This window comes from Myxocyprinus asiaticus, chromosome 19 (genome assembly GCF_019703515.2).
Source record: "Myxocyprinus asiaticus isolate MX2 ecotype Aquarium Trade chromosome 19, UBuf_Myxa_2, whole genome shotgun sequence".
In the NCBI taxonomy this organism is placed as follows: domain Eukaryota; kingdom Metazoa; phylum Chordata; class Actinopteri; order Cypriniformes; family Catostomidae; genus Myxocyprinus; species Myxocyprinus asiaticus.
Genome location: NC_059362.1, coordinates 32,080,643 through 32,192,230, shown reverse-complemented (window position 1 = coordinate 32,192,230; position 111,588 = coordinate 32,080,643). Strand labels below are relative to the sequence as shown.

Here is a 111,588-nt window from a genome sequence, read left to right as displayed (position 1 = left end):
GACCAAAATTTTGAAGCTCCAAAAGCACATAAAGGCAGCATTAAAGTAATCCACACGACTCCAGTGGTTAAATTTATCCCTGCGTTCCAAACGCGATAAATCCACCTCCGAAGGGCACTTCGAAGAGGGAACAATTTTGGCTGCCATGTTGAAGGGTTGTTCCAAACCGAAGGGCTAATAAATAGCTGCTTTGAAGGACCCTTCGAAACGGGTGTTTCCGTAGGGTTCAACAGATGGACACTTCACTGCCAAGTGGACCGAAACTGGTGTATGTCACAAATCTGGCAGTTTTGCCAGGTGTAATTTAGTGTAAATTAAACCAGCTGCAACTGCAATCTCTTTCTATTAACAAAAGCATATAACATCACAACACACTCTCATGGCGAAATCGTAAGGATATGATATTGTACGACTGCCCTCGTATGAATTTGTACGACTTTCACTACAGCCAATGACATCGCTGGACATCGTTTCCATCTAATACGCAACAATTACTTGCTTCTGTCACACACAACAGCTTCCTATCATGTTCATTAGCATCAGCCTTTGTGCAACGGCAGCAGCTCCTTTGGTTTGGATAGACAACGCTGAAGTGCGTTCCGAATTACCAATATTTTTTAGCCCTACACCCTTCAACCCTCCGAAGCTCTCACTCTGGAGGGTAAACCCTCTGAAGGATTTAGGGCATAGGGATGAGGCCTTTGGAATGGAACGCACCCCAGATCTTCAGAAGCAATATGATGGTGTGGGTGAGAAACAGATCAATATTTAAGTCCTTTTTATACTATAAATTCTCCTCCCTGCCCAGTAGGTGGCGATACACACAAAGAATGTGAATCGCCCAAAACAAAAGAAGAACGTGAAAGTGAAAGTGGAGATTTATAGTAAAAAAGGACTTAAAGGAATAGTTCACCCAAAAATGAAACTTCTCTTATTATTCACTTACACTGATGCCATCCCAGATGTGTATATCTGTCTTTCTTCAGCAGAACACAAATTAAGATTTTTAGAAGACGATAGAGCTCTGTCAGGTCCTTATAATAGAAGTACACAGGTGCCAGCACTTTGATGGTCCAAAAGTCATATTAAGGCAGAAATAAAGTAATCCACACAACTCCAGTTGATCAATGAATGTCTTAAACTTAAAGTTAAAAGCGTTTTAATTATCGACTTGTTTCTTACGTAAACCTATCGATTCGCTTCAGAAGATACTCATTGATCGACTGGAGTCGCATGGATTACTTTTATGCTGCCTAAATATGACTTTTGGACCGTCAAAGTGCTGGCACCCATGTACTTCTATTATAAAGACCTGACAGAGCTCTATCTTCTTCTAAAAATCTTCATTTGTGTTCTGCTGAAGACAGTCATACACATCTAGGATGGCATCAGCGTAAGTGAATAATGAGAGAATTTTCATTTTTGGGTGAACTATTCCTTTAAATACTGATCTGTTTTACCTATCATAATGCTTCTAAAGATATGGAATTAACCACTGCAGCTTTATGGATTACTTTAATGCTGTCTTTATGTGATTTTGGAGATTTAAATTTTGTTCACCATTCACTTGCATTGTATGGACCTACAGAGCTGAGATATTCTTCTAAAAATCTTCATTTCTGTTCAGCAGGAGACAGAAAGTTATACACATCTGGGATGGCATGAGGGTGAGTAAATGATGAGAGAATTTCCATTTTTGGGTGAACTATTCTTTTAACAAATTATCAGATTTTCTTCATTTTTACTCTTATTCATTGAAATCCATGTACTAAATTTGTTCTTTGTGATATTTATATTGTAAAGCACAACACAATAACAAGTCTTTTGTTGTAAGTAGCCCATTATAATACATAGCCTACTTTCTTCATAAACCTTTCCAAGCCTAGTCCCTTGCCTTAAAATGAGAGCTTTAATCAAATTATCTGTTCAAAATTAATTTACAATTAAGCATTTGGAATTTCCCAGTGGTTGGTTTATATTTACAAATAATTTTCTGATAATTTTTAACATAAAACATTATTTTATGGTTATTGCAGTCCCTCTCAAAATGATACATTAATATCAGCAAAGTAAGTGCATTTGTAAAGATGCTAACACTTTTGAAATAGGATGTGGGCCTGGTTTGAATTAACAAGAATATTCCAGAAAAACATTTTTACCTCTTAAAGTTGCTTCACGAAAGTATATCTGTCTCAGTCTATTACAGTCAGTCAGTTGAATCATAAAGCAATGAACAAAAATAGCTGAGTCTCATATTTCATCAATAGATGGCACCAGAGTAATACATTTAACCTAATTCCTGAGTTACTGTATGTCCATGGAGGTGGTAACAATATGGCCTTCAAAACAGCCAATTCAAAACAATTGTTATTCAATTCCTCACCATTAAAAAAAAAATCAAGTGATTATGCTGATATGAGAGAGAGAGAGAAAGAAAGAAATGAGAGGAAGTGATCATGCTTAAACCTTGAAAAACCCTCTTCAATAACCTTTGCCATTTCCTCTGCAGTCCCATTGACCTGAATAATGATGGCAGTACAAAATAGCAAATAAGAGCTACAGTGATGAGACTGCTTACTTCAAACTTGAGAGATGCTCTTGCCATTGTGCTTTAATCAGACAGAGTTAAACATTTAGGGAGTAATTGTGTAGGTCACAACACCACATCTTAATTTACACATCAAAACATTAATAAAAAAAAAAAAAGGTTATGCTCCGTAAGGCCATAAATCTGTATAAAAATCAACTATAACAAGTTTAAGGGAAATTAAGAATGTGACATTATGTTTGCTTCATGGCCAAAGATACTATAAAAAATATTCTGTTTTACAGAGAGGGTCATGATTGTCCATTGATAATTACAGTTTACTTGAACAGATAGGATCTTATCAATGGATATTCAACAAATAATTACTTTTACAATCGAGTCACATCGGTTGACACTAAATTACAATCCACTTGTACAATAAAGTTTATTTCCATTCAAATTAAATGCACCATAAAAATCCCAATGCATCATAATCATTTGTGACCTAAAAGTGGACATATCTTTAAACATAATATTGTAGTGTAAGCCATTTCTTCAGAAGTATGTGGTGCAATCATCTGCGTTCAGTCCAAATAAGAAATAGAGAGCAAATTTCAATTGTTCAGTCACATCTCAAAGATCAGTGAATGGGTAGTTGACACAAAATGTATATGGACCCTTTTCTCATCAACATATTTTAGGTTTAAATGTATATACTGTAAATTTATAAGGGAAAGTGTATATTTTAGGCTCTGTAACTGGTCACCATTTTTTAACTTTTCTTTTTTAAATAGTCCTGTGATGTGACTATTTATTGAAGTACAAATGTTGCATGTAGTCCTTCAATTAATTTGAGCTCATTCATAATAATAGTAAAGGAATTAGAAAAATAGTTTAGATGGAGTATATAGAATGTCACACTGCAGGGCATGTCAACTACCCGGACAAGGAAAGAGGATTATAACCTTGAGTTGAGTGTCTAAGATCATGGGCATGGATTTACATTAGTTTTGCTTAGGTTTTATGGTAACACTTTACATTAATGTTCCCTTTGTTGGGTGTTTATAAAGGGGTTCATTAGTGACTAATAAATAATTTACAAGTGCATTATAAATCATTGATATGGGGTTATAACAACATGCATAAAATAATAATATAAGCACACTGTAGCAAAATGACACAATTCCTCCTTTAAATCTCACTATAATAAAGTATGAATAAGTGTATTTATTAAGCATTTATAACAAATAAGTTAAAATGCTCACTATTTGGCAAGTATTGCATGAAAGTCACCTTTCTATTTATGTTATGACTGCATTTCAAAAATGTTAATTGCATTTGTAAATTATTTTATAAACCCTTTATAAACGCTTAATAAAGGGAACATTAATGTAAAGTGTTTTCAGTTTTATTTTATGCAATACTTTTTGTTTTATTGACCTATTCAGGTGTCAAAAACAAAGTACACACAGCTACATCATTAGATGATAATTGAATCTGTGATACTCCAAGCACCACAGTGAGCATCTATTGCCTCTCTGAACCTTTGTCCATTATTCTCCTCAAGAGGCTTTATAGCCGTCTTATCCAGCTGATGGGTGATGCACTGTACCTAGAGCTGAATGGGCAGGGGTGCCCAACAGGGTCAGATGTTTCTGCCCTTATGCCATAGTCTTTTTTTTTTCAAATGCTCTTACTCTGTCAAACCCCCTGGGTATGTGTAAGGTTTGCAGGCTTCTTATTAAAAGACCACAGCTATAGGGGACAGAAGTCATCCACCTTAGGTTTCTGACACACCAATCAGCATCTGCGATGTCTCCTCCAGCTGACCTCTCATACAACCTTTGTAACGGGGTGGAGCATTTGAGAATGATCAGCAGCAAATGGAGATTGGTGTTGAGAGTTCTGCAGCCATCAGCCGTGCTAAGTGACCACTGTGATGAAGTGATTCTATAATCTATCATAATACCATAATCCCATGATCTTCAGACTTTGACCCTCATGAGGTCATAATGCTCCCCTTTCATTGAATAACACATGTTGGCTCTTAAGATTTCTCTAATTACAGTTCTTTGTGTTATATTTCTTCAACAAAGCACCATGTTCATTTTCAGAGATATATTAGGTAGCTTAAGCTGTACTAATTGGTGGGTTTAAAGGGGTTAAAAAGTCCCCGTAACTACTGAATCAGCTCAAAATAAGGATCCATAATTGTGATAAATGATGAATGAAAAAGCAGATTTGTATAGGTAAAGGAACAATAAAGGAATAATGAACAGATATACACAGAAATAAAGGAATCGGCTAGTTGAGCTTTTTCTTGCACTTAAATACTCACTTATAAAACTGTCCAACATAACATGAATGAATGAAACAATGAATGAAAAAAACATGCATTGCATTAAACTTTACATGCCACTATTTTATAAGCAATGGCTTGGTAACACTTTACAATAAGGTTGTATTTGTTAACATCAGTTGGCAGTAGTTAACATGGACTAACAATGAACAGTACTTTTACAGCATTTACTAATCTTGATTAATGTTCTTTTCTACACAAAAACATTTTTTGGATTAAAAGTTATATACGTTAACAATAGTTTATGTATTATAGACTACATGAACAAACAATGAGTAATTCCTATACAATATATAAAAATAACATTATTCATGATTGTTAGTTTATGATACCTAATGCATTAACTAAGGTTAATGAATTGAACCTTGCTGTAAAGTGTTACTATTTTTTTTATTTTCTTTTTTTTATATTAAACCAGTTTCTAGCAAAATACCAAATCTATTTCATGCAAAACTGAGACAATATGAATAATTTTAAAGGGTGAGGAAGAGGATGGAGGACATAAAATCAAGTTACAAAATTGCATTTATTTTTTTTATTTTTAAAAAGCCACTTAACAAAGACTTGTTCACAGTCAGTTCCTATGAAAGCTCCTTGTGGGTAGATTAGAGGGAATGGAAACAGGCCAGAGGAGGTATTATGAGGAAAAAGAATGGTATGGAATTGCATCATCTCGACTCACATTGTTTTATTTTTTTAAATAAGCTAATAAAAGCCAATAAAACACAAGTAGCTTTAGCATTAGTATGTCATTTTATTCATAATAAAACCACAGCCTTACAAAAGGTACAATCAGACTTTTGATTATGCAAGTTCTTCAGAAGAAGCACAAACAGATAGCAATCACCTACACACAAAATGATTTAATTGAAAACGCTGATCTCATTTATAATGACAGGTCATCCAAAATCCTAATGGCAACTTTTAAAACGAGTGCCTTATCTCTGCTGAAAATCTTGGTTTGGTGGATTTCTGAAATAATGTTGAGTTTCAGGCTAAGAGGGATATTTCATAACGGGCTCATTGCTTAAGGTCCAAAGTCACTGCTTTGATTCTTGCCGGGGCAAAACGTGGTGAAGCATAATCTCATATCCCCCAGCAGTTTCCCCTCATCGTCTCTAAGGTTCTTGTCAGGTAAAATAAGGCTTGGGTTATACGCCTTAAAGGTATTTTGGTTTTGCGTCAGTTCCTCTAACATGTGGCCATAAAATTTGCCTACTCACTACAATTTCAAGTCAGGTCAGGAGTAATGACTTTCATCACCGCTTAATGGATCTGGCATTGCAGGGATGAAAGCTGACATTCTCGATACACATTGCGCTCATAAGCCGTGCATGAAAAGGCTATTTTTCCCACATCTTCCTGCTAGATCATATGATTGAACAAATCAAGCGAAATGCGCTTAACGGCCAGTGTGATAGGCAATGGCTCGCCTCCATAAGACCAAAAAGCCAAGGCAGCTTAAACGGATGTGTTGTTACGATTATTTGGCCAAGTAACTTTATCCTACATTTAGATTAGCTGCTAATGACAGGGGAAATGGGCGCTTTGCAATCCAAGGAAAGTCCACATAACCCTGAAAACAACAAGCCTGTCAATCGCACCAAGGAAAAGTCTTAAGAAGTAAACCACAATTAACATATTTTAAAAGAGAGGTATGAGGAAGCTTTGGGGTAAAAAACAATTTCACAGGTGTAGTTCTATTTCTTGTATTAAACTGAACAGATCCTATGAATAAACGTAATGGATTCGAGTTTCTATAAATATTACACTTAAATACTTTTAGAAATAGGCAACATCTGGTCTGAACAAATGAATGATTATTCTGATGCAACACTATTAGTTATTCTTTCATTTTCCTTGTCTAATTCTATTTGAATAATTGGTCTTCTGTTTTTTAAATGATAACTGATTGAAAGTATCTAACCATATAAGTGAAGAAAGACTACAAGTACTCCATTTATATAATGAAAGGTCTATAGTAAACAGGCACATGAGGTGTTTAAAAATGCCTTATGTTGCCTTTCCATGACTGTTTTCCCTTTCCCTTTATTTTATCATTTACTTTTCTCTTCTACTAACGGCATACCTTTGACCTTGAATCAGGTATTTGTTACCAGATTTTTCTCTAATGCACATGGAGTGCTTCCAGAAGTGGTACCATTGCCATGTTGTGCGTGTGTGTGAATTCACCATTACCTAACAAAATAATGAATTTAAAATGTAACATGCTCTCTTAGTGCAGTAAAAATGAAGCAAAACCAGTCTCATGTAAAAGATAAATCTCCCTCTCTCATTCATTCATTAAATATAAATTTATAATACTAACATCCTTTATAATATTGAAATTATCATTGATCCTCACTGAAATACAGCTCTTTATTTTAACACATCAGCGAAAAATGGCTGCAAATCTTGTATTTGGCATATTAATAGTGCAAATCTTACACTTTCTACATAAATAGAATGCTAGAATGTGATCACAGCAGCTGGGCAGCATCGTAAAGTCTTTGATCCAGGATGATCTTGGAGTCCAAGAAAAGCAGTGAACCCCACCTATCCATGCAGAAAGCGCCTTTTCCTTTAGTGGAAGAGGTGAGCCAAAGATTCAGTCTGTGGCCCCTCTTTCCATCTTCTCCACTCAGCTGAATTTGTCCTGGATATTCATTAGGCTACTACTGGACTTGGCTCTGTTGGCTGTGGATCAGGATAATGGAATAGATTAGACCAGATTGGCAGGGGATGCAACAGAATATTTAATGCATAGCTTAACCTTGAAGTCAGAGACTTGTTCAGGTCTTTAAGAGCACAGTTTGTGAAGGATGCAAAAAAAAAAAAAAAAAAAAAAAAAAAAAAAAAATTGATCTGAGGCTGCTTGGTTAAGCACTGTCTGAAAGTGGTTGACCCTGAAGCCTAAACTAATCAAATGTACATTTGCGAGTGGGAAGCAGTGTCAGAAATGAACCTTTCCAATAAAGGAATATTCCGGGATCGATAAAAGTTACGCTCAATCGACAGCATTTTTGGCATAATATTGATTATTGCAAAAATTTATTTCTAATTTTCTTTAAAAAAAAAAGCACAAATCTGGGTTACAGTGAGGCACTTACAATGGAAGTGAACGGGGCCAATAAAGTATAGCCACAAGACCTAAACAATATCCGCGTTAATGTGATTTTAGTGTGATATAATCGCTTACTAACCTTTTCTTTGTAAAGTTATAAACAGCTTTACAGCTCAAATAATAAATACATTTTAGCAGAAGAATTAATGTAAGTGCTTTTATAAAATTATAAGCTTCACATTTCCATTTTTAAACCCTCCAAAAATTGCCACCATTCATTTCCATTGTAAGTGATTTGGTCCCATAATTTCAATTTCACAAATTCCATTTTTTCAAATGTACAGACAGCAAACACAAAGAATGCAGACATTGCCCAACCATTCAGAGGACTCTCATTACTCTGCCACCAATTAACAGAGTATAACACCTCTGCCCTTTTCCTTCAACCCTCTGCAGGGACAATTGGGATGGCTTGGTGAGTTACTCACGGTGTATGAGCTTGCGTTTCTTTTGTTCTGAGTGCAGGAAACTGCTTAAGTAGAAGATGATGGGAAGGAAGAGCATGAAGCAGGACACTGCAATGACAGGCACAATCTCCTCACGAGGGAATGAGCAACCAAACGTTTTACTCCATAACTGCCGTGTCATGTTTACCTGAGAAAAACACAAGGTGATTTGTAGGACGATTCTGATAGTTTTGTTGTTATAAACCATTAATGTCCCTCTTTCCTGCATTTCATTGCTTAATGCCTTCTAGTTTCTTTTTATCTTCTTCAAGCTGTTTGTACAGGTGTAAGAGGGTGCCATTTTACAGTTCCCACAAACCTCCAAATCGTAATAATAAACTGGCTAATAACTCAAACCTGAAGCGTGTAATTTCTGCACCACTAGTGCCGCCGAATTGAATAGCAAAAATAAACTTTGTTTTCAAACAAATAGATAGTCCTGCTAGCAACTCACGCCATTGGTCAATGTTGTACTGTCGCTCAAAACAAAGAGGAATTTTTATAGCACCACAGAGACACAGTGTTTAAAGTTTTCAAGAAAAAGAACCTACGAAATGGTTTAAAGTTGTCTCTGCATTGAAAGTATTTGACTATTGAAAACTTTACAAAAGTACAGACAGCATTCAGTATAAGCATTTTAGTTGACTCATGATCTTGCAAATATTTGGCCTATGGCAAAGCATTTTTGGTTTTCATGCAAAATACCAATACAAACATGAAATTAACAATACTATATTCTTGCTTCATAAATGTATAATCTGACTGTGTCTGAGTAAGATAGAAGGGACTGTGTATATTAGTGCATACAAAAAGACTTACTGCATCCTCTATATCAATGCAGAGTGTTTGGTTTTTCTCCATGCTGCCATAGAGCTCGTTTAACCTTTTGTATGAGCCTTTACAGTCTTTACACAATTCAGAGTAGTTCCCCTGTTTAAAAACATTGAAAATGAAAGATACTCTCATACCCAATGTCATACGATTTCAATATAATTAACTGAGCTTGTATGTGTCTAGATGAGTCACTTAATGTTACCTGATATTTCTCAAAGCAGGTCAGTGATTTATTCAGAGTAGCCATGAAGTAAATGGTATCATTGGACAGAGTCTGTTGATCTCCACTTAGACATTCTAATGAGCATAATAAATAAATAAATATTATATATATATATATATATATATATACACACACATACATACACACACACACACACACACACACACACACACACACACAGTTGTGCTCAAAAGTTTGCATACCCTGGCAGAAATTCGAAAATTGTGAAATTTTGGCTTTGATTTTGAAAACATGACTGATAATGCAATCTTTTATTTAAGGATGGTGATCATATGAAGCCGTTTATCATCACATAGTTGTTTGGCTACTTTTTAAATCATAATGATAACAGAAATCACCCAAATGGCCCTGATCAAAAGTTTACATACCCTTGAATGTTTGGCCTTGTTACAGACACACAAGGTGACACACACAGGTTTAAATGGCAATTAAAGGTTAATTTCCCACACCTGTGGCTTTTTAAATTGCAATTAGTGTCTGTGTATAAATAGTCAATGAGTTTGTTAGCTCTCACTTGGATGCACTGAGCAGGCTAGATACTGAGCCATGGGGAGCAGAAAAGAACTGTCAAAAGACCTGCATAACAAGGTAATGGAACTTTATAAAGATGGAAAAGGATATAAAGAGATATCCAAAGTCTTGAAAATGTCAGTCAGTACTGTTCAATCACTTATTAAGAAGTGGAACATTTGGGGATCTCTTGATACCAAGCCAAGGTCAGGTAGACCAAGAAAGATTGCAGCCACAACTGCCAGAAGAATTGTTCGGGATACAAAGAAAAACCCACAGGTAACCTCAGGAGAAATACAGGCTGCTCTGGAAAAAGACGGTGTGGTTGTTTCTAGGAGCACAATACTTGTTGACCCCTCTCCAAACATAGCGCTTATGGTTGTGACCATAAAGCTCTATTTTGATCTCGTCACTCCAAATTACAGTGTGCCAGAATCTGTGAGGCGTGTCAAGGTGTTGTCGGGCATATTGTAACCGGGCTTTTTTGTGACATTGGCTTCTTTCTGGCAACTCGACCATGCAGCTCATTTTTGTTCAAGTATCCTCATATTGTGCTCCTTGAAACAACCTCACCGTCTTTTTCCAGAGCAGCCTGTATTTCTCCTGAGGTTACCTGTGGGTTTTTCTTTGTATCCCGAACAATTCTTCTGGCAGTTGTGGCTGAAATCTTTCTTGGTCTACCTGACCTTGGCTTTGTATCAAGAGATCCCTGAATTTTCCACTTCTTAAGTGATTGAACAGTACTGACTGGCATTTTCAAGGCTTTGGATATCTTTTTATATCCTTTTCCATCTTTATAAAGTTCCATTACCTTGTAACGCAGGTCTTTTGACAGTTCTTTTCTGCTTCCCATAGCTCAGTATCTAGCCTGCTCAGTTCATCCAAGTGAGAGCTAACAAACACATTGACTATTTATACACAGACACTAATTGCAATTTAAAAAGCCACAGGTGTGGGAAATTAACCTTTAATTGCCATTTAAACCTGTGTGTGTCACCTTGTGTGTCTGTAACAAGGCCAAACATTCAAGGGTATGTAAACTTTTGATCAGGGCCATTTGGGTGATTTCTGTTACCATTATGATTTAAAAAGGAGCCAAACAACTATGTTATATATATGTTATATATATATATGTCATATAATCACTATACTTAAATAAAATTTTTTTTTTTTTTTTTTTTTGCATGATCAGTCCTATTTTCAAAATCAATGCCAAAATTTCACAATTTCTGCCAGGGTATGCAAACTTTTGAGCACAACTGTGTGTATATATGTATGTGTGTGTGTATATATATAACAACAACAACCATTCTCAAAATCATGTTAAATGAATCAAATGAAAGGAATATTCCGGGCTCAATACAAGTTAAATTCAATCGACAGCATTTGTGACAATATTGATTACAATAAAAATTATTTTGACTTGTCCCTCCTTTTCTATAAAAAACAAAGCCAAAATCTGGGTTCCAGTGAGGCATTTACAATGGAGGCCAATCTGTAAACGATAAAATACTCACTAAGTATAGCCACAAGACATAAACAATAGTGTTATAAAATAACTGTGTAAATTTATTTCCAATTTTACAACTTTACAGCTCAAATAATATGCAAGTTTTAACAGAAGAATTAATGTAAGTTATTTTATAAAATCATAAGCTTAACATTTCTGTCTTTAAACCCTCCAAAAATTGGCCCCATTAATTTCCATTGTAAGTGCCTCACTGTAACTTCGATTTTTGCTTCTTTTTTTTTTTTTTTAAAGAAAAGGACGGACGAGTTGAAATTATTTTGTGTGTTAATCAACATTTTGCCTCAAATGCTGTTGATTGTGCTTAACTTTTACTGAACCTAGAATATTCCTTTAAGTGAATAAGTCATGACATTACAGGAAGGCTAATCAAATTTCTTCATTGTGCCTTTCCGTGTGAAATTCTAAACCCAAATGACTTTCTTTCTAATGCGGAACACAAAAGGAGAAATTTTAATGAATATCTTAGTATATTCAAATAAATAATAATAATATAACCGAAGTCCATGTAACTCATGTATCATATTCCAAGTCTTCTTATAACATATGATAGGTTTTGGTGAGAAATAAAAAATAAAAAAAAGTGAAAATCTTGATGTTCATTTTGCGTTCATGAGTGCTTGAGAGAAGCTTATTCACAAAACCATATCATATGTCTTAAGGAGACTCAGAATATAACAAATAGGTCAAGATGCATGGGCAACTTTTAGAGTACTTTTGCATCCTTTATGAAGCTTGAAAGTGAATCTCTATCCACTGCCACTGTATTGAAAAGACAGACAGGGATATTCATTTTAATTCTCCTTATGTGTTCTGCAGAAGAATTAAATTGATATGGGTTTAGAATGACAAGTTTAGTAGAATAACAGAATTGCAATTTATTTTTTTTCAAAGCTGTGAGGCATAGACTTGCAGTCTCTTCAATGGACTGTACTGTTTTAAGTGTTTTGTATCATTCCACTAAGGAAACAAGTAAAAAAAAATCTCTCCAAAAAATGTTGGTTTACAAATAAACTCCAGAAAACAAAAGCTGTTAAAATGTAGATGTGAACTAGGACATACAGTGCATGCCATTGTAGAGACTGCATGTCTATTCCTCATAGCCTCATTTTCATTCACGTCCAAAATCAAATATGGCACTACTGTGAATACGGTCTAGGAAAAATACTTTAGAAAGGTCAGTTGTAAGGTCTCAGTGACACTTTAGAAATGACAATTAAGTAAACGCACACCTTAGATTCAGAGGTGCAAGTAATGGCAAAAATTATAAATAAATAAAATAAAAGAGTATAACTGCACAACTCAAAATAAAGGCTAATTTATTAACCAATGTTTCAGCTATCAGCCTTTTTCAAGGTATAATTTCATCACATTGGAAGTCAGCAATTACCAACAGGTGAAGACGATTACATCATAATAGAAGTTTCTCATTGGCTAACAAGCATGTCAGTTTTTTAAACTACATTTAAAACTAAAAAAAAAACAACAAAAAAAAACACACACACACACACACACACAAAAACAGCCAGATCATGGAGAGTAATCCCGTCACACATTCTATTATGATGTAAATCATTTTCACCTGTTGGTAATTGCTGACTTTATATACAGTATGTTTGTTTTTCTATTGTGATAAAATTATACATTGGAAATGGCTGATAGCCGAAACATTGGTTAATAAAATAATCCTATATTTTGAGTTGTGCAGTTATACTCTCTTTCTTTCTAGGTCTCAATGACACATCATAATGCAAGCTCTAACTGAACCTACAATATTTTAGGCTGTGACACGTTACTTACGTTTGCATCCTGCTGATGTCCAAATCTCATCTAAATTGCTGTAAAGGTTATAGAGCAGCATCAGCCTATCAGAACGCATCAGGCTGTCATGGCAGCTGACATTTCCAGGACCCGGCTATGAAGACAACACATAATCAGACTGAAATTATTTTTGTATTTATTACACTGGCGGCCAAAAGTTTGGAATAATGTACAGATTTAGCTGTTTCAGAAGGAAATTGCTACTTTCACGAAAATGGCATTCAACTCATCACAAAGTATAGTCAGGACATTACTGATGTAAAAAACAGCACTATCACTATTTGAAAAAAGTCATTTTTGATCAAATCTAGACAGGCCCCATTTCCAGCAGCCATCACTCCAACACCTTATCCTTGAGTAATCATGCTAAATTGCTAATTTGGTACTAGAAATTCACTTGCCATTATATCAAATACAGCTATTTGGTTCATTAAATGAAGCTTAACATTGGGGGGCAGTGGTAGCTCAGCAGTTAAGGCTCTGGGTTACTGATCAGAAGGTCAGGGGTTCAAGCCCCAGCACCGCCAAGGTGCCACTGTTGGGCCCTTGACCCTATCTGCTCCAGGGGCGCCATATCATGGCTGATCCTGCACTCTGACCCCAGCCTAGCTGGGATATGTGAAAAAAGAAGAATTTCACTGTATATGTGCAAATGTATAATGTGTGATAAATAAAGAAAATTATTAATTAAATTATTATTAATTAATTATTATTATAATTACATTGTCTTTGTGTTTGTTTTTGAGTTGCCACAGTATGCAATAGACTGGCATGTCTTTGGGACAATATTAGGTCAAAAATAGCAAAAAAAGAAACAGCTTTCTCTAGAAACTCAATCATTGTTTTGAGGAATGAAGGCTATACAATGCTTGAAATTGCCAAACAACTGAAGATTTCATACAAAGGTGTACACTACAGTCTTCAAAGACAAAAGACAACAAGGACAGAAAGAGATGTGGAAAGCCCAGATGTACACCTAAACAAGAGGATAAGTACATCAGAGTCTCTCGTTTGAGAAATAGATGCCTCACATGTCCTCAGCTGACAGCTTCATTGAATTCTACCCGCTCAACACCAGTTTCATGTACAACAGTAAAGAGAAGACTCGGGGTGCAGGCCTTATGAGAAGAATTGCAAAGAAAAAGCCACTTTTGAAACAGAAAAACAAAAAGAAAAGGTTAGAGTGAGCAAAGAAACAGACATTGGACCACAGATAATTGGAAAAGAGTGTTATGGATCTTAACCCCATTGAGCTTTTGTGGGATCAGCTAGACTGTAAGGTGCGTGAGAAGTGTCAGACAAGACAGCCACATCTATGGCAAGTGCTACAGGAAGCGTGGGGTGAAATGTTACCCAGGTATCTGGACAAACTGACAGCTAGAATGCCAAGAATCTGCAAAGTTGTCATTGCTGCATGTGGAGGATTTTTTGATGAGAACTCTTTGAAGTAGTTTAAGACGTTCTGAACATTTTTTTTCAAATTGTAATAGTAATGTTTCACATTATTAATGTCCTGACTATACATTGTGATCAGTTGAATGCCACTTTGGTGAATAAAAGTACCAATTTCTTTCCATAAGAGCAAAATCTGTACATTATTCCAAACGTCTGGCCACCGGTGTAATTCATGACTGACTTATTTACAGTAACAAGAAACAAATGTGTCTACAATGACAAAAAAAGCATACAATGTGATGTCATGACAACAGCTTTCCATAGCTGTTGTTTTATTAACAAAAATAGTGCAATGAGAATAGGACAATGATATATAACTATTTTAATTGCCCTTATTTTATTTAAAAACAACTTTAAACGTGCTTTAAGCTCACTAACACAGTCCAGTCGTCTGTGCCAGGCCTGTTGTAATACACAGACCACACACAATCACGAGACATAAGTGCATGTGACCAGCCGGTGGAAATTATGTCAAACACCCTTCAAACATGTAAGAACATCTATAGGCCTGAAACTGAACACTGGTTTGGCGTTATATGACGACAATTCGAACAAATTCCACTTCCAACTAGCACTTACCTGGTCAGATGAGATATTTGTATATATTTCCTCCAGACTGTTGAAGCCAGTGTAACAGTTCTGACAGATTTTGACGGGTCGTGCATAAGTCACAAGACAGTTCGCATAAATCACGTAGCGTTCACCAAAGATGCGGAACAGTTTAATGCAATGTTCGTTAACCTCCAAGTCCTCTGGAAAGTTAGATGAAAGACTGAGAGAGTAGAAAAATCCCAAACTGTTCGCTTGGAAAACAGGTGACATGGGAATGACTGGTGTGGGAAGCTTTAGTGCACCTTCGCCACTCATCTCCGGTGGGTAAACAGAGCATTTAACAACTGTAATTTGAATAGTCGCCCATCCTACAAATAGACACGATACTATAAATGCAAATTTCGTACAAAAACCCATATCTTTTTTTTTATCCCAAATAGTACAACACGCTGCTGCCTTTCCAGACTCTGCACACTTCCTGTTTCTTTCTTTTCCGACATCTCGGTCACATGGCTACGGTAATCTCGCGATGGACGGGATTTCAACTGACTGTCAAACCTGTAATGTCCAAAGTGATGCGTCTTATCAAACAAAGTTGAGTGCTTTAAAACCCCATATAAACCATTTCTAGACGGTCTATTTTAATTATTTTAAGTTTAAAAAATGGCGTTGCTATAAAATGGATATCATATAGGGTATATGAGTGACGCACTTTTATTTATTTATTTATTTTACTGTTTTTATTGTATTTATGTGGATATTGTTTGTAATGTTTTTAAAATAAAACGTTGTTTATATAATATAAAAAGTTATATAACATAAAAGCTTGTTTGGAAAAAAGTAATGCATCTGTTCTGTATACAGTCGCGCTCTCTCTCTCTCTCTCTCTCTCAAGAAACATACATTTTACTGTTTATAAAATGTGTATTGTTAATACAAATTTAACAGACTAAATGGCTGTAAAATAAGTCTAATATTACTTTCGTCAGATTTTGATCATGGTCAATTTTCTAGTCCTTTTTTTATCACTATTAAAGGAATATTCCGGGTTCAAAACAAATTAAGCTCAATCTACAGCATTTGTGGCATAATGTTGACTACCACCAAAAAATAATTTCAACTCGTCCATCCTTTTCTTTAAAAAAAGCAAAAATCGAGGTTACTGTGAGGAACTTACAATGGAAGTTAATGGGCCCAATTTTTGGAGGGTTTAAAGGAAGAAATATGAAGATTATAAATTTAGAATTGTACCTACATTCATTCTTCTATCAAAACTTGTGTATTATTTGAGCTGCAATGTTGTTTAAATTTGTACAGTCGTTTTAGGGTTTTAGGATTTCTTGACATTATATTGTCATGGCAACAAAGTTGTAAAATTTGATATAACTTTACGCAGAAAAGATTAGTAAGTGATTTTATCACACTAAAATCATGTTTGCGCTCATATTGTTTATATTTTGTGGCAATACTTTTCAAACAGTGTTCATTTAAAGGTTAACAGATTGGCCCCATTCACTTCCATTGTAAGTACCTCACTGTAACCCAGATTTTTGCTTTTTTTTTAAAGAAAAAGGGAGGCAATTCAAAATTAGTTTTTGTAGTAATCAATATGATGCCACAAATGCTGTCGATTGAGCTTAACTTGTATTGAGCCTGAAATTTCCTTAATAGGGCCTACTCTAAATTCTATTAAAGGAATATTCTGGGTTCAATACAAATTAAGCTCAATCGACAGCATTTGTGGCATCATATTGATTACTACAAAAACTAATTTAGAATTGTCCATCATTTTCTTTAAAAAAAGCAAAAATCTGGGTTACAGTGAGTACTTACAATGGAAGTGAATGGGGCCAATCTGTTAACCTTTAAATAAATAAAAATAAATAAAATACTGTTTGAAAAGTATTGCCAAAAATGTAAACAATATGCGTGTAAACATGATTTTAGTGTGATAAAATCACTTACTAACATTTTCTGTGTAAATTTATATGCAATTTTACAACTTTGTTGCCATGGCGACTTAACACCTTAAATACTAAAACCCTAAAACGATCATAAAAAAGACGATTTAAACAACTTTACAGCTCAAATAATACACAAGTGTAAACAGAAGAACTAATTTAACATCTTTTATAACATTATAAGCTTCACATTTCTGTTTAAAAACCCTTCCAAAAATTGGCCTCTTTCACTTCCTTAGTAAGTGCCTCACTGTAACCTCGATTTTTGCTTCTTTCTTCTTTCATTGTGATAGGCTAATCAACATTATGCCACAAATGCGTTCGACTGAGCTTAATTTATATTAATCCCGGAATATTCCTTTAAGAGTTGAGGTCACTGCATGCTGCTGTGCTGCTGACTGCCCAGGAAACATAGAACATTCCCCCAACGTTAGCATACAGTTCAAGTTTTATTGGAAACCAATTTCTAATGTTTTAGGAACGTTCGCGTTCTATTTCTTCTAACCGTTTATATAACGTTCTGAGAACGTTGCAGGGAGGTTTTTGTGTGGCAACTTAAAAATAACTTATACAGAAGCTTCTCTAATGGTTGTTATTTTAAGGTTTTATTTTTATAACCATAAGCTAACCTTCCCAGAACGTTGCAGGAAGGTTTTAATTGTAGTTGGACTGACTAAACACACAACTCTACATTTTATAAACGCAAAAACTTGATTTCTGTCAATGAAATAATCATTAACAGTCGCTAAGATTAAACAGCATATGTAACTATATATTTCGTACTTTATACTTTTTTATGTTCTTGTTTACTTTGTGTGTGGAGAAGCATAGCATCTTCTATTTTCTCATCACGCAGCCCCGGTTTTTGACACAGCGTGCAATTTTCGAATGTGTGAGCGCGCGCGGCCAAAAAAAATAATAAAATATAATTACGGAGTCAACTTAAACGATATGGGCTCCGATTCTGATTGTGTTAATTGTCGCATACCCTCGAATCACGCCACTGCAGTCAATGGTCTTTAATGTGAAATTAGTGCCTCTTGATAACTTGCAGTCCGCGGCAATTCTGCAGTCATGAGAGCCTGATGGAAATGGAGGACTCAAAATGTCTCGCATTAAGGGCTATTCTACTGCGCGAGCTGATGTCTGAGGGTAAATTCGCAGGTTTTATGTCGTGGATTGTGGCATTAGCTCTCCACTACTAGTGTAGCAGCTCTGTTATTGTGATAGCCTTAAATTGGATGATCCAAGTCATACCCCTCCCCCAGCAGCTGATTCCAGCGGTTTGCAAGCAGAGAGTTTATGAAAGTAGTATTATTCAAAATATTTGGTTATCACCACTGCGATACCAGGCAGTGAATGACGTTAATGGTGAAAATAAGCCTATAGTTTTACATGGGGAAAACATAGAAATCAGTTTATTGATCAGTGTGAAACTAATCAGGCTTTATGCTGGTTTTCTTACAGGTAGGCCTACAATTACCAAGTGCATTAAGGGCTTCATTTGAATGCACAACGCAGACAGAGGAAATTGAGCGAGGACAAAAATCACTAATTAGCCGGTGAAAGTGAAGAATCTTCATCGACTGGAGAGCTCTTAAGCAAGAGGATAAGCCTGGGTAACTTTGTTTAAATTTTTGAAAATTATAAAAGTGGGTGGCTCACGATTGTCCTAATGAAATTTTAAATCGAAAAAGCAGGCTTTCAAGGAACTACAAGAGACACTGATTTCATGGATCAGCACCATCACAATCATTTCTGAGGCACAGAGGATGTGACGACATTTTCTCGGGATCAGTTATTTTTGTTCTTCCAATTAGGCGTTTAAAATAAAATAGCCGAAAACAAGTTGCTACCATCTATTTTATATTCCATCTAAATAAAATGAAAATTAAGATGACATTAGTGCAGAACTAAATTTGCAAATTTGATTGTCTCCTCAAATCACTTCAGGGACATTATGCTTAAATGAATATTCCGGGTTCAATAAAAGTTCATTTGACAGCATTAGTGGCATAATGTTGAATACTAAAAACAAAAAAACAAAAAAAAAAAAACTTCTCCCTCCTTTTCTTTAAAAAAGCACAAATCTGGGTTACAGTAAGGCACTTACAATGGAAGTGAATGGGACCAATCCGTAAACGATAACATTTCAAATGTATGGCCATAAGACATAAACAGTATGCATGTTAAAATGATTTTAGTGGTAAAATCGCTTACTAACCTTTTTTTTTTTTTTTTTTTTTTTTGTAAAGTTATATCATATGTCTACCAAGTTTACAACTTTGCTGCCATGACTATGTAACATGTTGACAAATAAGAATTTAATCTGCACTGTAAAAAATGGCAGCTGTGGTTGCCAGAATAATTATGTAAAACATACAGTGAACATGTAAACAGCTTTACAGAACAACCTGAACATTTTACAGTTTAAAACTGTTGTAATTAAGCTTCTGAAACTGTAAATATCAGCTTTTTACTTTATAAGGTATTGTTAATCAACGTAAAAATTACAGAAGAGCACATGATGACATGATGTACACCAATAGTGGCTCTTCCAGGAGCAATGACCAATACACATGTAGAGACTCAGTGTCACTCACACAAACACTAAACACCATCAGGGTAACACATGTGAAATTTAAATAATGCAGTAAACATTAAACTACATCAAATATAACACAGAATCAGTATGTAACTGATATTAAAAATAAGAAGAAACATAACTATTCCCATCAAATATAATGAAATATAATGGGTCATGCAGGGAGTTGTGGGAATGCACGATTATTAATTTTTTAATTGTAATTTTAACAATAATTTACTGTAAAAAGTACATGTAATCTCTTGTTAAACATAGTGTACATTTTTACCATTAATTATACAGGAAAATTATACTTTCTAAAAAAATTAATTTTTACAAAATTTTATTGCAAAAACTACTGTATTGTCTTAAAATATATTGCAAGTTTTTACTGTATATTTTACAGTTAATACTCATTAATCAATTAACGTTTTTTTTCTGTAGCATTTTTACAGTCTTTTACCATTAAAATTACAGACATTTTTTTTTTACAAAAATTGGCCCCATTCACTTCCATTGTATAAGTGCCTCACTGTTATCTCGATTTTTTTTCTTTCTTCTTCTTCTTCTTCTTTTTTAAGAAAAGAGGGACGAGTCTAAATTAATGTTTGTGGTAATCAACATTATGTCACACATGCTGTCGATTGGGCTTGACTTCAACTGAACCAGGAATATTCCTTAAATAAGACAGGAGAGAATGATTAGAAAAGGCGCTTGGTGGCTAAAAAGTTTGGTGCATATGTTATAACACAATGACTTTTTAATAAGTCTTACAAATAAAATAAATTAAGGAAAAAGGTTGGTTTAGTCTCTTTTTCATGTACGCTATTATTCATCAAGTTTCTATAACTTTGCTATAGCTTTGTAATTCGTGACATCGACTACAAGCGACCAGTTAAGGGTTTTCTAAAATCGGTGCGCTTTTAGCCTTTAGAATAAACTTGGCTCCCTCCCGAAATAGGAGAGAGAGGAGCTGAAGTTATGCAGAAGTTATTCTCCGTTCTTTAGGCCGTCCCTAATTCCACAAAACCGCGTTCCTTTATGCGAGGACTGTGCCTCTTTTCTTGTTTTGCGCTGCCTATACAACATAAAGTCAGACTGCATTTAATGCTTATGCGGGATGTGAGGGGGATTTTGCAAATGCGAGGCCCCCTTTCGCTGAAATATTGCTCTCTAAACGTCTTGTGAGTCTACCAACCCAAAGCGACCCCAGATTCTCCCCCCGGTGTCTGACTCGAATGACAAACCAGCCCGATTTCACTGCATCGCTGGGAAATGTTGAGGCTGATAATAGAGATTTCGCTTTCATTTTTTACGGTTGACTTGGTTATTGTTGCTTTTCTTTTGCCATGATTCCTTCCAGGGATTAGGCCTGACTTCCCCACTAGCAGCGGCCAAAGTAGCCAGAACTGGGGATGACAACTGATGAGGATCAAGGCTTGGGCTATTCTGCCCTCTGAGAGCCAACGTGAACTGAGAAGAGCTGGACAGGAGAAAAGCCCTTAGACAGGAGAAACACGCTCTCAATGTTCAATGAAAGGATGCCCCTAAATAGCATAAAGAGCCCTGCGGCCTAATTAATTACTCCTAACTTTCTCGTTAAAAACTTGAATGTAAGGACCTCACTAATTTGCATGATATAAATGGCGGACATGACTGTCCCAAAATAAAAAATAAAAAAAATTAAATAAAAAAAAAAATATATATATATATATATATATATATATATATATATATATATATATATATATATATACATACAAGACTTGGATTTGCATTCTTGAAAAAATAAAAATAAAAATAAAAAATCAGTAGACAAAAAACTGAAAGCACAAATTGTTAAAATTTGATGCGAAGGAGCTTTAAATAGTAGCCTACATGCCACTGAAGAGACTAAGTATATTCCTCACAGCCTCGTTTTCATTCCCGTCAAAAATTACCAACCTAACAGGGAAGGTTACAACAACATTGGCTAACATTATATAAAGGTTACGGACAAACGTTGTTAAAACAACATGAATGGAACATCCTTATGACATTTTTAGTATAAGGAACATCCATATAATGTTATTAGATGAATCGTGATATGTCGTAGTACAATTATCAAACCGTTAAGACTGCGATTTAATTAAATAAATAGTCTGCATGCGCTTCTCACTGCGCTTGATGTATGTGTGCAGCGCCTTTGAATATAAAGGTCCAGGAATATAGTTTTACTTAGTTTTTCCGCATTTCGGATTAAGATCGCACCCGGATGGCTGCGTTGCCCTTCAGAATATAGTCTTTTGACTGAGCGGATACAAACGCGTTCAACGCATGCACAGTATGAAGGCTTTGTGATACTCTTTTAGTACAGTGAATGGCAGGCTTATGCAGCAACAATGTGCACAGATGAGAACTGGCCACGTATCGAGAAATGTGGGCTGGAGGCGTACAGTCTGTGAGACTGTGCTGATGACGGAACATATACTGTGCGCGTTCTGATCAGCAATGCAGACAACCAAAGAATACTTTGGCCTTAATGAGCTGAGCAAGTTAAATTTACAGCACTCTAGATTCAATAATTGCACATTTGTGTAATTCCAAATACGCTTGGCTGCTAAAAGTTACAATGAAAATTTAAAGTAACCTCATAACACTGGGTTTTTGTGGACAAAAGAGTGAATGAGAGCATTTCTCTGCAGAAATATCTTCCTTCAGTGTACTGCCAAAATAAAAGCTTCCGCTAAAGGCCGCATAGCTATGTCACATGCAGGTTAAGAAAATATTACATAACTGTTATATAATAACAATAATAATAATGACAATAACCTACACACTCACAGCAAATTCGTAAGGATTCATATGACTTTTCTAAAATTGGCTAATTGGTATGATATCCTACCACTTTCACTACAGCCAATGAGGTCACTGGACATGGTTTCCATCTAATATGTGACAATTAGGGCAGTGGTAGCTCAGCGGTTAGGGCTCTGGGTTACTGATCAGAAGGTCGGGGGTTCAAGCCCCAGCACTGCCAAGATGCCACTGTTGGGCCCTTGAGCAAGGCCCTTGACCCTATCTGCTCCAGGGGTGCCGTATCATGGCTGACTCTGCACTCTGACCCCAGCCTAGCTGGGATATGTGAAAAAAAGAAGAATTTCACTGTATATGTGCAAATGTATAATGTGACAAATAAAGAAAATTATTTAAAAAAAAAATTATTACTTGCTTCTGTCACACACAACAGCTTCATATCATGTTTACACACTTTGATGGGTTAGGTTTAGATAAGGGGTTTGGGTAAGGGTATCATATTAATAAGTATGTCCTTAACGCCTCGTGCGCGAAACTCGCGCTTACTTCCGCATTAGACATCTGGGCAGTTGCACATGATGAAATCATACAAATTTATATGAAAGAACTTGTACGAAATCATACGAAATAGCCAACTCTTAAAATATGTACGCATTTTAATGAGACTGGGTTGATATAATGCGAAGATGATGTGAATCTGTTTTCGTTCCCTTCTATGTTTCACTGTATTTTCTTTATTTATTTAGTCTTTTTTTTTTTCTTTTTTTTTTTTTAAGTGGACTCAAATGTGAACACCCTTTACTGAACAGTATTTCTATTGGCAGTAGTTTTTACATTTTGAGGAACGTTCAACTGACATTAAGAAAACAATTTTTCATTTTCCCACAGCCATTTTCATGATCCCACTACATTGTACAATGTAACATTTGGAAAACATTTTAAGAACATTTAAGTTAGCTGGACAGCTAAAGATGGAGTTACTTTGAATAAGGTCTATACAGGCAACTTACCTTTCAAAGGAGATATTTCATTTACCCTATTTGAAAATAAAACTGCCTTGTTAGAAAGGAATATGTCTTCTCAAAAAGCACAAAGCACTTTTTATTTGTCCACCCAGTGAAAACTTTGTGGATTGTGTTAATTGATTTACTATTAAAACCTTACCAATTTGTTGTTGCAAAACTTATTGGTAGCACTAAACAATGATGTTTCGAGTTTGTCTCCCTCAACTAGACATGTCAACAATTTGTGAAGAAGTTAATCTTTGTTGAATGTGTTGTGCTCCACTGTCGGCCCGCTTGGCTCACAGATCCAACAAACAGACGGGATAATTATCAAACATGTAGCTGGCGAGCTCGATACACAATGCAGCATTGACTTCCTCACTGTTGGCTACTTCTGTGGAGCACCAAGGCGTGGCCATCGCTCCACACAAGTCAACCCAGGCATCGTTCACCCGGAACGGGAGGCAAGGACGTCTTGTTTCATAACAAGACACGATGCTGACTTCTTTCAGCTCCAGCGAACTGGATATAAAACCTGGCTGACAACCACCAGCACAGGCCAAGCAGTGAGGGAAAAGGGGTGCATGGTTAACTTTCTCTGGGAAACAGAGCTGTTGTTTCATCCCAGAATTTCACATCAGTTTAGAGTGTAGCCTACTAAGTGCACTTAAAGAGAGCCAGGGACTTTTATTAACTGGGAGGAACACCAGACAGGGGATAGGCCTACAATATTTTTTGTAACCATGTATCAAATTTATGTTTGCACATGACTCAAACTACATGTTAGCAACACTGGCCCAAATATTTGGGGGGGTTGGCGTCTGACAGCTTCCTGTGATATCGCCAAATGAAACACCCCCTTACAATTCCTTGTTAGTTGCCAACTATGAACTTTTTTTGCCCTGAAGAGCAGTTTAGTGCAAGCCGGCTCTCATTCACTGCCTGGCTTTTGTGGGCCGCCCTCACTTTCATTCCTCTGTGCGTTACACCAATTAAAGGAGGATGTGCAGCAACTGTAATGGCCCGAAGAGTGATTGTTTTTGACAAGCAACAAAACACATACTAGATCCTCCCCTCCGATTAGGAAGACCAGGGGAGGGTGCATTTTAGGGGAGGTAGTGCTCAGCCCAGTCAGTGCATGAACTATGAGAGAAGGGATCTGGCCTTTAGGAGAAGGGTTTTTTTTTTTTTTTTTTTTTGCTCACAAAGACTGGCCATGTCAAAAGGAGGACAGAGAGATACCCCCCCCCCCCCCCCCCAACCCCACCATTATCCACATTGCTCAAAATTTTACTACCACCTGCTTTTATACAAGAGTCAGCATCTAGAAGCTATACACCCACTTAGCACTTTATAAGGAACACCTGTACACCTACATATTCATGCGATTATCTAATCAGCCAATTGTTTGGCAGCAGTGTAATTCATAAAATCATGCAGATACGGGTCAGAAGCTTCAGTTAATGTTCACATCAACCATCAGAATGGGGAAAAATGTGATCTCAGTGATTTCGACCGTGGCATGATTGTTGGTACCAGATGGCTTGTTTGAGTATTTCTGTAACTGAATGCAAAAGGGTTATGCAGATTCTGATATCAATAGGAGGGTATGTAAGCATCAAATAAGAGAGCAGCTAGGGTTTGTGTGAAGAGGACAAACCAACTAAAATACTTTTTTGGAGGAAATTCCCCTGTGTGACCTGTAATGTTAGCCAGTGAGATAGGCTATTCATTGTAAAGTGAACTGTTTCATTAAACCACTAAAGCACTTAGAGCCCTCCCTGAAAAAACCTGACTGTCAGACAGTTGCCATCTAATTCTGCACAACTCCAATTTTTGCATGTCAATAGAACTGAAACTTGAGGGCTGGATCAAAACTAATAAAATGAAATGTGTCATTACTCCAATCGAAAATGTCTGAACACATTTTTTTATAAATGGATAGGAACTCAACTTCTTTGTTCATATTAATGGATACTAAACACTGTTTGATTTTCAGTATCATGATGTGTTCGGATTACTAATCACATACAGATAAAACACGGAAATAAAAACAAAATTCTCTGGGCACTGACAGAAATGTGTCTCATAAATCAGTTTGAACAGAGCTACCACACCAGTTCATGCCTTTGTAGGCATGAATTATCAAGCCAAAAGTAATTCTGGGAGGTTTACTATACAGAATTTACATACAGATGAGTATGATACCTTATAGATTCAAAATGTTTTTCAACTTAATTAATTTTAGCCAAATGACATTAGTCAATGGTAATTAACCAAGAAGCAATGCATTGAAGCAAATCCACTGACTTTAGAAAATAATGGAAAACAGATGCTAGGAAAAAGAAGGCTCTGATCAGCTGGGGTGTGTAAGCATTCTGGTCCTTTAGAGAGAAAGCTTTGGCCCAGATGCAGCCATGTTAACTTTGAGTGGCCCCCATAGCTGAAGACCACCCCCCCACCACACACACACTCTTCCCAAGCCCCCAGGTTGCCTTTGCATGACATCATCGTTGAAGCATGCCCCCCAAGCCCCTGTGAATCTCCCCATCCTTATTCCCATTGAGCCTCTGCAACCCATACGTTTCTTTCTGTCCCTCTCCTTTTTTCTCTCCTTCTCTTTCTCTTCCTCCTCTCCTTCCACCAATCCCCTCCCTTTTTCCTTAACCAGGAGAAGGCATTGTTTGGGGTGAGGGCCTGATCAAAAAACGCAGCCCGCCCAAACTGCGGCCTTTCTGTAAATTCAATAAGCCCACCTTAAAGATTTGCCTAATTAATGGATGACATCTTTGGCTAGAGGAGAGGCGAGGTATTTTGCTCGGGCTCGCTCATTGTTGGCCTCCTAATTAACTTTCCCAGGTCAGCCCCGGGTCTCAGCAACCTGGGAGAGAAGAGCTTCATTGTAAGAGGAGTTGTAAACTTACTTTTTTTGCCTCGGCACTTAAAAGGGAAAGCAACTATAGGGAACAGAAAATATCCTATTTAAGGTCTTTGTGAGTGAACTGCCTGCACATGGTCCAATAAAGGAAGTCTTTTTAAATAAGCGTTCATGGTCCTCCCCACAGTCCTCCTCTCCTCTCCCCTCCCTCTCTCCTCTCCTCTCCTCTCCTCTCTTCTCTTCTCTTTTCCTTTTTGGAGCAATGCAGAAAGGTTATGAATGATAGTTTGGGGTCTAAGGAGTGAAGGGCAAGGGCCAGTCTTCTGTGTACCATTTGTGTTTGAACCTTTTGAGAAAGTCTGAGTATGGGGGGGTTACTTTCTAGACTTTCTTGTCAGTTTGACAACTGTATGATTATCATTTCTCACTACGAAGACAAAAAAAATCTACGTTTTAAATGTTACCGTTATTACACTTATTGGACTATAGCCTTATTATCTCCTTCAATTAGGCCACCTACCAGCCAGACACACTCTCTTCCCCACAGCCTACAATGGCAACAGTGATGTGGGGTCAATGTTGTCAACGGCTGCAATTTACATATATGGAACATATGAATATCATTAATCGCCACCAGGGAGCTTAAAGAACATAACGTCAGTCATGGAGAATGAACATAATAACAACACAAATCATTATTTTGGAAAACAAAGAATCACTCAGTTACACCTTATTCTCCCACACCCCCGTCCACCCTGATATCGTCTCACCCCCCCCGTCTGATCCCAAAAATTAAGCCTCCACATGTGATGAGTGGGGTGTGATCTTCCCACAGTCAGTGAGGCCAGCTTCAGCATCATTCATGTCTGGCCTGCTATTTAAGATATTTTCCTTTTCTTTGACAACATCCAGTGTCCCAAAGGCCCAAACTTCTCATAGGAAAGGAATACAGTACATGCGCACTACAATGTTTAATGTTATGATATCATATTGTATCAATATGATATCAATAATGTTGATTAAAGTGATTAAATTTATCTTAAACACTTTCCAGTTAATTTTCCTTACAAATATGAACACATGGTGCTTGAATAAACTTGAAAGTCCATATAAACATGTTTAATCATGTACTATGTGACTTATGGAAGTCTTCCTCAATCTAACTTAATGCAAGCTATGCAGTTATGTAAACAACAACACTCTGCATTATGAACTATAGCAATTTATAAAGCTGCAGACACAGACCTCAACACTTAGTGCACAAAACACCATGACGGTGACAATCAACAGATGTAATGTACTTAAGACTCAACAAAATAAGAAGCTACCAAATGTAGCAACAAAATTAACAATAAAAACATGTAAATAAACTTGCAAACAGTGAAACCATGCAAGCTTATTAATTATTCAAGCCCAGTGCATGCTGGGAACAACAGCTTTGAAAAGTTAAGTTATATTTACTTATTTTATTTTCCAGTGAAATTTACTCAAATTAGCAAATAAATATGAAAAGGTTTTCTACTTTAGGATTAATACATAATGACACATTGTAAAATAGCAATCATAAGTAATATTTATTTATAAGCTAGAGTATTAATTTTCACATGTTTGAATGTAGAATTTACTTAATATTTTCAAGTTCACACTTAAATGAACTTATTCAATGTAGAAAGTACTTAATCTTTTCTGCTATATTTACTGCACCACAAAAAAAAAAAACAATTTCAGTGTACAGCAGGTGTATGGTAAAATGTGTATATAATCTAGAGGTTTCTTTTAGATAATTATTTTCCTTCTCTGTGTTGAACTTAGCTGTACACTGTATTTCAGATATGTCAATATAAAAAATAAAGGCGCATAAGAAGATAATGATTATTGCTAAAAAAAAAAAAAATCATTTATTTAGTCATATTTATTATTCATTTATGTATTCATAATAATTCATTTTAAAAGATTGTATTAATGTATTTATTAACGAATAATTTATTTGTATTATTCCCAATACCTCTCATGGATTTATCTGTGTAAACAGCTCTACCACACCTGTACAGAGTGTACCTGTAGACTTTGTCAATGACAAGAAAAATTATTAGATTTCAATAGGAAAACAACACAAATGAAAACTTGAATGAATGTCACAAAATTAATTAATCTACTGTATACTGTATGAAGTGCTTTGAAGCAAATCCACTGACTAGAAAATGCTCTCCTGCCCATGGTGGAACACAGATGCAAGCTTAAAGAAGGCTCAGATCAGCAAGGGTGTATGCATTTTGGTCCTTAGAGAGAAGGCTTTGGCTCATGTAAACATTTAGAAATTATGACTATTATTAAATAAATAAAAACGCATCAAACAATAAATCAAAGTTATTTTCTCATTTTAATTGCCAATATTTGTTGCTGTACTGCTCTACATGCATCAAGGTCTGCAGAAAAGACTTAAAAGGCCTGTTGAATATTCTGACGTTTGCAACACAAGTCCAAGAGATCTACTTTTTTTATACCAATGTTTTACCACAATTCAGGACTAAAAACTGTGTATAACTGTGATGAAATTCAGTCAACATGATCCAGTTCCTTCACTGATACTATGTGGTAACTTAAAGCACAAGTCAAATGCATAAAAGTAATTAATATGCACCACCATATTATACTTATAACATAAAAACTGCTATAGCCATAATATGATCTGATGGGTTTTGGCAGGCAAATGATTTCTCTTAAATATTTCATTGATGAGATGTCACTTGAAGAGACAAATAAGAGCGTGCAAACAAACAGAAGAAAACTGATGGCACAGCAAAATGAAGTTTGTCATTTTGAGCCGCTAAACTGTTTGTCAAAATGGTGTGAACGGCCAAAGCTTCTCTAGCCAGCTGTCATAATTTATTAACAAGACTTTAAAAAAAAAAACAGAATGATAATGAGAGGACAGAAAAAAGAGACAGGCAGTGAGAGAGGGTAGAGGGGGTACCCTTTATGAGTGACTGTGGAAGCGGAGAGTCGGTCCCCAGGGAGTCACGTCAGGGGGGTAACATCAGACCGATTTCAGCGCTGCAACATGATGGCATCTCTGTTATTTTAATATTAATGAGTGAAAGCTCCTCAGTTCAGCCTGCCAGCACTCTCAACAGGTGCCTCAGCTCCTCTCCGCATAGAGCGGCAACCTCTGTCCTGTCCTGCTAAAGGAGCCTTGCATACGCTCGTATGATAACACCTCTAAGTCTCAGGGGGAGCACCGTGCTTTAAAGAGAGGGAGGGCAGGGAGAAAGGGAAATGGAATGAGTTAAGTCATCCATTTAAAAACTTAGACGATGAGGGGAGAAAGGAGCTCTCTTTTAAAGTCACCTCTCGTGAAGCCGAACCACGAGGTCTCGATATTTCTCCTCTTCTCCCAAACCCCCTTGAGAAAGAAATTGACTTTTGTTTGGAGTTTGTGAAAAGTGGGAATCAGGAGAAGGACAATGGGGCTCCCCATGGAGAGGACCTGAGTGAAGCCATCTCAAATCAGTCAGCCAAGGGACCAATTAATCCGGCCATTGTCAGGCCCAAGCCACTGCCAGCACATCAACACATTCAGAGCCCATTGTCCCGACCCTCCTGCAGTAGGATTTAGTCCGTCCAACAGCCAGTTTTGTCCAGGCCAGCTCAGGCGGAAGTTTCTCACTGACAATTTGCCCCAAATAGATTTGTCAGAAAGCGTCCATCGACCTGCCAGTTAGACAGGATGAGGTTGCGTTGTTGGGCCTTTATTACTATTATTAATATTTTTGAAATGTAGGCAGTATAATGGGAAATACTATATACTGTAAAGGTTATGTGGATGTATGTGTGATGGTGCAGGCCACAGACAGAAGTAGTCATATGTAAGCTTCATGAGGAAATTGATATTACCATGCATACAGAACAAAAAACAAGCCAAAATATTCTACAGTTAAATAAGAATTCTTAAAACAGAATTGATGTCAGGTTTAAGAAGCTCTCTCTTTAATAAACATAAATATATTAATATACTTCCCTTGAAAATGCACACTTGCTCTAATTTCTCAGTCATACCAACATGAAAAAAAAACAAACATTATTGATCAAAAATGCATACTTTTCATTACACCTTACCCTAAACTCAGCTGTAACATCATTTAAAACAATATAAAACATTCTCGACCAGGGAAAATAGCGAAATCGTTCTCTTGTTCGCTGTCTAATGTTAGACAAGTTAATTGTTCAATACAGAAAATCTACAGAAAAACAGTGCCAACCTGCATCTCAGAATAGAGTTCTGAGATACTGTTCTTCTCACCACAATTGTACAGAGCGGTTATCTGAGTTACTGTAGACTTTGTCTGTTCAACCCAGTCGGACCATTCTCTGTTGATCTCTCTCATCAACAAGGCATTTATATCCACAGAACTGCCACTTACTGGATGTTTTTTGTTTTTGGCACCATTCTGAGTAAATTCTAGAGACTGTTGTGTGTGAAAATCCCAGGAGATCAGCAGTTACAGAAATACTCAGACCAGCCCATATGGCACCAACAATCATGCCACGGTCCAAATCACTGAGATCCCATTTTCCCCCATTCTGATGGTTGATATGAACATTAACTGAAGCTCGATTTGCATGTTTGTATGCACTGCACTGCTGCCACACTATTGGCTGATTAGATGCCAGGTGGGCTGGTTTGAGTATTTCTATAACTGCTGATCTCCTGGTATTTTCACACACAGCAGTCTTTAGAATTTACTCAGAATGGTGCCAAAAACAAAAAACATCCAGTAAGTGGTAGTTCTGTGGATGGAATTGCCTTGTTGATGAGAGAGGTCAACAGAGAATGGCCAGACTGGTACGAACTGACAAAGTCTATGGTAACTCAGATAACCACACTGTACAATTGTGGTGAGAACAATAGCATCTCAGAGTGCTATTCTGAGATGCGGGTTGGTGCTGTTTTGGTGGGACGAGGGGGACCTACACAATATTAGGCAGGTGGTTTTAATGTTGTGGCCGATCAGTATATCACATACATATACATGAATATACACTAATGTAGCATCGTCATGAGTCCTAAACCTCAATTATAAAAAACTGCTCTGAAAATGTGAAAAAGTGAACTAATGGCCCAGGTTATATAATTTTTAGTGACCTAATATTTTGCCCTCATAAATCATGGATTAGAAAGTAAACAGTCCTTATTATATAATCTTATTGTTCATAAAAATATGACTGATATGCTCATGAGATGTTTTTTGTGCTAAACTTAATCATATTACTGCTAAACAGTGATTTTCCACCTCATTGAAAATAGATTCATAATAGAAAACCAAAAATATTTAATGCACATTACGTTGCATTTTGTTCTGATACATTCTTGCAGTAGCTTCTTTCTCTAAATGTTGATTAAGTTAATAAAGTCAAGTAAGGGACTGAAGTGCACTAAGAGTGGCCAAAATATTAGATATATTAATGACTTAATCATATGCTCTGAGTTGCAGTAATCTACACTGTCCTTGCATCTTTTCCCTGGTTTGATGCTGCCTTATTGATACATACTGTATATGTGTGTTTTTCCCAAAGTCTCAACTGTCTTTTCCAACATCTCCAACATGCTGTTACAGAGTGGTTGCGGATAAGAGATGGTGCTGGTGTTGCTGTTCCTCTCCACTTTAAGGGCTAAGTAAGCAGTTGCATACTGATTCTGTCAAGGCAACAACTAGATACACAATCAGATGGTTCTTTGTCAGAGATTTTCATTGACTGTTATAGAGAGGAGCGACACAAGCACAAAAAAGTGAAAGCAAGCAGCCGGGGCAACCATGATGTTGGTTATGTTTGTGTAAAGACTATCTATGAATGACAGGATTAGGGTGAGTTAAGCAGATTACTACTAGCAGACCACCCCACCCCTAAGACACACACGCATGCACACACACACACACACATACAAACACAAAGTTAGAGAAAGTGAGAGGTGGGAGGAAAAAAGACCCACCAATGTGTTCACAATCAAAAGTAGCCCATATTTTTTTTTTAAATGAACATTATGCTCTTCACGGATCACACAGTATAGGCCAGTCTAAAAGTCAACTGACTCAAAATCATTTTGATTCACTCGATGAATCACTTGGTGATGCCTACAGAGAAATCCAGTGTGGGGCACTGTGTTTTTCAGTCTGGCACCCAACGTCATAAAAAACTAACATTTGAATGTGCAGTCATTCACCTGTCAAAAATCCTAATTTGTTTTCAGTGCACCGAGAATACCATTTAAAGGAGGACATGACAATTACTAATTGCGATTAGATACGCCCCCGTTCGCCACGTTTAGACCGAGAGTCAGGGCTCCCATATGGCCCCGAGCTACCGTGGGAATATTCATAATTAAACCTAAAATATGGGTGTCTACTGGCGGCGGACACAACACGGCACGCTGTTAAGGTCGAGATGTCAATGCTCACGCTCTCAAAGGGGTACAGTTGTGATTCTCCCAGTCCACGCAGGTGTCCCCTCCAGTCCAGAGCGCGCAGTCAGTAGAGAAGTTGCTTGAATTTTTCAAAGAGCACTCCGTCAAAAATGCTTGTCGTATTGTTGCCATAACTCTTTTTAGAATAATATATATATATATATATATATATATATATATATATATATATATATATATATATATATATATATCTTCTTCCTAGTCCCTATTGATGTTTAAACATCTAACCGATAAATAAGAATGCATTTTGCGCTGAAGACACTTTTTAAAATATTAAAAGAGAAAGAGTGCGCTGAAGTGATTTGTTCGCATCATGAGTGAGCGGCAGTAGCCTATATAGCATTCTTCTTGATTTAGAATTGAATACAAAAAATTTAAAAAATGCATAAAAATCCTCTATTTTAAACCTGTCAAGACGAGAACGCGATGTGTAGCTAATATTTGCGCTCGAGAGAGTCCTTCCTTGCAACAGGTGCACGCGCTTGATGGAGGGACCCAGAGAAGTACGAGCGAATACACATAGCGCACACCCACAGAAAATAACCAAAAAAAAAAAAAAAAAGTAATTATTTATACAAGTTATTAGAATATAAAATAGAAAAGTTTCAATTATTTACTATAGTCTGTGAGCATTTCAGTCAGATCAAGCCAATTCTTATCTAATCAGTTGTAAGGAGGTGGCAGGCTATTTGCAAACGTTTGATTTTAAACAGCCTTCCTGATTCTAAACCCGACTAATCAATTCCTATACAGCGCACCACTGGCCTTTGACAGCGTCTCAATACACTGTGTATGGAATATCACTTAATTCGCCTCTGTGACGTCATGCGTAAGCAGGAGTTGAAGCAGAAGGCAGGGAAAAGCTAAGTGGTCAAAGGAAGTTGGGCTCTCCTCCCACCCTCCTTCTCTCCCGCCCTCCTACTCTAATACATCTCATACATATTACCAAACCTTTAATCTGATGGTACACATCACAAAGTCACTCACCAAGGCTCAGGGTTGAGACACATTTCCCAGCTCTTGTTGTACTGTTTTTGAGCTGTACTGTGTGGGTGCTTGGCGTTTTTACCATAAGGTACACCAACTTTCCATGGCACTGAGAGACCAGGGACCGGCTTGGGCATCTTGTCTGTGGGGTTGCATCGATCTCATCAATCAACAATCAAACCAAATCTGGATTCTATTTGCTGAAGAGGAGCGACTTGGACACAATTATAGAAAGCACTTATAGAAACCAGCGCAACCGTCGGTCATCGCAAATCGGATGTTTAATTTATGCTCGTTTATTTTTTTTTAAGTCACGGTTTAAAGTGTTACACTCCCCTGGGCCTGAAAAGTTTCACTTTTCAACGCAGTTTTCTTGGAGCAGAAGTCTTCAACATGAGCAAGCCTGCTGGTTCAACAAGTGGTTGTTTGGATATTTTAAACGTCAAATCCAGTGAGTAGATTGTCTGTATTGTCGCGTTTATAATGTTGTTAGAAATAAATGATAAAGAACTTAATTGTTGTATGCGAAATACGTGTACGTGAAATTATTGTGTAGAGGATTCGCTGACAAAAAAAAAAAAAAAACACCAAACTCAGAGCTGCAAAACGTAAATCTAAATGTTTGTAAACTGTTGCCTACCTGGCTGCAACTCTGGCAGCATCTCAAATCAGGCAAAACACACAATATTTAAACATTTTCCTTAACCTTAGATGTGGGGGGGGGAAATAAATAAATAAATAAATAAATAAATAAAAATAATAATAATAATAATAATAATAATAATAATAATTATTATTATTATATATATATATATATATATATATATATATATATATATATATATATTATTATTATTATTATTATTATTATTATTAAGCCTATAGGCCTATAGACGTTATATATATATATAAGGCCTATAGGCGCAAAAAAGCTTAGAAAAGTTTTAAAGTATAAATAAAGTTAAAGTTCAAATAATGTTTTGACAGCTTTGTTTTCACGTCACAATTACTTTGCAACTAATATGCTACTTACTGAAATTCTGAAAATTAACAGTTTCTATTTTAACAGCCTGTAGAGTTTTAAAAAGTTATAATTTGCTCCAAAGGTATGCATAAACTATACGTAGTGTTGGTATTGTGAGAGCAAAGCTGATCTGAGTTTTCCTCATTAGGCTGTTTTAAGCATCTCGTTTGTCATTTATATAAGCCTCAGTTCATTTCAATGAAAGTGCTCTAATTTTCAACTATAATTAATATTGTGTTGGCAATTCATCCTTTAACAGCTGCAGACAAAATTCTCAATTTCCTGACATCAGGATACATTTTTTAAAATGATGATCATTGAGTATGATTAAAGGCAAGCCTGTAATACATTTGTGCAAATAAAAATAAGATGTGCCTCTGTTTGGCTTGTTTTTTTTAGGCTTAAATGAAATCGAGAAAAATGTTGAAAGTTTTAATTAACGTGATTAGCAACTTTTATATATTTCAAAAAATACTTAAGTAAAAGGCATTGAAATTAGGCAACTCAATCACAATTATTTCCAATGCACATTAATTAGTAATGCTTTTCCATGTAAAAAAAAAAAAAAAAAAAATGGAATTCTTTTAGATGAAATAAAAAACGAACATTTATGTACCCTTTTATTTCAGCCCAAATTAGTAGGCCAGTTTCCTTTAGGCCTTATATAAAAAATAAAAAAAAATAAAAAAAAATGAAAAGATTTCGTTTGAGGCCTAAACTTTTCGTTCATTATTCTGAACGTCTAGCCCAACTAAACAAGTTGGTGATGTTTAACACGTATTTCGCACATTATATTTCCCATTTAATAATGTATTAACGGTAGCATTATATAAAAACCTTTTTTTATTTTACAGGGGTAAATGTGCGCTGTTTGGGTGGTCGAAGGCCCATTAAGTTCAGAGTTTCTCACAGCTGCACGTAACCCAGTGCAGCAGGTTCCAAGGTTGATGCTGATTACAGTAATGAAATATGCCATGTCTTCAAACAATTACAGCGCACAATGCAACACACTGGGACCCCCAAAGGAGAAAGTTAAAGACGTGTACCCTTCGCTAAAGCAAACCCGCATTCAAAGTCTCTATGCGTTCCTTACCAACTCATTGAGCCATTTTAATTTCACACCTTTGTTCCAAAATTGTCATATTATGCGATGATTGCATTTGATGTATTTGAGGGACGGTAGGTCACTGTGACGTCTTGAAATAATAGTTGTCTGGTCTGATGCATTTCACTGCTAACACAAATAAAGCAACTGAGACTTTGTATTTATTTAAAATGCATTTGAAAAAATAGAAAGCGCTCGCTGATTTTGGGCACGTCATAATTTGAATGCGTGTGTTTGGAGAAATATTCAAGTTTCAAAACGATCCCGTGACAAAGCAACAAGTTGTCTCCATCACAAGAGAGGTTCTCTTTATTCCGCCATGCAAAATGCAAGTACCGACTGTTGCTGATGAAACAAGGTTAACTGAATCTACATTTTTTTTCAAGACTTTGACACATGGGCGAGTTTCCCACCACTCTGGCGTTTCAAAATAGCCTACTACACAAGTAAATCGTCCGTCACTTTCCCGTGAATTGATTAGTAAAGTCATATTATGAAATGAAAATGGCATTATAATGTTTGAAGGCTGAATCTATTTTTTAAAAATCCTACGAGGACCTATTAAAACATCTGGCATACACTGAAAGTGTGTTTTGCTTTCTAAAAATGTAACAGTTTTTCCCCTCCTCCTATTTCTTGTTTAGCAAGTCAAAGTGCATGAAGTCGTTTTCCTGCTCTGTCGTTACTGCTCTATCCGAATTCCCATGCTACCCCTTTATGACGGGTCACTGGGAAATCAGTGAGCAGGTGGACCTATGTCAGTGTAATTACATAGCCGTTACTCTAAACGACTCCCCCATATATGCAAATATACCTCTATTGACAGACTTAAATGCAGAAAAAAAAGTGTTTTGCGCACACAAGAAAAATCACAATTTTCATTTACTCCGATTTCATTTGCATACACTTCATTTGAGTCGCTGAAACGCGCTGGTGCGTATTATTCTCCTCTCCCGTGTCACTCCCTAATCCGCGAGCCTATAGACTGCGCGAAGAAAGCAGTTGTCGAGCTTCATTATGAAGCGGGGTTGGCAGCTTGTCGAGACCAGGCCAGTCAGACGAGGCTCAATGGGGAAATCATTAAGTTAACACTCTCCCTAATGTTGCCATTGTGCGCCTCTACTGAACATTGTTTTATGAGACCCGCGATATGAAGCTTCCCACCAACGTGCCCTCAACGTATGCCTAGGCCCCTATATGGTTTGCCAATTCCAGTGGACTGACACATTAAAAGTATGTCCTTTAACTCAGTATGTAACAACGATTGTTTGTTTAGTTATTGGGCTATTGATTGGGGACGGTCCCGAAAGGGTGTTGACTGGGATTTCTAAAACTTTGTCAAGTTAAAGTGAATACACTACAAATCTATAACAACTTAATACGAATATATAGGCCTGATCTTTTGTAGCATAGCCTACTTTTGGATTTAAATCACTTTTGATATGATCCTGTTTTGCCCGTCTTTTGAAAAAATAAATAAATAATAATAATAATAATAAAATAAGATACATTTCAGCACAAGTAGTCTACGTATTAGGCCAATGAGGTGACTTAATAATATATTCTTTCCCAGGTCGGATTCTGGACATTCCATGTAAAGTGTGTGGCGACCGAAGTTCTGGAAAGCACTACGGTGTATATGCGTGTGATGGCTGCTCGGGATTTTTCAAGAGGAGCATCAGGAGAAACAGAACGTATGTCTGCAAATCTGGCACACAGGTGAGCGCCTAATCAAATACAGCGAAGTGTTTGAACCATAACAGCATCAGCTAATTTGAACTAAGCAAGCGCGTCTAAGGACTAGATTACACCTCCAGTGATTTTCCTAATTGGAAGATTATCCCAGAAGTGAGCCCCCTCCCGCGCCTTTGAGGGCCCTTTGCCCCGTCTAGTGTAACAGGTGTAATCCAATCTAACGCACCGGCAGGACTGGGTGGATTTGGAGAGCGGTAGGCGGGATTGAGACTATTGGTCGTGCGGCGGGGGAGCGAGTCAATAGCCGTCATTACTCTGCAATTCCCACATAGCTGTGGAGCGGAGATCACTGGAGAATATAGTAGGCTGTAGCCTATTTGTATGCCATTACTGCTAAAACGAAACCTTCTGTATTTTCTTATTCTTCCGATCTTTTCTTCTCTCTTTTTTTCTTCTCAGGGTGGTTGTCCAGTAGACAAGACACACAGAAACCAGTGTCGTGCTTGTCGCTTGAAAAAGTGCCTAGAAGTGAATATGAATAAAGATGGTAAGTGCGTGCTAGTTGATCTTTTTCATTCTTTTTTCTTTTCAAGACATATAAGTTAGCCTAATAGAAAATTAGTTTGTGCCTATATGGCTGCAATCCCCTTTGTTAGATGCAGATAACTTTTTCCGTTGCAATACTTTTTTCTTTCTTCCATATGATTAAAAGAACTAACTGCATATCACTCGTATATCAATACAGCCGTGCAGCATGAGAGAGGACCGAGGACGTCAACCATTCGGAAGCAGGTGGCTCTGTATTTCCGAGGGCATAAAGAGGTGAACGGTTCGTCAGCTCACTTTCCATCCACGTCTATCCCGGGGCCGCCGTTTTTCACAACAGTAACGCAACTGGAGCCTCACAATCTGGAGTTAAACACGGTCACCACTACACCGGAGCGACAAGCCATTGTGGGACTCGCTCAGCCCACACCGAAGGTAAAACATGTTGCGTTACAACAATGTATACTTTCATTACCAAAGGTTTATTCATTTAGTTATAGTTAAACTCCTAATTTAACTCATATTTAAAGTTGTTTGATAACTTTTTTCCTCTATGGTCATCTGATCGATTTGCAGTATCCTCATGAAGTTAGTGGCACTCCCATGTACCTGTATGAAGTGGCGACTGAGTCTGTGTGCGAGTCAGCGGCGCGCCTGCTCTTCATGAGTATTAAATGGGCCAAGAGTGTTCCGGCCTTTTCTACGCTCCCTTTACCTGACCAGGTAAACAAGTCCCTCCATATTAAAGCATCAGTGTTTTAAAATTGCACTCTGGGGCGAAATTTAAGCCTAAATCCAACACAAATTTACAGCGATTAACCTATTTAATCCCAAATTTCCCCAGCTGAGTTGGCACATGTATTTTACTCATTGGATAGCCCAATGAAAGAAACTATGCCTTATCTAAAAAAGAATTATATTTATATAATATATATATATATATATATATTCTTTTTTTTTTTTTTTTTTTTTTTTTTGAAAAGTTAGTGAAATTATGAGATTTATTATTGGTCACAATTGTTACCAGTGCTGTGGGAAAATACAGAATACAATACAGTCAGTTTTCTCAGTTGCTCAATAGGACCCAAGAGGAAATTGCAAATAATGAAGTTACAATTTTATACACTGGTGGCCAAAAGTTTGGAATAATGTACAGATTTAGCTGTTTCAGAAGGAAATTGGTACTTTAATTCACCAAAGTGGCATTCAACTCATCACAAAGTATAGTCAGGACATTACTGATGTAAAAAACAGCACCATCACTATTTGAAAAAAGTCATTTTTGATCAAATCTAGACAGTCCCATTTCCAGCAGACATCACTCCAACACCTTATCCTTGAGTAATCATACTGAATTGCTAATTTGGTACTAGAAAATCACTTGCCATTATATCAAACACAGCTGAAAGCTATTTGGTTCGTTAAATGAAGCTTAACATTGTCTTTGTGTTTGTTTTTGAGTTGCCACATTATGCAATAGACTGGCATGTCTTAAGGTCAATATTAGGTCAAAAATAGCAAAAAAAGAAACAGCTTTCTCTAGAAGGAATGAAGGCTATACAATGCTTGAAATTGCCAAAAAACTGAAGATTTCATACAAAGGTGTACACTACAGTCTTCAAAGACAAAAGACAACAAGGACAGAAAGAGATGTGGAAAGCCCAGATGTACACCTAAACAAGATGATAAGTACATCAGTGTCTCTATTTTGAGAAATATATGCCTCACATGTCCTCAGCTGACAGCTTCATTGAATTCTACCTGCTCAACATCAGTTTCATGTGCAACAGTAAAGAGAAGACTCTGGGGTGCAGGCCTTATGGGAAGAATTGCAAAGAAAAAGCCACTTTTGAAACAGAAAAACAAAAAGAAAATGTTTGAGTGAGCAAAGAAATTGGACCACAGATAACTGGAAAAGAGTGTTATGGATCTTAACCCCATTGAGCTTTTGTGGGATCAGCTAGACTGTAAGGTGCGTGAGAAGTGCCCGACAAGGCAGCCACATCTATGGCAAGTGCTACAGGAAGTGTGGGGTGAAATGTCACCTTAGTATCTGGACAAACAGACAGATAGAATGCCAAGGATCTGCAATTTTATAATGGGAGGCAACCAGTGGCCTATTCAAAAATGGGTCTCTGTATTTCTCATCAATCACATACATGTTTACGTGTCCTGTGAGCATGATTTATATGAGGCTGAGCAATCTTATTAATAAATCAATAATAGAACCTTTAAACATTACATGCACAAAATATAGTAGTTGCAAGTGTATCATGACAGGTTTTATTTGCTTGCTTTTATGGAGTTTTGACCAACTTGTTGAATTTATTGGCTCTGGTCATGTGACTATTTGCACCACTCATGTAAAAAGATTCACATGAAATCAAGACAGTCTGCACAATTGAGAGTCATTTACAATTGACAACCCTTTGTAAAATACATCAACAACTCTTTTAGACCCTTCAAATTTCAAACTAAATTTCAGCCACAATTGTAACTGATGGGATTAAATAATTATTTTCCCACCTTATTTTAACTATAATTATGTCCTCAAGAGGAAACTAAATCCAGATGTTAGGTAAATGTGTGTGTGTGTTTTACATACATTAATGAAAACTATTTATTTTATTTTATTAAATGTTTTTTTTTTTTTTTTTGTAGCTGATCCTTTTAGAAGACGCATGGAGGGAACTATTCGTATTGGGCATAGCGCAGTGGGCCATTCCTGTGGACTCCAGCACTCTCCTAGCAGTTTCAGGTAGGCCATGCAACATGTGATGTCTCCAGCAATGATGGAGCTGTCGTTGGCTATTATCAAAGCTGAAATAGGCATCTTACTATTTAAAGACATGACAAAGGGCTATTGTCGTTTCTGTTTTGGGCTATACTGTTATTAACAAACTTATTTTCATACTTTGATTTATCCAACATGTTTGGTCATCTCTTAGGAATGAACACAGACAACACAGATTCACAGAGGCTAAACAAGATAGTCTCAGAGATCCAGGCGCTGCAGGAGGTAGTGACACGTTTCAGACAGCTTAGGCTGGATGCAACAGAGTTTGCGTGCCTAAAGTGCATCGTCACCTTCAAAGCAGGTAAAGCAAAATAAATAAATACATAAAAAATATTAAAACAAAGTAGCTTTAATAAAATGTACAGTATATAATATTCAAACATTAAAAATAAAAAAATTGCATGAAAGTTTATTCAAATGTAATATTTTTTATTGCTACGCATGTGACAGCTATGACCAATCAGTTTAAAACTTATTTTTGTTCTTGCACAGTTCCAACACACAGTGGTTCGGAACTGAGTAGATTTCGCAACGCAAGTGCCATTGCAGCCCTTCAAGATGAGGCCCAGCTGACTCTCAACAGCTACATTCACACCAGGTATAGCTAAAACTTCCTGAAACCCGGGAAAACTAACATGCATGTAAAAAAAAAAAAACAGTAAATAAAGTTTTAATGTAGCCTAATGTTTGTGTTTCAGGTACCCCACTCAGCCGTGTCGTTTTGGGAAACTGTTGTTACTCTTGCCCGCTCTACGTTCAGTTAGTCCATCCACCATTGAAGAGGTGTTCTTCAAAAAAACAATCGGAAATGTCCCAATCACACGATTGCTCTCCGATATGTACAAGTCCAGTGATATATGAGCTATACTGATGACAAAGAAAACATTGCAACTTTGACCTTGACATTCACATGGACGCTGAGATGCTGCAGATGTTCGTTGAAGCCCTAATGTGATACTTCACACACTTGTTTGGATAATAAAGCATTACCAATGTCCAGATGTTTTTTACGCAGGGAAATGAAAAAAGACTGAATCTCCACTGGTTAGAAAAAAAAAGAACATTTAACCAAATTCTAAACAGTAATTTTCTAATTGATTTACTTTTAAAATATTTAAGTTCGTTTATGGAAGTAACTTAACAAGCTTTATCTGTTCTTGTTCTGTCAAGATTAAAAACAAAAGTATCTTAGTTTGTAATCATATGTTTGAATGGAGTGTCCGTGAGGTTATGTACAATCATTCATTGCGACGGGATGTTTCATTGTGTCCAGATGATCAGCTGCCTTACGGCCAATGGTGTTTTATTTCAGCATTGCTTTTATGATTTGTGTGTAATGTCCACAAGAACTTTGAAAGAAACCAAAAAAATAAAGAAACCATGAAGTAGCATTGCAGGAAAGTAGATGCTGTCCCTTTGACATGAGCCACAACTGTTATAAGAATATGTTCTTATAGGTCATTTCTCCAGCAGTTCCAGTTGTAATCAAATACACCTGAACCAGCTAATCAAAGTCTTCAGGTTACTTAAAGTACACGAGTGTAGAGGGTTGGAATTAAACTCTGCAGGACTGAGCACCACTGACTTCATGCATCACGTAATTACTCATTCAGGTGACTGGGAGGCCACAGCACCCTTGTGACCTTAATATAAGATTAGGGTTCACATGCAGGGCATTTAAAATCCTCTGGATATTTTTGTTGGAATTGTATGCCCACACTACAAATGTAATTTAATTGATGTTTAAAACCTGTTTCTGCTCTATAAGAGGCCCATATCAGAGGCCACCATATAAAACCTTTCTTTGAGTAGTTACTAACACTGGAAAAGAGACACGATCAGCACTTGGAATTATTATTTTATTTTTTTTGTAGTTTGTAAATACATTTCTGTTTGTACAGTGATAATGTTTGTGAACGTTGTTCAAAAATATGAAAATAAATATTGAATATTGATGGCCTGGTCCTTCAACCACTGCAGTGTTTTGGGGGGTTTCTATGGCTTCTTTTTACAGCAGGAAAAAAGGTCAGTTTCACCCTAAACAGGGTACTAAATGGGGATAGAAAGAGGTTCATGTCTGTACGTAAGTGCATATTGAACCACTGCCGATACAATACCCTGGACCTTGAGTGAAGTTGCTGTGCCTAGCATGGCTCAGGGTTTCAAGCACTCTTTCATAAATCAAGGGCTTTGCCTAAATTGCATTTTTTTTTTTTTATCTTCGTTTTTTGATAGAGAGGACACAATAGATAGAAACATGATTGCGATAACAACTTTAAATCCAATTTAGCCTACTCCTTTTTAATGGGCTGCACTGATTTGGAACGAACTCCAAGGTTACAGGAGCCAAGCGACTGTGTCCTTCCCTTTACCTTAGCTAGTATTGTCATGCATCGACTCTCTGCACTGAGAAAAATTAAGTGTTGGAATTTACTTAAAATATATATATATAGCATTTTTGCATCACGCTTTTTAAGCAAATTCAACTTATGGTCATTTAATGTCAACTTAACTAGAAAACCTATTAGATATGCACAAATGTAACAGTTAATTCAACTTTATTTACTTGAAGATGTCACACAAATAAGATTTAACAACTAATAGCACACTGTTTCAAATGAACTTTAATATAATGGTTTATACTTCATTTAATTGGCTCAAAAGAAAATAATGACTGAGGTCAGTCATTAAACATTTGATTCCCAAAGAAGTGCAGATAAAGCTGCACTTCAGCTTGCGCCAGGTAAAATAACATTAATTGAACAGGATCCAACTTTACTAAAGGAAACACTAATCACCCTAATGTTTACTTTAAGAAACATATAATTTTAGTAAAACAACATCAATTATACAAAAAGAGCTAAAATCTCTATGAATTTGTAATAAAAACTAATTAAATGCCCAATAAGTTCCTTTTAAACAAAAAACTTGCTTAAATTACTCGGGGTATTCCCCACAACCTCAGTTCTGTACTTGATCTTTTGAGTTAGTAGTACTTAAAATCTTAATTTTATGGACTTTTAAGCCAAAGTTCAAGGACCTCACAATTATTCTTTTACTATATACAGTTGTGCTCAAAAGTTTGCATACCCTGGCAGAAATTGTGAAATTTTGGCATTGATTTTGAAAATATGACTGAGCATGCAAAAAAAAAAACTGTCTTTTATTTAAGGATAGTGATCATATGAAGCCATTTATTATCACATAGTTGTTTGGCTCCTTTTTAAATCGTAATGATAACAGAAATCACCCAAATGGCCCTGATCAAAAGTTTACATACCCTTGAATGTTTGGCCTTGTTACAGACACACAAGGTGACACACACAGGTTTAAATGGCAATTAAAGGTTAATTTCCCACACCTGTGCCTTTTTAAATTGCAATTAGTGTCTGTGTATAAATAGTCAATGAGTTTGTTAGCTCTCACATGGATGAACTGAGCAGGCTAGATACTGAGCCATGGGAAATAGAAAAGAACTGTCAAAAGACCTGCATAACAAGGTAATGGAACTTTATAAAGATGGAAAAGGATATAAAAAGATATCCAAAGCCTTGAAAATGCCAGTCAGTACTGTTCAATCACTTATTAAGAAGTGGAAAATTCAGGGATCTCTTGATACCAAGCCAAGGTCAGGTAGACCAAGAAAGATTTCAGCCACAACTGCCAGAAGAATTGTTCGGGATACAAAGAAAAACCCACAGGTAACCTCAGGAGAAATACAGGCTGCTCTGGAAAAAGACGGTGTGGTTGTTTCAAGGACTGTGGTTGTTCCATTAGTTTTGACAGTTCTCTTCTGCTCCCCATGGCTCAGTATCTAGCCTGCTCAGTGCATCCAAGTGAGAGCAAACAAACTCATTGACTATTTATACACAGACACTAATTGCAATTTAAAAAGCCACAGGTGTGGAAAATTAACCTTTAATTGCCATTTAAACCTGTGTGTGTCACTTTGTGTGTCTGTAACAAGGCCAAACATTCAAGGGTATGTAAAATTTTGATCAGGGCCATTTGGGTGATTTCTGTTATCATTATGATTTAAAAAGGAGCCAAACAACTATGTGATAATAAATGGCTTCATATGATCACTATCCTTAAATAAAAGACAGTTTTCTTTTTTTTTTTTTTGCATGATCAGTCATATTTTCAAAATTAAGGCCAAAAATTCACAATTTCTGCCAGGATATGCAAACGTTTGAGCACCACTGTATATCACTCCAAGTTCACCTTATAATTAATACTTTGTGTTGTACAAATTAATGTAAATTAAGTAAAGATAAAAATGTTATATGTAATTTTCTGAGTAGAAACTTATTTTCTTAACTATTTTTTTCCTTTAATATTTGCATCCTGTCTACTATAGGCAGGAGAATGCAACATCTTGTACAGCAATTAGTAACAATGCAAACACAACTGTTTTCCAATGACATTGCAGATTACGCTCTTAAAGTAATAGTTCACCCAAAAATTAAATTTCTCTCATCATTTACTCACCCTTATGCCATCCCAGATGTGTATGACTTTGTGTATGGCAGACCACAAACAAAGCTTTGTGAATAGGGTCCAAAACTTTGAAGCTCCAAAGAAAACAACAACATAAAGGCAGCTTAAAAGTAATCCATCAGACTCCAGCGTTTTAATCCATGTCTTCTGAAGCGATCCAGTCAGTGTTGGATGAGAGCAGACCATTATATTTCATATTTTCACTCTAAATCTTTACAACAACAGTCTCCTTGATGATCTTAATTTCAAGATCGATTACTTCCTAACGCTCTGCGCATGTTTCAAGCACTATGAAATGTAATTGAGCTTGAAATCATGATCATGATTAGACTGCAATGGCAAGATGTACAGTGAAAAAGGGAGTTACATTTTGGTCTGTTCTAACTCAGTCGAATAAATCGTTTAAGACCCGTACTGTTAAAGATTTTCTTGTCAAAAAACCGTAAAGAACTGGCAGCAGGGTTGCCAGCATGTTACTGTAAAATTAACGGTGTCTTGCTGTTGCTGAAATTAACAGCTAGATACTGTTTTTACAGCTACAGTATACAACTGTAATTTAGCAGCATATAGCATAATTACATACTATCTACTGTTGTTGAAATTAACAGCTATGTTCCCAGCATGCACTGCGGCATGAAGAAATTACTTCTATTTTTTTACTATTTACCGGTTTATTTTGATGATGTTTTTGTTGTAGTCTAAGTTACTTGTATTCTAATGTTCAGCTTTTACTTTTTTACGTAAAAGTATGTTTGTTAACTGTCAACATTGTTGCATTTTGTACGCCGAGAGTTGATTTCTGTGTCTAGATAACTTGATCTAAATTATCAAACACTCAATTTGCTGATATCATTTTGCTGAAATATCCTTTACTGTTTTTGCTTTTATGTTTTTATGTGTAATGCATCACTATTGCCACATATCGTGCCATTTGCAAGGTATGATCAATCATTCAGTATGACCTTAGGTTTTGTCTTTCAAGTAGCACAGTGCAACACCTTGTGTTTTACTTCAACACAAATTGACTGACTGGAAAAACATAATATAATAATAAAGAAGGTCCAAGGTGCCAGCTCAAGAGGACACTAATCACCATAATGGTGACTTCAGACAAAACACAACTATTGATAACAAAAAAGCAACACTAAATTAAACTAAGACTTCTATTAAGTCTGAATAAAAACTTTTGTACGTGTTTTTATTTATTTGTAAAATTTTTGTAGCCTCAATGCATTGCCAAAGCATACATACATATTCAAGCGCAAAGGCTTATAAGTATTTCACAATTATAACCCACAATGCAGTGCTATACTGTTATTTTACTGTGTACAGGTTGTTGTTTTTTTTTTCATAAAAAAATACACTGTTCAATCCTGGCAAAATTGTAAATTTAATATGTACACTGCTTCAAAGGTTGATTTTTTTTTATTTGACTTCTCATTAGACAGACAAGTGAAGGCTGATGTGAGATGATAAAGAACAGAGGAGTTGGTCAGAAACATCATGAACACTAACCATATGCCACAAACTAAAATTTTCATGGGGGGGGGGGTTAAAATACACGTTTCAAAATGTCACTATAGCTTATACCAAGATGATATCATGATTTTAAATGTTCATTTCCCCCTAATGCCTTGCATAGAACAGCTATTTACCGTAAAACTAGTCACTTCACAGTGAGCCTGCTCTTGATCTCCCAGAATGCAACATGTTTACAGCAAACTACTGTATTTAAGAATCACAGTAGATTGCTGTAGGAATTTGGCTGTAAATTGACAGCAATTTTTTACAGTGCGGATTAAACCACTGGAGTACTAAAGATTACTTTTATGCTGCCTTTGTATTTTTAGGAGCTTCACATTTTGGTCACCATTCACTTGCATTGTATGGACCTACAGAACTATACTTCTAAAAATCTTTGTTTGTGTTCTTCAGAAGAAAGAAAGTCATACACATCTGGGATGGCATGAGGGGGTGTAAATGATGAGAGAATTTGACTTTTCGGGTGAACTATTCCTTTAAAATACCTGTATACTTAGTTGTGCCTATCTAACAAGGATAATACTGCCTGCTGTCCAATTCAAAATGCATCATCAGACATAAGTAGAATTTGAGAGTAATGCTAAAGGAGCTATAAGGTTCAGAGGTGCCGAACAGAAGCCGAATAATTTTCCCTACTATAACTAGGAAAGTGCATATAATTTACAGAAATTAAGCCTGACAAACAATTTCACTTTTATTATTATGCTATTGGATATGTGCTATTTGTCGCTCTGTTGTAAAGTCACTTAAAGTTAAAGAATTAGGCTATTAACTGAATATGTGTAGGCCTATTCTAAGTAGACCACATAAATGCTAAATAGCCTGTACATTTAAACACTATGTTAAGTGAAAATGTGTTTTTGGGTGGTATAACACCGATTGTTTCATAGAAAGATGCATGTCGCACAACTGTAATGTAAATTACATTGTTTCATCACCAGGCGCACTTTACAGAAACATCATAACTCTAGAATCCTAGAAAATTAATACAATCTGTTTTGTACCCATGGCGATTTCAGAACCCTGAAATTGTCAGATATTAAAGGGATAGTTCACCAAAATAAAAATTGTCATCCTTTACTCATTCTTATATCGTTCCATACCCGTATGACTTTCTTCTGTTGAACACTTAAGGCAGAATGTTGACAAATTCAGTCACTATTCACTTTCATTATGCAGAAAGAAAAGCAGTGTCAACATTCTTCAATATCTCCTCATTCCACAGAAGAAAAAAGCCATACAGGTTTGGAACAACAAAAAGGTGAGTAAATGATTATTTTTATACTTTGGGTGAACTATCCCTTTAACTAAGGAATAGTTCACCCAAAAATAAAAATTCTCTCATCATTTACTCTCATACCATCCCAGATGTGTATGACTTTCTTTTTTCAGCAGAACACAAACAAAGATTTTTAGAAGAATATCTCAGCTCTGTAGGTCCATACAATGCAAGTGAATGGTGACCAGAAGTTTGAATCACCAAAAAGCAGATAAAGGCAGCATAAAAGTATTCCATAAGACTCCAGTGATTAAATCCATATCTTAAGAAGCGATATGATAGGTGTGAGTAAAAAAGATCAATATTTAAGTCCTTTTTTACCGTAAATCTCCACTTTCACATTCACTTTTACATTCTTCTTCTTCTGTTTTTTTTTTTTTGCCAATTCACATTCTTCGTGCATATCGTCACCTACTGATTTGGGCTGGTCAAAGGTAGAGATTTAAAGAAAAAAGACTTAAATATTGATGTTTCTCACCCACACCTATCATACTGCTTCAAAAGATATGGATTTCACCACTAGAGTCGTATGGATTACTTTTATTTTGCCTTTATGTGATTTTTGAAGATTCAAAGTTCTGGCCACCATTCACTTGCATTGTATGGACCTACAGAGCTGAGATATTCTTCAACAAATGGCATATGGAATGGCATGAGGGTGAGTAAATGATGAAAGAATTTTCATTTTTGGGTGATCTATTCTTTAGGACCATTCTGTAATAAAGCCCCTGATGTGAAATCACAAATTATACTGTAACATACATAGGCATATGACTAGTCAATGACACAAAAGTATGCTTTTGAAGAAATAGCTGACATTCAAGATAAATTATTTTTAAAAACACAAATGTTCTCTAAAGAACCAAGGCAAAAAAAAGAAAAAGAAAAAAAAAAAGAGCCTTAAATATCTGTGGAGGTGATATCATCATAGCTTCTCCATTAACAGACTGGAGAAGACACTCACACTAACTTCACCTTTGCATTAGATAAGGCTCTTACCATCTGGGAGAAACTGCTCGAGGGCATTCGAGAACTTGACCTTTACAGCGCAGTATTTCCAGTTTTTTTTTTAAGACACAGATTCCTTTTCTGTACCTGAGCATCCTGGACACTATGACCTCTGTCATTCCTCCCTCAAGTCCTCTTACTACTCCCAAGTAAACATTTTTAATTAAACTATTTTCTCCTCAAAACCACCAGTCTCAGTCTTTCTTAGAACATTAATAAAACCCTATTGACGAGTTGAAGTCTGATTTAGACTTTTCTGTTTATTACCATATAGGATCTAATCAATTCTACAAGGCATTCTGGTAGTATGTGTAGCATTTAATCACCTCTGATTAAAAGGGCTAAAAGAAAAAAGAAAAAACAAGCAATAATTAAAATATTTTATGAGGACAAGCACCCAATCTTTTAAAATTCTGGTATAATATTTACAATACCTGGGCATAATTTATTATCATTGTATAAAGCTGAAAGGGAGAATATAGTCATTTGGCATTAAAAAAAAGGTTTCCAGGGCAGTCAGACTGAAATTGCACAAGCGCGCTAGTGCTAAGATCATGCTAATTCTTTTAAATGAACAAAAATCTGACTGTCAAGATATTTTAAACCAAGCAGAGAAGCTTCAGTTTTTCAAATCAGATCATACAGATGTGCTTGATCTGTTTTATTGGAAAATTCTCATAAACAAAACAAATGGCACAGCAGTATACAAATCTGGATACATGCATTGTAGGCAGCACTCCCTGTGTTTCTGTGTAATAATATTACTCAGTAAAACAGGCTTGTCTGCAACTAACTGGGACACACAATCAACCACCACATATCAAGGAGGTTCCCAATTAAGAGCATCCTGCACTGTGGCTGTGAGGTTGTGTGTTCTTCAGCATTAAAAGCAACACGAATAGGTTGTAGCAAAATCATAGGTACATCAGTGTGAGTAAAATAGTGCTTGCATCATTGTGATATAACTATTTGGTTTGTTTTGATTTTTTTTTTTCCAAGATACATCCTGCTCTACAAATATCAAAGTTAGTGGTGCACTTAGACAATCATAAATAATTGTTAGTTACAATTAATTACACAAAAGAACATGTTTGATCACCACTGGTAGAGTGGTAATGACTAACAATTAATGTTATGGACTTATAATTCAGAGCAAAAAGGCTGAAACAATGTATAAAGAGAGAGGACAGATCAAAAGTGAAGGGATACAATGACATGACTAACTCTAGAGTATGTTTTCAATATCGCATTTCTTTTATCTTTGTTTAAGATCTGTTCTGCTCAGGGTAATTGTTTTGGATGCCCTATGGTTCATGCCAAGATTCTTTTCCAGTTAAGAATGTTTCAAACCTCTCTTATTGCTTGGGGGCCATGTTTTTTTTTGATTGAGAGTCCAGACTGGTTCAGGCTTGTCTAACTTTGGAAGGGGTGTAGTTTTTATCCACTGATTCATCCTGTAGGAACATGTGCAGACAGCGCTCATTCTGGGCCAATGGATGACCAGCCACTCTGGAAAATAAGACCATAAAAAAAGGGACATTAGCTACAATGGTATGAGATCATAAAGATATTATGCAAGGATGTGTGCTATAAAGAGAGAGAGAGAGAGAGAGAGAGAGAGAGAGAGAGAAGAGAGAGAGAGGTGGAATCAACTTTAACCCCAATCAAATGACCAAAACAAAATTACTAATTATGTTAATTTTACCCATTCTTTTAAACGGTAAACCCCAACAAGTTAGCAGAACTCAAAACATTTGAGGCAATCAGTTACATCCATTTTTTAAGTTAACAAACTCCCAAGTTTAAGTCAATAGATCTTTCAGATTTTGATTTTGTACTACACAGGCTAACTGCTCTTCACTTCGAATATTGAGTAAGCTTACCAATATATTTGAATGGTACTTTAAATTCAACTCTTTGACTGAACTTAAAATGACCATGTAAGCTCAACTTGAATACTTCAAGTAGAGGGAACCTAACTAGCAAGTAGTAGCTAGATCATACAGTGAATGCTAGCATGCTGAATGCATGCCAGCTGGAAACATTATGCTTTGATTTGCATAGCAATTACTCAACGAGCAGCGCCATATACTGTACAAAAATCTTAAATTGTACCTGTCTTCAATCTAATCTCAAGCTCCACTATTTACCATAATGGTAACCCACAAAAACTTTAACACAACATAAACTCTTCTAAATAACACAACAAAACATTAAACACAAACAAGTCTCCCCCTTTACATTCATCTTGCACAAAGACAAATTATATAACAATTAATTTTGATATTTACTCTCCCTGTCAAGTGCCATGCAAAGCATGCTGGCAAATAGAAATCTGGCCCTGCCCAGTTTCAGTTAAATTTAAGTTTCTGTAAATTTAAAAAGACAAGTTCATTAAACTCAAAACAATAAAACAATTCAGGTTACTTAAAAGGGGTAAGTTTCATGAACTCAAAAGAAAGAGAAAGTTCTAAATACTCAAGGTTAATTTATTTGAACTAATTTGTATGATTAAATTTTTCCCTACTCAAAACAATTAAATATTTTGAGCATTAGGGTTTACAGTGTACCACTCAATCTATTCCAGCGTTCCGGTGTATAAAAGGACCTGCACATCTCTTAACTTACACAGCTCACAATGTTACAAGTCAAGATGATGGAAGATCATGTTCAAGTTTGGTGCAGGCAATGTAGAGATATGCTGTACAAATCCAATCACACACAGCCTAGCAGTATGATCGAGTGATGAACCCCCCAGGTGCTATTAGCACTGAACAATCACATTTAATTTAGGAATTTTTAATCCAAAAATCCATCTTAATTACCTCCATATCCTTCCTTTCTTCAAACCTAATTTACAGCTGTTCGTCTCGTATTAAAATTCAAACAGGTAGAGCCGGCACATTTGCACATGAAACAAAGATAATGGCAAAGTCTGCAATCACAGCAAATAATTACAATCGAACTGTAACTTTTATTGTCTCAGTCGGCAGGGGAACGGCACCTCGGATCAAAAATAAGCAGGAGTGCACACAACATCTTGTAGGGAAAAGGTTTGCATGCCTGTAATTTCACTCGCAATTATCATAAATTACACATCAAAAATAAAACAAATGTAAAAAGTAAAGCTGGTGCACTTGCGACCTCTCATCAGTTTCGATCATTCTGTAGGTAATTATGAGAGGAGGGAAAAAGTGTGAGAGAAGACATCAGATGACACAAAGGCTGGCAAGTGTCTGTTTTTCTCTTTCACTGAAGTACCTTAACCTAAAAACTCCAAGTTAACGGAAAGAGAAAAAACTATGGTGTTTTGTTATTGTGATAACCACTTTATTCTTATTTCCAAAAACAGTTGAGATGTGCCTCGGCCAAAAGAAGAATAAAGACACACTGTAGGTGACTTTATGTACTGTAAATGGGCAATACTGCATTGATTTTCAATTTTCAATTAAATGCACAAAATCACACCTTAATGATTTTATCTGCCATACTTACACATGTATCATGGGTACATAAGTATGGTCTTTGTGCAGAGGGTAATTAAGCATTGAGAACTGAAAGTGGGTCATAGAAACGCCGCAATAAGGGGCTTGGGAAATCTCAAGTTAACTTCATTGAATTGCTGCTGTTGACGTTGAATGCTGCCTTTATTACTGGAGTAAACCTGTTGCAGTTGAAGATAACATATTTTGTGCTCTTTTGTGAATACTGCAAAATTGCGAGTTAACATCTACAGAGGAATTCTCCTTTCCTGCTCAAATGATCAAATGAACGTTGAAAGTTTCTGTTGAGGAGAGATGCGAGATGTTTGGATAATCTTGTGACTTACTTGTTGAGGAACTGTTCTAGGCCTTGCCGCCGCTCCTCGATAAAAGAGTCATCAAATATACCATCATCCCCACGGAACGGGAGCTGCCTGAACAGAGCCTTTCCAGGAAGGGGGGGCACTACCACCTATATGAAAGATTTTCACTCGCATCACACATTCACAAACTCTCAAAATGCAATTATCTGTCTCCTACAATCACTTCAAATGTCATTATTACCTGTCCTGCAGAATTATATAAGAGAGATCATCGGAAGCCTCCTTTTTTTACCAATCCAGTGAACAAAACTTTATTCATAAATCTATGTAGCTGAAATTGACACTTACAGCAACACTGGTATTATGCAGTAAAGTGGAGGATAAAATGCTACAGTTAGAAAATGTGTGCATCATGTTCCTGTGCACCAAGTTCACGCCAACTAGTCAAACCCACACTACAATTTCATCACAGTCATCCTTGTCTACACTTTCACCTTGCTCTCCCTCTCCAGCTCTCCTCTTAGCCACTCAAAGTCGCTGTATCTCCTTCGGACGCGGGACTCCTTTAGCTTGAAGATGGGGAGGTTTGTCTGAGGAGAACAAGAACAAACAACAATCTGAACATCACGTCCAGCATGGTCGACCAACTCAGATTAAGAAAGACAGTTTCAAAGACCCACATCCTTTTTTTTGTTTTTTTTTGTTTTTTTGTTGACAGAATCAATACTTTAATACTGAGCTTAGTTATATTAAATTCAGTTAATTCAACATCACATTGGTAAAATCCACAAAAAGGCCTACAGAGACACTACAACAGGGTCACTGGAGAGGCAGATGTTTATCAAATAAAAGAACAGCCTGATGACAGCATTCAAGGAGAAGCTGAAGAGGCAAAAGGCAGGAAAAGCAACAAACACGCAGATGGAAATAAAGGTACAGATCAATACTCCTACACTGGCGTATGTGCTCAACCCAGACTCATAAAACAGTTGAATGCATGAAAAGATGGAAGAAACAGTAAGTTAAACGAATAAATGAATGTGTGCTTTGGGGAATGTCTTATGTGGGTCCTAATTGGATATGAGGAGTGGAATTTTTTAATCGATCTCCGATTACCCCAGTCCCTTCCTTTTTCCGTCACTTATTCTCTGCCTCCATCTCTTGAGCTGCTTCAAGTCAGGTCTTAGCCTTGAGAGGGCCCCTTCAAAAAGTGCAGACCTCTCCTCACAATGAGGAACTTTGATGAAATACTCACCTCTTCAGCTTTCCCCCAATCCCTTCCCATCTCTATTCTTCCAGTCTCTCTCCCTCTCTCTCTATACATATGACCCATATCTAGCTTTTCTTCCGTTCTTATTAAACACAATTTCATTGACCTATCTCTCCCAAACCTATTCATTTACCACTTGATTGAAGTTTGTCCAACTTCCAGTGCTTTCATTAGTGTTGCGTTACTCTTTGCTGTACAACTTCTCCAAATATTAAATATTTCTGCGATCTCCAATCCCATTTACATCTTTTAACCCTGATCTAGAACCTCCCCCACCCACAGAGTCATATGAGATGGGGATTAACACAACTATGAGAGCACAGTAAGTGCAGTGCCTAGGGAGCATTTAGTAGCAACCTCGCTGAGGTGCTTGCTAATACTTTGTGAATGGCTGGACCACTGGGTTTGGGTTCCACTATGCAATGAAATCTAAAGAAGTTAATCCCCATGCCAAATGATCACGGTTACAGGTAATTTAATACACATACTCTTGACAATAATGTCATGGTTTCAGGACTACTATGTGGTATGTGGTCACACTGAAGGAAGAGTTAGTTAGTTATTGAGCAGGATTAGCTCTTGGGGCAAAGGTAAAAGCCCATTAATCTTCAAAATTTCTTAAAACACACACACACCGATAAAGAACTATTAAGTTGTCAATAGGTAAGGCTCTCTGTGTCTTATTTCACTCTAGGGCTTAATTAGGGGAGGGAGGGGATACGATTTAAGAAAATCCAAATAGGTTAGTCGTCTCCTCCCCTTTCTGGCAAAACAACAAATTCGTCAGCCTTTCATTACCTTCATATAGATTAGCTATTTTAAAGTCACGAAATCCAAGACACAGGATGTCACTGCGAACACAAAATTTCAATGCACATAATAGTGGAAAGCCTATTATTGTATTATTATATTTGGTATTCCAGTTGCACATACATTCCAGGTCAAAGAACAAGCCTGTCAAACCCTGAGCTGGTTGTTTTGTAAGAGAACATAGTGGCAAGAGTTAGGCTATATATATGGGTGTTTCTTCAACATCAGATACTTTTAGCCGTGTGAATTTCTAGAAAGTAAAGTCCCATTAAAACATTTTCACACTCTCACTTGTTTTAAATGTGTCTTCTAACAATCTCCAACAGTGATGTACACGCATCAAAGGAGATCTGTCATTTTTTCTGAAAGTCATGAAAACTCCCACCAGTGAAATTTCCACCACGTCTCAAATTCATAAATGTGTTTGATAGAATTATTTTCTTGCTATGGCTAATTTCATAGTTAAGATTTTGTATCCTAAATACAATTAAATAATATTTTCACACTTCCAAGTGATATTTACCTTAATTTTTCCATTGTTTCCTTAAAACATCACTTGTCTTACCTCTCATTTCAAGCATGATCTTCACTGACACTTTTGTAGACTTGATTATTAAGGGCAAAATTGTTTGGTTTGGTGGAAATTATGCCAATTATGTTTCTTTTTATTTTATAGAAAAACATTTCACACATTAAATATTGAAATGGTTTATTTTTGTTATCTTTGTTAAGATCATCATATTATCAGGTTTTAAACATGTTACAATTTGTATTTGATCAAAGTCTGGGACAAGGCTAAAACAATAAAATCTATATATAAAGGCATTTGAAAAGTACCAAAAATGAATTATGAAGGCCTGGTAAAAAAGTTTCTAAGTCAAATTTTAATGTGACCTTCACACAACAAAAATAAAAACACCTGAAATCCATTCTTTGTGACAAAAATCAACCATTGGGACATGAAATTGCCCTAATTTGAAGAAACACCCATATATTCACTGAAGTTCTTAATTTCTGCGCCTCTAGCCGTAACAAATAGAATTAGCAAAAATAATGATTATTTCTCAAAAGATTTTCAAGACACTCAGGTCCCTGTCTTTCATTGTTGACAAACAGGTAATATGCATGGCTATCAAGCTTTAGAATAAGATTTACAATTACAACAATAATTAGACGCTTTAACAATGTTGCAGCATCTTAGACACATTAGACATTTCACAAATACATTTGTCTTAAGATGATTATTTTATGGGGTCCTGGGTAGCTCAGCAAGTAAATACGCTGACTACCACATCTGGAGTCGCAAGTTTGAATCCAGGGCGTGCTGAGTGACTCCAGTCAGGCTTCCTAAGCAACCAACTGGCCCGGTTGCTAGGGTGGGTAGAGGTCACTATAATGTGGTTCTCGTTCTCGGTGGGGCGTGTGGTGAGTTGTGCGTGGATGCCGCAGAGAATAGCGTGAAGCCTCCACACACGCTAGGTCTCCGTGGTAACACGCTCAACAAGCCACGTGATAAGATGCGCGGATTGACGGTCTCAGACGTGGAGGCAACTGAGATTCGTCCTCCGCCACCCAGATTGAGGTGAGCCACTACACCACCATGAGGACTTAGAGCGCATTGGGAATTAGGCATTCCAAATTGAGGAGAAAAGGGGAGAGAAAAAAAAAGATGATTATTTTATATCTTCTGTTTAATATGTCAATAGGAAATATTAATTTTAGATTTCTGAACATTCCTTAACAAATAGAAAATAACAGACATAGAACAAGGATTCATGACACAGATGGTATGTTCTCCAACTAGTTTTTTTTACGTTTATTGCACTTTGTATTCAGTTAATTGATAAATTAAAATTCTTCATGGCATTATTTTCTACAACATTCACACAATACAACATTTTTCACAACTAAATCTTTTGCACAGTACTGTACATTTTCATGAAGAAAATATGACTAGAGCCTGCCCGTACAAAAATCACTGCCAAGATGTTAGGAATTTTGTTTGGTTTCCAGGACGTTGCTATGTGGTTGCTAGGCTGTTATGGGTGGATGATTACTGCCCACCTCTCCTCAACAAGCTCCACGACTTGACGTATTAGTCAATATCTATAGCACAAACTTTGCAGGGCTACGTGCCCAAGTTTAATATTTAGGGTTAGGGGTTTGTTTATTCCCTTACCACAAGTATGAGCAATAGTAATAGTGACTGGATGCAAGCACCACTGATCACACTTAAAAACTGGTGCGACAGGAGCAGTGTTGTACTTGTCTGAGCAAAGAGAAAGGAGGGGTACATCAGTGTATACAGCTGCAGATGTAAACTGAGGAGCTTGGCTGTCCTCCCCTCACTGCTAATGATCTCAATCAAACCTGAGACAAGCAAACAAAACAGCCTAACAAAGGCCCTGATTACTGTGGCAACCAAAGTTAACCACACTGATGGAAGCCTTTACACATCAAACACTCATTGAGCAGACGAAAACAGCCCAATTCATTAAAGAGGCCCTATTATGCTTTTTGGGATTTTACCTTTCCTTTAGTGTGTAATATAGCTGTTTGTGCATGTAAAAGGTCTGCAAAGTTACAAAGTCCACACCAAAGGGAGTTACTCTCTCCCACAGAAAACACTGCTCCTGAACTGCCTGAAAGGTCTGGTTTGCAGTCCAGCCATTACTTCCGTAGCTATGTCGCTATGTAACACATTTGCATAATGCCCGCCTAAGGGCTACATTTCCAAAACATGCTCTAAGCGGTAAACCAATCACAACAGACCGGGCCAGCTGACCAATCAGAGCAGACTGGGCTTTTCGGAAAGGGGGCTTTAAAACAGAGCGTTTCAGACAGAGAGTGAAAAGAGGTGCTGCAGCAACGCACAGTACGTAGGGCTGCACAATTAATAGAATAACTAATTGCGATTACGATTACGGCTGCCACTATTACGTAATCGTGAAACTGACCATTACAGTGTTCAATTTAAGTCTGCTGGTGTTGCTTCAATGGTTTCTATTTACAACGTGTTTTTGCAGCGGCTGAGTATTCTAACCAATCACTAACAGGTCTGTTGAGCAATGAAATGGCAATGTCCAATCAGAGCCGCTTAAATGAATCCCCCATCCTATCAGTAATGACAACTGATCCTAATGCGCAGGTTTTAAACCATCTGAATGCCCAGATGCTTACTTTATGTTCTACCTCTGTTCGTGGTGGCACACGAAAATTAATACTGAAGAAACATCACCTGACTTTCGAAAAGAAGCTGTAGAACAAGAGCGAAAAGCACTTTGGAATTATTTTGGATTCACTGCATACTGCACAGCTCGCTTTGAACGTGGATGTTAAATACACTGCAAATGAGCAACACAACAAAACTGAAATGCTCCCGTTTTAATCAAGGCATAACGTGGTGTAAATAAGCCATAACGCAGTGTAAATAATTGATTTATTATGACAGTAATGAAAGCATTCGCGAGAGTGCAGAACTTTGTGCGGAGCATCACTGAGCTTGCGTCGAAATGTAGGTCTCAAACAGTGTAAACCTGCAGTGAGTGACAGCAGTCATTGTAATGGGAGAGTTTGTCGCGTTGCTCGATTTCTGTGTACAATTTATTAAAAATCTAATAACAGTTTTTTTTGTCATGTTAGTAACAGGCCAATGTGAATTTGATTTGTACAAAATAGCAATAAATTCAGCTTAACTGTTCTAAGTTTGTTTTGGAGGTGTAGCCAACATAAAGAATATGGCATGAATAGCATATTTCAGGAATCACCGTCATTGTTATCACGTCTGCTCTAATAAGACCCATTTGCCACGCAGCTGGTATTAGATTTAACATTTTCACGAATTGCACAAACTTCATTCGCAAATGACTGTTTTTAATTTCCAAAGTGCACCACTGAGGCCAAAAATGATCTAATGATGATCGTACATAAACAAGATCAGCATTTAAGATCTAACGGGATCAATGGTCCCATCTCGCCACCAAAGGGCTTACTGAACGCAGTAAGTAACATTGTCAATTTAAATCGGCTGTTAATAAGTTGTTAATAAATGAAAATTTAATATGTCATATTATTTACTGTATGTGGACTAATAATTTATGAAGTAATTTAGCAATAATTTAATTTATTTTATACCATAGATATCCATTTAAAATAAGTTTTATCTGGCCTAACATTAACAAACATTATTACAATATTTAAGGCTTAAGATGCTTAAAAGAAACTGGAGCGCAGCTCATATCCACCATTGAAATCTACTACTTTGCCATCTGTGTGACATCACGGTAATTTAATATTTTAATCGACATTAATAATCGTGATTACAATATCAAGGGCAATAATCGACAATTATGATTCGGTTCATAATTGTCATTCGGTTAACCGCGAGGTTTCACGAAAGGTTAATCGTTTTTATCGTCGGAAGTCAGGACGTGGGAATAAAGAATGTTTAAAGCAATGGAATTTCCTTAAACACTACTCAAAATAGCAGTAAGTGCACAGTAAACTATTAGCAATAATAAAAAAAATGATCAAATCAAACATTAAAGTCAAACAAAAATTTTAAAACTGTTACTGCCTGTATGTGCTCTGCCCAGGCAGATTGATAAAATTGCTAAAAAGTTATTTTTAACTTTACTTGGTGTCTAAAAATGCAGCGATCCTGCGCGAGACGCTTAAAGAAAAAACTGTGAAATTTAACAGTCAAAGACGTCCGTCCAGCACGTGATAACAGTATAGAGAAAAAAATAGCATACGCACACAAAAGCATGTTTGAACAGCCCTTAACTCGTCCTATACTTGAAAAGCTGACCCAAACCCGGCTGGAAAACCCAACAGTTTGTTAGAACTTGTCGAGTTTTGGTCAGGTTGAAGATCTCTATTGCACTTGGAGGATAACTAAATAGGGATTTTGGTATTTGAATAGTGGCGTGTCGAATGGTTAACAATGTCGACTATCAATCCCTACAATAAACCCTCAAAAACTTGGCTCCATTAATTTCCATTGCGCCTTATTTTAACCTTAATTTTTGTAAAAAAAAAAATTAAGAAAAGTCAAAATTATTTTTGTGGTAATCAACATTATGCAACAAATGCTGTTGATTGAGCTTAACTTATTGAACCCAGAATATATCTTTAAGGAAACATTATGAATTAGGGTTCTCCAGAGAACATTCTGATGCATTTCTTAGAGGGTGTCCACATGGGATGTGTTTAAAAGTGAAGCGCAGGGGAATGGAACAGATTGTTTTAATATTCTTAAGAGGAACTACTATTAAGTTTACGCAGCATCTTACAAGTGTAAAACACATGGCATGAGAAAAAAAAAATAAAAATAGAGATGTGACAACCAAAGATATCTGTCTTTTTATGTACATGGAACAACAACTAAAAATAGTACAATCTGAATCAAACGTGCAGCACTTCAATAGGGTAACTGACAGCTATTCAACAAATAAATATGCTAAATATCTAAACTTTATTGCACAAAAATGACTTATGGAATATGCATAATAATCAGAATATTGCTCAAATGAGGAGATTTGAAGTCAGAGAGCAACTGTCTTGAAATTCTTTGTTGAGGGCCATGAATTTGAGCAATGCTTTGATGGTTGTAGCATTTGAGTGTTTTAAAGGGGACGAAATTAGAAACACAACTTCTCTGAGAGGGTTTCAAAGTGCTGACAGTATGGATAGAAAAACTAAAAGCCTCTCCAAAAGATTGTTTCTGTTAATTATGCCTCTTATAAGCACAGCAACAAAAATATTATACGTTTAAAAAAAACAAACACAGTGAGATCTTCTAGAGTACAACATAAGCCTTGAAGTATCTTGAAGTCTGAGACAACATGAAAATGGAGAAAAACAAAGCAAAACAACCTGGACAGAATGGGACAGAGTGAAGGAGCTAGTCAGTGAGAAAGAGAGACCAGGTCCATTTCATGCACATCACACAAAAATAGCCAATTGTGTGAAAGGTGCAATAAAAGCACTCTCTCTTTTAGTCACTCTTCCGCACTGTTAAAAGCTTTCACGTGGCTTATGCTGATATGAGGAGATGGCAGAATCCAGGTTTCTCTTCTCTTTTTCAGGTGCATGTGTGTTCTGGGGACAATGGTGCATCCTCATTAGGAGGAGAGAGAGGGAAGTGAAAAACAGCCAAGAGAGGTCACCTCACCCATCGTAAGGGCTCTGCACTGGCTATGCATTAGCTTTTAGTGAGTCGGATCAAGTCAAGTTTAAGAGCGAGCATTTCATCTCTCCGCCCTGCTTTCTCATTTTCAAAATAAAAGTAGCAAAAATGGAAGCACAATGCCATCTCATCGCATCATAGCTCCAAAGAGAAGAGGACAGAGGGACAATGAGAGCACTCACGCCCCACCACCATCATCCCCCTTCACATTCTACACACAAGTCTCTCTCTCACACACACACATGCACAAACACACCCGCCCGCCACCCCAACGCCCTCACTCTGGCAAAATCTGCACCCTGTCTTTGTTCCCACAGCATCAACTCCCACTTTTGATACTGTCATCTCAAGTAGGATATGGTAGCCTTGATACAATATGCTGCCCATTACCATTTAAATAGTTGTCGGGGAGGATGCTGTAGACTTTGGATTACACTTGACTGGGACTGACAACCAGGCAAGCAAGCCATTTTTATTAATGGCATAAAGGGAGAGAGTTTTTTTTTTTAAATAGAAAAAGAGAATGAAAGGGGGATGAAGATGAGGAGGTGAAGAGGGAAGAAAGGGAGAGAAAGATGGGTAAGGAAAGAGAGTGGTGTATACAAAATAGGACAAGGGGAGTAGAGGATTCATCTGTCTGTAAACAACATAGAATCCCAAAGATGGATTTCTAGCAGAGTCAGTGGTCTCATTGTCACTCAACTTTTGCACTGTAAACAAGCTGACCACAAACAGAGAGCCGATGCCATATATATACAGAAAATATCACAAAGTGGAATTTAAATGAAATTACATGAACATAACAGAAACAAAACAGAGTCACTGGGTTGCACTGACATTTGCTTTGCTCTCCGGTTACTTTCTGTAGTCATGTGAATATACATGAGCTCTAACTGTCTGTGACAAACCCAATAAAATTGACCCCAGAGGAGGCTGAGCCAATGAGTCACAGTTTAAAAATTGCATAATACATAAAATGGATGATTAGAAGCTGGCAATATTGAGCGTCTTCAGTTACTTTCCTAGTTGTATGATTTCAAGCAACTGTTTCCAACCCGGTCCTATGAAATAATGTCATCATAATAGTGCGAGATGGCAAAATCATAAGAGTGGGTCCGAACAAACTGACTTTATAACTTTTACTCCCATAGAGAAAAATAAACAAACAATGTTATTTAATGATTTTTTCTTTATTTTGACCCTTAACCCAAACCCAACCATAAAGTCTAAACTCTTACTTACAACTACAAGGTCTAATCATTTACCCAAACCCTAAACCTAACCATGGACTTAATTTGAAAAAAACTTGTGTACGTCGGAAAAAAGAAAACATCAGGTTTGGAACATGATGAGGGAAATGCATTACAGGTTACTGACAAATCCGTGCATCATTTGTTCTTTCCAATTTAAGAATCCAAATCGGAAAAACGACTTAATTTACAAAACCAATATTAAAAACAAATAATGACTTGTTTTTCGTACTTTAGATTTCATGCTCAAATTAAAAATACGAAATTGGAAAAATTGAGTTTTGATAATTTGATTTTCAAAGAAACTAAATAGAGGTGAAAAATGAATTTGCACATGTGGGTGGCCCTGAAAAGCCCATTTCTTCTGATTGGCCAACCTGTACCATCATCTGTTCTTCCTCAATGTCATGAGACTGAATAATGGTTACAAATGATTACTGTCTCTTCACTCACTTTACACTTTATTAGGAACACCTGTACATCTACTTATTCATGCAATTATCTAATCAGCCAATCATATGGCAGCAGTGCAATGAATAAAAACATGCAAATATGGTCAGGAGCTTCAGTTAATGTTCACATCAATCATCAGAATTGAAAAAAAAAAAAGTGTCAAAAATCTCAGTCATTTTGATCGTGGCATGATTGTTGGTGCAAGACGGGCTAGTTTGAGTATTTTTGTTACTGCTAATCTCCTAGGATTTTCATGCACAACAGTCACTAGAGATTACTCAGAATGGTGGCAAAAAACATCCAGTGAGTGGCAGTTCTGCAGACGGAAATGCCTTGTTGATGAGAGAGGTCAACAGAGAATGGCCAGACTGGTTCGAGCTGACAGAAAGGCTACAGTTATTCAGATAACCACTCTGTACAACTGTAGTGAGCAGAATAGCATCTCAAAATGCACAACACATCGAACCTTGTGGCGGATGGGATACAACAGCAGAAGACCATGTCAGGCACTTTATTAGGACCATAGTGTTCCTAATAAAGTGCTCAGTGAGTGTATATTTAACAATAAAATTGGAAACATACTAGGATTTATTTAGTTGCAAATGGAGACACCCAACAAACTGAGAAATCAGGCAACATCTGTCAATGAAATTGTGAAATAAAACACCCGTGTTGAGTCAACATGCCTCTTAAGGTGCTATAACTTTATAACAGTGAAGCTATATTCATGCTTTTTACCTTAGTGGCAGATTGTAATGCAATAATACAGATTACCAAACCACTAAAAAACTAGATCAGGATCCTTCCCTATCCAAAACTGAGAAATATGCCCATCCTGAGACAAGACCAGAGGAGCAGATCAAGGGGGATGGGCATTTTTTGTGGCATCCAGTGGGGGGTGGGTTTGGCAGGGGGTTAAAATGAGGTCTGCACCCCCGTAGTCATTCACACGTTCCAGTCTCAAAGAAGGGATTAAAAAGCTTCTCGCTCCCTCTCCAAGACACAAAAATATGGCTTGGCTTCTTTCTCTCACACACCATGCCAGGATCATCCATGGGATGCGGGATATGATGATAGAAAGGATAATGGTTGGACACCAAACGAAACAGAGAAAGTGTGCATGGATGGTGCGAAAGAGTGTAAAAGAAAGATGGTGCCCTTGGCACACAAAAGCATGTAATCAACACAGGCACTGTTACTATGACAAATACAAACAGAATCTCTTTATCTCCTTTCATTGTTGGGATTGGGCTACTTCAGAAGCAAATGAAAAGTTGACAGCTCCTCTCTTTCTCTCTGTCTTGAGGGCTAGAGCGAGAGAGTGATAGCCCGAAAGGGATGTGTGGGGTGTTCCCTTATGCAAAGCTGGGTCACCGCCAACTCAGAGCTGCACAATAATACTGATTACACGCATATGCTAATTATTATACGCTAATCAAGTACAGTAGCTTTAGATTTGGGCTAATGGTAGGCAGCGGCTCACTCTGTAGGTAGAGGGAAGCTAAAAATACTATAGGAAAGCTGGGAAGACAGTGGCCTATTAGCAGACACAACGGCACCTGTCAAAACTCATCAGCTGTGGAAAATGATTGCTTAGGACTGTAGGGAGTTGTGACAATGTCTTATCCTTGCCTCCGCCTCCCTTATGTGAGAGCTCCACATTTAAAGTATAGCATGTTTAAAGACATTTTTGGCTGTTAAGGGGAAAAAATTATTTAGATAGGATGAGTTTCAGCAACAAAACTTGAATGAAAATCTATGTAAATGAAAATAGTGAATGTAAGATTCTAAGCAAGTAAGATGAGTTGTAAATAGAACGTAATGGAATAGAATAGAATGAACAGACTTTATTAATCGGTACACAGCTGGTGCCGATGAGATTTGTTTGCACAACTTTCACACAATGTTAAAGTTAAGGCTGATTTATACTTCTGCGTTGAACCGGCGGTTACGTTGTAGCCTGACGTGCACCTCTTCAAAAATGTGACTGCGCATCGTCCCGATGCAGACCACAACAGCTGTGATTGGTGCACTTTGTAACCACCACCCTCCAGGATGATCACCACGATATCTGAGGTAGCGTCGCATTTTACCTTGATTATTTTAATATCTATGCATCATATCACATTGTATTTGGACTCGGGACCATTAAACCAATTGTCTCAATCGGGAGCATCTGCTGGTTTTGTTCTGTTTGTGTTTCATGAGCTACAAGTGAAACGCAACAAAATATATCCATTTAAAGCTCTTAAACTCTAAAAGCTTTTTATCTCAGGGCTTTTACCTGATATTAATTTGATGTGTGTGAAATAATGTATGTTGTATTTTACCTGCGAACACTCCGATCTGCACAATGATTTGACTGTATGTTTGACAGTATGGTGTACAGTAAATAATCAAATGGAATTTGAACATTTTCAATTTGTCAGCAAATTAAAAAGCACTTTGTAAGAGTTGGTTATATTGCCTATATGAATTGTCTTTAAATGCAAAAGTCTTTAAAACGACACCCATTTTGTGTTTGCCAAGCGAGTAGTTATTACTAAATTTGATGATTTCTTTTTCAGCACGGAAGGTCAAAAGTATGCCAAATAATTTATTATTTTTTAACTACTCAAAAGCAAGCAATCAGTATTTTTCTAATTTATTTGCTCCCTGCAATGCAGGCAACATGTATAATAAATAATATGTACCTAAATTTCAACATATTTGCATACTTTGAACTCGTTTTTAATGCTTCATTAATTTAATAAATAATACGAATTACATTGCTTATGTTTATTTAAGAATGTATAATTATCATTTTGGTTGTGTACTCGCAGAACAACGCAGACACCATTGCAATTGCAAACCAACTCACTGGTCACTACATGAAGCCTACGCCGTAGGTTCGACGCAGAAGTATAAATCAGCCTTTACTGGGACAGTGCCACTCCTAAACCAACCTGAGGTTAAGTGCCTTGCTCAAGTGCACAATTGTGATAGCTCAATGAACAACCCTTATTGACCTTATGCACCAGAGAAAATAGAGCGCAGCCATTTTGAAAATTGTCCTGGATCGTCCGGTGTAGCAGTTGCTATATAGATATCTATGGTGTTGACGTCAAAGCTTATGCTAATTAGCTAGCGAAGTGGATTTACCAAAAGTTATGATGACTTTAAACTCCAAGAGACAACACATATAAAATATCTCTGTAAAAAAATAAAAATAAAAAAACATTTCTGTAATACACAATCTTCTCACCCACTGCGTTAAAATTAAGGCAAGCAGATTTTTTTAAAGTGTTAATCCGGGACGAGGGAAGGGGTGCCGCTATATTTGAAGTCTGGACTGGCCTTAAAATGAAATCTGAACCCAACCTGTACCCAAGACCGTGACAGAACACTACACAACCCAAAAGCTACTGTCGGAGTTTAAGCCCGAACCAGACCCGAAATCGCTCATTCTCTTTATCATTTCTTCTCCAAGGAAGTATTATTGCAACAGGCTGCATTTTATGTAAAGCATCTTAGGCAACATTCATAACAGTATTGTAACAGTAAACATACACAGTTTTAACAAGTCACAATGGCCCCTAAGCACACCAGAGCAGAAGGTAAAAAAAAAACATTAGCTTACCGTTTATCAAGCACCAAAACTTTGCTGTGCAGAACAATCTGGAATGATGAGTAACAATTCCACTGCAGCCTGAACTTCTTCACAATGCCAAATCTTTGTGACGCCTGCATTAAAAGAAGCTAGACATAGCGCAACGAATGAAACAGAACACAGGTGACTCAACATGTGCTTTTTGAAACTTGAAGTTCTTTTTAACTTGACACCGTGTCAAAAAAATTACCGGTCTTGCGTGAGACGCTGAAGAAACAGCAGACGTGGTGCAATAGTCAAAGACGTCCGTCCAGCACGTGTTTACAAAGTAATACTATGGAAAAACAGAGCAATCATTTTTTCATTAATTACAAATCCAAACTCATAATTGAAAAACTAACCCAAACCTCGGGTTCCGTCAGGTTGCAGATTATATATACACTGATCAGCCACAACATTAAAACCACCTGCCTAATACCGTGTAGGTCCCCCTCGTGTCGCCAAAACAGCACCAACCCGCATCTCAGAATAGCATTCAGAGATAATATTCTTCTCATCACAATTGTACAGAGCGGTTTTCTAAGTTACCATAGACTTTGTCAGTTTGAACCATTCTGGCCATTCTCCGTTGACCTCTCTCAACAACAAGGCTTATCTATCCGCAGAACTGCCACTCTCTGGATGCTTTTTGTTTTTGCCACCATTCTGAAAAAATTCTAGAGACCGTTGTGTGTGAAAATCCCAGGAGATCAGCAGTTACAGAAATACACAAACCAGCCCGTCTTATACCAACAATCATCCATGCGATTATCTAATTAGCCAATAGTGTGGCAACAGTGTAGCGCATAAAATCATTAAGAGCTCCAGTTAATGTTCACATCAACCATCAGAATGGGGAAAAAAATAAAATAATTTTATTTGATATATATATATAATTATAGTTATAAACGGGGTGCAAAATGTTTTGTGATTGGATCACAAAAAACACATACAGAGGAAGTCAAAAACCACATCGCATTTGAGGTTTGAAATGGCGTCCTGATGCATCCCGGAAGGCAGCAAAGCACCACCTCTCACCAGTCAATCACCCGCCAAACAAGCATTTAAACTTACGTGCGCATTTAAAAGGAAATAACCGTCCGATCGGCACTTGAGAAAGCAATTATATACCCAAGTATGAGAACTCCACGCATATCTGAAGCTGAACTAACACAGGTACTCCACTAAAACAACCAATAATTTTGCTCGAAATGTTGTGCTTGTGCTTAGATTAAATCTCAACTGCATCTGGGAGAAACAGTGTGCCAGTTTTGTTCGCGCTTTCTTTATCTTTATGACTTTTTTGCGGTTTATTATCGTTCAGTAACACACTGATATTGTGATTGATGTACGGTTGTCAGAAGTTTACATACACCTTATCCAAATACATTTTAACAATTCCTGACATTTAATCGTAGAAAACATTCCCCGTCTTAGGTCAGTTAGGAACACTACTTTAAGAATTTTAACTGTCAGAATAATAATAGAGAGAATTATTTCTTTCAGCTTTTATTTCTTTCAGCACATTCCCAGTGGGTCAAAAGTTTACATACACTTTGTTAGTATTTGGTAGCATTGCCTTTAAATTGTTTAACTTGGGTCAAAAGTTTTGGGTAGTCTTCCACAAGCTTCTCACAATAAGTTGCTGGAATTTTGGCCCATTCCTCCAGACAGAACTGATGTAACTGAGTCAGGTTTGTAGGCCTCCTTGCTCGCACACGCTTTTTCAGTTCTGCCCACAAATTTTCTATCGGATTGAGGTCAGGGCTTTGTGATGGCCACTCCAATACCTTGACTTTGTTGTCCTTAAGCCATTTTGCCACAACTTTGGAGGTATGCTTGGGGTCATTGTCCATTTGGAAGACCCATTTGCGACCGAGCTTTAACTTCCTGGCTGATGTCTCGAGATGTTGCCTCAATATATCCGTATAATTTTCCTTCCTCATGGTTTCATCTATTTTGTGAAGTGCAACAGTACCTCCTGCAGCAAAGCAACCCCACATCATGATGCTGCCACACCCATGCTTCATGGTTGGGATGGTGTTCTTTGGCTCGCAAGCCTCACTCTTTTTCCTCCAAACATAATGATGGTCATTACGGCCAAACAGTTTGATTTTTGTTTCATTAGACCAGAGGACATTTCTCCAAAAAGTAAGATCTTTGTCCCCATATGCACTTGCAAACTTTAGTCCGGCGTTTTTATTGCGGTTTTGGAGCAGTGGCTTCTTCCTTGCTGAGCAGCCTTTCATGTTATGTCGATATAGGACTCCTTTTACTTTGGATATAGATACTTGACTACTTGTTCCTCCAGCATCTTCACAAGGTCCTTTGCTGTTGTTCTGGGACCGATTTGTACTTTTCACACCAAACTACGTTCATCTCTAGGAGACTGAATGCATCTCCTTCCTGAGCGGTATGATGGCTGCGTGGTCCTATGGTGTTTATACTTGCATACTATTGTTTGTACAGATGAACGTGGTACCTTCAGTCATTTGGAAATTGCTCCCAAGGATGAACCAGACTTGTGGAGGTCCACAAATTTCTTTAGATTTTCCCATTATGTCAAGCAAAGAGGCACTAAGTTTTAAGGTAGGCCTTAAAATACATCCACAGGTACACCTCCCATTCAGTATACCTCCTATCAGAAGCTAACTGGCTATTTGTCTAAAGGCTTGACATCATTTTCTGGAATTTTCCAAGCTGCTTAAAGGCACAGTTAACTTGGTGTATGTAAACTTCTGACCCACTGGAATTGTGATATAGTCAATTAAAAGTGAAACAATCTGTCTGTAAACAATTGCTGGAAACATTACTCGTGTCATGCACAAAGTAGATGTCCTAAACGACTTGCCAAAACTATAGTTTGCTAATATTAAATCTTTAATGACTTCAACCTAAGTGTATGTAAACTTCTGACTTCAACTGTATGTCCATACGAAATCATATACGCTCTCCTCGAAATCCCAACACCACAACGAAAGAATGAATGGACGTACGCTGTAACAACAGCTGTGTTTACTTGATGCATTACGCGCATTATTGACATATATTACCAGCATACAGCACTCGTGTTGAGCGATGTCTGCAAATAGTGCCTGTTTTGTAAACGTCTTTTTACCATCGCTGTTGGAATTGACTGCAAAAAGAAAATGTTCCCAGAAAGGAGAAACGCAGGGGGCTTCTCTATCAGCATTTCATTTTCTCCACTTGCCATTTTCAACTACACATAATGCTTGCAGAACAGTTATGTCATCAAGTTGACCCATGTGAAACTCAGGTGGAGCATATACATTTACAGATCCATTCAGGTGCATTAGCGGAGGTTGTAACTGTGCCTGTCGGTTTGACGCTTTGTTTTCTTGACCAAAACTTGTGCTCCAGATGCATCATTAAATGTGAGGTGAACCGACCGCGGTGCCAATGCTTCCCGAACCGTGGGTGGCGGACCATACGGTTCGGTTTTTTATCGAGAACCGTTACACTCCTAATAAATACGGGGTCTAAGGGTACGTTTACATGACAATGATGTACTAAAAACAAAAAAGTTTTTCCTTTGCATTTTTGAAAAGTTTCGTGTACAGACAACAACATTGTCAAAACGATCCCCGTTCACACGGATCCACGAAAATGACTAAAAACGCTGTATTATGCATGCCAGGCCAGTAGTTGGCGATGTCACTTTGTAAAGAAACAATACGCGCCTGCGCACATAAGCATTCTTCCACAGAGCAGTGAATACAAACAATGAAGATGGTGAAACCATCGAGCAATTTTGTCTGGACGGACGATGAGGTTGCTTTATTACTACAATTACTTTGCTGGAGAAGTGTCAGTAAACTCAAAATCTTGAGCAGCACAAACACAGTCATGTAGTCCGCCATTGTAGTTTTGAATGTCTCGCGTGTTGTTTTGAAGTACTCACGCGCATGCCTATAGACTGAACTCTTGAGATTATTCAATAAACTCTGCTCATTTTTACCATCACTTCGTCTCCTGCCTTCTTCTGTATTCCCCGTGCTAAATCTTGGACTGGTAGGAGAGTAAGTTAACATAACAAGCTGTTCTGACGGAGAGAGAGGTCTTGTGTACACTGGATCTAACATGCATTTTCACTGCCTCATGTTTTCATATTCTAAGCATATCATTGAATACTGTACATGGCATCACATCTCTGTCTATAGGCTATATACATAAGCGGTGGGTGAATGAATTGCAGGGTAAATGTACATCAAATAAAATTAGGTAAATAAATAAAATAACATTTAAAATACAAAAAAAAAAATTCCCATCTGAATCCATACATTAATTTCAAGTTTTTCAAATTGCAGGTTCTGCCTACTGTACAATGTTCACACTCCATACAAAACACTCCAAATGAATAAATTGTTGATTATTGTTATTTGCACAGACACCAGTATTCATATTGATAATTATACATCTCAAATTGATGCCTATCAATCCATCACTTTATATAACACGTAATACGCGTGGGCATGACGTCACCATTTTCACAAATTCACGTTTTTGTATGTTTACACGGAGACGATAACGGCATTGTTTTTAAAAAACTTGCACTTTGAAACTCGTTTTCGAAATTTTGCGTTTTTAGGCCCCAAAACGCCATTGTCGTGTAAACGAACAGCCAAAACACATAAAAAGTTTTACGTTTTTAGTTGAATACTTTGTCGTGTAAACTCCTAAAACGTTTTGTGTTTGGATCCCAAAACCACATACGGAGTGAGTCAAAAACGCATTGACCACATCGCAGTTGAGGTGTAAACGCTTATCAGTCCTGAATGTGTTCCGGACAGCAGTAAAGCACCATCCCTCACCTGTCAATCAACTGCTGCGCTAAAACAAAAGTTTAAACTTTGTAGGTTACGTGCTGCTTTTTTAAAAAAAAAAAAAAAAACGTCTGATCTGAAATTTAAAAAAAGGGAACATACACGAACTTCACAGATCTTCTTTGGTGTGTCTGATATCAACATGCAGTGACACAGATGAGAAGCACACACATTTACAGCTCTGCTACCACAGGTACTCCTCTAAAACAACGGGTAATTTTGCTCTAATTACTGTATTTGTGCTTTGATTAAATTTCAGCTGCATCTGGAAGAATGCGTTTTATTTCCCCCACTTTCTTTGTCTTTTCTGACTTTGAACTTTAATATCATGCAGATACACACTGACATAGTGATTGATGTCGTCATGAAATCAGAGACCCTCCCCTCCAAATCCTAACACAATTGAACAGCATTAACATTTATTAAGTCTTCATCTCATGTGAGTGTACAAACTTTTCAACATATTTCTAAAAAACGCTATTCAGGTCTTTGTGTAAACCATTTTTAATAAGCAAAAACTTACTTGGTGAAACTTTAAGTGCTAAAAAGAATGCAAGTTCTCATGTAAACACATTCAAGATTTCATAGCAAAACTACCTCAATTGCTTGTTTTTAGTTGTTTCTCACCAAACCCTATCGTATGCCTTCAGAAAACTTGGAATATGACACAGGCGTCGCATGGACTATTTTTTAAATATACTTTTGGATCCTTTTTAAGCTTTGAAGTGAGGCAATATCCACTGCCATCGTATTGAAAAGACGGCCCACAGTATTCATTAAAACATCACCTTTTGTGTTCTAAATGAGAAAAAAAGTAATATAGGTTTGGTACGACATGATGGTGATTAAATTATTACAGAATTAGCATTTTTGGCCTAACTACTGGGCTACATGTACAGCAACCCTACACCTGTATTCTTGCCAAGCACAGACAGTAGCTACAGTGGGCACCAGTAAAGTACAGTGGGAAATCTAGAGCTGTAAAAAAATCTTATGCTAGGTTCCTGTAACTCCTAGGCATCCTGTTAAAACTATAGGTAATGATTACACTACTCACATCAATTCCATTCATACCAGGTTCTTATGGGCTTCTGACAGTTTAAGGAACAAACTGCTTTAATTATTAATCAATTTTCATTCATGATCAATGACTGCAATTACATATAGAATTTTGGATTTTTTTTTAGTTAATCATAAATGAGCTGTCATAGTACTTTCAGATGTACAGAGCTCCTGTGAGGATAAAGGGCAGACTCCTTGACAAGCACACACACACACACAAATAAAATAAATGCAAAGAGGATGACAGCCATGTATCTTCCTCTGACTGTTAAAATAAACTTCCAAATAATTTGGTCAACACATCATGAGTGCAAGCACTTTCTTGTTGCAAATCTGGGCAAGTGTCCAGGTTTAAGGAATGACATATTGAGTGAGCATGGGAAATTCACTGATGCAATAAACTGAATCTACACAGTTAACACAGAAGAATTTGATCATACAATAACCCTCTAATACATCTCTCAAGTAAAAATCTCCCAATTTGGAATGCCCAATTCCCACTACTTAGTTGTTCCTTGTGGTGCGGTTACTCACCTCAATCCGGGTGGCGGAGGACAAGTCTCAGTTGCCTCCGCTTCTGAGACAAGTCAATCCGCGCTTCTTATCACGTGGCTCGTTGTGCATGACACCGCAAGACTTCCAGCATGTGGAGGCTCATGCTATTCTCCGCGATCCACGCAACTTACCACGTGCCCCACTGAGAGCGAGAACCACTTATCGCGACCAAAAGGAGGTTACCCCATGTGACTCTACCCTCCCAAGCAACCGGGCCAATTTCCTGGCTGGAGTGATTCAGCACACCCTGGATTCCAACTTGCGACTCTAGGGGTGATAGTCAGCATCAATACTTGCTGAGCTACCAAGGCCCCCGATCCTCAGCCAATATTAAAGGTTACATATACATACAAACACACAACATTCAAACAAACACAAAACATTCTACCTAATAAACTAAAAAATTGCAATTTGTGAAGATAATGTGCAAAGTAAAGTACTGTAGTGTTAATCAGGTTCATAATTACCGTTATGAGCACTATTATCTTGGCCTTGCACAAGGGGTGTGGTCAGCAAAACTATAGACTTGAAATGTAAGTCCAAATTGCTAGACACTTTTGTGGTTGCCTTAAAAATCTGCCATTTCTCATGCCAATGCTATGCTTCCATACCAAACTGTATACTCCACTGTACAACATATAAGGTGTTTATTACACCGTCAGGTTATTAACCTAACTGTCAAAAACGACTAATGAACTCAAACAAGAGAACTGCTGACAAATACTTTGCTATCAATAAACCAGAATCAAAACAAAGATGAATACACTTGTTATTCTGCCATGCAAACGGTTTGGAAGCCATCAACTTCTACAAAGTTATACCTGCTATGAAAGAGCTCGTATGTTTACTAACTGACATGAGCTTTGCTACAATGTTATAACATCTTCTACCAGTGATAAATATAGTTAGTACTCATTTTAATCGTATTAAAAGTCATTTAAGCACCAACACGGATAGATCAGCTTGCCCAAATAGAGCCAGCATTCGCTGCTCACCTTCAGTCTGATCTCATATGTCGTAAACCTGTTCCGACCGACGCCAACCGTCTCGGGGTTGGACACATCAATCTCTAGAAAGTTACTCGGAGGCCCGTACGCATCGTTTAGATTTTGTGGTTTGGTATACAGCCTCCTCGTATCTGCTATGGCATCAGCCATCGCTCACAGTTACAGAATTAGGCAAACAAGCAGCTATCGATTTCACTTCCGATCAGCAGAGGAACAGCTGACATGTGACATACCAACACGGTCACGTGCCGATATCCTGCGACGTGATTGGGTAATTTTAGTGAACGACTGTAATGTTAAATTATGATATATAGGTTATTTATTTATAAGTTCTAAAAGTACTATTTATAACCTTCTGTATTGTCATATCTAGCATTTATTTAATGCGAGGATATGGTTTTGATACAAGTTAAGCTCAATCGACAGCATTTGTGGTATAATGTTTATTACCAAAAAAAAAAAAAAAAAAAAAAAAAACAAATCTTAAAACAAATAACAAAAACAATCAAGGTTACAGTGAGGCACTTACAATGGAAGTGAATGGAGCCAATTTTTTTAGGGTTTAAAAAGCAGAAATGTAAAGCTTATTATTTTATAAAAGCACTTGCATTAATTCTTCTGTTAAAATTCATGTATTATTTGAGTTGTAAAGTTGTTTAAATCGTCATTTTTATAGTCATTTTAGGGTTTGTTGACATTACATCGTCACGGCAACGAAGTTGTAAAATTGGCTATAACTTTACACAGAAAAGGTTGGTAAGTGATTTTATCACACTAAAATCATGTTAATATGCATATTGTTTATGTCCTGTGGCTATACTTTTGAAACAGTGAGTATTTTAATGTTTGTAAGTGCCACACTGTAACACAGATGTTTTCTTTTGTTTTTTGTTTTTTTAAGAAGGGACAAGTAAAAATAAATGTATGTGGTAATTAATATTGTGCCACAAATGCTGTCGATTGAGCTTCACTTGTATTGAACCCAGAATAGTCCTTTAAGTAATCTATTTTTAAAAACATAAATTAATGTAAATGTGACCCATACATATTTCTAATGTAATGTAGTACATATAAACCTAGTTTGTGTAAGACCAACATGCAGATTAGCATCTGACATAACGTTCTCTATGTACAGAGATCAATAAAGTTACATTTTGAATCAGCATGGCGGCGTACGCGTCGCACTTGACAACGGGATGTAATTTAAGATTTATATTAAAAGAGTCACGTTTGTCGAAAGGAGTTTGTTGTGCAGTATTTAAGGCAGTTTAAGGCAGAGGTGAGCATGAATATATTCTAATGTCATGTGTTCAGACAAAACATTGCAGTTTGTGTGAAATTCTTTACGTCACAATGCTTTAGGTGCGCAACAGTGAATGCCCATTTTATCAGCTGTCTGGGTTCCGTAAGTATTTTCCCCATTAATTTCTTCCATAGACTTAATAAAATCCTTCATAAAAGAGTTGTGAGCCATGAACAAAACCAACAAGCTCCGAAGTGAATCACAACATCATGAACTTTGTTATGAGACAAAAAGTCGGACATAAAGACAAAGGTACAAGTCTGTGTACTTACCGTCTTTCATGAAGGCACAAACTACAATCCCTTATACCACGGGTCTGTTGAATGCTTGATTCTGATTGGTTGACGGACGTTCTAAGGTGTGCAATAATTTTTCAAGTAAAGGCACAGCTATGAAGTAGTTCCAGGTTTTGACCGCGTAACACCAAATTATTTCAGTTATTTCAAAGGGCCCTACAGGCTACCACAACAAAATAACCAACAAAGACATTGGTTAAGTATATCGGATAAGAATGACAAACAATGTCTACAATATCCTAAATTTATTTCAGATTCGATCGAAAAGCATCCTTGGGCTCTCTCTCTCTCTCTCTCTCTCTTTCTCTCTTTCTCTCTCTCTTTTGCTCTCATCTCACACACACACACACACACACACACACACACACATGCACTACCTTATTACTCCAGTAAGTGCTCCAGTAATGCAGTGCAAGCCTTGTTATCCTCTGTTGCTAGTTCTAAAGTGATGTTTTCGAATGAGCAACAAAGGTTTGGACTGTATTAAAACAAGATGTTGAATCTGTGGCGGAAGAAATTAGCTCCACTCACAAGAGCAATTTAGGGCCGAAAACCAGAAAACATCTTGAGATAAAACCCTGAACTACGTCTTAAGGTGTGGTAATTGACTGGGATTTTTATTTCCGGAACCAAACTGCAGCACTCTGCAACCACTTGTTCAACAACTACCGTATCATATCTTTCTTTATTAAGGTTGTTCCTCATTATCTCCGGGACATTCAGCCAGTGGTGTAGAAATCCCCCCCCCCCCCCCCCATTTTTATTTTAATAAAATATAACATGCACCCAGTCTCTAAAATTCATGTATTTACATTTATATACAGTACATACGTAAAATGTTTACTAAATATATTTTTCCATTAAAAAAAAAAAAAAAATAATATTGGCTGTAGTGATTATAGTCCCACATAAACATGAAAATGGTAACTTGATGTTCAGTATGTATTTAAATTAATAGGTGTCATTAATGTTCCTTTTATAAGGCCACTATTAATTTTTTGTAATTTTTTTTAGAATTACTTTAATTAATAAATTTATACAGTAGGGGCCTGGGTAGCTCAGCGAGTATTGACGCTGACTACCACCCCTGGAGTCGCGAGTTGGAATCCAGAGTGTGCTGAGTGACTCCAGCCAGGTCTCCTAAGCAACCAAATTGGCCCGGTTGCTAGGGAGGGTAGAGTCACATGGGGTAACCTCCTTATGGTCACTGTATGGTTCTCGCTCTCGGTGGGGCGCGTGGTGAGTTGTGCATGGATACCGTGGAGAATAGCGTGAAGCCCCCACACGCACTAGGTCTTAGAGTTAATGCACTCAACAAGCCATGTGATAAGATGCGCGGATTGACGTCTCAGACATGGAAGCAACTGAGATTCGTCCTCTACCACCCAGATTGAGGCGAGTCACTACACCACCACGAGGACTTAGAGCGCACTGGGAATTGGGCATTCCAAATTGGGGGGAAAAGTGGAGAAAATTAAATATACAAAATAATAAACTAATACAGTACATACATAATATGCAATAGACAGTTAAGCATTGTATAGCTAATATGAGTGTAGTAATGTTCACGTTAACACGTTATCTAGTATTTGTTGTATTTGTGAACTATAATGTGCTTTTCTGTGTATAGTGAAATTATTTTCCTACTTAGAAATCTAAATTGAAATGATTTGATATCACGATAAAAAGGCAGTATTTTCACAAAGTTTAATTGCATAAGTTAAATTTAACCTTTAGCTGGGAAATAAATTTACAGCACCAATTATGGTTACTCTAGGGATGCTTGGAAATGTACCGCCCCTTACTGAAACGGAAAATATGATTGCTTAGCAAATATCCAATCACATCTGAAATGAACGTTCTGATTGGTCAGTCAGCTTAGTCGGACTGTCTGTCTCTCCAGTGCCATCAGTTGCCCTCCCACAGCTCTGTGCATGTTTAGAGAGAATCTATGTACACTTTTAAAATAAAATAAAAAACACAATTCACTCAACGGTGCTGCGGCATCACGTAAGTAGATTGAAAGTTCCGGGTCAAAAGACTACTAATTTTTCTGGCGGCCATACGTATCATCACTTATTTTAGATGTGCATACGCAAAATCCTAAGAAAGATAGGTGAGCATACAGCGTGTGCCTGCGTATGCCCTAGACTACACTACTGCATTCAACCCTGTCAGCATCTTGGGCTGTCCATAGATGTACTGGACTCGTCAGCCATTTTGACAGCCTGGTGCACACTGGGTCACTTCAAGAGGATGAGAAGAGAAGATGATGCTAATGATAAAGAGAGGTATGGTTTGTGCGTCATGTATGCTGAGCAGTGCAACAGGTGTCCAACAATCAGTCAGGCTTCAGCACTTTTACTGTGGCATTAACACAATTTTCTTGGGGACTGTTATTTGTAGGTCAAAGGAGCTTCAGTCTGTTTGTGTTTGTGTGCTTGTAGGGGTGGAGAGTGGGAGGATAGACCAGACTTGCACTTGCTGGATCAAGCACAGCACAGCCCCCTACTGAGTCAGGGCACCACGCCCATCCCTAGCTACAGTAATGAGGGGTCACCACTGTCTGGGAAATAGATTCTCTGCTCTTTTTAACATGGGGGAATAAACACAATAATGTACGGTAATGTGCTATGGTCTTTATTAGGAATGCACCTAATATGAACATTTTTGACCGATACCGATTTTGACAAAAAACATACAGTATATATGCTGATACCATTTTTTGCCACATACCTTATTTTGACATCAGATTTTACTTTGGAATTATGCTTTAAAAATGTACAAAGAGGTATAAAATCTTTTTACTATTCTAACAATAAATAATTTCCATTGAATATGGATTGAATCTGTTGAACACACAAGAGGCAAACATTTTAAAGAGAGCCACAAGAAGATAAAAAGATTAACAAAAAGATACAAAACTAAATATGATGATATGAAAAAAAGGTTTTTGCACTTCTGTTTTTGCAGGTTAATACAACAGAAAATTACAACAGAAATAGAACATTACAGATTAATTCTATGCATATATTGGGCAGTTCCACGGAAATGTCATTGTTGAACATCATGGAAAAATAACCCCCTTTTAAATTCTGTGTTATAGTGTAATAATAGAACATGGATAATGCCATCCAGACCACTAGAGTGTGCTGCTTGCTCACGCTGAATGCAGACTATATTACAAATCGCAGGCTTTTAGGGTTTAGTAATCGTACAAGGCCATATTGTGATTTCAATCTTAATTCAATCAGTTATGCAGCATTAATGGGTGTCAGACCGATGTCTCAAAATTAAAAGTCTTCTACATATTGTGGCTATTATTATTTCTGGATTGTGCATTTGAATTTACATTTGAGTTTTTACAACATGTGTTACTAATTAATTATAAATAAACCTTCAGTTTTTCATATCAACGTTTTCATGCATATAACCGATGGTTTTAATTTTGTCAATAATTTGCCGATAAATATCAGCAGCTGATACATCGTGCATTCCTAGTGGCTCTTTTCTCTTTTGCATTTCTCAAGACAATAAGTGGAAAACATTTGCTTTGTGCATATAGTGTCTTAAGCAGCATAATGCATTTGGAATAAATAATCTATTCATATTTATTTTAGATTTAATAACTTATTACTGTATGTAGTCATTATATTGAGATGGTCAAATGTAGTGAGAGATAGCTATGATCAGAGTTGCTGCTGTCGAAAATGGAAATCAGTCCCCAGTCCATTGTTTACTTAAAGCATTACCAGAGCAAACAACAGCTCATTTGTTGAATTAAAATTGAGTGAAAAACAGAGACTTTATACTAAGAGTGTTGGCATGTGAACTTTTTCCCCTTGGCTGCACCCTGTGAAAGTGTAGAGCGTGACTCCACCTTGTGGACCTGTCCCTGATATGGCCTGTGTCCTCTCTTGCACAGTCTCTTCACTGTGTTTGTCCACTCTACTGTGATAAGACCACTGCCACTGGCCACAATAACGAGCTATTGAATGTTCTGGGAGTCAGTGAGAAGTCACACGCTGTCATCCAAGAACGCTAAGCCTCACTGCTCAAACAGCATTCACCCAAAAAAAGAGTGAGGAAGAGGTGAATCCGGGGATAGAGATGTTGACTCTGTCTTCCCTGAATAATCTTTTGTCTGCAGTCACAGACAGTTTCTATACAGGCTCATCAAATGCCTTGTACACTGAAAGTTGAATGCATAGCACACGTTATTTGGAAATTTGAGTAAAGATGACTGGATCTTTGCATGCAAGTACTATTGTCAAGGGTTACAGGAAGTATTTTCAGCTGTTAGGGTACAAAAGGAAGCATTTTTAATTTGAATGATATGATTAGGATCAATCAGATATGAGAGTTCACTGCTCATTGACTCACTATCTCACAAAAAATGTCCTACATCTACATCTTGAACACAACGCTTTTTCATGCTTGCGTTTGTAAGGCTTATAAAACGTGCTGAATGAAGCAAGCAAAGTTCGCTTTTTATGTGAATATACAGTGCATTCAGAAAGTATTCATTTTTTTTCACATTTTATGTTGCAGCCTTATGCTAAAATGCTTTAAATAATTTTATTTTTTCACATCAATTTACACTCCATACCCCATAATTACAAAGCCCAGATTTTTGATAACTTTGCAAATTTATTAAAAAGAAAAAATTTAAATATCACGTTGACATAAGTATTCAGACCCTTTGCAATGACATTTGAAATTTAGCTCAGGTGCATCTCATTTCTCTGGATCATCTTTTGAGATGTTTCTACACTTTGATTGGAGTCCACCTGTGGCAAATTCAATTGATTGGACATGATTTGGAAAGGCACACACCTGTCTATATGAGATCTCACAGCTGGAAATGCATATCAGAGCAAAAACCAAGCCATGAGGTCAAAGGATCTGCCTGCAGAGCTCAGAGACAGGATTGTGTTGAGGCACAGATCTGGGCAAGGCCACAAAAAATCTCGGCTGCATTGAAGGTTCCCAAGAACCCAGTGGCCTCCATAATTCTTAAATGGAAGCAGTTTGGAACAAACAGGAGTCTTCCTAGAGCTGGCCGCCAGGCCAAACTGAGCAATTGGGGGAGAAGGGCCTTGGTAAGAGAGGTGACCAAGAACCCGATGGTCACTCTGGTTGAGCTCCAGAGATCATGTGTAGAGATGGGAGAAACTTGCAGAAGTACAACCATCACTGCAACATGCCACCGATCTGGGCTTTATGGCAGAGTGGCCAGACAGAAGCCTCTCCTCAGTGCATGACACATGAAAGCCCACTTGGAATTTACAAAAAAGCACCTAAAGGACTCTCAGACTGCGAGAAACAAGATTCTCTGGTCTGATGAAACGAAGATTGAACTGTTTGGCCTCAATTCCAAGCGTTATGTCCGGAGGAAACCAGGCACTGCTCATCACCTGCGCAATATGATTGTGTGCACTGCATGATGGTGGTAGTATCATGCTGTGGGGGTGTTTTTCAGTGGCAGAGACTGGGGGACTGGTCAGGGTTGAAGGAAAGCTGAACGCAGTAAAATACAGAGATATTCTTAATGAAAACCTGGTCAAGAGCACTCAGGACCTCAGACTGGGCCGAAGGTTCACCTTCCAACAGGACAATGACCCTTAGCACACAGCCAAGACAATGCAAGAGTGGCTTAGAGACAACTCTGTGAATGTCCTTGAGTGGTCCAGCCAGAGCCCGGACTTGAACCCAATCAAACATCTCTGGAGAGACCTGAAAATGGCTGTCCACTGACAGTCCCCACCCAACCTGACAGAACTTGAGAAGATCTGCAGAGAAAAAGGCAGAAAATCCCCAAATCAATGTGTGCAAAGCTTGCCGCATCATACCCAAAAAGACTTGAGGCTGTAATCGCTGCCAAAGGTGCTTCAACTAAGTACTGAGTTAAGGGTCTGAATACTTATGTCATTGTGATATTTCATTTTTTTCCTTTTTAATAAATTTGCAAAGTTTTCAAAAATCTGGTTTTTACATTATGAGGTATGGAGTGTAGATTGATGAGAATTATTATTATTTTTTTTTTTAAAGCATTTTAGCATAAGGCTGCAACATAACAAAATATGAAATAAACGAAGGGGTCTGAATACTTTCTGAATGCACTGTACACTAACTGAGCACTTTATTAGGAACACTATGGTCCTAATAAAGTGCCCGACATCTTCTGCTGTTGTAGCCCATCCGCCTTGAGGTCTGACGTGTTGTGCATTCTGAGATGCTCTCATGCTAGTCATCTGAGTTACCATACCCTTTCTGTCAGCTCGAACCAGTCTGGCCATTCTCCGTTGACCTCTCTCATCAACAAGGCATTCCTGTCCGCAGAACTGCCGCTCACTGGATGTTTTTTTGCATTTGGCACCATTCTGAGTAAACTCTAGAGACTGTTGTGTGTGAAAATCCCAGGAGATCAGCAGTTATAGAAATACTCAAACCAGCCAATCTGGAACCAAAAATCATGGCACGGTCGAAATCACAGAGATCACATTTTTGCCCCACTCTGATGGTTGATGTGAACATTATCTGAAGCTCCTGACCCATATCTGAATGATTTTATGCATTGCAATGCTGACACACAACTGGCTGATTAAATAATCGCATGAATAAGAAGGTATTCAGGTGTTCCTAATAAAGTGCTCAGTGAGTGTAGATGACTATATTTACCGTTGTTTTACAGGAGTACTCAAAGTCACCCCCTCCCCATGTTTACTATATTCACAGTAATGTTGGTAAGTTACAGTTAGCTTCAGTAAATTAACAACTTCAATCACAATTGATTTTAACTATGGCAACTAAATAATTTTTTGTTTTTGTCATTTTAAACATATTCAAATTGCTTTATTAAATGTTTCGATGAAATATTGTAGTGGAGAGGATGTTAATATTTACTTTTGTATTTAACAGGTACTGGAAAAGCAATGCTGATGGATCTTTTTCACTCATTCGTGGAAAATGGCAGAAAAAAGAGGGTTCATTGCAATGCATTCATATTAGAGGTACATAGAAGTTCTCTAAGACAAAGGTGACTTGTTTTCAAATAAGTTGTGACACATGAAAAATTTCAGGAAAAATCAGACATTCAATTTCATGTACTAACCTCCTTTTATATTGAGCAACATAAACTTACAGAGCACTTTATTAGGAACACTATGGTCCTAATAATTAGCCCAATGTGGTCTTCTGCTGTTGTAGCCCATCCATCTCAAATTCGACATGTTGTGCATTTTGAGATGCTATTCTGTTCACTACAATTGTACAGAGTCATCTGAGTTACTGTAGCGTTTCTCTCAGCTCAAACCAGTCTGGCCATTCTCTGTTGACCTCTCTCATCAACAAGGCCTTTCCATCCACAGAACTGTCACTTACTGGATGTTTTTGGCACCATTCGGAGTAAACTCTACAGCCTATTGTGTGTGAAAGTCCCAGGAGATCAGCAGTTACAGAAATACTCAAACCAGCCCATCTGGCACCGATAATCATGCCATGGTCGAAATCACTGAGATTACATTTTTTCCCCATTCTGATGGTTCATGTGAACATTAAATGAAGCTTAGATTTTATGTATTGCACTGCTGCCACACGATTGGCTGATTAGATAATCGCATAAATAATTAGGTGTACAGATGTTCCTATAAAGTGTTCGGTGAGTGTAGACTACTAGCACTATTATTAGTACAAGTAGCTTACTAATACTAGTTATTATGTTTGAACAAAATTTAAGGAATGTAACCATGTAAATAGAAGTTTAGTGCTTTTCCTCTTAGATCAAAATAGTTTTTTACTGCATGAATGTTTAGTTTGAGAGCAATTGACTTGAATATGTGCATTCCATTCAGGGATCCACAAATTGAAACAGTGCCTGCCAAATCGAAGAATAGCTAAAATGACAATGTATGACCCCATCTTTCTGGTTGCCATGGAGATCGCTGCGGAAACCTGTCTCATATGCTTTGATGAGTTTCAGGTAAGAACAGGAGTAGGGAAAAAGAGTTGGTCAGTTTGTAAAATGTCTAAGCTGCTATTTAATGCATGTTTACTGTGCGTTGTGTATGATGGTGCAAGGGAAATAATGCTTAGGAAATACCACAGAAATTGCAACCATTGTAGTTAAAGATTCAAAATACTTATGTTTATAACATAGGCACCTTTTCACTCTACACCAGTCAACAAAATACAGTGTTATACAGTTTATCTGACCAGAGTGCCTTCCAGCATTTCATACATATAAGGCTTGCTCATTTTGGAGCCATCTGGTGGAGTCAGATACCTTCACACAAGCTGTGGCTCCCACCAAGGAAGTTGGTGATAATTAAACAGAAAACAGTATTTAGAAAAAATGGTTTGCTTGTTAAGTTACAAGCATGTATGACAGCAAGATGTATAATTTAGCTTTTTTTTTTAACACACATTTTGCAGTAACAAATAACTTCAGTCTATTAGCCCACTTAATATGTTCATTACAGGAAAAAAAAATATTATTTATAACTCTAGTCTAGGGCTGAGATCTGCTACTTGCTTTTTAACGAGGTCTCAGTCATTAATCCCCCGCCATCATTAGGTCTTTGATTTTTACACACAGTATGCAACTAACCTGTGCAAACTAATTTCTTGTAATCAAGAGTCTCATCGTACACAGTGTTCATTCTTTCATTCTTTAAGGATCAAGGGCTGCTCATTTTATTAATGGCTTTTAAAATTTAAATGCTTACCTCAGACCTGATCTCTTTTATTTTTTGTATGCATCTTGTTATTGCTTGGGAGCTCGCCTTCAATCTGCTCGCCAATTGTTGCTAGCGGCAATATGGAAAGCACACACATTTTGTTTATGATGCATAAATAAGAAGCTGACAGCCCCTTACGAATCAGCCACTGCCACTTAAGCATGCAGATGAGGCATCGAGTTTTAGTCGGCCTCTCTTGCTTCCTTGAGTGAGGGGTAATGGAGAGCAACTATGGCGGGTCGCATGCATCTATGCTAATGAAATTTCTCCATTCTCTTCATTAGTCCGGCATCATTATCAGTAATTTGTAGCCTTCCCCTTTTGTCCCTCTCCACTCCCTTAATGAATACAAGGTATTGAGAGCACCACCAAGAGAGATATAGAAAGAGCATGAGGGAGAGGAAGAGGGAGTAGAAAACGCTTGAGGCATTGTCTTAGGCCCCTGTCAGTTGCCGGGTGAAATTACTCATCTACAGAGTTGTGTAAGTAAAGGTTTAAGATCAAAAGAGTGCAATTTGGCACCCGTGTGCACCACACAAAAGTGACTCTTTGCTGGCGTAATTGGATGCTCATTTGAATATCAGCGCCGTTGTTTTCACTGTTGTCCACAACAACGCAAAAGAGCCACACAGAGGGCTTTCTTGCACTCAACCTGGCAATCAATACCCCGAGACTAAAAATGTGTGTGTGTATACACGCACATGAGTGTCGCAGTGCCTGCATGACAAACAAAAAACAAATACAGGAAGGATGAAAAGGTCATAATTAAATGACTCCTTTGAAATGAAGAATAGGAGAGGACGGTTAAAGGAAATGCAATCCAATTTATGCTGTAGCACCTCGTCTTTGTATCAGACCACACTTCCAACAACACACAGACATGCATGCGCTGTCTTTGCTGCAAGACCACTATAGAAGATGCTAATTGGGTTTGATGAGGCCGAAGGTTTAATATGCAAAAAAGGGAAACACTTCAATATAAGAAAAACAACATATGCTGGGGGAATGGCAGTCATAAGTGTCTCCTTCTAAGAATAGTAGAGCTCTATGAAAGAGATCTTCTACATGACAAAAACATCCTGGCCCCACATTTGGCTCCTCGTGGCACCTCACAAATTTGCAATAATGTACTATCAAAATGCTAATAAGGCCATAATTTGTGTAAAGCATTAAAATCAGTCTTGTTGTAAACTGCGCTTATGTATTTCAACTCTGAGGAACCCTAAAAAATTAGCATAACATGGTAGAAGATGAGAGAGAATGACGGAAGGATGATCTTATTATGTGTATTATTGACTAAAGGGCTCAGCATCCCGTGTTGCTCGCTGCTGTGAAAAAGGCAATGTTTAAATGATAATAACGAATGATGATGATGAAAATTATAATAATGAAAGAACCACTCGTCCTCTCACTTCTGAGATTCAGGGACAGCCATGCCAGGCCCTCAAGAGCACAATGGGACCGCATCTGTGTGAGTGTATGTGTGTGTATTTGTCTCTGCGTGGCCATCTGGCTGTCATTGTGCCACTGATTTTACCTCGAATCGCTGTTTAGTTATTTATTTATTTATTTATTCATTTATTTACTTTTTTCAAGCTGCTTCGGCCACTTGTCCTTGTCTCCAGCAGAAAGCCACAGCTCTGTGTGGCCATTTAAAAGTCAGGTGGAGTGGCTTTGTGTGTGCTCTGCATGTATGTGTGAGCGTGTCGGGGAGGGTGATGTCAAAGGACCTTGGCCAAGGCTTCGGTTTTAAAATTTAACGACACCTGGTTTTCATAGTACACATACTGTACAAGCACACAATTGTGGTAATTAGCTCAAGGCAGATTAAGGGCAGAGGGGACTGTGTTGTGCCTTGCTCATCTTCAGCTCATACACGTGTGCCTGCTCCCATAGTCTCTAAAGGACATGCTGAGAGGACAGAATGAAAACAACAGCAGCAATAGCCATTTTTTAAGTCATCATGAAATCAAAATTGACCCTTTATACTTATCCTATTTATTTAATACACATTCCTGGTCTTATTGTGAACTATTCACTGGTGAATGGCATTCAAAATTTTGTAATCTTTTATCAAATGTAATGACTTGCTCTGTCTCTGAACGACTCAGAGGATGTCACCAAGTCCCCTTGTTTTTCAGCCCCTCCCCACAAATCACCTGTCATATAGAGACCACTTAACAAACTATCCAATTTCCAATAGATAAAATCCTTTGTCCTCTTTTACTAGAAAATGTCTAACATTAAATTAAATTGTGGATTGTGAACACCTGTTTGTGTTGACTTTAATATTAAAGGAATAGTTCACCCAAAAATTCATTATACTCACCCTTATGTCATCCCAGATGTGTATGACTTTCTTCTGCAGAACACAAATGAAGACGTTTTATATGAATATCTCAGCTCTGTAGCTTCATACAATGCAAGTGAATGGTGACCAAAATGTTAAAGCTCCAAAAATCACATAAAGGCAGCATAAAAAGTAATCCATAAGACTCTAGTACTTTAATCCATGTTTTCTGAAGAGATCTAATCGATTTTGGGCGAGAACAGACCAAAATGTAACTCCCTTTTCACTGTACATTTTGCCATTGCAGTATCTAAGCATGATCTTGATTTCAAGCTTGATTACACTCCCTAGTGCTTGACGCATGCGCAGAGTGCTAGATGGCGCTAGGAAGTATAATTGAGCTTGAAATCATGATTTCCAACAAGACTAATAATGACAAGATTAATGAAAAGAAGTTACATTTTGGTCTGTTTGCACCCTAAACTGACTGGATCGCTTCAGAAGACATGGATTAAACCACTTGAGTTTTACGGATTACTTTTATGCTGCCTTTATGTGCTTTTTTGAGCTTTAAAGTTTTGGTTACCATTCACTTGCATTGTATGAACCTACAGAGCTGAGATATTCTTATAAAAATCTTTGTTTGTGTTCTGCAGAAGAGAGAAATTCATACACATCTAGAATGGTATGAGGGTGAATAAATTATGAGAGAATTTTTATTTTATTTATGTCAATCTCAGTGAACATTGTGACAGTATGCATGACTGGGAACAGCTCAGTCAGTTTGGCTGATTACAGACCTTACTGGAATTCAGGTCATGCTTAAAAAAAAAAAAAAAAGGGGGTTTTAAGTCAATAAATGGAATTGCTGATGGTGATCATATACAACCCAAATAAAACAGTCCTACAAGCAAAATGAAAAGAAAAACGTCTTTCTGTCTTTCAGGTTGTGGATGTAGCAGATGCTATGATTCTGAAGCAGTTATTTGAGGGGTTGTTCAAGTGTGGGGCCACCTCAAACTGACCACCTGAAGGTGAGGGGGGATTTCTGGGTAATTTTGCAGGAATTTCGGTTATTAATATACATATTTAGCTGCACTATTCTGAAATTCAATATAAAATTATTATTAAAAACATACTTTAATAACAACAAATAAACAATTTCTTTAAAATATAAAAATAAGAAATAAACAATTTTATATTACATATGTACTGTATGTATGTATGTATATATATATGTATATAGATAGATAGATAGATAGATAGATAGATATTTTTATTTCATTAAACATATTCAACTTGGCTGCTAACACATTCAAATCTGAAATTAAAGTGATTTATACCTTTTTATTCCCATTTTATTAACACACGAGTTAATTGTGTGTATTGTCTGAAACTGACCTGTCACCTACACAGCACACATGACTCTACTTTTTCAACTTGTATTGTTCACTACCAACTTCTAAACAATAGATTGCTGTACCTTTCTCACTCTCATCAGCTCTTTTGTGTGGCCTGAATGTAAAACATATTCCTAAACTACACATCCGTCTCGTGTTCTAATCCAGTTCTGCACCATCTCATATTTCAGGCTCTTGTTTCTTCCTTTTTACTCTTTTCTAAAGTTCACCTCCCCTTTTAGTCACTCCTTGGTTAATCTGTGTATTTCGATGCTGTGATTTTTTAAGTCTATTGATAATCTGAGGGAAGTCTTTCAATTCTTTTCTGCTTTTTCATTGCTCTCTCCCTCTCTGGCACACACAAACACCTGTCATTGGCTGCTACTCTGCGGTGGGTTATGTGAAACTAATCTGAGGAGTGTTGAGGGTTAAAATACAATGAGGACAGCATCCATCTGATCTTCGACCTCTTAGTTCTTTTGTAAACTATAGAATTTATTTTCAGTGTGCTTTTTGATGTATCATATATTTGACTGGTATAGTGAAAGAAGACTGGCTCGTTTTTGATCATAAAGCTTTCAATGTGCACACACAATGTTTATCTGTTACCAGCATTTAACCTTAAATCATAATGAAACTTCAACCTCACCGCCATCAAAGATTTCTCGCCTGAACGCTGTTCACCATTAAACGAGCCAACTTTATTTGATACCTGCTTGAACATGAGCAGTTACTCTTTTATCTCTCTCCACCGTTCCCACTCTTTTCTTCCTCTGCCTCATTGTTGATTCTACAGACGCCATTTTTTTGCAATTGCTGTGATGTTACATTAAACTGGAGAGCGAGCATGTAAAAGAGAGTGATAAGGGTAGAGATAAGACAGTCCTTCTCTGTCTCTGTCTCAGAGCGCTGCTAATGTCTCGTTGTATGAAGTGGCCTTGTGTGCTGTGTACAAAACGGTGAGCGGCAGTTACATAAAGAGATCCTCTCCTAACATTAACCAGCCACTGAGAACAAAGCCTACGCTAAAACTTAATAGCCATCTTATTCCATTTTAATTCGGTGACTAATGGATGGACGGGTACACATGAAAGATGGGAGAGGGAGAGATGGCACAGAAAGAGATTGCTCTCTTATTGATATTAAGATGATGAGCTGAAGAGCAGCTAAAGAGGCTCACGTGTTTGAACTTGGTTGTTTGCCGTCATCCAGAGCAGTTTGCAGTACGGTTTCCTCAGGTAAAGTGAGGAAAATAGACAGACAGAAGTAAAAAAAAAAAAAAAGATGATGCACTTTACTTCCTAAATCTTTAAATGACAATATAGTCCCTTTAGTTATGCCCAGGGAGAAAATAGTTAAATAAACTCACAAATGTCAAATGGGGGTCAAATGTACACTATAAAAACAGACAAACAAACAAAAAAACAAAAAATTGGTTGCCAGAATAATTATATAAAAAATACAGTAAAAATGTAAACAACTTTACAGAACAACCTGAACATTTTACAGTATAAAACTGTTGTAATTTACATGACCATGATGGCACTGTAAAAAACAAAATTCTGTTAAATTTACAGTAACAATTTTTTCATAAACTTGATATTAACCTTCTGAAACTGTAAATATCAGCTTTTTACTTTATAAGGTATTGTTAATCACCATAAAAATTACAGAAGAGCACCTGATGACATGATGTACACCAATAGTGGCTCTTCCAGGAGCAATGACCAATACACATGTAGAGACTCAGTGTCACTCACACAAACACTAAACACCATCAGGGTAACACATGTGAAATTTAAATAATGCAATAAACATTAAACTACATCAAATATAACACAGAATCAGTATGTAACTGATATTAAAAATAAGAAGAAACATAACTATTCCCATCAAATATAATGAAATATAATGGGTCATGCAGGGAGTTGTGAGAACGCTCAATTATTGTTTTTTACTGTAATTTTAACAATAATTTACAGTAAAAAGTACATGTACTCTCTTGTTAAACATAATGTAAATTTTTACCATTAATTAAACAGGACAATCATACTTTTTACATCTACAAAATGTAATTTTTACACCATTTTATTGTAAAAACTACTGTATTGTCTTTTAAAAAATGTTTACTGTATATTTTACAGTTAATATTTGTTAATCAATTAATGTTTTATTTCTGTAGCATTCTTACAGTGTACAGTACAAGGCATATCAAGATTTACAGTATAAGTTTACTTCAAACAGTCATATTATATTTGGGTATTTAAATCATTGACAAATAATGGTGAAATACTGCAGAATCCCCTTAAAGGGGGATGAGAAATATTTTTTTCCGAAATGCAATCGACAGCATTTGTGACATAAGGTTGATTACCACAAAATATAATTTGGACTCATCCGTTCTTTTCTTTTAAAAGAAAAAGCAAAAATCGAGGATACAGTGAGACACTTACAATGGAAGTGAATGGGGCCAATTTAGGAGGGTTTGAAGACAGAAATGTGAAGCTTATAATTTTATAAAAGCACATTAATTCTTCCATTAAAAATCATGTATTATTTGAGCTGTAAAGTTGTTTAAATCGTCATTTTTACAGTAGTTTTAGAGTTTATTGACATTACATCGTCATGGCAACCAAGTTGTAAAATTAGCTATAACTTTACACAGAAATGGTAAGTAAATGATTTTATCACACAAAAATCATGTTAACACACATATTGTTTACATGTTGTGGCTATACTTTCAAAACACTGAGTATTTTATGTTTACGGATTGGCCCCATTTACTTCCATTGTAAGTGCCTTACTTTAACCCAGAGTTTTGCTTTTTAAATTTTTTTTAAGAAATGGAGAGGTAAGTCAAAAGTTATTTTTGTTGTAATCAATATTATGCCACAAATGCTGTCATTGAGCTTAACTTGTATTGAACCCGGAATATTCCTTTAAAGATACAATAGCAAAAAAACTTGTTCATTCAATGGGTCAAAAAAGAGATATAAAAAGGTATCATGGGTGTGGTTTGGATGTGACGTTCTTCATTAATTTTCCTCAACAAACTAATTTTAAAATGACACTAAATGTAGTATCAACGCAGGCTTTGTTTGCCTGCTTTAGTTCGTCCAGGAGAAAAAAGTTTGGTTTCATTTTCTTTTGTAACTAAGATTTAACACTCATCATCTCTTAGTAAGTAAGAATGAGCCACTTTGGAACTGAATGACAGTCTTAAGTGGCCTCCCAAAAGAAATGAAATACATCCCAAGGGTAAACTTTCATCTGTTTGCCAACAGGGTGTGAGTCATGATGAGATGTGATTTTCTTGGGTGAGAACTGTTTTTTTTATTTTTTTTTAGCAAAACCACTGAATGTCCCTCACTGGACTGTTTACTGCTCAACATCCCTCTGTTATGGCTTTTTGTTTCCTTAATATATTCCTGCTCACTGCAGCTTTAAACAAGCTTTTACAGCTCAGAGAGAAGCATATACTCCTCATCGTCTCTTTACATTTGTGTGTGTGTGGCTTATCATGCCTGTGTGCCTAATTGAAGTCTCTATTCACTGTGATGCTGGTTTATTGTCTGTGCAGAAAGAGTGAGACTTCTTCTCTTGAGCTCATTGTTTGGGAATGTAATGAATTTCATGTACTGCCTTTCTCCTGCGCTGCCCACAGAAATCAATTTCTGCCTCTCCTCGTCCCTTTTGTCCCTCTTCCCCTCCTATCCCTCACTTCATCAATAGACACTTTATTTGCCAATCACAGATGGAAAATGACATTATGAGGAGGCTAAAGAGTGACTCTAACCAGCATCTCTCTCTCTCTCTCTCTCTATCTCTCAGAACTGTACAAAAACAGGCTTCAGAGGGCTCAAGGTAAAGACAAAGTCATTCTCTCTGTTAATTTATTTATCCTTTCTTTCCATCTTCCTCCCTTGCTCTTTATGTTTCCTCCTCCCTCTGTCTGGTTTTTGATGTACTGTATTTTATTCACAGGTAAAAACACACAACCCCAAATGTGTTTGCAAAAACACACAAAACAGAAAAGGCAGCTTTGATCATACCTGGAGATGAGAGCGAGTGTGAGACAGACAGGGAAGAGAGAGGAGGCCATTTAGTGACTGGCGGGGGTTGGCTGGAATGAGACGGCATTGCATGAAGCTGCTTGCATTTCAAAGTGAGCCCAGCAATGGATGCCAGCAATGCTCTGATCTGCTTTGCAAGTTAATTGTATTATTTTAAGCAGGCATTGGCATTATCCTGTGTGCTGTCTGGGTAATTACCATCATCCTGCGACAGCTTTCCATCATAAATAATCAGACAATAATTTTCAGGCATTTTACAGCTGCCCACATTCTTGCACATTTGATTGATATCGGCACACTGAGCTAAAGCAAATGCTGAATGATTTTAAACGTGAAGGTTTAGAGAAAGAACTTTTTTGTAGCAGTGATGCAGTAACTATAGGTAAGGAACATTATCTTTCCCTCTTTTTTCGTATCTCCCTCTATTTTTCTTTTGTTGGCCTGTAACATACACATACAGCTGGATAGACATTGAGCATGCTTTTAAAGGATTAGTTCACCTAAAAATTACAATTCTGTCATAATTTACACACCCTCATGTTGTTCCAAACTAGTAGGACTTAATATATTATAATATGCTAAACACATTTTACCAAATATTCCATTCCGTCTTTTCAATACAGTTGATTGGGACTCACTTTAAAGCTCAAAAAAGTGCGCTGTGTATGTTCATAAGCGCTATGAGAGAAGCTTGTTCACAGGGGCACGCATGTTCACATGAAAATTTGTTTTGTTTTTAGTGTTAAAAAAGTTCTCGTGTGAACACGCATGCTACTGTGAATGCTTCTTTCATGCACACAATAACGTGCAACGGACATCAAGTTTTTCACATAAAAACGACTAAAATTTTGGGTTGTTTCTCACCAAAACCTATCGTATGCCTTCAGAAGACTTGGAATATGATGCATGAGCCACATGGACTACTTTTATGATACTTTTGTGTCCTTTATAAAGCTTTAAGTTGAGTCACTGTATGAAAAATTGACTGTTGTGTTCTGCATAAGAAAGAAATTCATACAGGTTTGGAACGAACGGATGAGTAAATTATGACCGAATTTTCATTCATTTTTGGGTGAACTATTCCTTAAAATTGTTAAGTTGTTGGAGTGGATAGGGAAGCAGTTAAACCACAAACTAGTGGACAAGAACAAACTAGTCCCACTTTACATGTTTCTTTTCTCTCTGTAATTTTGATAAACAATATTATTAGAGGATTCTTTGATGACTGGCAGTATAATGTCTTTTTAATGCATATTTTATTGAGTGTCAGGACACACCCTCATAGTTAAAGGACCCTGGTCCACAGAATGTGCTAAAAAGCTGCTAGACGCTTCATTCAGGTTGTGATTTTTCTCAGTTTGACCCCTGGGTCTAATGGTCAGTGGCCCAGCACAGTCACTCTGGTTTACCCAGTCTCTGTTAAATCCTTGGGGTCCTTGAAGTCACCCTCTATTCTGCCCTCTGTTAATCTTGCCTAAGAGTAAGAGTGTTGAATACCCCTTGCCCTGCCTTGCACCTCTACTGATCAAGCTTCTTTGTTAGGCCATCTGGTTTTGGAACAACGTGGGATCCCAGTGGATGGGGTGGCCCAAGTGCCTCCTCTCATGTCTGGTCAACCCTAATCATTTGTGATGGCTGAAGTGAAAGTTAGTGTCTGTGTGTGAGAATCCCTTATTCTTCTACATCTTTATCTCTTACCTCTTTTTAGGGTGGTCAGTTTTCCTTAATACTAAAACACATTCAGCTGTTTTATTCAGTAATACATTCCTCTACTCATTCATTTATCTATACCTTAATTTATTAAGCTTTTGAGTTACATTTATGCATTTGCAGATGCTTTTATCCAAAGCGACTTACAGTGCACTTATTACAGGGACAATTCCCCCGGAGCAAGCTAGCGTTAAGTGCCTTGCTCAAGGATCGAACCAGCAACCTTCTGATTACCATTTATGTGCTTTAGCCCACTACACCATCACCACTCCTGAGTTACATGCAGCTATATTTCTTTTCTAACCCAGATCTTACTAGTACGTCCAACTCTATGTGGGCTTTCACTGTTTTCCATGCACATTTTGCCCTGAGAGATGCATTTCAATATCCTAGATACCATAACCTTAATTTGTTTGTGTGTTTACATTGAAAATATAAAGATTAAAAATCATTACTATGGAGAGTCCTCATAAGGATAACCGCACCAACGTGTGTGTGTGTGTGTGTGTGTGTGTGTGTGTGTGTGTGTGTGTGTGTGTGTGTGTGTGTGTGTGTGTGTGTGTGTGTGTGTGTGTGTGTGTGTGTGTCTTTTCATGGTGAAGGTCTCTGTTGGGTAAGGATGTTTGCATGATGATTGAATGACATGAAGATGGAGCAAAAACAAAAAGAGGCAATTTATGTTGGATGGCTGCTATTGTTCCACTGACCTTAGGTTAACCTCCTATTTCTAATATTTATTTATTTGTCCTTTCCTATGAAAACAGTTTTCCCAAATAAATGTTTTTTTTCAGTGTGGATAATATTTAGAAAGAAACCTCAATATAATTTTGAATAGTTGACTAGACAGACTGGCTTTTTCTTGTTTTGGTATCGTGGTATCTAGTTAATTTGAGGAGGCAGTTAATAAGGACAGGCCACCTCTGAGAGATATCTAATCCAATTAACCATTCATAGAGAAAGAAAACAGTAATTATTTATCTTCCCATTTTATGTTTAAAGGCTGGTTTACACCAGGTGCAATATGATTAGACGAAATAAAACGATAAATATTCACAAATGTTGGGGACAAAAAAATGCAATTTTGATACCTTGATTTTTTTTATTTTTTTTATTTTTTAAACAAAACCTTTCTTCTGAATAAAAACACAATGGATATCAACAGTGCAATATTTCTGACTCGTCTGAGGGAGCAGTTTTATTTTTAAATCTTGTCAGTCATGTTTTTTCCCACCAAAAATTCAAGCTTTGGTCTAAATACACCTTAAAGGGTTAGTTCACCTAAAAATGAAAATCCTCTCATGGTTTACTTACCTTTAAGCCATCCCAGATGTGTATGACTTTTCTTCTTCAGCACAACCGAAATGAAGATTTTTATAAGCACATTTCAACTCTGTATGTCCATACAATGCAAGATAATGGGTGCCATTAGACTGTTGGCTATTTGACAGTCCAAAAGGCAAATTTAGGCTGCTTAAAAGTAATCCACACAACACTAGTCAATCTGTCTTCTGAAGCAAATAGATAGGTTTGTGTAAAAAATAAACCGATTCATTTTTGGGTGAACTATTCCTTTAAAGCCGGGCATACACGGTGCGAGTTCTGACACATGGGAGGTCATGAGCCCCTGCACAAGTTATGAGTCAGTTTATCTGATAATCATACAGATGCAGTGGTACATGACTCGACTTAACGACCTGGTAAATTCTGAAGCAATCACACAAATGTTGTGCTATTTATCATTATAAGACATAAAGCCAGAGGAAGACATTGCTTTAATTCCTTGTAGCTTGCGATTTAGAAATAAAAAAAGAAGACTGGTATGGCCAGGAGCTGCATTAGCTGAAAACTCATCTGCCGATAAAATATATACACATACACAGACACACAGGATATATATATGTTAAAAAGTTAAAATGATAAAAGTTTGGTATAATGTACAGATTTTGCTCTTATGGAAAGAAATTGGTACTTTTATTCACCAAAGTGGCATTCAGCTGATCACAATATATAGTCAGGACATTAATAACGTGAAAAATTACTATTACAATTTGAAAAAAAAATTCAGAACTTCTTAAACTACTTCAAAGAGTTCTCATCAAAAAATCCTCCACATGCAGCAATAACAGCTTTGCAGATCCTTGGCATCCTAGCTGTCAGTTTGTCCAGATACTCTGGTGACATTTCACCCCACACTTCCTGTAGCACTTGCCATAGATGTGGCTGTCTTGTTGGGCACTTCTCACGCACCTTACAGTCTAGCTGATACCACAAAACTCAATGGGGTTAAGATCCATAACACTCTTTTCCAATTATCTGTTGTCCAATTTCTTTGCTCACTCTAACCTTTCCTTTTTGTTTTTCTGTTTCATAAGTGGCTTTTTCTTTGCTATTCTTCCCATAAGGCCTGCAAGCCTGAGTCTTCTCTTTACTGATGTACATGAAACTGGTGTTGAGCGGGTAGAATTCAATGAAGCTGCCAGCTGAGGACATGTAAGGCATATATTTCTCAAACTAGAGATACTGATGTACTTATCGTCTTGTTTAGTTGTACATCTTGGCCTTCCACATCTAACTAGAGCCAGTTGTCCTTTTTCTTTGAAGACTGTAGTGTACACCTTTGAAATCTTCTGTTTTTTGGCAGTTTCAAACATTTTATAGCCTTCATTCCTCAAAACAATGATTGACTGACAAGTTTCTAAAGAAAGCTATTTCTTTTTTTGCCATTTTTGACCTAATATTGACCTTAAGATGTGCCAGTATATTGCATACTGTTGCAACTCAAAAACAAACACAAAGACAATGTTAAGCTTCAGTTAATGAACCAAATAGCTTTCAGCTGTGTTTGATATAATGGCAAGTGATTTTCTAGTACCAAATTAGCAATTTAGCATGATTACTCAAGGATAAGGTGTTGGAGTGATGGCTGCTGGAAATGGGGCCTGTCTAGATTTGATCAAAAATGACTTTTTTCAAATAGTGATGGTGCTGTTTTTTTTACATCAGTAATGTCCTGACAATACTTTGTGATCAGTTTTGATAAGTACCAATTCCTTCTGAAACAGCAAAATCTGTACATTATTCCAAACGTTTGACCACCAGTGTGAGTGTGTGTGTGTGTGTGTGTGTATATATATATATATATATATATATATATATATCTCCACTATCATGAATATACAATTATAACAGATGCTATTATGGCAAGCCGTTTTAGCTTTTATTCATTTGCAGGATATGAATTGTTGATGTTAAAATTCTAATTCTTGATATCAAAAATGTAATTTTCATTAGTGGAAATGCCAGTTGTTGATATCAATAATGACATTTCTACTAGTAAAAACGTGCATTTTTTTTATATAAAAAAATGACATCACTCGCAGAAATCACATTCTTGATATCAAAAATGGAATTTCAACTAGTAAAAAACGTAATTCTTGATATCTGTAATTTAATTTTCATTAGTTAAATTTCACAGTGACCTCTGATACTGTTGCAAGCCAAATTTACTTTTATTCATTTCAGGATGTGAATTGTTGATGTCAGCAATTAAATTTTCAATAGTTTGAATGCTAATTCTTGATATCAAGAATTGTAATTTTCACTAGTGGAAATGGCAATTGTTGATATCAGTAATTACATTTCCACTAGTAAAAACACGAATTCTTGATATAAAAAATGACATAATCACTCGCAGAAATCAAATTTTTTATCAAAAATGGGATTTCAGTTAGTAAAAACCATAATTTTTTATATCTATAACAGAATTTTCACTAGTAAAGTTTCACACTGAAATGTCATTCACTCTTATTCAAAATGCAGTTATTGATATAAAAAATTAAAAAAAAAATTCTTATTCCAATCAAATTCCAATCAACAATTATTTTTTTACTAGTAAATATAGAATTTTTTATATCAAGAATGTAATTTCTACTAGTGGAAGGTCCGTGTACTTTTGAGTCCATTCTTTTTTACTTTTTAAACCCAAAAATGACAAATTTGGTTTCTTCTTTATTGGTTTTAACACTGATTAATAGAATAAGCAGATACAAACTCATTTTACTGTTGACTATTTCATTTTCTATTTAAAAAGGAATAAAGAGAAAGGGGGAAATGGCTCAATTTTCATTTTCTTTCAATGTTTAAAAAATTAATTTGCGGCTTTAATATTAGATACACACATATGAGCGGCATGTTTTTTTATGTTTTTTCAGAGCAGCAGGTTTGACACAGAAGTATAAATCAGCCTTAAGCAGTGGCAGACTGGTATTTGGGAGAACCGGAACTTTTCCCGGTGGGCCAGCTGCGAAATGGGGCCGACATGTTATGCAGAACGTGCCACAAAACTGCGCCGCGATATGTGGAAGGGGGCAGCGATATGCAGAAAAGGACAGCAACCGCTCCAAATGGTAGATGCCGCTAATCTACTAACACCGCATAGGGCCTGGCGCTGCGGTCCTGAAACTGCTGTGGCTCTGCAGATGGACATATCTTGATACACATTACAAAATCATACAATGTTATGAAATATAACAATAATATACACTCTGTGGTGTTGATATGAAAAATAAAAGTGTGGTTTATAAACAACAGAGGAAACGGATCGTGGGGATGAATCAGCGGTTCTCTTGTCCCCTTGCGTATCCTCTGCGAGGTTCGACACCTTTCTTTTTTGAATATTCATAAGGTACATAAGGAACTCGTAAGTACTCCTCATTATTATGCACATATCCAAAAAGGAATTTATGATTTCTGAAATGAACATGTTAACTAGTTAAAATTACATTTTAACATGTAAAAATTCCTTTTTAACATGTAAGAACTCAGTTACAGATATCAAGAATGTTTTTACTTGTTGAAATTCCATTTTTGATATCAAGAATGTGATTTCTGTGAGTGGTCATTTTTGATATCAAGACTTCACATTTTTACTAGTGTAAATGTAATTACTGATATCAACAATTTGTATTTCCACTTGTAGAAAATACATTCCTGATATCAAGAATGAGCATTTTAACTAGTGAAAATTGAATTGTTGATATCAACAATTCATTTCCTACATGTGATTAAAAGTTAAAAGGACACCACAACTATGCAAAGGTAATTACAAATATCAACAATTCAATTTTCACTAGTTAGAATGTTAATTCTTGATATCAAGAATGTACTTCTTATTAGTAAAAATATAATTTTTGATATCAACAATTACATTGTTACTAGTAAAAATATAAATTCCTGATATAAAGAAATTAAGTTTCACTAGTTAAATTATAATTCTTGATATCTGTAAATGTATTTCAACATGTTACAATTGGGATTTCTGATATCAATAATTTGGAGTGTATGTCTAAACAAAATTCTTACTAGTAACAATTACATTACAGATATCAGAAATTAAAACTGTCACTAGTGAACACTGAATATCTTAAATCAAAAATTAGCATTCTTATTATTTGAAACTTAATTGCTGATATCAAAAATGGGCATTTCCACTAGTAGAAATTACATTCTTGATATCAAAAATTATATTTTTTACTAGTAAGAAAATAATTGTTGATATGTAAAATTGGACTTTCAACTAGTAAGAAACAAATTTTTGATATCAATAATTGCGTTTTGAATAAGAGTGAAAGACATATCAGTGTGAAACGTTACTAGTGAAAGTTCAATTATAAATATAAAGTAGGGTTTTAACTAGTTGAAATTCCATTTTTTATATCAAGAATGTGATTTCTGCGAGTGATGTCATTTTTTATATCAAGATTTCACGTTTTTACTAGTGGAAATGTAATTACTGATATCAACAATTTGCATTTCCACTAGTGAAAATTAAAATTCTTTATATCAATAATTAGCATTCTAACTAGTGAAAATGTAATTGTTGATATCAACAATTAATTTCCTGTGAATGAATAAAGTCAATTCGGCTTGCCATAATGCTATACCCACTAAATGTCGCCCTAGAACTGAAACGAATGCAAGTATGACGAATAAAAATAGACCATGACTGATTTTACAACTTTTTCCGTCAGAGAGATGAAGATTGTTTTCTAGCGCAACCCGTATGGCAAATGATTTGTTTGAAGAGCAGAGAACAGCATGGCATTTCTATAGAATCCTTCCTAGTGATGTGGTCGTGGATAATATGGGAAAACACAGTTTTAACACGACCATTTTCTACAAATGTGTAAAGGCTTAATGAACACTCCGTTTTCATCGATCGTGTGAGGTGTAACACCTTCTCCTGGTTGGTCAACATCAGGTAGATCGCCAAATCGGCACATTCACCCGCACGCACCTCAGGAATTCAAGCCGACAGCGCTCGAATGTTTTGCCAGTTTAAAAAAATTATCGTGAGCTGCTCGTAAGCCAAAAATCGCACCGTGTACGCCCGCCCTAAGACCAACATTAGAGGTGTTTTGGCACTCATTAACAGTCTATGGTTGTGTCTCGTTTGGAAGGCTGCATGCTAGGTAGGATGCGTCTTTTGAAGGCTGCAGTATACCGATTGTCCTCCTTTAAATCTCGTTTAAACGAGACGGCCTTCGTAGGACAAACGGAAACGGAACGTAACATGGTTGCTATGACAACACGCCACTCTTTAACAAGCGGGAGCGCTTTGAGTGAGAAGGGAACAAAGTCCCTTTAGAATGGAATGTATGAGGTACATTTTAGGAGATTTATAAAGATGTAAAGAGAAAAGAAAATAGATTTTACTGGTGTACTTTTAGTCTATACTTTATTTTAATTATATATTAATAAAATAATACATATTATATACTCTGCACCCATCTACTGAGGTACTTCAACTTGGGAATGAACTTTCCTTGCGTTTGAACATCATATTTATGGGCCAATTGGCCATAAATCCATTTTTTTTTTTTTTTTTTTTTAGACATTTCCATTGAAGCAAAGAATTGTGGATTGTGAGTGCCCACGAAGGATACACCTCATGCATCCTCCGAATTCCCGTGAAAGAGGGTCACATTCGAAGGCTGCATTCGAAGTGTTCTACTCACTTTTATGAAACGAGACAGGCTCGATGACGTATGAGGCCGACAAATGTGACCTCCAGAGGATGCAGCCTTCCAAACGAGACACAGCCTATATCATTCACTCAAAAGATCGTGTTTTGCCAAGTCACCACTAAAGTTGGTCAGTTATGTTTCTAGGAAAGACTAAGGAGAGAGTGATTGTGATGGAGAGGATAAGGGCTTTGGCCTGTGGAGTTCTGGGGTTCCACGCTTTCAAAGCAAGACAGATGTTCCAAAGGTGATCTTTCTTTAAGAGTCTTGGACAGGGCAAGTAGAGGTTGTGAGAACATTTTGAGTATGTTTTGAGAGTGCTCTGCATCACTAACAAAGCCGGTTACATGTAAAGGGAATAGATAATTAGGCGTAATTAGTGGGTTCACGTCGTTAACCACCCCATGCGCTCGCTCTCTCACACATGCACACTCACTAGTCACCTAATCTCTCAGTACATTCACTCAAGACACACACATATTGAGAGAGACAAAATCACACACCACAGTGGTAAAAACACTTTGATGTAAGAGGAGTCGTCCTGGACTCAAAAGCATAAAGGCACTGTTTTAAGCTGTCTCTCATTCTCTTTTTACTCCACCCCTACTTCCACCCCCCTTTTTCTTTTCTGCAACCACAGAGGCTGTAAGACACACAAAGATGAATGGACTACAACCTTTCCCCCTGTCCCCCTCTGCCACCTCTCTTTTTTAGTTCTCCCAGCGCGCGCTCCTTAAGCCAGGCTCTGTCAATCCACCCTCCTTCCTCCCAAACAGGAGGGAAAAAAGCATCAAATGTTTTCGGCTGTCAGTAATGAGGTAGTGGACCACATCAGGGTCCAATCGCAAGCTATCCTTGGCTTTTGTTGGAGCTCAATGGCAACCCTTGCTTTGAAAAACTCAAAGGCAACTTTTTTGAGGAGTGTTGAAGAGAGGAAGACAGACAGATAGAGAAAGACTTTTCCCCCACTTCATTCTTATTCTAAATTGCTTTGGAGGGAAGCTGTGGGCATCCAGTAAATGTAGCTGGGAACAATATGAAACTATAGTACTCTTATTTATAGCTCTGGAAGCATCATTAAATTTGCCAGAATATTAAGAAAACAAACTTGCATGTGGTGGGGAATGCATATAACTTTTATGAATGACAATTTTCATAATTCCATCTGGGCCTGATTATAACTTTGACTGTATAATTATGACATGATATAAACAATTTATGGTCAATCATGCCATACAGGGCATTCAAATAATTGAATTTTGAAATCTATGCTGATGCAAGTATGAAGTGGTGACCATTCTGTGTTTAAAAAAAATCAATAAACAGTTAAAATGTCCATTAAACAATAGCCATAAATAACTCACCACTGCTGCTTAGCTATACTGCCAACCAGTACTAAATCTGAAATTATGTATTTTTTGGTTGCAGTTTTAATTCCATAGGAACACACAGTTTGATAAATATAAATGTAAAGTTATTTTATTAAAAGGCCAGTTAGTTAGGAGAATCTGCATATTGGTTGGGTGTCTGGAGGGTATTGTTGAAGGCTGAGGTTGTGCATCAGAGTTGTGTGTGGCAAAGTGCATTCTGAGTTGATAAGAGCTGACGATGAAGATCTTTGAGGAGTTATGAGTCTTTAATGAACCCATCAAAGGCCATAATCATGCAATGATCCACAAGAGGACGTGTCTTCAACTGATTATACAAAACCACGCACTGGAATCATTACTGATTGTATTTCTCTCCCCCTCTCCCTTCTCACGATTTCTGTCTCTCCCTCGAGATGGCCCATCAACCGTTAAGATATGCTCATGAAAAAGGGAAGTTTTAAGAAAAAAAATAATGTCAGAATGGGGCGTGCAGAGGAATAACCCAGTTTGATGGTTGTTGGGGAAGCGTGGTTGTCGTAGCTGTGGCGGCTGTTTACATGGTGGCCTGGTAACGAGGTCGAGCGTGGTTGATGAAGTGACACTTTTCCTTTTGAGTTCTTCTGCTCGTGGTTTGTCAGCCTGTCATTATGGCTGATTCAGCCAATTGGCTCGGACGCGGAACTCTGCGCTCGAGAGAGAAAAGTTGACAGCATTGGAGAATGGGGGGAAGAGGCGAGAGATACAGGAAAAAGAGGAATAGATCGCTTCTCTCTCGCTCTGTGTGGTGATTGCTAATTATCTTTAGTTCAAGGAGGAGGGTGGTGGAAAATTCACTGATTTCATAATTCGCTGGAGCTGTCATTGAGGACTGATTCAGGCAAAGGCCTCTCGCCTAAATATCACATAATATCCACATCCTGTTAAAAATAATCACCCTTCCTTTTCATCAGTCATTTTTGTCATCATGCCTCTAGCATTTTGTTCAGTTTTTTTTTTTTTTTTTCTCATCATAAAAGTTTGATACAGTCTGGTTCAACATCGTCACTCCACAGAGTGGCTGACAGGTCTAAAAGTAGTGAAAGAGTTAGTAGTAGTGCATACTAATTTTGAACCATACCTAAATATCAGTTCATTTTTGTTTCTTTTAAATTGTTAAGCAGTAAGGCAATTTCATAAAATAAAAAAAAGTGCATTTTAGAGTTTTCTCTATACTTTCATTGTGACTGATAAAGTTTATCCCTTAATCTCTCACTAAAAGGATGTTGTAAGAATGTATTTAGCCTAAAGTTTAATCTATATAAGATCAAATTTTGTAGGTACGGTAATCTTTAAATTGGCTAATATATGTTAACATAGTTCAAAGTCATTAGAAAAAGTAAATCTTTAAGGAATATTATGGGTTCAATACAAGTTAAGCTCAATCAACAGCATATGTGGCATACTGTTGATTATCACAAACATTAATGTAGACTTGCCCCTCTTTTTCTTAAAAAAAAAAAAAAAAAAGCACAAATCTGGTTACAGTTAGACACTTACAATGGAAGTAAATGGGGCCAATAATAAACATTAAAATACCCACTGTTTCAAAGTATAAACTCAAAACAGGAAAAAATATACATGTTATCATATATTTTAGTGTGATAAAATCGCTTACGAACCTTTTCTGTATAAAGTTATATAAACATTTTACAACTTTGTTGCCATGACGACCATAAACCCTGTAATTCCACAAAAGCAATGATTTAAACAACTTTACATCTTAAAGAATACAGAAGTTTTAACAATAGAATTAGGCTAATAAAACTGCCTTTTTAAAATTATAAATGGCACATTTTTGCCTTTAAATGCTCCAAAAATTAGCCCCATTCACCTCCATTGTAAGTGCCTCACTGTATTCTCAGTTTAGCTTTTTTTTTTTTTTTTTTTTTTTTTTTTTTTAAAGGAGGGACCAGTCAAATTAATCACAAATGCTATCGCTTGAGCCCAGAATAATCCTTTAATCTAAGACTTAGTTATATGGTTTTGAAAAGTTCCACATGGATCCCATGGTGTGACTATTATTTTTTTAATACCAATTAAAATAGAGTATTAGTAAACTACATGTGGCATTATCACCCCCTAGGGGTATGCTCTGTATTGCCAGCCAAAACACAAGCCACACCATCAAAAAAGCCATATCATTTAACACTTACTTTTAAACACTTTCCCTCTCCTTAATTTTAAGCAGTATCTTTTCCCATATTTCTCCCTTTGCTGTACAGGAGCACTGTCATACAATCAGTCTTGACACTGGAATAGATTACCGGACAAGAGAAATGGAGCTAGCTGGAAGACTATACTGCATGTAAAAAAAAACTTTTGGAGCATTACAAAAGATATGAGTGAAAAATGAATATAACAACAGTTTCAGAGCAAAAAACATTAAAGTGGTAATTATTAAAAAGCTGTACTGATTGAATGAGTGCATATAAATATACACAGTGTCTTCTGCTGACTTATTATAAACCCTCAGCAGCTGTTCTTTTAGGGCTTGTTAATATGCATACGTTTGTGTTGACACCTGATTGCTGCTCACTCTTATTCACACTCTCTTAATGTTTGTGTTTTGAATCCAACATCTTGTTCCATTAAGGCACAGTGAAAATTCAAACACGGGCCTTCAGCATGCACTGTTTGATGTGACCACTTCAAACCTTGTTAATTTCATTTTTCATCTCTCTCTTTCACTCGCTTTCCACAGATCAAGTGAGCCTGATGCAGAAAACGCTGTCAATACGCTATTTGAGGAACTGTCTTACAGACAAAATGATGGTAAGCAAGTTAATTTGCCTTTGCATAGATGGGGTTTTAAGATTAAGTGTGTATGTTTCCTTGACTTTGTGTGTGTGTGTGTGAGAGAGAGAGAGAGAGAGGTTTTGATCTTTTAGTCATGACTGTCTTTATGTGTAGACCCTATAATTTCTGTGTTAAATTAATAGATCTTTCTTTTGCCTGATCTTTTAAGCATTCAATGCAGTACCTGTATGTCTAACTCTAATTGTGTTTATAGTAACAAGGCCAAGAGTGTTTAATGTGCAGGGAAGAGAGGTAATCCTTAGCCGGACATGTGGAACCATCGCAAACTGTACCTTCCAAGAGCTGTGCGAGTGAGTGAGTCCATAGAAATTGACTTCAAATGCTGATCTGAGATCTGGTTTGTTGTGCCTCTTTTGTCGTCTTCTTTTTTTTTTAAGTTTTGGATCTGGGTATGTGTAGTGTAGAAGGATAACATAGTTTACCCTCTCAAGCTATCTTCCTTTCTATAACGTTCTCCTTTTTTTTAATCACTTTTTATGTCCATCCATCCATCTGCACTTTTTAATTTATCATTGCAGCCCTGTCTATGGCCAAGCCAGCTTGTGTGTGTGTGTGCTTGTTTATATGTAACCTTGGACTTAGTTTACCAGTTTGATGCTCCCTTTTTTGTTTGTGAGGGAAAGAAAGAACAAGCATGCTGCTCTCTAATGGAGGTGAGGCACCGTCTCTGCGTCCTTCAGTGCTTTTGAGAGCACTGTTCACTTCATTGTACTGAGAGGGTGTGTGTGCGTGTGTGTGTACCTGAATGTGTGTGTATTTGTCTGAAGAGTCCTCAACTTCTTCATCTTCATGGTCGGACTAATGCAGTTGGGACTATGTCAGCATGTGTTAATGTGCCTTTCCACTTAGTTACCACAGAGAGACATGTTACCCTGAGAAGATACAGAATATAGGGGGAAATGAAGAGTAGAGACAGAAACTGAAGAGGAAATGAGCACATGAGATAAGAGAGATGTATGGGTAAAAACATATGCACCTAGGCTTCAGAGACAACATCAGTGAAGTTTCCCCACTTATTTACCATCTAGGTGGAGAGGCCTCTGATGCTAAAACAAATGAATTTATGCTTTTATGCGTACGTATGTTATGTTTTAAGCAAGGGAGCTCACTAACTGTTGTCACCAATATGTCAAAAGGATCTCTTTTTACTAGTCTTTTAATGTTACCTTGTTTGTGTGTGTGTGTATTTGTTTGTTGGTCAAAGCCATTGGGTGCTTATTTAGAAATCACCCGGCATTTTGACACAGTCATCATACGGCATGTTCCTCAACTTCGACTTGGAATGAAGGACCAAGCTAAATGCCTCATCACTCTCATTGACAACATTTACGACCAAAAGGTAACATGCCATATGACTCTCTGCAATGCATACTGACATTAATTCCTGCAACCACATATAGGCCTTAAACAGGTCTCTGTTCAACATTAAAAACACTTGAGATTTATGAGCATTCATAAAATACGTTTGTTCCATAATATCTTTTCAGATTCCTAATTTCCTTATCATAATCTCCTGTGATGTATCTTGCTCAAAACATCTACGATTGCTCACTCAGTCTTTGCCCAAAACTCTCACTCAGGTTAGAGTGGTGATGTTGGCTGATGTACCATTAGACCGTCTCTTGGATCAGGGACCGATGACTGGAGAGGAGGCGAGAGATCGCCTAATGCTAGATGAACTCGGCCTGACCGATGTAATGACAACAACCTAACAATGCCACCTATAGACATTACATTATAACTTATTACCATTACAATAGCACAAATAGGTTATTCACATAAATTAAACGAATGTTCCATGTTCCGTGCTAAAAAAAGATCTATTAAATTTACAGTAAAATACCGGCAGCTGTGGTTGCAAAATTTACTCAAAAAAATATGGTGACCAGATTTTTAATCAATATTTTTATGTATATTTTACAGATTACTACCATTTATATTATTAAATGATATGAACTTAATATACTAACCTGGAACTATAAAAAGTAACCATATTTATTAAAAACAAAGGCCACAGGATGACTTAAAGTTCATCAAGAGTGGCCCTGAGCAATAATTAATGCATAGTGTCACTCACACAAACGCAAAACACCATCAGGGCAACACATGTGACCCTAAAATAATGCAATAAACATTAACTAAACTACATAAAATATAACACAGAACACCCCAATGTACATTTCTGATAGATAGATAGATAGATAGATAGATAGATAGATAGATCAGTTGACCACTATTCCCTGTAATATTTTTGGGACATTTTCTCTAGCGGTCGCTAGGAAGTTGAAGACTTCCACTTTTGTTTTTATTGTGCCTCTGTTCTCTGTGTTCCCTCTGATTCTTCCATCCCAGGGGTGTATTCCAGAAAGCAGGTTATGCGACATACCTGGGTAAGTTTACGGATAAGTTAACGGATAACCTCAGCTTTCGGTTCCAAAAACGGAGGTAACTTTCAGGGTATGTTAGTAGCCATAGCAACTTACTCTCTGAACATAACCTGCTCCGGAGTAGGTGATGTTACAGAGTTAGTTTATTTCAGGTAGATGTTAGTATGTTTCAGAGGCTGTCAGCGCATGCGTGCCCTTTTAATAGCGGCACAGTGGGCGGGAAAGTTCAGATTACACACAATATTATACTTTTAAAAGCAATATTACAGTAAACTGCAATCTTACCTTCTTTACTCTGGCATTTCCAGTCTCACACCGCAGATTTGCATTCAAAAGTGAACAAACTGTGTACATTGTGCTTTAACTTTTAATGGGAAGGTTTTAATACTGTAATATTTTTTAACACAGAACACATTGGAAATTCCCCCACACTCTTCACTGTGAAGACAGGGCTTTATGTATTTATATTTAGCCCTTCTAATAAATCATTTTTTATTCTATAAATTTCATAGAATAAAATTATTATAGCACCCACATTCTATTACAGCTCGTTCAGTCAATGAATATTAATGTTATTTATAAAATGACATTTCATAGTATCAATATGTAGGTAATGTCTGCCAATTAAAAGCTTAAGCAATTAATCACTCCTTATTCTTCTCCACTAACTAGATAATATGTGATAATTTCACAGACCACAGATTAGAGATTTTATTTCTTATCACTCTCATTCATGTAGGCTACTGTACATATAAATGCACACATTTCCAGACTTGTACATTACTGTATTATCTGAAAATATAAATGAGACATTCTGTCATTTAGAGTCACCCACAGTGCCCTCATTTAGCTATGCTCAGCCTCCTCTACTCCATCAGAAACTGTACATGGTCCATCTCTAAATTAAATTTTTGTTCAGCATTTCAATAGGGACCTTTTACAGCTTCCTATCAACAAGGAAGAGATGAGTTACTTTTCCCTAATGCTGAGATCATGAACATCTATAATGTATAGTCAGACACGATCTTCAATTAAAACAACATAATTTCATTCCGTACCAAGTTGGTGGTGGCAGATGGACCCTACTGTACATGACAACACAACATGACAAGTTTTAATGCCACATCAAATGTGAAAAGAACACAATGGACATGTAACTCCTATCACTGTCCACCTCTGTTACAGCAGATCTTCATCTTATAATGCACATGAATAATCATGTGTGGCCTACTAAAAAAACATTACATTAAATCTATGGATAATGATGACAACTGTGGGAGATCCTACAATTGAAAGAGGGTCTATTAATACAATGAGACTATCAGTAACTGAGGGAAATTAAAGGTGATATGATTCTAAGTTTTTAGAAACCCCAACTGGGTACATCAAATGGTATTAAATAAAGGAAATACATGCAGTTCACATGACATACAGTAAAATAAAATTAGCATGCACAGATCATGGTAATACCATTAAGAATGAATCTTAAAATAAAATATATATAAAACCTATAGCCTATTATCATAATATTAATAGAATATTAATGTTAATACTCATAATGAAGTTCAGTGCAAACAAATAACATAATGGTCGACCTATTAAACAATAATGTAGGCGAGAGAGGTCTAATATTAATGTTGAATTAAGCTTTTATATGTATGGTAGAACTTTATAGTTTTATTAATTAAAAGATTCACGCAATGATTCAGTATAATTTCTGTCAAGCAAACTCTCAGTCCTAAACCAATGTAGCTCCTATCGCTATTACGAGTGAAGATGAAATAATGCTGGTTTGCAGTCATTAAAACTTCATGTTCTGCTTCACTGAAATATGGCACACCTTTCTTCTTAGCTTCCATGGTGACTCGTGGATTCGGCGATCTGCTGAGAATGCCTTTCTGAGTTCACCGTGAATGCGCACAAACTCTGAGTTTCAAACTCTTGGTTGAGTGAACTAACCCCGCGCGGGTGTTCTGGAACCAACACACCCAGAGTAAGCAAGGAATGGGTAAATCAACCGAGAGTTCAGGGTATATGTGACGGTAAGTTAACCCTGCTTTCTGGAATACAACCCAGTTGTCTTGTTACCCTTGTTTGTTGTTGCGTATATATAGCCCTTATGTTTTCCCTGTCTTGGGTCTAATCCAGTAACAAGACACAGCTGGGATGAATCAAAGGGAACACAGAGAAAAGAGGCACAACAAAAACAAAACTTCAAACTAAAAGTCTTTAACCTCCTAGTGACCTCTAGTGGAGGTGGACATTTTTCCCTTCCAGAGGACATTGTCTCGCCTCACAGAGATGCAAACTGGATTAGCAGAGATCGGAGTAAAATGTGAACTGAAACTCCCCTGCAGTCATCAACTACCTCTTAATCCAGGGTTCCCCACTTTTTTCAAGGCACAATTTTCCAGGACATTTCCAGGACATTTTATGTGCCCAACAAGTGTAATATTTAAGCAAAAAAAAAACAAAAAACAAATATGCGTCCATTATAAACCAAGATTTTTTTTTTGCCGTTAGGGTTTTCGACTGTAGGTCCACAGCTCCAGATAAGCAGTTCACCACATGGCCCAGTGTAAACAATCACAGACAGCGCGTGCCAAAACCCCCCCCCAAAAAACGGTGCTTTTATCAGGCACAATTCATTCTTAGTGAATTCCCCCCATAGTATTTATGAGCTGCATACTTCAGAGTGCTCTGTCATCTCTCTCTCTCTCTCTCTCTCTCTCTCTCTCACACACACACACACACACACACACACACAAGAGCACGTGTGATGACGGGTGTAGATTCGGGCGGGGGGGGTTTGTAACACCCCAGTAAAAACAAGCAAGTACAACCCCCATGATGAGGTATTTTCAGTGTATTAGCAGCCTGCTTCACACGTTCATTTTGAAGCATGCATCACTTGCAGATTACATTTATTCAGTTAAAATACAGAGGGTGTTTCTCGATGCTAAAAATGCATTCTTGTGAAAATCAGTCATGTCTCACTACCTTAAAAGAGCAAACTTGGAAGACAGGAGGACGTAAGGAGGTAACATCTATGCGAGTTTTGAGAAGTACTACGATATGTACATTCAACAACCTCTTAACTATTTTTTTTTATTTTAATTTTTTTTTTTATTATTATTATTTTGAGGTGGGTAATGATGTCAAACAAGTCCACAAGAATGTAAGAACGCAAAAAGAACAGACATTGAGAAACAGCTAAACTTTTATCACACTAGGACAAATCGCAATTTTAATTTGATTTATTGTGCATTCAAACATTCATTTTCGTTCAGATATGTCATATCCCATGACATTCTGTGTTTCATATCTTATGCCATTTTTATGACTAGATTTTGTGATCACCATGAAATCAGTGGTCTGACAGCCATCGTTGTCTAAAGTTCATAACTCAAATGTTTTTGTGGTTAACACAACAGTTATGTTGAAAGGGGGAAAAAATCATATTTTGTACAATTATAATTATACTTAAACTATTTTTTTCATAGCAGAGATGACAGCAGAGAAAGTATGTGACAAGGATTCGTTCATGACATGTTAACCACTGACATTGTTTCACAATGCGCAGCCAGCAGTGACAAAACGATCCAAATGAGTATATATGTATATGACATCTTGTAGCAGCCAATAATGTAATAACTACCGTTAATGTAATAACTGCCAATAA

At 37.0% G+C, this 111,588-nt stretch overlaps 4 protein-coding genes across 4 annotated transcripts; 2 read left to right on the top strand and 2 right to left on the bottom strand.

Moving 5' to 3' along the window:
• Positions 1-5,620: 5,620 nt before the first annotated feature.
• LOC127410446 (osteopetrosis-associated transmembrane protein 1-like) lies at positions 5,621-15,915 on the bottom strand. The gene is made up of 6 exons (XM_051645723.1): positions 15,428-15,915; positions 13,373-13,487; positions 9,493-9,587; positions 9,276-9,386; positions 8,439-8,604; positions 5,621-7,583 (listed from the first exon to the last, which is right to left on the bottom strand). The coding sequence occupies exons 1-6, from the start codon at positions 15,815-15,817 to the stop codon at positions 7,528-7,530; spliced, it is 933 nt and encodes a 310-aa protein (XP_051501683.1). The 5' UTR covers positions 15,818-15,915; the 3' UTR covers positions 5,621-7,527.
• Positions 15,916-34,340: 18,425 nt separating this feature from the next.
• On the top strand, positions 34,341-44,476 carry LOC127410444 (nuclear receptor subfamily 2 group E member 1-like). Its single transcript, XM_051645721.1, has 9 exons — positions 34,341-34,542; positions 37,794-37,939; positions 38,375-38,462; positions 38,661-38,896; positions 39,038-39,184; positions 41,123-41,219; positions 41,410-41,559; positions 41,751-41,856; positions 41,957-44,476. Exons 1-9 carry the CDS (start codon positions 34,380-34,382, stop codon positions 42,117-42,119), a joined length of 1,296 nt encoding a protein of 431 aa, XP_051501681.1. The 5' UTR covers positions 34,341-34,379; the 3' UTR covers positions 42,120-44,476.
• A 5,476-nt stretch (positions 44,477-49,952) lies between these two features.
• Positions 49,953-74,693, bottom strand: snx3 (sorting nexin 3). Its single transcript, XM_051645724.1, has 4 exons — positions 74,450-74,693; positions 53,887-53,982; positions 53,417-53,541; positions 49,953-51,096 (listed from the first exon to the last, which is right to left on the bottom strand). The coding sequence occupies exons 1-4, from the start codon at positions 74,609-74,611 to the stop codon at positions 50,991-50,993; spliced, it is 489 nt and encodes a 162-aa protein (XP_051501684.1). The 5' UTR covers positions 74,612-74,693; the 3' UTR covers positions 49,953-50,990.
• Positions 74,694-75,625: 932 nt separating this feature from the next.
• On the top strand, positions 75,626-110,245 carry afg1lb (AFG1 like ATPase b). The gene is given in 15 exon segments (XM_051644946.1): positions 75,626-75,724; positions 78,211-78,327; positions 82,755-82,806; positions 82,982-83,083; positions 83,914-84,041; positions 88,035-88,122; positions 92,320-92,375; positions 104,925-105,007; positions 105,404-105,474; positions 105,713-105,813; positions 106,724-106,858; positions 107,100-107,220; positions 108,036-108,064; positions 110,163-110,211; positions 110,214-110,245. Coding segments are annotated over 15 exon segments (1,263 nt in total).
• Positions 110,246-111,588: the final 1,343 nt, after the last annotated feature.

Bases quoted from the DNA above. Each gene is read 5' to 3' on its own strand.
- LOC127410446 (XM_051645723.1), bottom strand. From the start codon at position 15,817: ATGGGTTTTTGTACGAAATTTGCATTTATAGTATCGTGTCTATTTGTA. The intron at 9,387-9,492 runs GTAACATTAAGT...GTTTTTAAACAG, and splicing joins CCTGCTTTGAGAAATATCAG to GGGAACTACTCTGAATTGTG. The intron at 7,584-8,438 runs GTGAGTAACTCA...CCTGATCCACAG, and splicing joins GAAACGCAAGCTCATACACC to CCAACAGAGCCAAGTCCAGT.
- LOC127410444 (XM_051645721.1), top strand. From the start codon at position 34,380: ATGCTCGTTTATTTTTTTTTAAGTCACGGTTTAAAGTGTTACACTCCC. The intron at 38,463-38,660 runs GTAAGTGCGTGC...ATATCAATACAG, and splicing joins AGTGAATATGAATAAAGATG to CCGTGCAGCATGAGAGAGGA. The intron at 41,857-41,956 runs GTATAGCTAAAA...TTTGTGTTTCAG, and splicing joins AACAGCTACATTCACACCAG to GTACCCCACTCAGCCGTGTC.
- snx3 (XM_051645724.1), bottom strand. From the start codon at position 74,611: ATGGCTGATGCCATAGCAGATACGAGGAGGCTGTATACCAAACCACAA. The intron at 53,983-74,449 runs GTGAGCAGCGAA...TGTTCTCCTCAG, and splicing joins CATATGAGATCAGACTGAAG to ACAAACCTCCCCATCTTCAA. The intron at 53,542-53,886 runs GTGAAAGTGTAG...TCTTTCATATAG, and splicing joins AGCTGGAGAGGGAGAGCAAG to GTGGTAGTGCCCCCCCTTCC.